Source organism: Lithobates pipiens, unplaced genomic scaffold, assembly GCF_037356315.1.
Source record: "Lithobates pipiens isolate NorthernLeopardFrog02 unplaced genomic scaffold, aLitPip1_a1.2 Scaffold_23, whole genome shotgun sequence".
NCBI lineage: Eukaryota > Metazoa > Chordata > Amphibia > Anura > Ranidae > Lithobates > Lithobates pipiens.
Window position 1 is genome coordinate 196,267,852 of NW_027507785.1, and position 144,179 is coordinate 196,412,030.

Here is a 144,179-nt window from a genome sequence, read left to right on the forward strand (position 1 = left end):
GGTTTAATTTTATACTCTAGCTTGGTGACTTGGGATTGAAACTGAGTAATCTTCCTTGATGAACCGGGTCCTCTAGTAGTCTTACAAGCTTTGCATCTCATGCAATAGTGGAAGCCGGATCCATCAAGGAAGGTTACAAGTTTTTTTGGGGGGTCGGGGACATTACGGGCTAGTTGGTTTCTCAAACTCGGTGCCCTTCTGTAAATAAATTTGGGATTCCGCGGGATGATGGAAGCCAAATCATTATCTTGTTGCAAAATGGGCCAATATTTTTTAAAGATGGTTTCTACTTGTTTATACTGCCTGTTGAACCCTGTCACAAAGGCTATAGCTCCTTGATGTTCTGGTTTAGCCTTTGATACCAATAAAGTTTGTCTGTCCATCTGTGACACCTGTGTTACGACTTTCTCTAAAGTTTTTTATGAGTAGCCCTTTTCCAAGAACCTACTAGTTAAAACCTTAGCTTGTGACTGGAATTCAGACTCTTCCTCGCAGTTATGTTTTAATCGCATATATTGTCCTTTTGGAACAGCTCCTATCCACTGTGGATGATGGCAACTATGTGTGGGCACATACCCATTTCTGTCTGTGACCTTAAAGTAGGTTTTAGTAACAAACTTGTTATGCTTTTTCATAATAGTGAGGTCCAGGAAATTCACTTCCACCTTACTGTATTCAGCTGCAAATTTCAAGCAATATTGGTTGGCATTCATATTGCTCAAAAAATCTTTGAAGCTCTCTAGCGTACCTTTCCAAAAAAGAACTACATCATCTATATATCTTTTATAGAAAGTAAGAGACTTATGCATGTTTTTATAGATGGTTTCTGATTCCCATTTATTAAGAACAATATTGGCTACACTGGGAGCATAACGTGCTCCCATGGCCACTCCTGATAATTGGTTGTAATACTCATTATTGGCCCAAAAGAAGTTATTGCTCATAGCGAGATCCAGGCCTCTAATCAAATAGTTTATCTGAACCTTTTTTAATTTTGATTCTTTTGTTAGTGCCCACTTTATTGCCGTGAGTGCATCTTTATGTTGGATATTGGTGTAAAGTGATTCAATATCTACCGTGATCATGATGGTATCTTCTGATGCAATTAAATCTTGTAAAAGTATTAACAGATCTCTACTGTCTTTCAAGTATGAAGGACTTTTTGTCACTAGTGGCTTGAAAAAACCATCCAGATATTCTCCCAACCTCGCAAGCAAAGATTCCATCCCGCTTATTATAGGTCCAGTTTCAAGCACTCCGAAAAAAACTACTACCAAACAAGGGGGTAATTCCAAAACTCACCACTATCCACCCTCTAAGTCTTACCCCTATTCCTCTCCCCGCCCGATACATACCTACAATAGGTATAGTCCTTTGGACAATAGATATCCGGATTATCATTATTATGAACCACCAAGAAATCATTTTCCACCAAGGCCCCCTAGAGGTGCCTTTAGAGGTAACTTTAGAGGAAGACCAGGGCCTCACCAAAATCAGCACCAGGGGGGGGAAGGGAGGGGATGGAAGGGGCCCTATCGTATCCCTCCTACCCCTTACCCCCCACAAGAACCTATAGAAAACGAGGAAAGAGAGGAGGCAGGAGAAAGAAAAAGAAAGAGAGACAAGTAAATGAGGGTATTTTTAATTTAGCAGGCGTCAATCTTTCCGAAAAAGAATTAGAAATATTAAATCAGGGTTTAAAATTTGCACCTAATAAAGATGTGAATAAGTTTGAATTATTTGTTGACATCGAGAAATATGTGAGAAAACTTAATATTAAAAAACATTTCATTAACCTTAATTTAAAAAACAGTATCCCCACCACTGAGTCATCATATGTACGTAGTGGGTTGAAAAATAATTCCGTGTTTAATCCCAAGAAAGGGACGCATCACCACATAGAAGTGTTTAAAAATATGGTCCAACATGATGTGAGGAATTTAGAAATTAAAAGACAAGCTAAAAATAAAACTATATGGGAAGGCATAAAAATGATAGAAGAAAACAAACAGATAGTGATACGTGCAGCAGATAAGGGGGGGGGGGTCTCGTGATACTATCCCGAGACTATTATTATCAGGAAATGGGACGATTATTAAACGACACCTACACTTATAAAAAATTAAACAGTGATCCGACGTTAAAAATAAAAACACTACTTACAGAGTGGGTAACAGATGGCCTACATAAAGATATTTTAAATCAAAAGGAAGCTGATTACCTTGTACCACATGCTCCTAAAATTCCAGTTATGTATATTTTGCCATAAATACACAAAAATAGTGAAAGACCACCCGGCCGACCTATAATAAGCGGGATGGAATCTTTGCTTGCGAGGTTGGGAGAATATCTGGATGGTTTTTTCAAGCCACTAGTGACAAAAAGTCCTTCATACTTGAAAGACAGTAGAGATCTGTTAATACTTTTACAAGATTTAATTGCATCAGAAGATACCATCATGATCACGGTAGATATTGAATCACTTTACACCAATATCCAACATAAAGATGCACTCACGGCAATAAAGTGGGCACTAACAAAAGAATCAAAATTAAAAAAGGTTCAGATAAACTATTTGATTAGAGGCCTGGATCTCGCTATGAGCAATAACTTCTTTTGGGCCAATAATGAGTATTACAACCAATTATCAGGAGTGGCCATGGGAGCACGTTATGCTCCCAGTGTAGCCAATATTGTTCTTAATAAATGGGAATCAGAAACCATCTATAAAAACATGCATAAGTCTCTTACTTTCTATAAAAGATATATAGATGATGTAGTTCTTTTTTGGAAAGGTACGCTAGAGAGCTTCAAAGATTTTTTGAGCAATATGAATGCCAACCAATATTGCTTGAAATTTGCAGCTGAATACAGTAAGGTGGAAGTGAATTTCCTGGACCTCACTATTATGAAAAAGCATAACAAGTTTGTTACTAAAACCTACTTTAAGGTCACAGACAGAAATGGGTATGTGCCCACACATAGTTGCCATCATCCACAGTGGATAGGAGCTGTTCCAAAAGGACAATATATGCGATTAAAACATAACTGCGAGGAAGAGTCTGAATTCCAGTCACAAGCTAAGGTTTTAACTAGTAGGTTCTTGGAAAAGGGCTACTCACAAAAAACTTTAGAGAAAGTCGTGACACAGGTGTCACAGATGGACAGACAAACTTTATTGGTATCAAAGGCTAAACCAGAACATCAAGGAGCTATAGCCTTTGTGACAGGGTTCAACAGGCAGTATAAACAAGTAGAAACCATCTTTAAAAAATATTGGCCCATTTTGCAACAAGATAATGATTTGGCTTCCATCATCCCGCGGAATCCCAAATTTATTTACAGAAGGGCACCGAGTTTGAGAAACCAACTAGCCCGTAATGTCCCCGACCCCCCAAAAAAACTTGTAACCTTCCTTGATGGATCCGGCTTCCACTATTGCATGAGATGCAAAGCTTGTAAGACTACTAGAGGACCCGGTTCATCAAGGAAGATTACTCAGTTTCAATCCCAAGTCACCAAGCTAGAGTATAAAATTAAACCATTAATCACATGTAATTCAGACCATGTCACCTATGTGCTGGAATGCCCCTGTTCCATGCAGTATGTAGGTCGAACTACCAGACAGCTAAGAATTCGGATTAATGAACATCTTACAAATATTAAGAAAGGATTTCCCAACCATAGCGTGTCAAGACATTTCAAAACACATCACGATAGTGACCCTGCACTCTGTAAATTTTATGGGATCGATAAGATCTCTAAACATTGGAGAGGAACCCATATGAAAAGGGAGATATCAAAGAACGAAACGAAGTGGATATACAATTTAAATACTATGCAACCTCTAGGAATGAACATAGAACTTGATCTGAATTGTTTTTTGTCTAATGATTAAAAAGTTTCCCGTATTTCATGATTCAGCTATTTTTCTGCCTTTTTTCCATTTTGGAATTTATTTGGCGTTTTCTCTGGCCTGTGATGGGGGTTTTGGTTGGGTTTTTTTTTTCCCCACATCTGTTAACCAGAGAGATTGCCAGTTTTCCTTTTTGGATAATGGCAGTGATATATTTAATAATTTCACATATGGTTTTTTGAAGAAACCTTTTATCAGTAATCAGATAAAAACTATCCCTCTTTTTATTTTTATTTTTATTTTTATTGATGAAGGGGTATTTATCTCTATATTACAGACTGACATCTAGTGGTTGGTTTGTAAATCACAAGCAATTTATCCCCTCTGCTTTTTCAATGATGAAACCGATTGGATTAGTAGTAGTGCCCCCTTTTTTTTAAATTTCACCTTTTCTGATTTTCTTTTATTCTAATTCATCCCTTCGTTTGTTCGGGATGATATGTTACAAATGTTTATTTGTGATTTTCGCTTTTATTTGAATTATTATTGCTGTTAGCCTTAAGTGGGACTGAGGCTGCGCATTAAATTAAGTGTTTCTCGATTGGTCTGTTGGATCGATCGAGACACTATAAAGAACGTTCATTTTTGTGACTGGGTACGCTTCCTGATGACGTGTCAAACGAAACGTACGTCGAGGCGGTATCCAGTCACGTTCGTTTACGTTTAGTTCCGGTCGTCCTTGGTCATCGGCTGCCCTTCGGTGGAACGCACGCCTTATACCACGAGGAACTACGTATCCATTACGAAAACTTTTTGTTTTAAGCAAGCAGCCCCAGTGCCAGGTTGGGCACCAACTTATGTAAGCAGCCATTTGGCCTTATGTTTTATAATTTATGTTTTATTAAACGGTATTACGCTATGGATTTCTGTTTGGCTTTTTTTATGACCCATTTGAGTCTATGAGGAGAAGCTTCTGTCCATAGGAGGTCCACCTGATTCCATGTGAGCAGGGATTTTACCCTGCATAAGCCTATTTGACTATCTTTTTAATTAAAGTAGTCAACAGCATCTGGTAAGAAGACATCTATTTTCTTCACAAGTGGGGTGTCCTTTTTATGTCCATAAATTCTTGGTGAAGGGACATTGTTTTATCACGTTATAGAAGATCCCAGCAGTTGTTCTGTTTATGGATTCAGAAGAAAGTTTTTCACTAAAAAACCACTGCTTTGGACTTTTGGATTTATACTTATTTATTTATCTGTATTTTCTTTGTTTTGGTGTTAGCACCTAATTGGGACTTCACCTACTATTGTTGTTCACTTTATTTTGTTTGTAACCTTTTTTTGGTATATTGCAGTTTTTTGTGATATGTTATGTACCATTTTAGATATTATATGATTACTAGTCTCACATTTTTTATTGTTTGATATTTGGTCTAGCGCCCCTTTTATGAGTATATTTATAGCACTACAGGTTTTTTCTTGTTTTTCTAGGGAGCAGCTATTAGTGTTTCATTTAGCACATATTTTGATTCATTGATTATTTGATTGTTCAATTTTTCATACATTTTTTATTACTAATTTTAGTGGCGCGGCGTTTAATAGTTGCTGTGTTGTCAGCCACTCTTTTTCACAATCCATATATCTTGGTTATACCTCGCAGGTGCTTTGGGGGGGCAAGCCAGGACGGCCAGCTTCAAGGGCTGTCAGATTGGCATTTTCAGGTAAGTCTGCGTCAGGCCCAACTGAGGCCCCATAGTTTGGTGAGTGTTTCTTCAGAAAATTGTGCAGAATGCAGCACGAAAGCACAATATGATTGAGTTCATATTCCACCATGTGGATTGGAGTCAAGAATAGGTGGAACCGGCTGGCCATTATCCCTAAAGTGTTCTCCACAATTCTCCTTACTTACACTATTGGAAGCCAAACGGACAGGTAAGAAGTGTCATAATACAAAAAAAATAAAAATGAACAAATGAAAGCAAGCGTATTTTTACATTCTGCTATTACCTAGCAAGATAATAAGAAAACAGGAAAAAAAAACTTAAAACAGTAGCGTTTTAAAGTATTGAGGCAGGCCCTTGCACTACATGCTTTGGTGAATTCATCCATAAATCTGACCACAAAAGTAGTAGGTATAGTGTGTATTGGGTTTGGCAAAGTCAGCAGATAGAGGATTGGTATCAGTTGACCTAGCAGTTGGCGGAGGGGGGTTCCTAATGAGTTTGGCCCACCCAAAAAAATACCCTCTGGCACATCAATTTAAGCACACACATAACATTTGTACACATTTTTGTGTTTAGGGGAAAGCAATACCATAGAGCTGACAAAATACATTGCTAAGTGACTAGGCTAGAGGTGTATGGGCCCAGAAGAGCATGCTAACAAACTTTAAAAGCTTCCAGCATGCATGAGGAAAAGGGGCACAGCATATCAATTACAACATATTGCAATCATGGTAATTAGGGAATGATGAAAGAAATACAATACATTAGCAAACATTAAATACATACAATGTGATGTTAAAGGAGAAATCTCACCTTAACCTCCCTGGCGGTATCCCCGAGCTTGACTCGGGTTTGGATTTTCTGTCACGCTGGCGGTAACATTGCAGAGCGGCCAGCGGAGATCTTACCTTCTCCTGGCGCTCCAGCGATGTTCTACGCTGTCCTCCGCTGTCCTCCCCTGTGATCGCCGACGCGATCGCCGGTGAGATCACGGCATCCTGACTTCCTGGTTCCGTTCCCTGCGAGCAGCAGCGGCGCACGGGAGCGGAACTGGGCGGGAATTTCAAAAAGTGAAACACAAACACATAAATAGAGGTGATACACTGTAATCTGAGAGGATTACACTGTATCATCTCTATCTGACTGATAACTGTACAGTGCCCCTTGCCTCCAATAAAATAAAATCTAACATGGCATCAAAAAAGCGCCACTTCGCTACAAAATCGCCTTTGGACCAGCTGAGTGACAGCGGTAGCGACACGGAGTTGCTCGCAGAACTGAGCGATAGTGAGTCGTGGGGAGATTTGTCGTCTGACACTGACACGGATCTGACAAATGACAGCGGTGATGATCCTGCACCTGACCTCAGAGATGTGCGCAATCGACTGCGATACAGACCAGGTAGCACCGCCAAGATTCCCCTTCACTGGATCACCTGGGATGAAGGTAGATGTCGAACGTGACAACCCTCTGGCATACCTGCAATTATTCCTCACTGAGGATGTAATTGAAAAAATTGTCACAGAGACAAACCGCTACCAAGTACAGCAATCCGCTACGCTGCATGCCAGGTTTTCCCAAAACAGAAAGTGGGAACCAGTGACCAAAGAGGACATCTGGCAGTTCCTGGGACTCATCATTCTTCAGGGGGTGGTGGGGAAACTGCTCCAGAAATGGTACTGGACCACCAATAAATTACTGGACACTCCGTTTTTTGGCACCGTGATGTCTGAATACCGTTTTTCCCTCATCATGAAATATTTCCACTTCACAAACAATGAAGAGTTTGATGAGGCCACACATCCTGCACCCAAACTAAAAAAAATCGGGGAGGTATGGCAAATTATCGTGACCAATTTCTAGTGGACCTACGTGCCAGAAAGGGACGTCTGCATGGATGAAAGCTTGATGGCCTACAAGGGACGCCTGAGCTGGATACAATTTATTGCATCCAAAAGAGCGAGGTTTGGCATAAAATCCTACATGCTCTGCGAGTCATCTACCGGGTACATATGGAATTCGGTCATTTACACCGGTAAAGGCACGAAGTTCAACTCCAGGTACAGCGGCTATGGGATGGCCACATCGTCAGTCCTCACACTGCTGGAGACATTGCTGAACCAGGGATATTGTGTGACTATGGACAACTTCTATACGTCTCCGGAACTTTTTGAGGTTTTGCTACAAAACAAGACCGATGCGTATGGTACTGTTAGGCCTAATCGACGTGGCATGCCATCTCTGTTCTCCAGGAAAAAGCTAAAAATCTGAGAAATGGTTGCCTGGCAGAAGGGTAAGATGATGGCAATGCGATGGCGAGACAATAAGGACGTTTGTCTCATGAGCACAGTGCACAATACCTCCACTGCCATGGTCCACACCAAACGTGGGAAAGATGTGCTGAAGCCGCAAGTCGTGATAGACTATAATTGCACTGGGAGGTGTCGACAGAGCTGATCAGGCAATGACATTTTATCCGGCTATGCGCAAACAGCAAAAAAAATGTTATAAAAAGATTTTCCAGCATCGTCTGGAACAATGCCTTTGGAATGCATATGTTCTATACAGAGCACAGAGTCGCAAGCCTCTTATTCATGCCGATTTTACCTGGAAGGTGGCTGAGCAGATTTTCATCAAACACCAGACACCATCAGGATCTGCGATCAGACCTGGACAACATGCTGTTGACGTTGTCAACCCAGAACAGGTCGTCACTTTGTGGACTATATACCACCAACCGCAAAAAAGGCAGCACCTACCAGAATGTGTGTGGTTTGCTACTCAAAGAGAGATAGCAGTGGAAAAACAGTCAGAAAAGAAAGCCGGTTCTATCGTCCGGATTGTGATGTTGGACTGTGTGCTGTACCTTGCTTCAAAATTTATCACACAGGATGTTTATTGAATTTTCTTTGTTTGACAAATTTCATTATTTCGCATTACATTATTGAATAAAATTATATTATTTATCAGATTATAATTCATGATTTTGTGTTTCAAACTTTATCACATCTGGAATGTCTACTAGAGTCTTGTTTGGTCAGGTTTTAGTAAGTAATTACTAAGAATTGCAGGCCTATAATACATAACACCAAATTTCCATGCAAAAGAATTGTACCGATTTTGGTATAAAATTCCTGACAGAATCATACCGCCAGGGAGGTTAATATAGTCCTTCTGCAGGACCTGCAGAACAGCTCTCTGGAATAATGATCCCCAGAGCCTGGGGGGAGATACCTGTGGAGAACTGGAGGTCCTGAAGGCTTCTACCTGGTCACCAAGTACGGCAAAGTGGCAACTAGCCTCTGCTCCGGAGTGATGGCTTGCCGAATGCAGGTATCCTGCCTGCTGATATAAGGGGACAGCAAGGCCAACAGACGGTGAAAAGCGGGGTCCGTCATCCGGAGATAATTCCTGAAATCATCAGGATTATTCTCCCAGATCTCACAAAGTTAAGGCATGTGCGAGAATTGGTCACGCAGGAGCAACCAATTCTTGCTCCATTAACTCCTCCTCGCCTTGTTCATGGACTGGGCTTGTGTCAAAACTAAAAGCCCAACAACCAAGTCCCTGCACAGCACGAACTCTACGACGAGTACGTACATGAAACATGGCTTCAAATTGGTTGGCTGGTCAGAACGGACTAAAAGAAAGCACCGATAAACAGCAAGGCCTGAAAGAACGAACTGAAAACCAGAAACGAAAGGACAATAAGCACTGAAAATCAAAGCGTACTATATCAAGATATAGGCCGCAATGACAAACAAATGTGAACTGACTACATGCACTGATAAGCATATACGCACCCACAAGCATAAACTGTAGAGCAGTAACACTCTGAAGCACAAATCTGAAAAGCACAAATCACCTCTAACCAAACTTCTACTAACACGCGATAAACACAGGATCAGCAGAAGGAGCCCAAAGGGTGCCGCAGATGTTGCTGAACTTTCCTTTTCTAGTTGTGTCGTAAGCGGCTTATGTCACCGCGTTCTTGACGAACGGAAATTCCGACAACTTTGTCCAACCGTGTATAGGCAACATCAGTTCCAGACTAAATTATCAGACGGATTTGGTGATTGGAATATCCGACCGTGAGTATGGGGGCTTAGTGTGGGTTCACACTGAGGCAGCGCGACTTGCAGCGCGACTGCCTCAGGCGACCTGGAAACGAGCTCTGCGGCAACTTGCAAAATGACTTCTCTATGGAAGTCAATGCAAGTCGCCTCCAGTCGCCCCCAAAGTCGTACAGGAACCTTTTTCTAAGTCGGAGCGACTTGTGTTGCTCCGATTAGAAGGCTTCCTTTGTACAGAACAGGACTCGACTTGTCAGGCAGCTAAGTCACCTGACAAGTCATCCCAGTGTGAACCGACCTTGACTGCTGACAAAGGTATGAGGTTGTAGTTAGATTTTGGCTGTGGAAATTCAGGGGCAGTTCACTGTTGAATTGTCATTGTGTAAGATTTCATTTTAAATGTATCAAAAATGAGCATTAAAATCAAACATAACATAGATGCTTACCATTGATAATGCCTGAACAAAGATCGTGTTGGCATTCTGTGAAGAAAGGATGATGAAAGCATTTCCAAAAGAAGTATTGTGGTACATCGTTACATGACACAGTAAGGAGGTAATGGTTGGAAGGAAGAACCACAGCAAATAGTGGGGGACAAAGCAGACACACCTGAAAATGTGTTGAGTGTGAAAATCCTACGTGAAGGTCTTACTTCTTAAAAAAAAGAAAACTGAGGGCTCTCTACCCCTGTAAAAGTAAGTACTTAGAGTCTTTTTTTGTTTTTCGTTTCAAGCCACAGTCAGTTTAATCTGAAAAATATCTTCTAAGTTAGGTCCTCTATAATCTTTGCTACATTAAGCACGTGCTACTAAAAGAAAAAGCAAATGTGTATTAAAAAAAAAAACTGAAATTTGGATGTATTTTCTTATGTAACCAGACAGCTATATAGACAATTAAAATATATAAATAAATGAAAAAATAAGTGAGCGCTAATAAAAAAAGACGCTAGCGCAAAAAGGTGAATATACAATCCTCAAACTATATAAAATCAAATAAGTGCAGTGCTGTAAATGAATACAGTGAATGATTGACCAAAATGAAAAACAGTGTGTCAAAAATAAAAAACTTCAATTCATGATTAGACACGTGTAAAACGTGTAAAAGTGCATGGTGATGATAACAAGTTGTTAAGGCTATAAAAACGTCTCTATTCAAAGGAACTGCGGGGTGTCAAAATGTATGTCAGACATCTGCTGGAGACCAGCATCTCATACAGAGGAAATTCCACCAAAAATATAGTCTGTAGATCCTCCTTGGTGATACTCCTCCACCAGTATACAATGCACTCACCAGAAGATGAGTCTTGTGTTAAAGAACACATAGACAGAGGTTGATCTAAGCCAAGTCTTGCATTAATGAATAGCATTCAGGTGGGAGTGGAGTGAACAACAAAGAATGAGGTGTGACACTTCTGTGGATGAAATATAAAAGCAAGTTTATTGGTACATATAGGGTCAACAGTGGCCAAAGAAAATACCATATTGTTAAACAGATCTGTAATGTTGTACATGGTATATTACAGTCGAATATACTTTTCCATAAAGTGATACATTGTAGGTATAAGTATGCAACATAGTAGGCTGACACGTTTCGTGAACATTGTTTACTTATTCAGGGGTTGATGCAAATTTTATATCTATAAAATAAAACAGTGTAAAAATATGTAGTAAAGAAGGTAAATACAATGTATTAGCATGAAGCGTTAAAAGGCAGCCATACTGTGCCCATACTCACAAAAACTGTTAAAAGAGAAATCGCATGTTCATACTGACTAGTAAGAATGTTCATCCTGGGACCTGTGGGCAGGGGGTCCAATGAAGGCCCAGCAACACAAAACAAGACACAAGCCTAAACCAACCTAGATGTGTCATTCATGGTAATAACTGTAAAAAGAATATCCCTGAGTATAAGGCTCACTGCTATAATGTGTATGAGTATAAGGTCAAGTTATGTAGGTCTAATGCTATACAAAAAAATCAAAAACAGTTTTTGGTATATTGGTGTCACTAAGAGTGAGCCTAGGAATATGGAGTATGTCCAGTGCTCAAAGCACTGGCTGGAGGATAAACACAATGTGAAAAAAAATATATATATATATATATATATATATATATATATATATATATATATATATATATATATATATATATATATATATATATATATATATATATATAACCAGCTGGTATGTTTTAATTGTAATGTGTAATATTAAGTCCTCAAGCTATAAAAAGAAAATAAAAAAACAAAAAATAGTGCCTACACAATACAAAACAAAAAAAAGTTTTGGGTTAGATATTCTATACAACAAAATTGCAGACATAATAAAAGTTAAAATGTATAACAGACACACTTTATTTTTATTACATACCTTAGCTTGACCTATTGCAAAGAACATTTCTATCGAATACTTACTGAAATAAATGAAAGGATACTAAAATAAACTTTCCGTTTAAAGGAGAAGTCCAGCCGGAGCTCATTTGGCTGGGCTTCTCCTATATCTCCTGTGTAGGGATGAGCCGAACACCCCCCCAGTTTGGTTTGCATCCAGAACATACGAACAGACCGAAAGTTTGCGCAAATTCTCAAACACCGTTAAAGTCTATGGGACTCGAAGATGAGAAATCAAAAATGCACATTTTAAAGGCTAATATGCAAGTTATTGTCCTATAAAGGGTTTGGGGACCCAGGTCCTGCCCCAGGGGACATGTATCAATGCAAAAAAAAAGTTTTAAAATCTAATGTTTTTTTGGGAGCCGTGATTTTAATGATGCTTAAAGTGAAAAAATAAAAGTGAAATATTCCTTTAAATATCGTACCTGGGGGGTGTCTATAGTATGCCCGTGTTTAGAACAGTCCCTGCACAAAATTACATTTCTATAGGAATAAAAGTAATTTAAAACTGCTTTCGGCTGTAATGTAATGTCGGGTTCTGGCAATATGGATGAAAATTATTGAGAAGAATGGCATGGGTAACTCCCAGCCCATTACCAGGCCCTTTGGGTCTTGTATGCATATTAAGGGGAACCCCGCACCCAAATTAAAAAAGAAAGGCCCCCCAGGCCCTATATACTCTGAACAGCAGTATACAAGTGGCCCCAAGAAAGACGGGGACTTTAGGTTTGTTCTTAAGTTGAATCTGTTTGTAATTTAGAATATGTACATTTTGTAAGTGTAGCTCCTGCCAAAAAATCAATTTTTAAGCTTTTTGGAAAACATAGGGAAGGGTTATCATCACCCCTGTAACATTTGTTTTGCTGTCTGTGCCCCTGTTCAGAAGATTTCACCTCACTTTCTGTCCTAATGACAATTGGATTTTGAAAATTTGTTTTTTTTAGGGAAACAAGGATTGGTAATAAAGCACCAGTGGAGGAGACACCCTTTTCCCATATTAACTCTTACATTAAAGAATTTCCCTTCCTAGGGGTAAATTTCCTTTCACTTCCTGTTGTCTCCCTCCATTTGTAAGTAGGAGTCATTTGTAAGTCAGATGTTTGAAAGTAGGGGCCTCCCCTATATACTCTGCAGAAATTTAGGCCTTGGGTGTTGGTGGTACCAGAACACTGTAAGCCCTCACAGTTACTCTTGGTGGGTGCTGGAACGGGCCTTGCTGTGAAATATTATATCAAGAATTGTAATTACATGTTGAACAGGGGCAGATAAATTGGGCTTTAGGCACTGGTGCTGGTGCCACAACACTGCAACCCCTAACAGATACTCTAGTTGAGTGCAGGAACAAGCTCTGCTGCAAAATATTACAGCAAAAATTGTAATTACACGCCCCTGTTAAACAAGGTCAGAAAAATTGTGCCTTAGCCACTGGTGGTAGTGCCCAGAACCAAAAATGTTCTTAGAAGATATCAACATGAACATTGAGTAAAAATAGGATAGCCACTCAGCATAACAGGATACTCACTCAGCATTAGCATAGGCAGTCTTGAAGGGATCTCTATTCACTCTAATATTCGGTTACATCAGCATCAGGTGCCTGGTAGCTGGTGATCTAAGACTGATTCATTTTTATGAAGATGAGCCAATCAACCAAGTCAGTGGACAGGTGCACTCTGTGATTGGTTACAAAGCCTCCAGCAGCACTGAATGTGCGTTCCAAAAGAACGCTGGATGCAGGACAGGCCAGTAGCTCAATTGTATACTGTGCAAGCTGTGGCCAGTGATTCTTCCTCAAGACCCAGTAACCCAGAGGATTTTCGGTTGTAAAGGTCTCCAAGTCTGATCTTGCCTCTTGGTATTCCTGCACCATGTAAATCAGATGCTGGCGATGGTTGCTGGAACCGATCAGACCTTGGGGCTGTGGACTAAAAAATTGTCTCAACACATCTGTCAGATGGCCACCTTCTCCACCACTCCTTCTGTGACTGACGAAGCCTCAGCAACACTTTGTCCAGGACCAGGAATTTGTAGCCTCCCAGGCTCTGGAAACGCATTGCACAAACCTTTCTGTAAGGCCTCCCGAAGATGTTTCAATCTCTGCTCCCTCTGCGAAGGCTGGATAAGTTCCACAACCTTACCCTTGTAACGTGGATCAAGGAGGGTTGCCAGCAGTACTGATCCCTCTCCTTGATACCACAAATCAGAGGGTCCTTTTGCAGGCTTTACAGGATCAGGGAGGCCATACAGAGTAATATGCTGAAGAATTCGGTCCATAGTCCTCTGGGTCACTAAGGATGAACTGATCCGCAGCCACATCCTCCAAGCCATGTACAAGTCCATGGGTTTCTGGGGACTGTAAACAATCCCTTGAAGACTGATGCTGATGCTGAGTGTTAGGCTCCACCTCCATGCTGACACAATCCTCCTCCTCTTCCTGTGTGATCGACGGGCCCGCATTAATACTGTCTGGATAAAGGAGGCCTTGAGAGGTAAGGAAGTCCTCCTCTTCCTCCCTCTGTTCTGCCACAAGTGTCTTGTCCATTATTCCATGCAGCATGTGCTCCAACAGGTAGACAAGAGGGACAGTATCACTGAAGCCTGCACTGTCACTGCTCACCATCCTCATGGCCTCTTCAAATGGTGACAGGACAGTGCATGCATAGGTGGAAAAAAGCCAAGCTCCCCTGACACTGTCCCGATGCCATAGTTGCACAGGTACTCATTGATGGCCTTCTGCTGCATGTGCATCCACTGCAGCATGGTCAACGTTGAGTTCCATCTGGTGGGCATGTCACAGATCATGCAGTTCTTGGGCAGGTTGTATTCCTTTTGGAGGTCAGTCAGCCGAGCACTGACATTATATGACTGGTGGAAATGCACACAGACTTTCCTGGCCTGCCTCAGGAGATCTTGTAAGCCTGGGTACCTGTACTACCAAATTAAGGATGTAACCCAAACAGGAAACATGGGTGAAGTGTCCCTGTCGGAGGGGGGAGAGGAGATTGGCGCAATTGGCGCAAACCACCATTCCTGCCTGAAGCTGTCATGGTGTCAACCACCTCTGAGTCTGCCCCTTCAGAGCTGACAGAATCTCTGACCCAGTGTAGCTCCTGTCCCCTAAGCATGCCAGTTCAAGCACTGCATGGCATCTCTTTGTCTGAGTGCTTGAGTAGCCCCTTCAAAGCCAACGGAGCACCGCTGGTTCAGAGGACAAATCTATAGAGGAAGAGGCCATGGAGGTAGAAGAAGAGGAGGGGTGAAGGAGAAAGAAGTGTCAGAATCACCACTAGTAGCATTTTGAAGGCATGGTGGCGGAACAAGCTCCAACAATACTGCACCCTGTACTGCATCCTTCCCAGCTGCCAGTAGGGTCACCAAGTGAACCGTGAAAGATAGGTAATGTCCCTGTCTATGCCTACTGGACCAGCGGTAATATGCACCTTACCACTGACCGCCCTGTCCAGCGAGGCCAAGACGTTGCCTTCCACATGCCGGTAGAGAGCCGGAATCACCTTCCAAAAAAAAAGTGGCATTTGGGAACCTGCCACTGAGGTACTGCACATTCCACAATTTCACAAAAGGGCGCACAGTCTACCAGCTGAAAAGGCAGCAGTTGGAGTGCTAGCAATTTAGCCAAGCTAGCATTTAGCTGCTGGGCGTGTGGATGGCTGAGAGTGAATTTCTTTTGCCAGTTTAGCAACTGGGGTAGGGAAATTTGCCTGCTATAATCGGACGTAGGTGTAGCGATAGCAGATTGCCCGCAAGTACTTGGCACACCTAATTCTACACCTTCATTCCTCTCAGTGCAGGTTTCTGAGAGAACTGAAGGCATAGTGGGGTTGGGGATCCCAGCTGATGAGGAGCAAGGAGAGGTCCGCCTGTTCTTTGGTGTGGTCTTTTAGGTACGCAACAAACTGCATGGGAGTTTGACATATGTCTGGTCAAGCATTGCTTCAGACATATGTTGCAAACAGTACTGGTGCAATCTGCTGCACACATATCAAGAAAGGCCCACACCAAAGAACTTTTGGAAAAACGCAAGGAGTCAGCAGCGCCCTGCACATGAGGAGCTCTGCGGTGTGATTCGGTCAGTTGGCTGGTGTTAAGCTGGCTCCTGGAGGGCATCCTGCCTTGTTGGAGATGTGCCTCCTCCTCACTCTCCTCCTCCTCTCTCCTATCAGGCACCTACGTAGAATCAGTGACCTCATCATCCCCTACCTCCTCGTCACTGGAGCAAAGCAGGCAGTATGCTGCTGCTGAGGGAACATGACTGCCAGTTTGTTGTCCTTCTTGGGAACCCCCTTTCTCTTGGCTCACGTTACTGCCTTCCTCAATCTGAGTACCATCATCAGAGCCTTCAAAGTGCTGCGCATCCTCCTGCAGCATGTACCCAACACTGTGGTCAAACAGTTAAGGGGACTCATCAGGGCATTATGGTGGGGCTAGGGAAGGAGTGACTGATGACATTGAGCCGATGGAAGAGGCCGCTTTGGCAGCTGCATTGGCAGCCAAAGTACTCTGAGCCTGGGTGACAGAGGATGAGGAAGATGAGAACGGCTTGGTTATCCACTCTACCAACTCTTCTGCATGTTTTGGCTCAACACGGCCAGCTGCCAAAAAAAGGACAAGTGTGCCTCACGGCCACACGCTGAGGATGCACCGTGTTCATGACCAGCAATGTTGGCTGTAGACACATAGCCTGTTTTCCCTCTTTTAGTGGCCTGTGAGCATCTGTCTCTCCTTGTTGGCTTTCCAGACACACTGTATTTGATTTATTTGTAATGTATTTGAATAGGTACACCGGGAATGGCCTGCAGTGAGATGTAGCTGCACAAAGCTGGGATGTATATATTTATATATACATATATATATATATATATATATATATATATATATATATATATACTGATTCTGAATATACTGCAGCTAACTGAATCAACTACCTGCCTGTAGTATATTAGGAAGAGAACAACAGGAACGGTCTGCAGCAAGATGTAGCTGCACAGGATACAGTACTGAATATACTGCAGCTAACTGAATCAACTACCTGCCTGTAGTATATTAGGAACAGAACAATAGGAACGGTCTGCAGTGAGATCTAGCTGCACAGGATACAGTACTTAATATACTGCAGCTAACTGAATGAACTGCCTGCCTGTAGTATATTAGTAACAGAACTACAGGAACGGTCTGCAGTGAGATCTAGCTGCACAGGATACAGTACTGAATATACTGCAGCTAACTGAACGAACTGCCTGCCTGTAGTATATTAGGAACAGAACAACAGGAACGGTCTGCAGTGATATCTAGCTAAACAGGATCAATGGAATCAACTGCCTGCATGAAGTAGATTACAAATAGTACAGCAGGAATGGTCTGCAGTGAGATCTAGCTAAACTGGATCAACTTCCTGCCTAAAGTAGATTAGAAACAGTACAGCAGGAACGGTCTGCAGTGAGATCTAGCTAAACTGGGTCAACTGCCTGCCTGAAGTAGATTAAAATTGTACAGCAGGAACGGTCTGCAGTGAGATATAGCTAAACTGGATCAACTACCTGCCTGAATTAGATTAGAAACAGTACAGCATGAACGGGCTTCAGTGAGATCTAGCTAAACTGGATCAAATGCCTGCCTGAAGTAGATTAGAAATAGTACAGCAGGAACGGTCTGCAGTGAGATCTACCTAACTGAATAAACTGCCTGCTCAAAGTAAATTAAATGACACACTCTCTATCTATCTCTCTATAACACCAGCAACACACTACACATGGCAGATGTGCAGGCAACTTATATAATGTGGGGCGTGTACTTAATCCCTGAGCCATAATTGGCCAAAGGCACCCTGTTTTCTTACGGCGCTGTGATTGGCCAAAGCATGCAGGTCATAGTGCATGCTTGGCCAATCATCAGCCAGCAAACCACTGCGATGATGGAGTGCATTATGGGCCATGACGTGCCGCTCAAATTTGGCGTGAACGGCCCATAATGTTCGATCTTTGAAGAACGATCGAATAGCGTCGATCTCGAAGCTCATCCCTACTCCTGTGACCCATTTTCAGCAGAGAGCAGTCTGATGTTCACATTCTGCTGACATCACAAAAATCTGTCCAGGCACGGCGCCATCCCGACAATGGAAGTCTGGATCTGCCAAGTGCCCACGAGCCGCTGAGAGCCTGAGATTGCCTCCCCGCCCCTCCCCAGCCCAGTGCTCCAGTGAGAGAGGAGGGAGAAGAGCAGAGAGCTGTGACTGACAATCTACAGCTCTCTGCTCACGGAGCTGTGAAGACTGAGCAGTATTCGATTACTCGGTTTTCTGGGCAGAGGCGCCAGGGGACAGATGCAGCATCAGACTGATGCTGCATCCACCTAGGGGTGACGTTGCCAAACTCAACACCTGGCCATCACACTGTATGGAAACATTGATTATTTTTATTGGATTAAAATACACTCTTTACTGCGTTGTTTGTGAGTATTCTGGCCTTTGATGTAGTCTTAATAAATGTAAATGTCAGTAATACTGCGCAATTACGTTTTTTATACCTATTTACATGATGTCCTGATGTGATGAGAGTCTGTCTAAGGATGATCCTATTGTTGTTCATGCAATCTACAGTATCTCCCCATGTGCATGGTGAAATCTCAGTGGAGGATTTTCAAGCATGTTTGACTCCTTTTGATAAAGTAGTCCACTCACTGGGGTAAGAGCTAAGGGTGGGCCCTTGTTCGGTTTGCCCCAGAACTTCCGAGCACCGCAAAAGTTCGGACCCGAATAACAAAGTCAATGGGTTCCGAATGTCAGAAATCAAAAGTGCCCATTTTGAAGGCTTATATGCAAGTAATTGGGCATATAATGGTTATAGGGGTCCTGGTCCTGCCCAGGGGGACTTCTATCAATAAAACAAAGTTTGTAAAAACATCATTGTTAAATGAGCAGTGATTTTTAGATTTTTAAGGTGAAAGCCTAAAAATGAAAAAATCCTTTCAATATAATGCCTGGGGGGTCACCTTAGTCCACCTTTAAAGTGGCAGATCTATACCATGTCTAGAATCTGCTGCAGCAATAATTTACATTTGCATTTACAAAGCCAAAAAAAAGACATTTTCCCTGCAAGCTGCCGTAGCAACAGCCAGTGTGTATGATGAGGCAACAATGTAGTGAACTGGGAACAAGATTAGAGATTTTTTTGATACATTCTGTTGTCACTTTGACTTTATATAGAAGTAAAAATGTTAATTTTAACTTTAATTTGAGTACTCTCACTACACAGACACACTCCAAGGATACATTATAATATACTGCAATACAATGTGCCAAACGTACAGTGATGCACAGAACTATATGGCATTAAACTGGCAGCAATGTACACAACTATATGATGTTAAACTGGCAGTAACGCACACAGAACTATATGGCATTAAACTGGCAATAATGCACATAGAAGTAAATAGCATTAAACTGGCAGTAATGCACAAAACTATATGGTGTTAAACTGGCAGTAATGCACACAGAACTATATGGTGTTAAACTGACAGTAACGCACACAAAACGATATGGTTTTAAATTGGCAACAACGCACACAGAAGTAAATGGTGTTAAACTGGCAGTAACGCACATAGAACTATATGGCGTTAAACTGGCAGTAACGCACACACAACTATATACCGTTAAACTGGCAGTAATGCACTCAGAACTATATGTGTCACGGTCGATCTGTTGTCCCGGTCGTACATAGGAAACCTGCCCGTTTCCTTTACGGAGAGCTCGTTGGCATCCTCGGACGCGCGTTAGCGCGAACGAACGCACGCGAGTGCATGTAGATTCTAACAGGCGCACGCGGGTGCGCGTCGGCACGAACGAGCGCACGCGGGTGCGCGACGATGCAAACGGGCGTACGCGGGTGCGCGTGGTCACGAACGGGAACACGGTTACCCGCGGGGGAAAGCAGACTCGCCGTGCGACCGTTCTTGGCGCCCAGAGGGCTACTTAAGGAATCAGCTTCTGTTCCTTCTTGCTGTCCTGTCTACAGCGTTTCCTGTGACTCCTGCTATCTGTTTCTGCTTGTTCCTGATTACCGTACCCGACCTGTTCCTGACTTTGTTTCATTGCTGCCTGCCACCGACCTCCTGCCTGCCTGACTACGTCTCTGCCTTCTCCTGTGTACTTCTGCTGCCCGCCTGATACCGACCCGGCTTGTTCCCGACCTCGTCTGCTGCCACCCGCTGTTCCTGCCTGATTGTCCGTGCCTGCTGTACCCGCTGACTGCTACCCGCTGTTCCAGCCTGACCATCTGTGCCTGCTGTTCTCACGGACCTCTGCCAGCTGTTCCAGTCATCCACCTGTGCCTACGTTGTGATCGCATCCCCACCTGCCATCGGGTATCTACCCTCTTGGGCCTTCGTGGATCTCTGCTGCTGCATACCCCGGCTTGGCACTTGTGCCCTCCGAACTCTTGAATCCCTGTCTCCACTTCCAGGGGCTCTCGAGCCGGAGGCTTACGAGGAGCCGCTCCCTGCATTCTGGGCTCTCCTACTAGGTACGTGACAATATGGCATTAAACTGGCAGTAACACACACAGAACTATATGGCCTTAAACTGGCAGTAACGCACAGAAAACTATATGGCATTAAATATGGTAAAGTATGTGGACAGAAACCAGTATCAACATTTACATAAGTTATGGAAGCAACATCCCATATAGATAAAAGGAAATGTTTGTGAGATGTGGAACTTTAAAGGTGCATGACAACAAAATGTTGAAACAATATGTAAAAAAAATATATACAAATTTTATTAAATGAACAATTTCATTACAATACATACAATAGAATCATAGCCATAGGTGTGTGAAAAGCATCCTATTAATGACAATGATTTACTGTAGTCACGTTCGTGCTTTCTACATGTTTCGCCATATGGCTTCTTCAGGAAAGAATGTGGTGGTTCGTTTGTTTAGATATAAGAACCTATAATCCAACAACTTTAGTTGTGCAATAAAGACAGAGAAAATGCAAATTAAAACAGCAAATATAAACATGTTATATCTTATTATATACTTATGGCTGCACTTGAACGAAAAGCAAGGAACACCCAATGAAAAAAAAACAAAGCCCCTACTTCATGATTTGAGTGTGGGAGCCTGGACAGACTTAAAAATAAATGAAGAATGGGATCCGACAATAAACAGCATCCACATAACCATAAATCACCAAATGTTGCCAGGTCACCCGTGGGGAAGGGTGAGAGAATTAAATAATATCAGATGTTTTAGTAGGCAACCTGCCAATAAAAATAAATGCATACTAAATTCAATAGATTTAAGTCTAATATAAATAAAATATGAAAATTCATGGCAGGAATACATGCCTATGCTCAACTCACTTGAAATCAAGTATATCTTGAAAAGATGAATTATAAACTGGGAGCCTCAAACACCAACAAGCAACTGGAGTCGTATCACAAAAGAGAAGATCATTTTGTAGTTCTCGAGTCACAGAAAGGGAGAAAATTCAAAAAGGGAAAAAAGAGCGAGAATACATACAATGTTAATAGCCTGATAAATTTTCCTGAAGGGATAAATTAAGATCTAATGATACTTGCCTCAACTTGTGGGTTAAAATAAACCCTTCCATAAAATAGGACGTATGTTCAAATCAATGAGACAAAGAGAGACAGGAGGAACTCCCAGTCGCCAAACGATGTCTAATTACAAAATTCCAAATTAGAATTTTCTATTGCTGATATTTATCAATTCAAAAGGGGAAAAAATACACTATCAATGTTCCAAAGTGTGCAAATACCTGTTATCCTGTGCAGTTAGATATGAGGCTCCTAGGGATCCCAACAAAATGGCAACTGCCACGTAAGACCTTATATACCCCTCCCCGTTGCATCAGAGCATGGTGCAGTATGCTGCGACGCGATGACGCACCGCAGGCGCAAAAGGGGAAGTGGCCACATGATGTGGGAACTCCCAAACACCCAGTGCCATCTTGCGTGCCTGGGCACACACCCCCTCACAGAGGGCGTCATGCAGTAAGGCACACAAAACTATATGTTATTAACCTGGTAGTAATGCACACAAAACTATATGGTGTTAAATTGGGAGTAACGCACATGAAATTATATGACGTTAAACTGGCAGTAACACACACAAAACTATATGGCGTTAAACTGGCAGTAACGCACACAGAATTAAATGACGTTAAACTGGCAGTAACGCACAAAACTATATGGCATTACACTGACAGTAACACACACAGAACTATATGGCATTAAACTGGCATTAATGCACACACATAACTATATGGCATTCAACTGGCAGTAACGCACACAGAACTATATGACATTAAACTGGCGGTAACGCACACAGAAGAAAGTGGCATTAAACTGTCAGTAAAGCACAAAACTATATGGCGTTAAACTAGCAATAACGCACACAGAAATATATGGCGTTAAACTGTCAGTAATGCACACAAAACTATATGGCGTTAAACTGGCAGTAATGCAATCAAATAGATTGTGTTCAACCGTCACAACACTGGCACTATCTGAACTTTTCCGTACCCTAGCTATACACTAATGTAAAGATTACTGACCGCGGTCTCACTACACTACACTGAAACTATCTGAGCTGTCCCTACAATGCACACTATGCAAAGCTGAATGAAGATCCTACTCACTACTCACACTATCCCTTGACTGACACTAAACTAATATTCTACACTGACAATTGAAGCAAAATGGCACAGTATAGAACATTAACTAACTAATAGAACTGAAAAGAGCCCTGTTCTATCTCTTTCCACACCAAAATCACACTGAAAATGGCTGCCATTGAAAGAATAATTTTATACTGTGGGGCGGGAATGAGCCATGGTTGGATAAAGTCATGATGACAGTGTCCAGTCATGACTCTGACAGTGTTTTGTGCCCTGTTTGGCTGGAGCTTTCATTGCTTCAGCCAATCAGGGCTTGCAATGCACTGTTCAGTGCTGCAATGCATTGTGGTCAGCTTGGGGGGAGGCGAACAAATGGTCCAGCGGCCCGTTTGTTGGACTGTTCGCCGAACGTGCGAACATCGAAAGTTGGGCCCAAACTTATGCTCGGGACGAACTGTTTGCCCATCTCTAGTAAGAGTCATTGTGAACCTTTCCTTCTTGGTGACGGATTCTTCCCAGCACTTTCCTTTGTGTGGACCTACACCTACTGAAATGTTTTTATTGAGATGCCATTTTTTCCTCAAACATTGGGACTTTTTTTACATTTTTAGCGCTGCACTTTGTGATTGATATTATTTTGTCTTTTTGCCAGGAGATTTGTGTCAACAGCTGTGTTGCTATTATTAATGTTATTATTTATTAGCGAAAGATATTTTTGTTTTTTATTAGATACTGTAAGTATGATTCTAAAATAAAAAATAAAACCATACTTCTCTTTTAATTTCCCCATGGTACTAAAATAATTTTAAATGTGTTTTGTTCTGTAGCACGTACCCCCAGATGAGCCACTGTATCTCAAATACCTGGGCAGCACTACATTCTCTGACACACAAAGGCTTAAGTGCGAATATTGTACAATGTACAGTAAATTAATAACCAAAAGATCAGAAAAAGCAACAGCAAACTCTATAACGGGTATACAAGGACAGATGCAAAGGAATATACAAGCAAGCCAATATATTTGCCCCTAAGCCCTATACTAAGGGGGTATCAGAGGTCCATAGCCTCTGTCTGACCCCTTCCTACTGACCAGCGCGTTGGTATAAGTTGGAGTCCAAATCCAGCATTGGAGTATTTAAATGTGGGTCCCAAAACTCCAGGTGTAGTTGACCTTATGTCCTCTCACCACCACATAAGTTTATGACTCCTCCCACTCTCCGGTCAGGCAACACCAGACTAAGCAATGACATTCCTACAGACCTGATGATGTCACTAGATGGACCTCTCAGCATCTCTGACACTGCAGTGAGTCATCCAGTAGCCAACTTTCACTGACAGAGCAACTCTCTTGGTGTGTACTGCACACCGTCCTCCAAATGACTGCCCCAAGCCCGGGAACGTTCTGCTTTTTCCTTTCCTGCAGATCTGTGGTCTTGTTGAGACTTGTAGTTATAAAAAAGCTCTGCAGCACCAGGTAAAGTCTTTTTGGGGACTACATCTCTTGCATGTTTTTGCTGATCCTAGCAGGCTCTGTCATTGCCCTGGCTGCACAGGAACAGCATTACTTCCTTTGTCTTCCCAGATGGTGGGTGAGGTGTTCCTCAGGTGGTACACAGCCCTGCAACATTCAGTGTTCTTTGTCTCTCTCCTTTCAACCCACACAGCCAATCCAGCTCTTTGGCGGCTTTAGGGGGGATTGCTCCCCCAATCCTCAACTAGTTTCATCATTTGTGATGTCGTCATGGGCATATGGGGGGTGCTTCTCCGACTGCATGGAGGTGATTACACAGAGTGTCTCTGTGAGCGGTAAGATTTTGTACTGCCCAGCCCTTGAGAGATGTTTTCTGGCAGTCAATAGATGAGCCTAATTACTTTTAAACTTGGTGTTGTAACTTTTATATTTATAATACAGATTTTGGATGTTATAGTGAGCACTATGGTTTCATTTTGTCTTTTTTGAGTTCATTATCATTCTGGGAGATCTGTGTATCGAGTGAGCAGAATCCATCTATGATGTTGGCCCTGTCTTGGCTTTACAGGGAACATGGTCTGAATTTCCTTTTGATTCAAAGGTCTAAGAAGGTAAGAGTTTGCATACTAGGGAAGATGGAGGTCACAATCATTTTGGCAGTCTATGTTTATGACTTTGGCAGTGTATATTGCACAAATATATTAGAACATGTATTTTATGAACACACACAGCACATGATGCTGGATTTTTACAGGTGGATATCCCGGGGGTCCCTTGATGGCTGCATTCTGCAAGAGGTAACAGAGAGCTGTAGGGGGAAGGTCAATCTGCAAAAAGATAAGAGAGCTTTATGTGTGGGGAGTGGGAGGATTTGGGAGAGAGCTGGGGGGAGGGGGGATCTGTGAAAAGGTGAGAGAGCTGGAGGGAGGGGGATCTGTGAAAAGGTGAAAGAGCTGGGGGAGGGAGGATCTGTGAAAAGGTGAAATAGCTGGGGGGAGGGGGGATCTGTGAAAAGGTGAAAGAGCTGGGGGGAGTGGGGGGGGGGGGGGTCTGTGAAAAGGTGAAAGAGCTAGGGGGAGAAGGGGATCTGTGAAAAGGGGAAAGAGCAGGGGGGAAGGGGATATGTGAAAATGTGAAAGAGCTTGGGGAGGGGGGATCTGTGAAAAGGTGAAATAGCTGGGGGGAGGGGGGATCTGTGAAAAGGTGAAAGAGCTGGGGGGAAGGGGGGTCTGTGAAAAGGTGAAAGAGCTAGGGGGAGAAGGGGATCTGTGAAAAGGGGAAAGAGCAGGGGGGAAGGGGATATGTGAAAGCGTGAAAGAGCTTGGGGGAGGGGATATGTGAAAAGGTGAAAGAGCTTGGGGGAGGGGGATCTGTGAAGAGGTGAAAGAGCTGGGGGGAGGGGGGATCTGTGAAAAGGTGAAATAGCTGGGGGGAGGGGGATCTGTGAAAAAGTAAAAGAGCTGGGGGGGGGGGGGGGATCTGTGAAGAGGTGAAAGAGCTGGGGGAGGGGGGATCTGTGAAAAATGAAAGAGCTGGAAGGAGGGGGGATATGTGAAAAGAGCTTGGGGGGGGGGCAGGATTTGTGCAATTGGGAGAGCTGGGAAAGAGGGGGGATTTGTGCAGGAGTGATAACAGGAAAGGGGGTGTGCGGATTGCACAGAGGTGAAAGCTGGGAGGATAAGCTGTAGATGGGGTGCGGAGGTAAATTGTGTACTGGGGGTGCATCTGTGTATGGAGAGGTGCACAGGTGAGATGTTAATTGGAGACAAAGGTGAGTTATGGACGGGGGTGCTAAGGTGAAAAAAGTGCAAAGTTATACTGTGAATGAGGGCAGAAGAGGTGAGTTGTGGATGGGGAGGTGTGTAGTTGAACTGTGAATGTTGAGCGCAAAGTTGAGCTGGGGATGGGGCGCAGAGGAAAGCAAAGAGGTGTGCAGAGGCGAGTAATTGATGGTTACTTTGAAGGGTGGGGGATTTATGCTTGGAGAGGACAAGGGAACTTTTCTGCACCCTATATGATATGCACTCCTCAGCACTGCACAATACATACTCATGAGTCCTGTACTCTGTGTGTTTCACTTTTCTGAACCTGAAGCCTTCTGCGATACCCAGTTCTGACCCTCGATCACACCAACTAGTTGGCAACCGTGTAAGTTTCACCTCTGATGGAAGGCATGGTTGCGGGTGGGGTTGTGGGCATGGTTGGGGCTGGACAATGGCCATGAGGGCTGAGTTCCACCACCTATTTTCTGAGAAAAAAAGCCGTGGATTTGATGCACCAGTTAGTATTGATTTATCCTCATTTATTGTGGCACATTTTAAATACACATTTCTGGGTAATTTTTTTCAAGTCAAATTCTAGTTGCTTAGAGCTAGGCAAAGGTTTGGTGTGAGATATTTTATAAGAAACTTAGAAAAAATATATATTTTCAGTTATCAGGAGTGGCCAGACCTATGTCTTATAGCTGGGAGTAATAAAATAAAATTGTGCATTTAGTCGTGGTGGTGTTTATGTATGAAGACAGCAATATATGGTAATATTAAAAGCTCGTTGCTACAATTAAACCCTATCTGTTGCACCATCTTGTGCTATAGGGGGTTATTTACGAAAGGCAAATCCACTTTGCACTGCAAGTGCACTTGAAACTGCACTGAAAGTGCACTTGGAAGTGCAGTCACCCTAAATGTAAGGGGTAGATCTGAAATGAGTGGAAGCTCTGCTGATTTTATCATATCATGTAAGCTAAAATGCTGTTTTTTATTTTCCTTGCATGTCCCCCTCGGATCTACAGCGACTTTACTTCCAAGTGTGCTTTCAGTGCACTTTCAAGTGCACTTGCAGTGCAAAGTGGATTTTCCTTTAGTAATAACCCACTTAGTATCCCTGGCTTTATTCTGAAAAATATGGTAAATAACCAAACAATAAAAACAAAATAGATACACCATACCTAATTCCTATCAAAACGTGTATCACCACTGCGCTAGAAGCACTTTCAACCTATAAACTCAGCTGCTACTTATACAAAAATTATGTTAAAATGGTGCGATAATCTTTCCCTTAAACAGAGAAAAATGTGACACGTAGCGCTAAATGTGTAAATAACTTAACTTACACCATATACCTAATTACATCAAGCACAAAAACATATGACAATAAACGTCAATATATACACTCGCATGTACATGTGAATCTGAATATAAAGTGCTAAATGTGCAATCAATATGCTGTGAAATTAAACTTTCCAGTCCAATTTACATCAAATAAGAGAAAAAATATATTTTAGTGATAAAAAATTATTATCCAGTGAAATATGGTGTAAAAACAGGTCCAACACAGGTAATCCATGTGAAAGTAATGATAAGTGTCCAAATAAATTAATTGCTCCCTCACCACACCTTCTGTGACCGTGAATCCCCCGTTGTGAGTACACTCACCAGCTAATAAGCCTCACACTCACGTGCTTGGCTATTATAGCTTTAAATCTTCTAGATAAGGCGATAATTGTGGAATCATCAAAATTGCGAAGCCTATACACATTGGTCCCTCCTTGGTGATATACGTGTGTATATACCTTGCAAAAAAATAAAGGAAGCCTCCAATAGCGTAATACAGTTTCAACACTCTCTTTAATAAAATGAAACCAATTTCAGTGCACTCACATGAACAATATAAAAGAAAAGCCAAATCATAAATCAGTGTTAAAGGGAAAGATTATCGCACCATGTTAAAATAACCAAACAACACTCGTAGATTTTCCTACAAAAACTTTCTGAAAAAGTACTAAATATTAGATAACTTACCACAAGGTGGCAGTATCCACAAGAGCACATGAAAACAAAATGTTACACAGTGGCAATTTCTATTTTTGAAGTAAAATTATGTCTCAACCTATACTGATTTTACTAAAGGAATAGTTTGTGTACAGATTGATAAAAATACATTTCACTAAAATTCTAGTATGCAAATAACAACATCAAAAAAGATAGAAAAGCATGTTAGGAATCTTGAATGCACTTTTATTGGTAACATTTTCTCTGAACTAAAAGAAAGAATGAAAGAAGGACTATATTAAAAATGGAATGCATAGAACTACCTATAGACTTGGGTATACCAAGCATCACAGCAACACACAGCAACAAATAAAATGTTTTTGGAAATAGTTTTCAATGTGAGAAGTGGGATTTAACAGTTCTTTAAACATCTCAAGAAATGAGACAAAAATGTTAAAAATACATGCGATGTCATTGAATACAAATATGTTAAAACCAGTTCCTCTTTTGGAACATATAAAGATTTTAAATATATACCACACTCCCAGCTTTTTAGTCCACTGTACCCACTGATACAACATAACCCAAAATTGTGCAGTACAGATCAGTAAATAACAATTATATGAAAGAAGAATTTGAAAGAGTTGCAAAATCAACATTTTAAGTTCTTCTATCATAGAGTTGTTGATCTGTACTTCACAATTTTTGGGTTATGTTGTATCAGAGGATATGGTGGGCAACAAATCTGGAAGTGTCTGTTATATATTTTAAATCTTTATATGTTCACAAATAGGAATTGTTTTTTAACTTTTTTTTTATTTTAATAAAATCACATGCGTTTTAAAAAAATGTTGTCTGTCTTTTCCTAAGATGTTTAACCACTTGCTTACTGGGCACTTAAACCCCCCTCAGTCCCAGACCAATTTTCAGCTTTCAGCGCTGATGCACTTTGAATGACAATTGCGCGGGCATACAACACTGTACCCAAATGAAATTTTTATCATTTTTTTCCCACAAATAGAGCTTTCTTTTGGTGGTATTTAGTTACAGCTCGGAGTTTTATTTTTTGCTAAACAAACAAAAAAAGATGCAAAAAAAAAAAAATCATGTTTTAATAGTTTGTTATAAAATTTTGCAAACGGGTCATTTTTCTCCTTCATTGAAGTGCGCTGATAAGGCGGCACTGATAGGCTGCATTGGTGGGCACTGATGGGCTGCATTGGTGGGCACTTATAGGCTGCATTGGTGGGCACTGATAGGCTGCACTGGTGGGCACTGATAGGCATAGTTAAGGCGGCACTAATAGGCACAGATAAGGCGGCACCGATGGGCACAGATAAGGCGGCACTGATGGGCAAAGATGGGCACAGATAAGATGGCACGGATGGGTGGCACGGATAAGTGGCACGGATGGGTGGCACGGATGGGCACTGATAGGTACCACAGATAGATGGGACTGATGGGCACTGATGGGTGGCACTGATAGGTGGCTCTGATAGGTGGCACTGCTGGGCACTGATGGGCGGCACTGCTGGGCACTGATGGGCGGCACTGCTGGGCACTGATGGGCGGCACTGGGGTGCAGCACCTTTGAGGCAGATTGGGTGGCACTGTGGGTGGCACTGTGGGTGGCACTGTGGGGTGGCACTGTGGGTGGCACTGTGGGTGGCACTGTGGGCACTATGGGCACAGACGGGGGGCACTTACTTTTAGTTATACTTCAGGATGGCACTGCGGGAGGCAGGTGGGCACTGGCAGGTGGCATGTGGTGCCTTGCATTGCTGGCCGTGATCGAGACTGATGTCCCGATCACGGCCGCCGGTGATCGGCTTTTTTTTTTTCTCCTCGCGCTGTCAGCGCGAGGAGGAATAATAGCCGATTACCGGCTCCGTTCTATCACATGATCAGCTGTCATTGGCTGACAGCTGATCACGTGATAAGGGGTCGGGATCGACCCCTTGCACGGATCGGTGATCAGGCGAGTCTCATAGACTCGCCGATCACAGAGCGCGCCGCGCGCGCCCCTCAGGGGGCGCGCAGGCCGCTCGTAACCGGGACGACGTCAATAGACGTAGTCCCGGAAATCTAGGTCCGCGCTAATGCCGTCATTCGGCAATAGCGCGGTACCCAAGTGGTTAAAGTGGTTGTAAACCCTTACAAACCACTTTGACCTACAGGTAAGCCTAGATTAAGGCTTACCTGTAGGTCCAAGAAATATCTCCCAAACCTATACGGTTTAGGAGATTTTTGCCCGAAGACAGGCATCGCTGTCTACGGCGCATGCAGGCGCACTGAGCGTGGCTTCCTCGATAACTAAGATGCCGTGCAATGCCACGCGTCTCGGCTCCCGTGCACGTGCGCGGGAGTGACGTCATCGTGGCTTCGCCAAATGACAGCGGCGGAGCTGTGAGACCCACCGAGAAGATGGATGCGGCGGACTACAGGGGACAGCGGTGACTTCGCTGGTTCCTGTGTCAGGTAACATAGTAGTCCATTATGCTTTGCCTTTGCAGAGAATGAAAGAGGAAGTAAACTCATCAGGGTTTACTTCCTCTTTAAGCACCATTAAAGTCCCACTTCTATCATTGAAAACTATTTCCTATACAACTGAATGAATTGAATTAAAGTGACTAGGCAGACTTTCATTGAACCTTAGTGGAGAAACGCAGTCCAGATGTGTTCCAAATGCTTTTCTGTATGTGCATTTTTGATGTGATTTTGATGTGTTCCCCTGCGTTTTTTTCCCCCTGATTTTTTTTTCAATTCAACTATTGGTTTTTCAAGTGTACCTGTAGTGTAGTATGAGCAATTATGACTTTTCTGTTATACCATACAGCTTTGCTACAGCCTCTCTGTAGCATGTAGGGATGAGCCGAACACCACCCGGTTTTCACCAGAACATACCAAACATTTGGAAGAACACACAAACACCGTTAAAGTCTATGGGACACGAACATGAAAAATCAAAAGTGCTAATTTTAAAGGCTTATGTGCAAGTTATTGTCATAAAAAGTGTTTGGAGACCCGGGTCCTGCCCCAGGGGACATGTGTCAATGCAAGATTTTTTTTTTTTTTTCGGGAGCAGTGATTTTTTTAATGCTTAACCACTTGACGACTGGGCACTTAAACACCCTTAATAACCAGACCAATTTTCAGCTTTCGGTGCTCTCACATTTTGAATGACAATTACTCAGTCATGCAACACTGGACCTATATGAAATTTTTGTCCTTTTTTTCACCCAAATGGAGCTTTCTTTTGGTGGTATTTAATCACCGCTGGGTTTTTTATTTTTTGTGCTATAAAAGAAAAAATACAGAAAATTCTGTAAAAAAATGAATTTTTCTTTGTTTCTGTTATAAAATTTAGCAGCTTAGTCATTTTTTTCTTCATAAATTTTGGCCAAAATTTATACCACTACATATCTTTGGTAAAAATAAGTACAAATTGGTGGATATTATTTGGTCTTTGTGAAAGTTATAGAGTCCACAAGCTATGGTGCCAATATCTGAAAATTGATCACACCTGAAGTACTGATGGCCTATTTCAATTCTTGAGACCCTAACATGCCAGAAAAGTACAAATACCCCCAAAATGACCCCTTTTTGGAAATAAGACATTCCAAGGTATTTAGTAAGAGGCATGATGAGTTTTTTGAAGTTGTCATTTTTTCCCACAATTCTTTGCAAAATCAAGATTTTTTTTACTTTTTTTTTTTTTTTTCCACAAAATTGGCATATTATCAGTTTATTTCTCACACAGCATATGCATACCACAAATTACACCCCAAAACACATTCTGCTATTACTCCCGAGTACGGTGATACCACATGTGTGAGACTTTTACACAGTGTGGCCACATACAGAGGCCCAACATGCATGGAGCGCCATCAGGCATTCTGGAGCACCCAGGACAATTCTGACATTTCTCTCCTACATGTAAAAATCATCATTTATTTGCTAGAAAATTACATAGAACCCCAAAACATTATATATATATGTTTTTTTAGCCAACACCCTGGAGAATACAATGGTGGTCGTTGCAACTTTTCATCTCGCACGGTATTTGCGCAGCAATTTTTCGAATGCTTTCTTTTGGAAAAAAAATAGTTTTGTGCTTAAAAAAAAAAAACACACAGTAAAGTTAGCCCAATTTTTGCATAATGTGAAAGATGAAGTTACACTGAGTAAATCAATACCTAACATGTCACTCTTCAAAATTGCACAGGCTCGTGGAATGGCGCCAAACGTCGCTACTTAAAAATCCCCATAGGCGACGATTTTTTTTTTTTTTTTACTGGTTATATGTTTTGAGTTACAGAGGAGGTCTAGGGCTAGAATTATTGCTCTTGCTCTAACGTTCGCAGCGATACCTCACATGTGTGGTTTGAACACCGTTTTCATATGTGGGCGGGACTTACGTATGCGTTCGCTTCTGCATGCGAGCACATGGGGACAGGGGCGCTTTAAAAAAAATAAAAAACATTTATTGTTCATTTTACTTTATTTATTTTAGTTTGAAAATTTTTTTCCCCAAAAATAATTTTTTTGATCACTTTTATTCCTATTACAAGGAATGTAAACATCCCTTGTAATAGGAATATGGCATGACAGGTCCTCTTTACAGTGAGATATGGGGTCAATAAGACCCCGCATCTCACCTCTAAGCTGGGAAGCCTGAAAAAAAAAAAGATTCTGGATTTGATCTTATTGGCGAGTCGATAGAAGCACCGGAGGGCGGTGGGAGGGGGGGTTGTCTATGGCTGGGTATTGCAGGGTATCACCGACTATGGCTGAGTATGGCTGAGCATGGCTGGGTATCTCAGAGTATGGCGTTGCAGAGTATTGCGTTGCAGAGCATTGCAGGATATTGGAGGGTGTTGCAGAGCATTGCACGGTATTGGCGGGTGTTGCAGAGCATTGCAGAGTGTTGCAGGGTATTGGTGGGTGTTGCAGAGCATTGCAGAGTGTTGCAGAGCATTGCAGAGTGTTGCAGGGTATTGGCGGGTGTTGCAGAGCGTTGCAGGGTACTGCAGAGTGTTGCAGGGTATTGCAGAGTATTGCAGGGTTTTGCAGAGTAATGCAGAGTAATGCAGAGTATTGCAGGGTATTGCAGAGTATTGCAGAGTAATGCAGAGTATTGCAGAGTAATGCAGAGTAATGCAGAGTATTGCAGAGTAATGCAGAGTATTGCAGAGTATTGCAGAGTATTGCAGAGTAATGCAGGGTATTGCAGAGTAATGCAGAGTAATGCAGAGTATTGCAGAGTAATGCAGAGTAATGCAGAGTATTGCAGGGTATTGCAGAGTAATGCAGGGTATTGCAGAGTAATGCAGGGTATTGCAGAGTAATGCAGAGTAATGCAGAGTAATGCAGAGTATTGCAGAGTATTGCAGGGTATTGCAGTGTAATGCAGAGTATTGCAGAGTATTTCAGAGTATTGCAGGGTATTGCAGAGTAAGAGATGGGTCTGGACATCCCTGGGTTTATTCACTTAGGGGGAGTAGTGGTTAAACATATAAATACTATTCCTCCCTCTAGGATGGGGTTAAGTAATACCAACATCCGTATGGATGTAATAATATACTTTGTTTATATGAAGTAAAGAAAAGCCCTATATTTTTTTGATAATTGTGATAGTGGCAATTGGGGGGGGGGGGGGTGTTCTGACTCCTTTTATTTATTATATATATGGTTATAACTATATCCATTGAATATACAGTTTAAGACAAGAATTCATCTTTATTTTTGTTCATTCATTTTTTAATAAGTTCCCGATAGTGGTATGTTTTTGATTATACCCCTAGATGAGGAACGTTTTTTAATATAGGTTGTGGATTTTTATCCATTTTATTGGTTGTATGGACTGGTGTAACAATTTAATTACTGGTCTTAATACATACCCCTTATTTAGTTAGGAAGTATGTGATTGTTAAATAACTTGCGCATGGGGAATTTGCGCGTTCGGATACAGACACCTCTGTTGATGAATTAAACAAACAAATTGGTTCCTTAGGTATATTGTTCCTATGTAGGTGTAAACTTGCTATTTTTGTTTGGGAAACAAAGGGTTCCTTTTCCCTTTGGAACAGGTGATGATCTAGTATGGGCAGATTGCCCTATTCTAAGATGGCGAATTGGGAACTGTGACCAGGAGCTCGGAAATGGGCGGTTACAATCACCAGTGAGTACTTATGGCGGTGGGTCAGCATGCCGCTCGTACCCCAGGAAGAAGTCACTTTTGACGAAACGACGTAGGGTTAGCGGCGTGCTGACGTCACCGCATTTCCACGTTAATCCTGGAGGGCGGGCAGTGCAAACAAGAGAGAGCCGGCCGGCTCGTTTTTTATACGCTATACGCTTATACTCTGCTGGGAATTCGTGAGTTGTTACTTTACTTTTTATATTTTAATAAATCTTTACGGAATTATGCTATGGGAGCTTTTTTTCTTCTCTCTTTGCCGTACTAAATGATTGTGGTGGAACGAGATATACCATAAAGAGGGAGCAGATAGATTGGTGTTACCAACAGAGCCCAGTGTGGGGACCAGGAACGTAACATTTTACAAGCCCGTATGATCTCCTTAAAAAGAGATCTTGACAGCTGGTAAGCCTCCTCTAATTTGGTGGTGGATAATCTCTTTCTACTCTGGGTGCACCTGCTACGTGTGTAAAGGGTGGTTTTTGAGAGTCACCGAAAATGGACTAAGATTCAGCATTCTATCTATCTTTCCTTTTCTTTGGACTGCTTATATGCCTGGAAATCATTACTTTGGCACTATTTTTGCATGTTTTTGGGATTTTTTGTAAATTAGAAAAATTATGTCACTTTATAATTTTGTTTTATAAGTTTTAGCGCAGCTATATTTTTTGATTGTTGTATATTGTGTGTGTCTCGCATTGGGTTGCAGCAAGAACTTACTACTGTCAGTATTAACACTAATATCAAGTTTTTGTTTTATTCACACTTGATTTTTTCATATATATTTGTCTAGCACTTTGTTTAGACCAGCGCTGTTTTTCGAAGGTTTTATATATTGCAGAGTAATGCAGAGTATTGCAGAGTAATGCAGAGTAATGGCAGGGTATTGCAGAGTATTGGCAGGGAATTGAGGGGTTAATTTTCGGTTAGCAGCGATGTTGGCACTGCAGATGCAGCCCACATCGCTGCTGACACCGAACTCTTCCCCCTCCGCTGTTTCGATCGGTACAGAGAGGGGGAGGGAGGAACCGGCGTCATAACATGACGCCGGTTTGTTTACAAGTGATCACTCCGTCATTTGACGGAGCGATCATGTGGTAAATGGCCGCTATGAGCGGCCGTTTACCGTGATCCGTGATGCGCCGGGTCCAGTGGACCCGGCGGTCACGGATGCTCTCGAGTGTGCGCCCCAGGGGGCGCGCGAGAGCGGAATTCTGGGAGGACGTCATATGACGGCCTCCCAGAGTTAAAAAACCGCCCTGTAGCCGTCATTCGGCTATAGGGCGGTTATTAAGTGGTTAAAGTAAAACTGAAATTTTCCTTTAAATATTGTGCCTGGGGGTGTCTGTAGTATGCCTATAAAGTGGCACATTTTTCCCATGTTTAGAACAGTACCACAGCAAAATTAATTTAAAACTAATCGCATCTGTAATGAATTGTCGGGTCTCTGCAATATGGATAAAACGCATTGAAAAAGAGAGCATCCTCCCCCAGTCCATTACCAAGCCCTTTGGGTCTGGTATGAATATTAAGGGCAACTCCAAACCGAAAATTTAAAAAAAAATTGCGTGGAGGTCTCCCTAAAATCCATACCAGGCCCTTCAGGTCTGATATGGAAATTAAGGGGAACCCTGCTCCAAAATTAAAAAAAATGACATAGGGTCCCCCAATATCCACACCAGACCCTTATCCTGGCAACCTGGCAGGCCACAAGAAATGAAGGGGGGACAAGAGAGCACCCCTCCTCCTGAATGGTACTAGGCCACATGCCCTCAACATGGGGAGGGTGCTTTTGGATGTGACCCCCAAAGCACCTTTTCCCCCATGTTGATGGGAACAAGGGTCTCATCCCCATAACCCTTGCCCAGTGGTTGTAGGGGTATCAGGCGGGGGGTTTAGCAACAAGGGGACCCCCAGATTCTGGCCTCCCCCTATGTGAATTTGGTAATGGGGTACATTGCACCCCTGCCATTTCACAAAAACTTGTCAAAAATGGTAAAAAAAGACAAGCGACAGCTTGGGACAAGTCCTTTATTAAGAAAAATGTCCAGCGATGTCCATTCATCTTCTAGCATGCCGCCCGACGGACCAAAAAAAAAGCCGCAACCATTCCGCCTCCATTGAGGGCTCCCGCTGACTGACACTTCTTCTCTGTGACAGGTCTTATATAGCTGCAGGCGGGGCCACCTGGTGATGTAAACAGATGACCTTGCCCCCCTCTGACGCCACGGGACTTCCTATTGGCTTCCCTGTGGCATCAGAGGGGATCGGGGGTCACCCGTTTAAATCACCAGGTGGCCCCACCCTCAGCTATATAAGAACTGTCACAGAGAAGAAACATCAGTCAGCGGGAGCCTCACATGGAGGCGGAACGGTTGCACCTTTTTTTTCTCCCTTTTTTGGTCAGGCGGAGCGAACTTACATCACGGGACATTTTTATTTTTTTATTTTTTAATATAGGACTTGTCCCAAGCTGTCTCTTGTCTTTTTTTTTACCATTTTTGACACTTTTTTGTGAAATGGTAGGGATACAATGTACCCCATTACCAATTCACATGGGGGGAGGCGGGATCTGGGGATCGCCTTGTTAAAGAGGACTTTCAGATTCCGATAAGCCCCCCCACCCGCATACCACTACAACCACTGGGCAAGGGTTGTGAGGATAAGGCCCTTGGAGTCAGACCCCAAAGCACCCTCCCCATGTTGAGGGCATATGGCCTGGTACAGTTCAGGAGGAGGGCCTTGCCAGGTCGCATGCTCAGATAAGGGTCTGGTATGGATTTTGGGGGGATCCCATGCCATTTTTTTTATTTGTCGCAGCGTTCCCCTTAATTTCCATATCAGACGTGAAGGGCCTGGTATGAATTTTAGGGGGAACTCCCCGCAATTTTTTTTTAAATTTTGGTTTGAGGTTCCCCTTAATATTCATACCACACCGAAAGGGCCTGGTAATGGACTGGGGGGAACCCATGCTCTTTTTTTCAATGAATTGTATCTATATTGCCGAGGTCCAACAATTTATTACAAATGACAATTGTTCCTTTAGAAATGTCATTTTGCTGTGGTATTGGTGGTCCTCTATTTTCAAATATCCAACTTATAAACGACCCCTAGGAAGGGAAATTCTCTCCTGTAAGCATTCATATGGGAAAAAGGTGTCTCCACTGATGCTTTATCATCAATCCTTGTTTTTACAGCAACCCAAAATTTCCAAAATCCAATTCTCATTGGGAGAGAAAGTGAGGTGAAATCATCAGATTTTTTTGGCTGGAGCTACACTTACAAAATGTACCTGTTCCAAATTACAAACAGATTCAACTTAAGAACAAACCTACAGTCCATATCTTGTTTGTTCAGAGTATATAGGGCTCCATGCCTTTTTTTCTTGATTAGGGTGCAGGATTCACCACCTAGTAATGGGCTCGGAGGGGGGGGGGGGGGCAACATTACATTACAGCTGCAAACAGTTTTAAATGACTTTTATTCCTTTAGAAATGTCACTTTGTGCAGGGACTGTTCTAAACTTGGGAAAAATGTGCCACTTTACAGGCATACTATAGACACCCCCAGGCACAATATTTAAAGGAATATTTCATTTTTATTGTTTCATTTTAAACATTTAAAAAATTCAATTTCATTTTTCCAAAGATGTGATTTTCATATCACTTTGCTTACGCCCTTTGCTTACGAGTCTCAGTGATGTAAAAGATATATATGCCAAATTTCAAGAAGATTGGATAATATTCAGGGATTGCACACATTGATCACTTTTATCAAAGCAAAATCTGTGGGCTTCACTTGATAAGAAGTCATATACAACAATGCTGGATGAAAAAAGTCCAGTTCAAGGCTTTCTAGAAGAACAAGAAGTGGAAATGGTTAACTACATCCAAAATGTCCTAAAAGATGGAAGTCATCCAAGAGAAGACTACAAAGAGTTATTACAACTCTCACTCCTGTACCTAGGAGGTTGGTCTAAAAACGACTTCAGTTTCAGGATCCCAGGGGCACTGCATCAAGCAAGGTGGATGGCAAAGGCAATATATGCACTTAAAATTGTCCTCTTCACTAAACAGTTGAATATTCCTCAACGACAATTGGAAGGAATGAAACGGGTTGCACATTTTGTCAGCCTCATATATGTTCGCTTTTGGCATGAGGCAATTGTAAGTCGATGGGCTCCAAAGAATGATTTGGATATGCTATAGCTTTTGAGCACTTACCCAGATGCAGACATCAAAAAATGTGCTCTTACAGTTACTAAGTTACTAAGAGACACCTTTGGTATCTGTCAGAAACAAATGTAGGGTTGGCTTTTTTGAGCAAAAGTATTACTCAGGCTGTTAACGAAAATATGACAAAAAATTAGTAAAAAAGTAAAATGATTAGAGGGTAAAAACATGTTTTTTGAAAGAAAAGATTTGAGCCATTTCGTTACTAATAAAACAAATGACGTTATTTGAATTGTTTGGGATCCACGACGTGACAGAATACAAGGGATTTCATCGTTCAAAGTTGATTAATATAACACATGTTTTGCCTATCATATTACCTATTAATCTTAGTATATAGTTTTAATAGTATTTTAAGTTTGTGATTTCTAGTTTTCCTAATAAAAGTAATTAACATTGAAAAATATTATTTTTTGCCTACGTTTACAAAACAGATCAAAGTGTGCAACCTCTAAATATTATCCAATCTTCTTGAAATTTAGCATATATATCTTTTACATCACTCAGACTCGGGGTGTAAGCAAAGTCTGAAAAAAATGTACAGTTTATTTTTTCCATTAGAAAATGAAACACCCTACTGCTCCTGAAAAAACTTCTGTTTTTTTTGCATTGATGCATGTCTCCTTGTGCAGGACCCAGGTCCCCAAACACTTTTTATGAAAATAACTTACATATAAGCCTTTAAAATGAGCACTTTTGATTTTTCATGTTAGAGTCCCATAGACTTTAACGGTGTTCCAGTGGCTTTCGAATTTGCCACGAACACCGCATATTACTCGCTGTTCGGCGAACACCCGATGTTCAATTCAAAATTACATTCAAATTGAACATAAAGCTCATCCCTAGTAGCATGGTGTGATGACCTGGCTGCTTGAGAACTGGGTCAAAAGAGAAAAAATTATGATAGAGCAGTGTACATGCAATCAACAAATTAAAGAAGTATGACCAAAGCGCTTTTGACCATACTTCTGTGGGTCACAGGAGTTCACTTAGCCCTGTACTCCTGGACCCAGATTCAGCGTATAGTGGGCTAAAGCCCGCTGATGGCTGACATCACAGAACAATAATGTTGGGATCTGCCCAGATTTCTGATTGGCAGCTGGTTTAGCTTATCAGCACACTGCTGAGAGCCTGAGCCAGCAGCTCCCCCCCCCCCCCAAAGTCCAGCACCCCGGTGGCTGCGGACCTGGGACCAATGGTCTTTGATAGCTCAGTTCTCGGTGAAGAGCAAGTAGGGAACAGCTGCAGAAGCGTATCGATGCTGCAGCCATCCAGGTGAGTATATATGTTTTTTTCTAATAAAGAAATATTAGAATATCCCCACGCTACCATAAACAAAGCTACTATGTAAACTAAAAAATGGTTGCAGCAAACCACCGACAGAGGTGCAAACCCCACCAAAGAAAATACATTTAAAAAAATCAATAAATGGTGTTGCGCTACCAAATATAAATATTTAAACTAAAGTGCCTAGGTGGAGGACAAGGGAAATACTTGACTAGGTGAGGTGGTGCCCAGAGGTCCCGGATTAGAAGAGGGGGTGTCCGGACTAGGACAGCAAGTACCTGGAGGCCCTGGTTCATGAGAAGGGGGTTGTGGAGGCCCTCTGGACTAGGAAAGAGGGTGCCTGAAGGACCTTCCAGCTTCAGGGAGAGAGAGCCTGGATTTAAAGCCTGGGCCCTGGAGGGTGAGGAAGAGCCTGCCTAGGTCTTGGAGGGTGAGTTCACAACATAAATGGGGACATTTATCAATTTTCGCATGTAATGCTAAACATAAGTAAAGAGACAGGTTGTGTGATAGACTTATTAAAGAATAAGTACAGTCAAAGCCTGTTTGGTTGTACTTCTCCTGTTGATCACATCAATGCAGATTGTTTTGCACTCCTGTGACCCATTTTCAGCTGACAGCGGGCTTAAGCCTGCTCTCGGCTGATTTCATAGAATTGGTCCAGATTGGGGAAAGATCGTAACCATATGGTTGAGATCTGCTCACATGCCTGGTGTGGCACCCAGCTCAGCCTCTTAGCCAGCCGCTGAGAGCCTGAGCCAAACACTCCCACCCCCTCCGCAGCCCAGTGTTTCAGTGACCACTGGGGGGGGGGGGGGGCAGAGCAGAGCCAGAAACTGACAGCCATCAGCTCTCTGCTTAGGGAGCACTGAGAACGATCGGCTGTTTGATTACTCATTTCTCAGCCTTGGAACCAGTGGGGAACAGATGCAGCATCTACCTAGGTAAGTATGATTCATAAATACAATTCCCATACTTCTCTTTTAATTACCCGACATCTTCTCTTTTGTGCTATCTGGCCCAATTGACAATAAGGCCTCATTTACATGGAGCATATGTGTCCATGCCCAGTGTGATGGTCGTGTACCGCATAGGCATACATAGTGTTCTGTGTATCCCTGTGCAGGCAGTCCAGTCAAAGTCAATTGGGATGCAGCAGGTGCATGGACAGTTTAATATCAAAATTAGACATGCAGAGCAGGAAGGGAAGAGAGGCCATAAACGGAGGGCCATCATGGCAGGGGTTAATGGGAACTTATGCCGCGTACACACGATCAGACTATCCGGCGGACTTAGTCTGGCAGACAAACCGCCGAAAAGTCTGCCGGACTGTCCGAACGAGCGGACCTGCCCACACATGGGACTTTTCCGGCACACTAGGTCCTTTTGAAATTAACAGACTTGCAGACACACACGGAGTAAAGTCCGTTCATTTTGAGTACGGCTCCAGGTAGCTGCGACTAGTGAAGGAAGTAAATGTTGCCGCCTTCGGCGGCGAGATTGACACGTCGCTGGCCCCGTCACCTGGTATGGAGTTAAAGGGGAAGCCCTACGCTGAAAAAATGTCATGGGGCCCCCCCCCCAGGTCCATATCAGACCCTTATCTGAGCACGCAACCCGATGCAAAACTACTTTCTAAGTCCGCCGGACTTTTGGGTATAAAAAGTCCGCCAGAGCCCACACACGGGGGGATTGTCCGGTGGACTCGAGTCTGCCGGACTTTTCCACCGGATTTTTTGATCGTGTGTATGCGGCATTAGGGTACCAAGAGGTAAGGGGAAGAAGGGTCGTGTCAGGGAATTGGTTAGGGCTGTGCTGAATGGGTTATTGAGATGGTGGTGGAGCTTTGGGGGGAAGTGAGGACAGGAAAGGGGGATGGCTTCAGTTGTAGGGGAAAAGCAAGGAAACAGCTTCCCACCCTCCTGCCCTATATTTTGGGGTAATTTTTCCTGTTTTGTTTTGGGGACTGGAATGTCCTGGAGAACAGTACCTTGCACTTGGTGGGGTGCAAGGTCCTTTTAGGTCATATGGGCACTTAAAAGTTATGGTGTTGAAACCTGTCTGAGGTACGGCTCCCAGATGATGAATGGGTACATGATAGGCCTTAAAAGGCCTTAAAAGTGACTAACAGGTACGGTTCTGGTTTTATGCCTACTGGGACCTTGGGCTCCATAATTATTAGTAAACTGTATGGGGGTTATTTAGGAAAGGCAAATCCACTATGCACTGCAAGTGCACTTGAAAGTGCAGTGGCGAGAGGCGCATGCGCGGAGACTCCTAAGATGGACGTGTAGTCTGAGAGCTCCGTCCCGCCGCAGCAGCTCCGGCCTCTTCTCCGGCACCCTCCGCAGCGATAATCGCCTGGAAAGCATCCACAAGGCAAGCGGAAGCCTCGGGGACACCCCCGATGTACGCGGGAGCGGTAAGGAGGAATCTGAAGCCCGCATTTGAAGCCGCTGTGTCCCTGTCAGAAACGGCCAAGATGGCGGCGGATCCGCGCTGCCCAGGCCCCGCGCGCTCGCCTAGCCTACATTCAGCGGCTTCCCCGTCCTTACTGGCACCGGACCCCTTAGCTGACTTCCCTCCCCTGGGAGCTACCTCTCCTGCTTCTACAGCATCCCTCCTGGAGCATACCCTGGCAGACATGGGTCTCTCACCTATGGAGGCTGGCCCACCTCAGTCTCATCCCTCACTACAGTCTGAGGCCTATCTCACAACATGAATGTGTCTGAACTCTTTGCTAAGTTTGCTGATCTCCTGAACATAACGGCACACAAGATTACCAGCGATATCAAGGCTGACCTTCAACATATAGGCTCCCGCATTGAAATAGTCGAGTCTAACTTGGAAACCACTATTACCAGGACCAATCAGAATACGGCATGCATACAGACTCTACAAGAGCAATTGGAGACTGCACAAGCTAAAATAGACGATCTCGAAAATAGAAATCGAAGGTACAATTTTCGGGTCAGGGGACTCCCTGAAACCTTCAAAGATGTTCCTGAAGCGGTTTCTTCCCTCATCAAAACCCTAATTCCGGATATCCCGAACCACCGACTGGAATTGGACAGGGCTCACAGAGCCCTTAGACCTCCCAGAGCAGATGGGCTCCCCCGAGACATCGTGGTCAAACCCCACTTCTATTCGGTCAAAGAGGAAATAATGCGCAAATCGAGATCCTTACCGAAGATCATTTTTCAAGGACATCATCTGCAGATCTTCGCTGACTTATCCCCGTCTACTATCCAAAAAAGGAGAACCTTGAAACCTCTGCTTCAAGTCCTGATGGAAAAAGAAATCAAGTATTGGTGGCTCTTTCCATTCCAGCTCAAATTTGTTTGGAGAGGCAAAGCTTACACCTTTGGTTCCCTGCATGAAGGGAAAAAACTCCTGCTGCAGCTAGGCCTCATCAGCCAGACTCCAAATCCCACTCCTCAAGGAAACACACTACAGTCTGCCAAGAGACAACTACCCACCAGCCCCCTGCCCCCAGTGTGGGAGACTGTACGATCCAAGAAATCCAAGGAAACTGGTCCCCCCTGAGAGCTCCATCCACAAGATACTTATGTACTTTGTAACCTCTCAGATGCTCCCTGGGAGCGACTGCCACCCCACTTGTGCCTTGGGTCCTGACCCTTTCCTCTGTCCACTAATGCTACTCTCATCCACAGTGGTTAGGTGGCGAACATTGGAGAGTAACCGGGCTGTGTGACCCCCCCTTGGGACTTCCCATTGTTACTCCCCACGTCTCATTTCCTTCTCATGTTTATTTTTTGGGGGGGGGGTGAGGGATTGAGTTTGGTCCTTGTATTTCTCTCCCTTGCTGTCACCTGGGGTCTCATTAGTTGACCCTCTCCTTGCCCCCCCTTGCGGCCGGTGATTTTTATTTTTGTTTATTTTTACCCTTCCACCTGCCACGTGTCCGGGACTTTCAACTCCTCTTAGTTTCAGGTGTTATATGTAATTCTGTTCATGCATATTACTTACGTTTTTCATCTGTTGGTTTTTACACATTTCTTGCTACATGACGGGCTCTCGGTCCTCCCCCCTCCATTTTAGCTCATCCCATCTTATTGACAATAGTGGAGGCACGGGAGCCTTGGTTATGTGGGTGCCATTTATAAGCTTATTTTTGTATGTTTTATGGTTTTCCATAATTGTCGGGGCCTGCCTGCTGCGGCGGTGCTCATGTACCCCCCATTTGTCTGGCTTACTGGGGCGTATTGGTCCTAGTAACTGGACAAACCATGTCCCTATTTTTTGACGGGACAGTTTGTGTGTATGTTTTGTTGTCGCATGTGGAGGGCTCTGTCCCCTCCACTCTACGGTTGGCTCTCTTGTCACCCGCCTTTCTATTTTTCCTTCTCTCTTTTCTTCTTTCCTTCTGTATTTATTCTTCCATTATCGTTTCAGGAGTCGCTGGAGGGTCATTTCGTCTGAACACTTACCCCCCTCAGGGGCTACTTCCATGGTATGTAAAGTGGATTGGGTTCAGTGGACTCTTTGGGGTAAGTGCTTTTGATTTCTCTGGCGGTCCTCCCTCTCTGCTCAATGGCTGATACGCCCTTGCCTCCACTACCTCCACTCAAAATAATTTCCCACAATTCCCAGGGACTGAACACTCCCCTTAAACGTCGCAAAGTATTTCAGTATCTATCCAAACATGGGGTAGATGTAGCTCTGCTTCAGGAAACACACTTCCCTAAAAGATTTAACCCCTCCTTTATACATTCTAAATTTCCCCTATTTTACCTGGCCAATGCAGAGGATAAAACTAGGGGAGTGGGCATCTTTATTTCTAAACGCTGCAAATTTACACTGAAATCTGAATTCAAGGATGCGGAGGGTAGGTTCTTTGACCAGGGTTTAGGCAAATCGCGCCCTCCTGGCAAACGCCTGACCAGACCCACTAATCAGAGCCTACGTATAGCCAAGCTGCTTTTTCAGCGAGGTTTGGTTGACATCTGGAGAGAAGTGAATCCGACTCTAAGAGACTTCACACACTATTCTAACCCTCACGGCTCCTTCTCCCGGATAGACCACATTCTTGTTGAATCCGCATCTATTCCTCTGGCTACAAGGGCTAGTATTAAAGAGGTGGTCTGGTGGGATCACTCAATGGTAGTTTTGTCCCTCTCTCGTCCTGCTAGCCACAGGCCGTGTAGACGCTGGAGACTTAATGAGTCTATTTTGAGTGATCCCGCTAGAGCTCAGGAAATTGAACGAAATATCCTTCAATACTTTGCCACGAATGATACACCTGACATAGATGCTACTTGCCTGTGGGCTGCCCATAAGGCGGTAATTAGGGGTCAACTTATACAACTCTCTTCTCAAATCAACAAAACCAACAAAGCTAATATTGAAAATCTGGACAAGGAGTACACCAAATTAGCCAAACAACATAAAAAGAACCCAAGTTCTGTCCCTATTCCCAAACTAGATGCTGCTAGAGTGGCTTTGAACTTGGCCCTAACCACCAAAGCCGAAAAATGGCTGTGCTGGAATAGTGCCAGATTCTACTATCAGGGTGATAATATTGGTTCTATGTTGGCCAAGAGATTGACACCTAAATTCCAATCCCCGGCACTCCCCAAAATCAGAGTCCACGGCGGCTCCATGTCCCAGAACCCCCAGCGCATTATGCACAAATTCCACGACTTTTACACATCATTGTACAGTAGTACTCATAGCCCATCCCCTGCAGAGATTAACAAATTTCTTGATACCCTCCCGATCCCCTCATTAGAAGACAGACACAAATCTAGGATGGAATCGCCCATATCGGCAGATGAGGTGTGCGCGGTGATTAAAATATACTATAAAGCGTTTGCCACTACGCTTGCCCCGTACATGGCCCGTTTTTTCAACACTCTCCGAAGGGGGGGGAGTTTAGATCCCTCTCTCAATGAGGCTTACATCACGGTTCTTCCTAAGCCCAACAAAGACGCTAGTTCGGTCGGAAATTATAGACCAATCTCTCTTATCAACAATGACTTGAAGATTCTGACCAAGATCCTTGCGGACCGTCTGGCTTCCTTCATCAGCTTATACATACACAAGGACCAAGTGGGATTCATTCCGGGAAGACAAGGCCCGGATCAAACTCGCAGGGCCATAGACATCATATCGCTTCTTAATTCCAATTGGGATGGGAAATCTACCAGACAGGGATGCCTCTTGTCTTTAGATCTCCAAAAAGCGTTTGAGCACTGGTCATATATTTTCACCACCTTACAACGTTGGGGATTTGGAGATTCTTTTCTCAATGTCTTGCGCGCCCTGTACTCATCCCCAACGGCCCAGGTACGTCTGCAGGGATTTTATTCGGAATCTTTCCCCATATCCAGAGGTACCAGACAGGGATGTCCGCTATCCCCTTTAATTTTTGCAATAGCAATAGAATCTTTGGCCATAGCCATTAGGCATAACCCAAATATTCAGGGTATTCATTGCGGTCCTAGTCAGCACAAATGTGCTTTATTTGCGGACGACATCCTAATGTTCGTCTCTTCCCCCCTGACCTCGTTACCCAATATTTGTAAACTCCTTGATGATTTTGGATCAATTTCAGGCCTCAGGGTTAATTATCATAAATCTCAAGCTCTCAATGTTAATATCTCTGACTCACTCATAGAAAGGCTCAGGGACAGCTTCAAGTTCACCTGGAGTGACTCTTCGATATCGTACCTGTGGATTAAATTAACCCCCAGGATCGATCTCCTCTATCAAGCCAATTACCCTCCATTATTCCACAAGTTGGAGGAAGACCTACACAGGTGGACTGGGCTGTCCCTATCCTGGCTAGGTAGAATCAATGCCATAAAGATGACGCTGCTCCCTCGCATCCTGTACTATTTCAGGGCTCTTCCCATCCCGGTGGATAGGGTGTGCTTGCAACGCTTTCAAGCCAAAGTTATCAAATTTGTCTGGGGTAAGGGAGGACATAGGTTCTCTAAATCCATATTGTTCAGATCCAAATCGGAAGGCGGTATGGGCCTCCCAAACTTACGCCTATACTATCAAGCAGCCCAGTTGGCACAGGTGTCAGCTATCTATTCTAGATGGGAACAGCCGGATTGGATACAGATAGAGAGACAGGCGGTACCTAGGCACACGCTGGACTTCCTTATGTGGAGCCCTAAAAAAATGAGACCTCCGATCCTCTCCCCAACTCTCTCACACTCCTTTGCAGTATGGGATGGACTTAAACATAATTGCTCCCTAATTTCCCAATTAAAACCTTTATCTCACATTTTCCATAACCCAGACTTCCCTCCGGGCCTGGACATTAAAGCCTTTCAATGGTGGCTAGACAAGGGGCTATATAGAATAGGACATTTCCTCAGACCAGTGGGCCCTATCTCTAAAGCCTATTGCATCAGCAAACTTGATATGCCCCCCACTGAAATATTCCGATTCACTCAGATTTCAAATTTCTTACATAAAAAATGCAAGTCCCTTCCCAGTGGTCCCCAGGTGACGTCTTATGAAACGTGGTGCGGTCAGTCAAGTGAGCAGAGGGGGGGGATTTCAGTCATCTATAAAGCACTATCTTCCACACGATCCAAGACGTCTTACATGTTGGCTTGGGAAGAGGACCTCAACCAATCCTGGAACCTCGATCTATGGCATGGGCTGTTTCTTAAATCCTTCAGAGGTATCCTTAACCCAAGTCTGATAGAAGCTGGTGTCAAGGTGCTAATGAGATGGTACCTAGTCCCTTCTAAATTGGCAAAAATGTTCCCTTCCTCTTCCCCACTGTGCTTCCGGGGATGCGGCCTACGAGGTGACATGATCCACACTTGGTGGACATGCCCTAAAATACGGCAGTTCTGGTATAGGATCTTTACCTGGATCTCCAAATTCTCCGCCACACCGGTTCAGATGTCTCCTCTGGTGGCACTCCTTAATTTCCCTACAGAGGGAGCCTCCAGGAATACGCAACGCTTCATCACTTTTATTTTATTAGGAGCCAAGCTTACTCTTGCCAAAGCCTGGAAGCAACCATCTGTTTCCACTGTACTGGCCAAAAGAAAAATTTCCTGGATCATGTTACAGGAAAAGACGGCAAGCGTACTCCTGGACCGCTCGGACAAATTCAGGGCCACTTGGGACCCATGGGCACGCTTCGTGGGAGTTTCTCTGTCCACATAAATGCTCCCGGATTTAGACCCTGATTTCAGTTTTGTTACCCCCCAAGCGACTCCTGCTAGAAGATGCCACTTTCTTTTGCCTTCCTTTTCTCTTCCTTCCTCTCTCTTCTTCTTCTCTCTTTTTATTTTCATTATTCGCCTTCTTCAATGTAGCCTAGTGAGAGACGGTCTGTAGTGGATGCTTCAGTGCAGAGCAGGGCCAAGCATGCTGGTCTCAGGACCTGTCCCTGCATTGCAATGTAGGTCCCAGTATATTATTCTCGGTTCACGGGAACCTGGGTTACATGTTTTCAACTAGATGCACTGGGCTTCTGAGCCCGTTCGGGATGTTGTTCCATTCATCCCTGGTTAATTTTTGCGTTTTAGTTATGCAACATATTTTGGTTACATATTTTGGTTCATTTACATAGTTCAACACCTCTGGTGAGCATGCTCCTGGTCCTCTCTGTCTTTATTCTTGGCAGGGGGATAGGGGTCCTCGGCCACAGTAAAGAGCCCTTATGGGGTGGCGGAGATCCCTCCCTCCTTCCTTGGCCATTTTTTCCCCTTTTTTTTCGGACTGGGATTTTGCTCAAATAATTAAGTTAGCTCCGGTCTATTAGGGGCAAATGACCTCCACAGGCGCATAAATGTGTAATCTCTATCATCTGTATTTTGTATTGGCTCCTGGATCATTTTATATTGCTCTGTTTGATTGTAAACTGGCTTGGCATTTTCAAGTTTCAGACTGTCTGCACTTCTATATCACCTTTAACTGTGTTTTAGTCATATTCACATTGACTTTGTTTCTTGTTCTTGATGCAAAATAAAAATATATTGAAACGAAAAAAAAAAAAAAAAAAAAAAAGAAAGTGCAGTGGCTCTAAATCTAAGGGGTAGACCTGAAATGAGTGGAAGCTCTGCTGATTTTATCATCCAATCATGTGCAAGCTAAAATGCTGTTTTTTATTTTCCTTGCATATCCCCCTCGGAACTAGAGTGACTTTACTTCCAAGTGCACTTTTAGTGCACTTGGAAGGATATGTATTATACCACTTTTAGTGCACTTTCAATTGCACTTGCACTTGCAGTGCAAAGTGGATTTTCCTTTAGTAAATAACTCCCTATGTTTTGTTTTGAAAGGTTATTGACATGTTAATTATTGGATATTTATATCTGTTAATAAAACAGCTGCTACGGCAAATTTACTCCAGTTATGTGTGGTGGGGTCATTAGATGAAAAGGGTATAGCAGGTAACAAGCCATGGCTAATACCACAGTCATGCATGTATCCAAATGCACAATGTCTGCACCCACCATTACACAGAGCAGGTAAGTATAACATGTTTATTATTTAGAAAACAAAAACAAAAAGCAAGACTTTAATTTCACTTTAGGGTTAGCTATGTGTAGTAAAGTATATGCAATAGAACCGTTTTGGCATCCCTAGACAATCGTTGGCCTTTTTATACTGAGCCTTTTATATGGTCCAACGTCCATCAGACCAGGTTGGTGAATCTGGCTACACTGACCCATTATTGTAGGGTGTACCATCTCCTCTCTCTCTTGGTGCTGCTATCGCTGAAGTACCAATACCACAAGTTTGGTGAGCACTCATACTCATTATATAATTTTTTATTAATATGAATAAAATAAATAGTTATTGGTAGTAACGGTGTCTCTTATAATCTACACAATGTTATAGATGCATGCCGAGCTGCCTTGAAGAAGCAGATAAGAAGCCTGTGAAACGCGTTGCCTATATGCATATGCAAGCATCTGCTTTATCCTGTGTAATGTGTATTGAGTATCAATCATGATCAAATAGTTGTGATGAAATGTTACTGTTGTATTGATTATTGGTCTACTCCTTGTGACCGAATGTCATTATTGTAACTTAAAGTTGTTAATCTTTGTAATAAATTCAGTAATTTTATGAATACCATTTTGTTGTGCTTACCTCAGTGACAGTTTTTAACACATCCTTAAAAATCTTACGACCTTATGAGGCACTCTTCAATTTTTTCTTTTTTTTTAGTTATCTTTGTCATGTCTCTGGCATCCCCCCCCCCCCCTACAGTTAGAACACACTGAGGGAACACATTTAACCCCTTCCCTGTCAATGTAATTTATACATTGACCAGTGCATTTTTATAGCACTGATCAATGTAATAATGTCACTGGTCCCCAAAAAGTGTAATTTGGGGTCAGATTTGTCCACCCCAATCTCACAGCCCTGCTAAAAATCGCAGATCGCTACCCTTACCAGTGAAAACAATAAAAATAAATACAAGTCCCTAAATCTATCCCATAATTTGTAGATGTGAAAACTTTTGCGCAAACCAATTGATATGCGCCTATTGTGACTTTTTTTACCAAAAATATGTAGAAGAATACATATTGGCCTAAACTGATGAATACATTTGTTTTTGTGTATATATTTTTTAGATATGTATTATAGCAGAAAGTTAAATTTCTTTTTTTTTAATTGTCACTCATTTTTTGTTTATAGCACAAAAAATAAAAACAGCAGAGGTGAACAAATACCACCAAAAGAAAGCTACATTTGTCTGAAAAAAATGACATCAATTTTGTTTGGGTACAACATCGCACGGCCACGCAATTGTCAGTTAAAGTGACGCAGTGTTGTATCACAAAAAAATTGCCTGGTAATTTAGGGATCAAATACTTGTTTAACCACTTAAGTCCAGGACCAATTTGCAGCCAAAGGACCAGGCCCCTTTTTGCGATTCGGCACTGCGTCGCTTTAACTGACAATTGCATGGCCGTGCGCCGTGGCTTCCAAACAAAATTGGTGTCCTTTTTTTTCCCATAAATAGAGATTTCTTTTGGTGGTATTTGATCACCTCTGTGGTTTTTATTTTTTGCGCTATAAACAAAAATAGAGCGACAATTTTGAAAAAAATGCAATATTTTTTACTTTTTGCTATGATAAATATCCCCAAAAAAACATATAAAAAAATATTTTTTTCCTCAGTTTAGGCCAATACATATTCTACATGTTTTTGGTATAAAAAATTGCAATTAGAAATTATTGATTGCTTTGTGCAAAAGTTATAGCGTTTACAAAATAGGGGATAGTTTTTATTATATTTTTTTTTTTTTACTAGTAATGGCGGCGATCAGCGATTTTTATTGTGACTGCGACATTATGGCGGACACATTGGACATTTTTGACATTTATTTATTTGTTTATTTCCTGTGTTATTGACACTGGCAGTGAAGGAGTTAACCACTAGTGGGCAGTGTAGGTGGTATGTATGACGTTATGTGTTTTTTTATTGTAGGGGGGCGTGGTCTGGCATGGGACGTCACTGATCGTCCTTCCCTATAAAAAGGAACAGACGATCGGTGACAGCCACAGTAGGAAGCACGGGGAGAGGTTTGTTTACACAGACCTCTCCTCGTTCTTCAGCTCTGTGGCCCGATCGCATGGAGCTCAGGACCGGGACGGGAGTTTGCCGCCGGGGACGAGCTCCCGACACACAGCTGGGCACTTAAAGAACAGGTACGTGATTGTGCCCAGCCGTGCCATTCTGCCGACGTATATCGGCGTGAGGAGGTCCTTACGCAGTTAAGTACATTTTCGTTTTACACACATGCTCTGGTCCCATTATGTACCTAAAAGTGAGGTATGCCAGTAATTAAAAAAACAAAAACATTTTTTTAACTGAGGGTTGGAGAGTAGCATTGATGGGAATATGGGGACCCTAGGCCTTCATCTGAGCACCACTGGCGTGGATTACATAGTTACATAGTTTGTCAGGTTTGAAAAAGACACAAGTCCATTGAGTTCAAAAACATGTATATACCAAACCCTATACCGATAGAAAAGTTAAGTAAAGTATTGACCCAGTTCAAGCCAACAAAATCAGCTGTTATCATTGCTTTGAGGGAAATAAGAGAAACAGCTCAGTGGTGTAATGTGCTATGATGTGGAAGGCAGATATGCACAGTTTGAGGTCAAGGATTAGCATGAAATCTCTCAATTAAAGATTTGGATGGCCTTATTGGCCTGAGTAGCGTAAAGTATTACTCTCTCTTCCCAGAGGGGGGAGCCGGATGGCCTCTCCTGACATGGAGTATATAACCCGTAGAATGTAGTACAGCAGTTGTGGTTTGTTATGTGTGCTCTAGTTAATGTTTTATGCCCCTGCATTTCAAATAAAATGTATTAAATTTAAAATGCTATTGCATCCACTTGAAGTTATATTTTAAAGGCAAACCTGTCATAAAGGATTTGCTTACTGTGAATGTATTTTGAAACGTACATTCATTTTGGTTTCAAAATGTTTTTCTGCTTTGCTATACTTCTAAAGGGAATATTTCTTGCAACACATGAGGAGGCTCATATGAAAAGCTGGCTTTCTCTGTCTTTTTGCTTTCAGTCAAATTTCTTGTGCCCTAATGTGATATGTGATTAATGTACAGTCCTAAATTTAAAATAGAAGTATGGCCAAAGCTTTTTTGGCCATATTTCTCTTGTGGGTCACAGGAGTGCACTTACTTGCGCTCTCCCATGACCCAGAATCAGCCAACAGTGGACTCCAGGCTCTTGGAAAAAATCCCGACCATATTGTCAGGATCCACCCAGCTGTCTGATTGCCAGCTAGCTCCGGCTTTTTCATCGCATGACTCAGAGCCAAAGCCAGCTGCATCCACCTCATCTCCATGCCACCGTTCCAGTGAGGCCTTGTTTATACCATATGTTCATAAAAAACTGATGGAGAAGGTGTGCAGATTTGATTTGCATAGAATATTTTAGGCTTGTTCACACCATTGGCAGACACATGTGTTTTTCTAATGTAGGTCTCTACATGAACACAAAGAAAAACATTGTTTTCCATGTGCTCTGTTTATACCCTAACACTGCTTGCACTACTTTATAAAACATACAGCTAACGGATCAAATGGTACTACTGTACCATGCGATCTGATGCAGGCAAACACACTGCATTTGTGACCTGCCTTTGGGGTGTTGTTTAGCCTTACACCCTCTGCAGATCACTAGTGCAGTGTGTTTTGAACGCGGTGCAGGAAACGTACACAGAACATGGGTTTCCTGCACTCCGTTTTCATGTGAACTAGCCCTAAGACCAAGAACTGAGCCGACGGGGGAAACAGCGGCAGCATCACACTGATGCTGCAGCATGAAAGTGAGTATGTATATTTATTTTGTGAATCGTAAACTTCCTCTTTAACCCCTTCCCGAACATAAAATTTGGCACAGTGGCACAGGTGGGCAAAAGGGCATAACCGTACGTCCCTCCATGTAGGCCGGCTAGCGGGTGCATGCGCATGCCTGCTGCGCACCGTGGGAGCTTGCCCGTGGGTCATGCGGACTCGATGTCCACTTGTGGCTCGCGATTGTGGTGAGGAGAGGCAGAACAGGGAAATGCCATGTAAACAAGGCATTTCCCACCTAGTGATATGACAAGGATTCACTGCTCCCCGTTATTGGAAGCAGTGATCTCTGTTATGTTCTAGGTAGCCCATCCCCCTTACAATTAGAACACACTAAGGGAACACAGTTAACCCCTGTCAATGGTCCCAAAACAGTGTCAAAAGTGTTCAATCTGTCCCAATAAAAATCACAGATCACCGCCATTAGTAGTAAAAAAATGTCATAAATCTATCCCTTATTTTGTAGATGCTATAACTTTTGCGCAAACCAATCAATATATGCTTATTGTGATTTTTTTTTTACCAAAAATATGTAGTAAAATTAGTTTTTTTGAAAAAAAGTGGGATATTTATTATAGCAAAAAGTAAAAGATATTGGGAGTCATTTACTATAGCACTGCAACGCTATTTAGTGCTAATTGCAGTGCTGGTGAGCAAATACTCCCAAAATCGAATTTACTATAGTTCTCTGAAACCAAATAGCTCCCCAAACCCTTACGCTGCTAAAACCTGGATAATTGCACATGGAAATATTGTTTAGAGCATGATACAATTGCCTAAATGGTACAGAAATATGCGGTATATTATTTAAAGATAATCTGCTTTTAAACTGTGTGAAAAAGTGATTTCTATACTGAAATATCTTTAAGAGTCTGAGAAGAGATAAATTCTGCGTTTTTGTACAACTAGGTGCCAACACAGCTGAGCATGCTCAGACCTGCAAATGGCTCTCATTTTAGCTCCAGTGTCTTTTTTACAAGGCGCTATAGTAAATGCCAAAATGAGCACTGAGTAAAAGAGCATTTCATGTCAGACTCCATGGCAGCAACGTGTGGTTTAGACCTGCCTCCATAACTACCCTATAGGACACCTCTCCCATAAATCTTTGCTCTAGGCTGCTATCCATGTTTCTTTTTATCCTACTTCATGGTAAAAACAAAGGGATGTGGGCTTTGGATAGAACCATCTCTGCTTGGATTGTACAAACCATTAAAAGGGCTTAAAGAGCAAAGGGCTTGGCTCCTCCCGAGGCAGTGACAGCTCATTCGACTCGGTGTATCTCGATCTCTTGGGCAGCTTCTCGGCATGTCGCTCCAGATATCATCTGTAGAGCAGCCTCCTGGTCTTCTATTAACACATTTGTTTCTCACTACTGTGTTGAACCAGCTGCCTTTTCATCTATTAGTTTTGGGTGTAGTCGGTTGACAATGTTAAATACATTTTTGTTTTTTTTTTGCTCAACATTTTGCCCACCCGGGTGTGTATGGCAAGTTATTTCCCACATGTTGCTGCCATGGAGTCTGTCAGGAAAACAGAACATTTCCTATCAAATATTTACCGTAATTTTCCTTGGCAGCAGGAGTTCCCTCCCAAATGTCTGGAGTAGGCTAGTTACGGAACATGGATAGCAGCCTAGAGACAAGATTTATGGGAGAGGTGTCCTATAGGGTAGTTATGGAGGTGGGACTAACCCACACATTCCTGCCATGGAGTCTATCAGGAAAGGAAAATTATGGTAAATATTTGATAGGAAATCTTCAGTTTTTTGGTGAAAATCTGTGCTATTATAGTCCAATGCAAGTTTTAAACGTTCTAATGGAACAATTGTAACTTTTACAAATAAATCCTTTTAATGTAGAGATGAAATGTATCTTTCTCTGAAATACATTTTCCTTTGCAACATTGTTGCTTCTACTTCAAATATTTTATTTTAAGAATGCTAGAATGTGAAATGCTTTGATGTTTTGGTAAAATATATATTTCTCTGTCACTTTCACTTGTTATTCTCCATCTCACAACATACTCCATACCAAAACTCACACAGGTGTCTTTACAAATCACAAATAATACCATTGCTGATACAAATTTACCACTTGAGACCCGCGCTATAGCCGAATGACGGCTACAGCGCGGATCTCCTTTTCCGGGACTACGTCTATTGACGTAGTCCCGTGCACGAGCGGCCTGCACACCCCCTGAGGGGCGCGCGGCGCGCTCTGTGATCGGCGAGTCTACGAGTCTCGCCTGATCACTGATCCGTGCAAGGGGTCGATCCCGACCCCTTATCACGTGATCAGCTGTCAGCCAATGACAGCTGATCATGTGATATAACGGAGCCGGTAATCGGCTATTATTCCTCCTCGCGCTGACAGCGCAAGGAGAAAAAAAAAGCCGATCACCGGCGGCCGTGATCGGGACATCAGTCCCGATCATGGCCAGCCCTGCCAGTGCCCACCTGCCCCCTGCCAGTGCCCACCTGCCCCCTGCTTTGCCTGCCTGAATAAAAAATGTGTCCCCCCTGTCAGTGCCACCCAGCAGTGCCCATAGTGCCACCCAGCAGTGCCCACAGTGCCACCCAGCAGTGCCCACAGTGCCACCCAGCAGTGCCACCTAGAAGTGCCCACAGTGCCACCCAGCAGTGCCCACAGTCTGCCTCAACAAAGGTGCTGCACCCCAGTGCCACATATCCATGCCCAGCAGTTCTGCCCATCAGTGCCCATCAGTGCCCAGCAGTGCCGCCCATCAGTGCCCAGCAGTGCCACCTATCAGAGTCACCTATCAGTGCACAGGTGCCCATCAGTCCCATCTATCAGTGGTACCTATCAGTGCCCCTTAGTGCCACCCATCCGTGCCACCCATCTGCGCCACCCATCCGTGCCATCTTATCTGTGCCCGTCTTTGCCCATCAGTGCCGCCTTATCTGTGCCCATCGGTGCCGCCTTAACTATGCCTATCAGTGCCCACCAGTGCAGCCTATCAGTGTCCACCAGTGCAGCCTACCAGTGCCAACCAGTGCAGCCTATCAGTGCCGCCTCATCAGCGCACTTCAATGAAGGAGAAAAATTACCTGTTTGCAAAATTTTATAACAAACTATTAAACATGATTTTTTTTGCATCTTTTTTTGTTTGTTTAGCAAAAAATAAAACTCCCAGCTGTGATTAAATACCACCAAAAGAAAGCTCTATTTGTGGGGAAAAAATGATAAAAATTTCATTTGGGTACAGTGTTGAATGCCCGCGCAATTGTCATTCAAAGTGCATAAGCGCTGAAAGCTGAAAATTGGTCTGGGACTGAGGGGGGTTTAACTGCCCAGTAAGCAAGTGGTTAAAAGGAGTCACAATTTTTTGTGCTTATTATTTCCAAATAATCATAATTTGAGCCCAACAAATGTGATATGTGTACCAATATCAGAAATCAAAATGTAATTCTCCAAAAATTTAGGGTAATATCACTATTCTACACTGACCCACTAAAAAACACCAAATATCACAAAATAAATCAAGAAGAATAACTCTAATATAATGTAATTCCATCACCTGTATGTCCAAAGAAATGCAGTGTTTATGTGTAGGAGGTTCTCACATATGTCAGCTCTGTGGCTTAGAGGTTAGAACTTCTGCTTAGCATCCTTGGGTATCTGGGTTTCATTCCCAAACATGCTGCTCCATGTAGAGAAGTTGTCTCATCTCTCAGGTCCTAAAACTAAATGTAGTATTTATGTGTAGGAGGGTTCCACCACCATTGTAATTCTTGTCAGATACACTATTCAATCAAAAGTATTGGGATGCCAGTCTTTACACACACATGAACTTTAATGGCCATCCCAGTCTTAGTCCGTAGAGTTGAAAATTGATTTGGCCCACCCTATGTAGCTAGAACAGATTCTGGGAAGGCTAGGAAAGCTGTCCATGAGGTTTAGTGTGTCTATGAAAATGTTTGACCATTCTTCCAGAAGGTGTTCTATCAGGTTGAGGTCAAGACTTTGTGCAGCCAGTCAAGTTCCTCCACCCCAAGCTCGCTAATCCATGTTTTTATGGACCTTGCTTTGTGCACTGGTGCAAAGTCATGTTGGAACAGGAAGGGGTTATCCCCAAACTGTTCCCACAAGTTGGGAGCATGAAATTGTCCAAAAAGTCTTGGTATGCTTATACCTTAAGAGTTCCCTTCACTGGAACTAAGAAGTCAAGCCCAACCCCTGAAAAACAACCCCACATCATAACCCCCCCTCCACCAAATGATTTGGACCAGTGCACAAAGCAAGGTACACAAAGACATGGATGAGTGAGTTTGGGGTGGAGGACCTTGACTGGCCTGGACAGAGTCCTGACCTCAACACAACAGAACACCTTGGGGATGAATTATAGCAGAGACTGTAAGCCAGGCCTTCTCATCCAACATCAGTGCCTGACCTCACAAATGCATTTGAAAGAATGATCAAACATTCCCATAGACACACTCCTAAACCTTGTGGACATCCTTCCCAGAATAGTTGAAGCTGTTATAGCTGCAAAGGGTGGGCCAAATGAATTTTGAACTCTACGGACTAAAGTGGAAGTAAACTCCCCTATCGTTTTCAAGGAAGCTGCCATCTTTGCCTCTGTTTAATCTTCAACTGCTATGGTGCTGCACATGTGATTCGTTATGACACCAGCCATTGGATGGTTGATAGTTTTGGGCTTTATATTGGAAGCTCATTGCAGCCAGGGACCGATGTTAATGTTTGTCAGCACTAATCATGTCCAGGGACTTGGACATTTAAAATTGTAGAGTTTACACTTCACAAGTACATATGTTTAGAAAACTGTTGCTTTGTTTATGTGCATGCAAATGGATTTAGATCTTTGTACTGTAGTTGGAAATTTCATGCACAGTTGCAAATCGTATTATGTGTTCCTTCCCATCAGATGCAATGACTTTAGACATACATGAAGAGACAGATGGGCGTGTACTTCTACTGGGTGTGTTTCAGTGTGCAAACAATACAACCTATCATATATAAAGGGCTGCAGTAGGGGGGGTTTGTTTGGCTTGAGAAGGCCAGGTTTTTTGCTGTGATTTGTGGGGGAGAAGGAATGAAATTGTGCCTATTGACAAACCCCCAACTAGGGGCTGTTTGTTTGCTGAAATTCTTGTGCATTTGTTCTGGTTGCCAAGAACGCGGTGACGTAAGCCGCATACAACGGGACTAGAAAAAGGAAGTTCAGCAGCACGTCCGGCACCCTTTGGGCTCCTTCTGCTGATCTCGTGTTTATCGCGTGCTAGTAGAAGTTTGGTGAGAGACGATTCGCGCTTTTCAGATTTGTGCTTCAGTTCGGTACTGCTCTTCAGTTTGTGCTTGTCTGTGCGTATCTGATTATCAGTACGTGTAGTCAGTAAGCATTTGTTTCTCATTGTGGACTATATCTTGGTATAGTACGTTTTGATTTGCATTGCTTATTGTCTGCTTGCTTCTGCTTTTCAGGTCGTTCTTTCAGGCATTGCTATTTATCGGTGCTTTCTGTTGTCTGTTCTGACCAGCCGACCGTTTTAAACCATGTTTCATGTACGTTCTTGTCGTAGAGTTTGTGCTGTGCAGGGGCTTGGTGTTGGGCTTTTAGCTTTCACACAAGCCCGGTCCATGAACAGGGCGAGGAGGCGTTTGTGGACCAAGAATTGGTTGCGCCAGTGTGACCAGTTCTCGCACATGCCTTTGCTCTGTGAGACCCTGGAGAATAATCCTGATGATTTCAGGAATTATCTCTGGATGACGGACCCCGTTTTTCACCGTCTGCTGGCTTTGCTGTCCCCTTATATCACCAGGCAGGATACCTGCATGCGGCAAGCCATCACTCCGAAGTAGAGGAGGCTCATCACCACGTTGCGCTACTTGGCGACAGGGAGAAGCCTTCAGGACCTAAATTTCTCCACAGGCATCTCCCCCCAGGCTCTGGGGATCATTATTCCAGAGACCTGTTCTGCCATCATTCAGGTCCTGCAGAAGGACTATATGAAGGTAAGTTTTATCCTTTAACATCACATTCTATGTATTTAATGATTGCTAATGTCTCTGATTTCTTTCCTCATTCCCTAATTACCATGATTGCAATATGATAATTGATATGCTCTGCCCCTTTGTCCTCATGCATGCTGGAAGCTTTTCAAGTTCCTTTTTTGTACTTCATGCATATTTGCCTTCACTAACTTCCCCATCATGCTCTTCTGGGCCCATAAACCTATAGTCTAGTCACTTACCAATGTCTTTTGTCAGCTCCATAGTATTGCTTTCCCCTAAGCACCCCCTAAAATGTCTACAGATGTTATGTGTGTGCTTAAATTCATGCAGAGTGCCCTGTTTTATTTTTTTTTGGTTGGCCCAAACTCATTAGGAACCTCCCTCCCCCCAACTGTTGGTCAGCTGATAGCAATCCTCTATCTGCTGACTTTGCCAAACACAATACACACTCTACCTACCTTTTTGTCTGGTCACATTTATGGACGAATTCACCAAAGCATGTAGTGCAAGGGCCTGCCTCAATACTTTCAAATGCTACAGTCTCTAGTTTTTTTTCTCCTATAATTATCTTGATAGCTAATAGCAGAATGTCAAAATGTGCTTCCATTTTGTTTGGTTTTGGTATTATGACACTTCTTACCCGTCCGGTGGGCTGCCAATAGTATAAGTAAGGAAGGGCTGCCCAAAGTATCACACATTATTTATGCATTCAGCTCTCAATCAAGTGGAGAGGGTTACCTGTCCAAAACATCCCCCCCTCATTTTTTGCAAGGGCCCATCAGATGGGGGGGATGGGGGGGGGTGATGACTCTGATAAGGGGACCTTATACTTTAGGCTTTAAATACTCATTTCCCAAAATGTTATACTAATCTTGGCTCAAAATGTTGGTGTCTAATCTGCTTGCAATGTTGATGTGCCAAATTACAAATTTTTTTTCTTGTTTCACTCCACAGTTTCCTTCAACGCCACAGGAATGGCAGACTGTGGCCTCCCACTTTGCCAGCCGTTGGGACTTTCCCAATTGTGGAAGTGCAAATAATGGGAAACACGTCCGCATCGTCCCATCCCCCAACTCGGGGGGTCCTACTATTATAATTACAAGGGGTTTAATAGTATCGTGATGTTTGTGGTGGTGTCAGCGACCTATGACTTCCTGTATGTGGACGTGGGGCAAAATGGCCAGATGTCGGATGGTGGAGTGTTCTCACGGATGAAATTCTACTGGCGTCTCCAGAGTGGCAGTCTGGGCTTGCCACCCCCAGAGGAGAATGTAGAAGGACTCCCGTTTGTATTCGTCGTGAATGAGGCGTTTGCCCTGGCAAACAATCTGATGCGGCCTTTCCCGATGAGGACCCTCACCCCAGATCAGAGGATGTTTAATTTCCGGCTGGCCAGAGCCAGAGGAGTCGTGGAGAACACTTTTGGAATACTGGCCAGCCGATTCCGTCTATTTTTGATGCCAATCCACATGGCAGAATATAAACTCAATCACATTGTGCTTGCCTACTGTGTTCTGCACAATTTCTTGAAAAGACATTCAGCAAACTATGTGGTCTCAGATGCAGACTTGCCTGAAAATGACAACCTCACGGCCCTTGAAGCTGCTTGTCCTGGCTTGCCCCCCCAAAGCGCCCGCGAGGTCAGAACCCAATACATGGAGTACTTTGTGGGTAGGGGTAGGGGGGCCATTGATATTCCAGACAATGTCTAAGAAGCATTTTTGTAATACATTTTTCTTTGAAACTACAATAATCTTTGTTTTCATTTACTGCTTGGCTTGGTTTTAGCTGTCTCCTAGGTATTTTTGCTTTTTTTTGTTGGGCCTTTTTCTACAGCAGTGCAAACCCAAGTTCTGAGCGAGATGAGGTGACAGTCTCTTCTTCAGATAATCTTATTATGTTGTGGGTCTGCTACACACACACCTTGTTTTTGTTGCTAATGTATGTAGTGCATTACTGACAAAAATATTGCTCATTTTCAGCACTATGGCAGAAATATGTGGTGTCAGGAAAATGGCGTGATTGGGGAAATTTACACATCACTGTGGGTGTTATTTACTAAAGGCACATCCACTATGCACTGCAAGTGCACTGCAAAAGTACACCTGAAACTGCACTTGGAGCGCAGGGTGGATTTGCCTTTAGTAAATAACACCCCTTGTCACAGAAACAAACAATTTTACTCCAAATACTGCTTTGAAAAAGGAAGCCACACATTGTTGATAATTTAACTTTTTAATCAAAGCACATTCACATGTGCGTTTAGAAAAGGGTTTTTCAACAAACCAACATATTGGGTGTATCAAAAACATTATTTTCTGTAACTTTTTTATAACTTGGGCGTTTTTGTGTAAACAGGCATGTATCAAAGCATAACATACAGAACACAGGAACTTACAAAGTTCAACTTTGAAAAGTGAAGACAATATCAGACATGAGTATGTACAAACTGGGCTGATATTGTCTTCATCACATGGGGTGTTACCCCTGGAAAAGCCAAATTTGGAAGATGCACACAGTGTGTCAACATGTGCTATCTCCCATCATCTCAGCCACTTTCCACAAAACACGTACATTGATCCCCCATAATGGGAGATAGCACATGTTGACACACTGTGTGCATCTTCCAAATTTGTCTTTTAGTAAAGTACAAAAGTTGTTTGTTTTTTAAAAAAAAACAGCTAGTTTGGGGTGTTTCAAACTCTCCCCAAAACATCAATGATGTTCTTCAATTTATGTTGAACATCATTGATGTTTTTCTGGATAATTTCTAAATTGCGATTGCACCCCATTATCTCTCCAATCAGGATCTGGGCACTTTCACTGGTAAAATGTGATTCTTCTTCCACATCACTTAAAAAAATAAAAATAAACACACCATGTATTATAAATATGCCGACATACATTGATTAGCTTACCGTAAGCTGTGGTCTCCGACACTCACCTGTTGTGGTGACAATTTGTCCAACTTCAACAATCTCTCCTTCCTCCTCCTGCTCCTCCGCTTCTGGTGTTGGAATTTCGCCTTCTTTGGGAGGTGTGGGGTCCCTGGTGTCCTCAGACTTCCCGAGTCTTCTCGCCCCTATCAGAATGTAAAAAAGGAATACTTAGCACACAGAGGGCAGAAATAGGAATATGAAACAATGCTTGGAAGCGTCGTACAATTGTGTTATTTGGCCGAGTTCAAAGGTGAGAACATTATTTTGGACACTTTCTAAAGCTGGAATACTTACCTGCAGTGTGAAGAAATGTAGTGAAGTGTAATTTGGGAAAACATCGTTTTGGGAGTGGGCTAACGAACAATGTTTATTACGAACGATTGAACCCATGAACATGAAAGTGACCATTTTAAACTGTACAACATTAAATCAAAGCACATGGAGCAGTATGCAAGCAATAATAATAATATGAACACACCACAACTACTTACTTTTTTGAAGAACATGCTTGATCCTTCTGTACTGATCGTACTCCCTCAGTTTCAGGTCTGACCAGCATTTTCTGAGTTGATCCTTGGATCGTCATACCCCAAAATTCTTCTGAAGACTCTTCACAACTTTAGTCATGATCTTGGCCTTTCTGTTATTTGGGTTTGGGTAAGGTCCATACTTCCCATCATAGTTGGTCCTCTTCAATATGTCCACCATCTCTACAAAAGACAGATTTGAGGCCTTTAAAACTTCTCCTCCAGGATCGGACGTTTCAGGCTCCGGGCTTTCCTCGCCCTCCTCGTTAGTGGAACTCTGATTGCGCACCTGCGTTATCTCCGCCATGTGCTCTCCCCACTGCGCCGAAAGGGAAGGGGCGGGGAATAGTCTAGAAAGAACTTCAGGGGCGGGCGAAGTTTCATGCATGCGCACTGTATATAAAACGCAACACGCGTGTGTCATACTAACGATCTGTGAACAGAGGGAGAAGCTGACGCGCGGATCGTGCTAACGAAGGTACAATTTTTAACTTGGTACATCACTAGCCTATACTGCTTCTAGATTGAGGCCTGCATTAGTGGAGTTTAGCCTGACATTAGGGTTTGTCTTGTGTTGTGTCTTGCAGAGATTATGGACGGTTTCAATGACCACAGTTTCCTCCCTCTGTTCATCGATAAATACAGGGAGCTGCCCTGCCTGTGGCAAGCTACGCACCCACATTACAGTAACAGACTAAAGAGGCAGGCAGCGATGGAGAAACTGGTTGAGTTTGTGAAGCCGGTGGTCCCCAGGGCAGACATCCACTATTTAAAAGTGAAAAATGGTGGCCTCAGGAGTACATATCTGAGGGAGAGGAAGAAGGTGCTGGAGTTCATGCAATCTGGAGCTGCAGCAGATGAAGTTTATGTCCCCAGGCTGTGGTATTATGACAGGATGCAGTTTCTATCAGACCAGGCTGATGTCAGGGAATCACTCTCTACCCTTCCTTCCACACGTCCTTCTATGCTACATTCCACACCTGCTGAGTCTTCTGATGCCGAACCTGGGCCTTCCACTCAGGAAGAACTGGAGGAGCCCAGCTTGAGCCAGGTATAGTATTGTGCTACATATTTTGGGAGTAAAAATGAATGATGTTAACTTGATTTTTGCTCTGTAATTGCTGATTTTAGAAAGTGTTTCACATATCAATAGACAGTAGTGGCCAAAACCTTTGGGACAAGAAAGAAAAATGCTGGGCTCAGAATGATAGTCTTTTCTATTAGTTAACAATTTGCAACAGTCTTGAGCTGAAAACACAGGAAGACATCAGCCAGGAGGAAGGTGTGGAATGCAGCAGCCAGGAGGTGGCTGTGGAAAGTGGCAGCCAGGAGGAGGCAGGGGTAAGCGGCAGCCAAGCGGTGGGCAGGCGGAGGAGCCTGACAGAATCCCAGGTCCCTCCCCTCCGCCTTCCATGCAAAAGGGCCAGAAAGGGGGGGAATGTGGAGGAGTCGGCTCTGAAGCTGATCGGGGAGGCTTCAGCGGCCCTCAAGCTACCTTGGCTGCCTGCAAACTCCAGCAAATAGAGGAGGGGCAACAGATCTTGTGTGAGGAGCTAATTATCCACACCCTCAACAAGGGTCTGTTGGGCCAAATCACACAAGCAACACACTTGTGTGATTTGGCCCATGCCCCTCCTCCTCCTCCTCCTTCTGCCACACCTCCAGCACCACAGCCACAGCCTGGAAGGAAGCGTGGAAGGAAGACCAGAGTGTGATAACCTGGGCTCAGTCTGGTCTGACAGAAGATGCAGCCTCTTGTAGTACCACAGCCTGGGAACATAGATGTCATCTGCTGCTGTTCCGGGTTTCTTGGACTTCAGGACCAGACTTCTCTCCCTCAGACATGTACTCCTCAGTAGTGATGGCCGAACGGTTCGCCCGGCGGTCGTTTCGCGGCGAATTTCCGACTTTCGCCGTCCGCGGGTTCGAACGCCTTTTTCCGTCGTTCGCCCCGGCGGACTTACGTGTTTAATGTATACAAGAACTTTAACCTTTCGTGACACGTTTATCATGTGTTACAGGACAACCAATTGAGACATGACAGCTCATGGACACTTGGACATTCCCCCTAACCTATAAATACACCCGATCCGGTGGCCATTTTACATTCTTTCTTCTGTCACTGTAGGGAAAGGATCCTGTGTGGAGTAGGGACAGAGAAAACGCTAGCTATTTGGTACACAAAAGTTCTTTTCAGGACTGGTATAGGTGTTAGGTCAGCAGCCTGAGTTTCTTTTGTCAGTTTAGATAAAGGGACAGAGCGCTGTATGCTGCTATTTTAGGGACAGCTCAGCCAGATTAGTCTTTCTTCATCATCATCATCATCATCATCATTAGCTGTTACTATCAGGTCCACAAAAGAGCTGTTCCAGCTAATCGTTCCAGCCTACTCTTTTTTGCCAATTTGTATAGGGACAGGCAGGAAGCAGTGTGTCAGGCAGTGAGGATAATTTTAAAGACTTGCTGTTACTATTAGTTCCACAAAGGTTCTTTTCAGGACTGGTATCAGTGGTACGGTAATAGGCTTGTACACGTATAATATTCTTTCTTCCAAATATAGAAAGAATATTATACTTGACTGCTGCCCTTCTGCTGCAGTCTGCTAATCATTCACAACTCACTTGTTCCACAAAGCTCTTTATCAGGACTGGTAACTTGGTCTGTCTAGGGTGCTACGGTACATAGGCTTGGGTGCGGTACAGTCTGCTGTTCTGTAAGGACCGCTATCGGTCCACAATACATAGGGTTGCCGTGCACTACTGCTGACCGCTGCCCTATACTGCAGCAGTCCTTCATTGGTATAGGGACTGACGTACAGTCTGCTAATCACTAACACACAACCTGCTTGGTCCACAAAAGTTCTTATAAGGACTGGTAACTTGGTATAGGGTGCTACGGTACATAGGCCTGAGTGCGTTACAGTCTGCTGTTCTGTAAGGACCGCTATCGGTCCACAATACATAGGGTTGCCGTGCACTACTGCTGACCGCTGCCCTATACTGCAGCAGTCCTTCAGCGGTATAGGGACTGACGCACAGTCTGCTAAACACTAACACACAACCTGCTTGGTCCACAAAAGTTTTTATAAGGACTGGTAACTTGGTATAGGGTGCTACGGTACATAGGCCTGAGTGCAGTACAGTCTGCTGTTCTGTAAGGACCGCTATCGGTCCACAATACATAGGGTTGCCGTGCACTACTGCTGACCGCTGCCCTATACTGCAGCAGTCCTTCATTGGTATAGGGACTGACGTACAGTCTGCTAATCACTAACACACAACCTGCTTGGTCCACAAAAGTTCTTATAAGGACTGGTAACTTGGTATAGGGTGCTACGGTACATAGGCCTGAGTGCGTTACAGTCTGCTGTTCTGTAAGGACCGCTATCGGTCCACAATACATAGGGTTGACGTGCACCACTGCTGACCGCTGCCCTATACTGCAGCAGTCCTTCAGCGGTATAGGGACTGACGTACAGTCTGCTAAACACTAATACACAACCTGCTTGGTCCACAAAAGTTCTTATAAGGACTGGTAACTTGGTATAGGGTGCTACGGTACATAGGCTTGAGTGCGGTACAGTCTGCTGTTCTGTAAGGACCGCTATCGGTCCACAATAGATAGGGTTGACGTGCACCACTGCTGACCGCTGCCCTATACTGCAGCAGTCCTTCAGCGGTATAGGGACTGACGCACAGTCTGCTAAACACTAACACACAACCTGCTTGGTCCACAAAAGTTTTTATAAGGACTGGTAACTTGGTATAGGGTGCTACGGTACATAGGCCTGAGTGCGTTACAGTCTGCTGTTCTGTAAGGACCGCTATCGGTCCACAATACATAGGGTTGCCGTGCACTACTGCTGACCGCTGCCCTATACTGCAGCAGTCCTTCATTGGTATAGGGACTGACGTACAGTCTGCTAATCACTAACACACAACCTGCTTGGTCCACAAAAGTTCTTATAAGGACTGGTAACTTGGTATAGGGTGCTACGGTACATAGGCCTGAGTGCGTTACAGTCTGCTGTTCTGTAAGGACCGCTATCGGTCCACAATACATAGGGTTGCCGTGCACTACTGCTGACCGCTGCCCTATACTGCAGCAGTCCTTCAGCGGTATAGGGACTGACGCACAGTCTGCTAAACACTAACACACAACCTGCTTGGTCCACAAAAGTTCTTATAAGGACTGGTAACTTGGTATAGGGTGCTACGGTACATAGGCCTGAGTGCAGTACAGTCTGCTGTTCTGTAAGGACCGCTATCGGTCCACAATACATAGGGTTGCCGTGCACTACTGCTGACCGCTGCCCTATACTGCAGCAGTCCTTCATTGGTATAGGGACTGACGTACAGTCTGCTAATCACTAACACACAACCTGCTTGTTCCACAAAAGTTCTTATAAGGACTGGTAACTTGGTATAGGGTGCTACGGTACATAGGCTTGAGTGCGGTACAGTCTGCTGTTCTGTAAGGACCGCTATCGGTCCACAATAGATAGGGTTGACGTGCACCACTGCTGACCGCTGCCCTATACTGCAGCAGTCCTTCAGCGGTATAGGGACTGACGTACAGTCTGCTAAACACTAATACACAACCTGCTTGGTCCACAAAAGTTCTTATAAGGACTGGTAACTTGGTATAGGGTGCTACGGTACATAGGCTTGAGTGCGGTACAGTCTGCTGTTCTGTAAGGACCGCTATCGGTCCACAATAGATAGGGTTGACGTGCACCACTGCTGACCGCTGCCCTATACTGCAGCAGTCCTTCAGCGGTATAGGGACTGACGTACAGTCTGCTAAACACTAATACACAACCTGCTTGGTCCACAAAAGTTCTTATAAGGACTGGTAACTTGGTATAGGGTGCTACGGTACATAGGCTTGAGTGCGGTACAGTCTGCTGTTCTGTAAGGACCGCTATAGGTCCACAATAGATAGGGTTGACGTGCACCACTGCTGACCGCTCACCTATACTGCAGCAGTCCTTCAGCGGTATAGGGACTAAGAGTTTTGTCACAGGGTCATTTAAAAAATGACATGCAGAGGAAGAGGCAGGCCCTTCCGCAGGGGTGGTAGGGGTAGGGCAGGAGCAACAGGCTTGAGCCAAAGTGGGAAGTTGCAGAAGGTGCGTTCAATTACTTTAAAGGATGCACCAGACTTGGTTGAGTGGCTCGCTCAGCCTTACTCTTCTGCACCCTCCTCATCCTCTCGATCTGCACCCTCTTCTTCACTCTCTGCTATGTGCACCCCCAAAGACACTACCACCAACAACACGACCACCACCACCACCACCACATACCTTCCGCTTGAGTCACTGGAATTATTTTCCGATCCATATCAAGAGGACATTTCTGATGCGCAGCCACTCTTGGTATTGGATCAGGAAGAGGAGGTAGCAACAAGCGCTACTCAGCAGTCTGACGCCAGTACCCAGATCAGCCCAAGGAGGAGGTTGGTCCCCGGTGTTGCTGCCTACTCTACTTATAGCGGTGGGGAAGGTGACGTTGATGATGACGTGTCTAGTGATGTCACGTGGGTGCCCACAAGAGAGGAAGAGGAGGGGAGTTCAGAGGGAGATATGGACCAGCAGATAGGGAGGAGAAGCAGCAATGACTTACATTGCACAGCAGGGACAAAGCAGACTGCAAATGTATCAGGAGCGAGTCATCGACCATGTACGGTCACATCTGGCGCTCCCAGGACACCGGCACATGGCTCCGCAGTGTGGGCTTTTTTTAACGTGTCCGCTGCTGACAATAGCGTTGCCATCTGCAATCTTTGCAGTCAACGCGTTAGTCGCGGTAAGCCCAATACTCACCTAGGGACGACCGCCTTAAGAAGGCACATGAGCAGCCATCACCGAGCCCAGTGGGAGCAACGGAACACACAAAGCCACACTGCAGGCTCTCACCGTCCAGCCTCGTCTTCTACTTCTCCTTCTCCTCTCTCCTCACAATTGTCCTCCACTCCACCTTCCATCACGCCAAGCTCACATTTTTCTGCAAAAAGGCAGGCTTCCGTGGGCCTAATGTTTGAGCGTAAAAAAATGATGACGCCGGATAACCCTCTTGCCCAACGGTTGGCGGCTGGCTTGTCAGAACTCATAGCCCGCCAACTACTGCCATATAAACTGGTGGACTCGGAGGCCTTTCGCAAATTTGTGGCCATTGGAACACCACAATGGAAGGTCCCAGGAAGGAAGTATTTCTCAGAGAAGGGCATCCCAGAGCTATATGGCCATGTTCAGCGGCAAGTGAATGTATCTCTGGCACACAGTGTCGGTGCCAAGATACATCTGACCACAGACACGTGGTCTAGCAAACACGGGCAGGGAAGGTATATCAGTTTTACTGCCCACTGGGTGAACCTTCTGACGGCCGTCAAGCATGTAACCCGTGGCACCCGTGTAGATTTGGTTTTACCGCCACGGATTGCATGCAGGCCTGACTCTTCTTCTCCTCCTCCTACTCCATCCTCCTCCCTCTCCTCCTCAGCTGCCTCCTCCTTTTCCGCTGCTAGCGTCTCTTCCACTGCACCGCCCAAGCTCCCCAGAACCTATTCCACATGCCAGGTGAGACGTTGCCATGCCGTGCTGCGTCTGTTGTGCCTGGAAGCAAAGAGCCACACTGGCCCGGCACTCCTTTCAGCTTTGCGTTCACAGGCAGATGAGTGGCTAACACCGCTCAATTTGACAGTTGGTAAAGTGGTGTGTGACAACGGTGCCAATCTGCTTAGCGCATTGAAACAGGGCAAAATCACGCACGTGCCGTGCATGGCACACGTCTTAAACTTGGTCGTGCAGCGATTCCTTGTCAAATACCCTGGGGTCCAGGACATCTTGCGGCAGGCAAGGAAAATCTCGGCCCATTTCAGAAGATCTTACACGGCCATGGCTCGCCTTGCTGACATTCAGCGGCGACACCATCTGCCGGTCAGACGTCTTATTTGCGATTGCCCGACGCGATGGAACTCAACCTTCTATATGCTTGATAGGCTGCTCCAGCAGAAACGTGCAGTTAACGTCTACCTGTATGAACTCTGCGAAAGAAACGGTTCTGGGGAGCTGGGTTTTTTTTCACCGCGCCAGTGGCTGCTCATGCGCGACACATGCAGACTTCTGCGGCCATTTGAGGAGATCACCAAACTGGTCAGTCGCAGCCATGGCGCCATCAGTGACATGGTACCTTATGCCTTCTTTCTGGAGCGTGCATTGCGTCGTGTCATTGATCAGGCTGTGGAGGAGCAGGAGCGGGAAGATGAGGAAGTCGCAATGCTGGATGAATTCCCAGGGGGGGCTACTCTATCTGAGACAAGTCAACAACAGGAGTCTGATGAGGAGTCAGAGGAGGATGGTGCCGGGGCGGATGAGCAGGAGCAAGAAGAGCATGCTTTAAACCTTTCTGGGATCCCTGTTGTGCGAGGATGGGGAGAGGAGAATGAAGAGGACGACATTATCCTGGATGATGAGCAGGAGCCAGGCCACCACACCGCTTCCACTTTAGTGCAAATGGGGGCCTTCATGCTCCAGTGTTTTAATAGGGACCCCCGTATAAAAAGCATGAGGGTCAAGGACCAGTACTGGGTGGCAACGTACTTAGACCCCCGGTACAAACACAAAATGGCGGAAATGTTACCGCCGTCGCAGAGGGCTGTCAGAATGCAGCACTTCCAGGCCTTGCTTCGAGAAATGCTGCATTCTGCTTTTGCGTGCGCTGGCAGAGGAGCAATTCCCACTCCCAGAGAAGGATTTGCGGGTACCAATCCAACAGCGCCTGCAAGAAGAGGCCGGTTTGAAGATGTGTTGGTGACTTCGGATATGAGGTCATTCTTTCAGCCGACCCATCGACAGGTGTCATCCGGATCCAGCATCAGGGAACGCCTAGACCGTCAGGTGTCCGACTACATTGGGTTAACGGCCGATGTGGACGCTCTGAGGAGTGATGAACCCCTAGACTACTGGGTGGGCAGGCTTGACCTCTGGCCAGAGCTTGCCCAATTTGCAATCGAACTGTTGGCTTGCCCCTCATCCAGTGTCCTGTCCGAAAGGACGTTCAGCGCAGCAGGGGGGATTGTGACCGATAAGCGTACTCGCCTAGCTCACCACAGTGTTAACTACCTCACATTTCTAAAAATGAATGAGGCATGGATCTCGGAGGAATTCAACACATGTGATCAGTAGACCATGTATATGTCTATAAACAATTTTTGGAATCAAGCACACAGACCTTCTTAATTCATTTGGCTCACTTCCCTGACCCAAAAAAGCACACCGTACTATATGCCCCTACCCTCCTCTTTGAAGAGGTTGAGCGGTGTCATATTTCTACTGGGGCTGCTTATTATGAGGGGTTCCCACCATCCCTGTGCTGTGCTGACTTCCTCCTGGGTGTTCTTATTATGAGGGGCTCCCACCATCCCTGTGCTGTGCTGACTTCCTCCTGGGGGTTCTTATTATGAGGGGATCACACCATCCCTGTGCTGTGCTGACTTCCTCCTGGGGCTGCTTACGGTGCTGCTGTCAGCGCTGTATGTCACGGAGCTGCTGTCAGCGCTGTATGTCACGGAGCTGCTGTCAGCGCTGTATGTCACGGAGCTGCTGTCAGCGCTGTATGTCACGGAGCTGCTGTCAGCGCTGTATGTCACGGAGCTGCTGTCAGCGCTGTATGTCACGGAGCTGCTGTCAGCGCTGTATGTCACGGAGCTGCTGTCAGCGCTGTATGTCACGGAGCTGCTGTCAGCGCTGTATGTCACGGAGCTGCTGTCAGCGCTGTATGTCACGGAGCTGCTGTCAGCGCTGTATGTCACGGTGCTGCTGTCAGCGCTGTATGTCACGGAGCTGCTGTCAGCGCTGTATGTCACGGAGCTGCTGTCAGTGCTGTATGTCACGGAGCTGCTGTCAGCGCTGTATGTCACGGAGCTGCTGTCAGCGCTGTATGTCACGGAGCTGCTGTCAGCGCTGTATGTCACGGTGCTGCTGTCAGCGCTGTATGTCACGGAGCTGCTGTCAGCGCTGTATGTCACGGAGCTGCTGTCAGCGCTGTATGTCACGGAGCTGCTGTCAGCGCTGTATGTCACGGAGCTGCTGTCAGCGCTGTATGTCACGGAGCTGCTGTCAGCGCTGTATGTCACGGAGCTGCTGTCAGCGCTGTATGTCACGGAGCTGCTGTCAGCGCTGTATGTCACGGAGCTGCTGTCAGCGCTGTATGTCACGGAGCTGCTGTCAGCGCTGTATGTCACGGAGCTGCTGTCAGCGCTGTATGTCACGGAGCTGCTGTCAGCGCTGTATGTCACGGAGCTGCTGTCAGCGCTGTATGTCACGGTGCTGCTGTCAGCGCTGTATGTCACGGAGCTGCTGTCAGCGCTGTATGTCACGGAGCTGCTGTCAGTGCTGTATGTCACGGAGCTGCTGTCAGCGCTGTATGTCACGGAGCTGCTGTCAGCGCTGTATGTCACGGAGCTGCTGTCAGCGCTGTATGTCACGGTGCTGCTGTCAGCGCTGTATGTCACGGAGCTGCTGTCAGCGCTGTATGTCACGGAGCTGCTGTCAGCGCTGTATGTCACGGAGCTGCTGTCAGCGCTGTATGTCACGGAGCTGCTGTCAGCGCTGTATGTCACGGAGCTGCTGTCAGCGCTGTATGTCACGGTGCTGATGTCAGTGCTCTGTATTACGGTGCTGCTGTCAGTGCTCTGTATCTCCTGCACCCTCTTGTTTGCCTACCCTGGTCCCTGACCTTCCCTCTCCTCCATTGCCTTCATTAGCTCCATAGTCCTGAATTGTCAGAACAATTTCCCAAATAAAAAAAAAATGCTTGTAGTTATCGATCCCAAATTCACCTCATACATGTATTATGCTATTGTCCAGGTGGTGGGACTACGTGCTACCCCCTAATAATTACCCCGTGGCCGCAAATTCGACCTAAAGGTTTGCGAAATTCGCCTCCCATTGAAGTCAATGGAGCCCGCGGCGAACGGTCGTTTTCGCGAACGTTTGTGTCCGTTCGCGTTTCGCGTTCGCGAAACGTCCCGTCGGAAGTTCGTCCATCACTACTCCTCAGGTCACCAATTTTTGCATTTAAATAGTTGATGTGTGCCCTGGGGGCCAAAGGCTTTGCTAATCTCCCCAGTTTCTCCAGCGCTGCCTCCCTCTTTATCTGTTACTGACACCTAAATAAAGTTTTTTTTTGTTTGAAGAAATACTTGCGTATGTGTTTTACTTCAATAAGGACAGTTTATTTGTGAGCAGGCAGGTACATTTCAAAAATACAAAGTGAAATGAATAACAAGGGGCACCAACACCAAACAACCTCCTGTAGCTTAAAAAAGAAAAACAAAATAAAAAAAAAGATAATAATGGTGTTGTGGTAAGTTGACACACAAAACACACCCAAAAAAATGCAAATATGAGCAAACTGTCAAAAAAGGAAATGTTGATAAAAAAAAAAACAACCACAAAATTAAAAAAGTGTGTGTGAATATGAGCATCAAAACAAGTTCATTCTTGCAGCATTGTAAAGAACAAGAGAATGCGCTGCATGAAAGAATTTTTAACATTGCAGCGTGACGAATGTGCTATATCGATTACGACGGTAGTTTTACCTGAGCGAACGCGCCCGTGTTCGAATTTGATTGAGGGTATGCGTGGCATCTTGTCCGTCGGAGTAGGCTACACATGATCGGACTATGTCCGATCGGAGCATGTTGTCGGAAAATGTTATCGCCAAATTGGAAAACTTGGTCCGTCGGAGTATCCGATGGAGACCAGTCCGTCCGATGGAGACCACATACGGTCGGATTATCCGACAACATGGTCCTATAGGGCATTGTCCATCGGAATCTTCGACCGGGTGTACAAGGGCTAAGAGTGCTATTGTAGGATCAGGAAAGATAGGGGCTTCAAATAGTGTGGAAATCATAAGAAATATATATTTCTCAGAAATTTTTAGCAACCGGAGAGTCCCACCAAGTATGAACGTGTGATCCTAGAGCACTACAACATTGAAAGCAAGAATAATTGGGTGCATATTTTGCAATTCTGACAAGGACCAAGTACCGCACTGGAACGTACCGCACTAGATATGAACTAAGGCCATTGAAAAACATGGAAAACACCGTGCATGCTTTTTGATGTAGCTTTAAAATGCACTGGACTTCATGCAGCCTGATTTCCTAACTTAAAACTAAGACCTCATGCAGACTGTAGCGACAGAAATCGCTAACGAATAGAGGTCCACAAAAGTCCTTTTAAGGACTGGTATAGGTGTACTATTTGGTGTGCAGTATATAGGGGTGTAATACACATATAAAATACTTTCAAATATAGAAAGCATAGTATAGTGCATTTCTACTGTGCAGCATTATGACTGCTGAGCGGTTCTGCATTTCTTTTGTCAGTGTAGAGAGAGGTTGCTGTGTGTCGCAATGACAGACTGTACACACGTTACACACGTGCCATGCATTTCACACACGTCTTAAACTTGGTCATGCAGCGATTCGTTGTCAAATACCCTGGGGTCCAGGACGTCTTGCGTCAGGCAAGGAAAATCTCTGCCCATTTCAGAAGATCTTACATGGCCATGGCTCGCCTTGCTGACATTCAGCGGTGACACAATCTGCCGGTCAGATGTCTTATTTGTGACTGCCCGACGCGATGGAACTCAACCTTGTATATGCTTGATAGGCTGCTCCAGCAGAAACATGCAGTTAACGACTACCTGTATGAACTCTGGGAGCTTGTTTTTTTTTCACCACGCCAGTGGCTGCTCATGCGCGACGCATGCAGAATTCTGTGGCCATTTGATGAGATCACCAAACTGGTCAGTCGCAGCCATGGCGACATCAGTGACATCATACCTTACGCCTTCTTTGCATGCATTGCGTTATGTCATTGCTTAGAGAAATGCTGCATTCTGCTTTTGCGTGCGCTGGCAGAGGAATTTCCACTCTCAGAGAAACAGTTGCGGGTACCAACCAATCCAACAGCGCCTGCAAGAAGAGGGCGGTTTGAAGTTTTGTTGGTCACTTCTCATATCATTCTTTCAGCCGACCCATTGACAGGTGTAATCTGGATTCAGCATCAGGGAATGCCTAGACCAACAGGTGTCCGACTACATCAGGTTAACGGCCCATGTGGACGCTCTGAGAAGTGCTGAACCCCTGGACTACTGAGTGGGCAGGCTTGACCTCTGGCCAGAGCAATTTGCAGTGGAACTGTTGGCTTGCCCCCCATCCAGTGTCCTGTCCGAAAGGACGTTCAGTGCAGAAGGGGGGATCGTGACCAATAAGCTCACTTGCCTAGCTCTCGACAGTGTTGACTACATCACATTTATAAAAATGAATGAGGCATGGATCTCGGAGGAATTCAACACATGTGACCAGTAGACCATGTATATGCCTAAATGTATAAACGATTTATATAATCTAGTACATGGACCTTTTTTTCTACCTTTGGCTCACTTGTAGAAAAAAATCACACCGTACTATATGCCCGTACCTTCCTGTTTGAAGAGGTTGAGCGGTGTCATATTTTTGGCTCCCGCAGCGAGTTGCTTCCTTCCACTGGTTCTCCCCTCTAGAGTTTAGAGGAAAGTCTTTACCTTTCCCAAAGAAGGCCAATGTCCACACCATGCTTCAACTCCAACACAAGTTTATTTTCCTTTTATGCTTCAGTAACTGGAGAGTTGAAAAGAGAAAGGGGTTAGCAGATAGAACTGATTCAGGCACACTCTTGGCTTCATCGCTACTTGGTCCTGAGTGGGTACAGCTCACCCGGATAGTCACCCAATGGCACTAGCAGCCGGCATGTAGCTCGAACAGTGACTCAGTCCCCACCAAGGACAAAGTCAAGGAGATCCCTTATTAGGTAGCAGGCTAGCAGCACTCCACAAAGGCAGTCTGCGGAGCAAGGAATCCTTCCCTCTGACAGGTCACCAGGCCTCTCCCGAGACAGCAATCTTTATCACTCACCTCCTGTTATGGAACCAATCCTCCCGTGGCTTCCTCTTAGTCAGAGCGGTCTCCCTCACCTGAGCTCCCTGGGTTTCCTTTCTGGCTTTGTAGACCCAGTTAAAGGTACTGGGCCTACCTGGAACTCCGTAGCCTCGGGCTGAAGGTGCCCGAGACCCCACAGTCAATGCTCGTATCCCCCCTCGAGGGATACACTCCTCTGGGTACAGGTCCCCAGGTATTCACGTCCAGAACAATGGCGTCTGCTCATTTTGTACCCTCTTCTGGCATGCACAGTGGGTAGATCACTCCACTGCATGGCTGCTGAGAGAGGACACCCAATAGCCACTCCATCACCTGTGGTTCAACCCCGGATACAAGTGTCAGCACCACCTATACACCTAAGGAGAACTGCACACCAGGTGAAACAGCAGCAAGGCAGAGTCCAAACAATTAGAAGACCTGAGCCAACTATTTCTCAGGTCACCCCTAAATTTGGGATACCCGCTACAATAACATGTCTACAATAACTTGTCTCTCCTCCATGGCCTTCATGCGCTCCTGAATTGATGACATTTCACAGATAAAAAAAGAATGCTTGTCGTTGTCGATCGCAGATTCGCTTAATACTTCTGGTATGTCAGTGTCCATCTTGTGGGACTATGTGTGCACTGCTAGTAAGTATTTTGTGGCTGCAAATATGACCTGGAGGTTTTTAATGTTCGGCTGCCATTAAAATGAATGGGACCTGCCGCGAACCTGCGGTTCGCGAACATTTGTGCGCGAACGCATTCGCGAACTGTCCCGTTAGATGTTCGTCCATCACTACTCCTCTCTCCGCTGTCTTCTCCTGCTGTGGGTTTTCCTCTATCCGCTGTCTTCTCCCTCTGCCAGGTCTCCTCTCTCCGCTGTGTTCTCCCTCTGTTCTTCCTCCGATGTTATCCTGATGCTCTCTCCCGCAGTAATTCTGGGTTGGTCATGTGCCATTACTTATATAGCCATGGGGCGGGGGCCACCCGGGGATGTCATTCGGAGGCCCTCCTCTTGTGACATCACCACCGCTGTCTTCTCCCTCTGTTCCTCATCCGATGTTCTGCCGGCGCTCTCTCCCGCTGTAATTCTGTACCCGCCATGTGCCATTACTTAATTAGCCATCAAGAGACCCTGCCCCCTTGTGACATCACTGCCCCATCATGCCTTGGTCAGTGATGTCACAAGGAAGTGGGGCCTCTGGATGGCTACATAAGTAATGGCACATGGCAGACCCAGCATTACATCGGGAGGTAGCATTGGGGGAACATTGGAGGAAGAACAGAGAGAGAAGACAGCAGAGAGATGAGAACCGGCTGAGGGTATCAAGATTTTACCAGTGTCAGATGTGTTTACAGCTCTAACGCAGCTCCTCAGAACGCACTGGCCCTGGGGTTTTTTTTTACAACTTTAAAACGTCTATGCCACGTACAGCTCCCAAAAGCCTGTGTGTGCATGGTCATATACAATAACATGGAGGGTCGTTTTTAAGCTGCAAAAAAAAAAAACGCATACCACTGCTAAAAAGCAGCTGTAAAAATGCCCTGTGTACATGAGGCTTTAACCACTTCAATACCGTTTGTCAAATGATGTCCACAGATGGGATTTCCCATCCTGCGTGGACGTCATATGACGTCCTCGGTATTTCGCCGTTCCTGCGGGCCCCTGGGGGTCCGCAGCGTGGTGATCGTGGATGAGGTGTGTCCCTCGGACACAGCCCAACCCTGATCTGTGTGATTGGCATCCCCAATCCACTCCGATACACGTGACCGGCCGTGTCCAATCTCAGTCGGTCACATGTACTGTGTAAATTCACGGCACTCATGCACGCCCCTAGGGTGTGTGCAGAGCGGCGATCAGGGATTGTCACCCTGACACAGCCAAACCCCGATCGCAGTAAAGAGCCAATAAAATGGGCTCTTTGCCACGTGACCGGCTGTGTTCAATCACAGCCAGTCACAGAATGTAAACAAACCGCGGTAACGAGATGTTACCGTGTTCTCCTCCTCACACACCGATCGTGTGTGAGAAGGAGATTGCGGTAACATCTCGTTACCGCTTAGGGTACACACCAAACACACTGATTACCCACCCCCCTGATAAAGAGGACCTGTCACCAGCCATCAAAGAACCTGTCACCAGCCATCATAGTACCTGCCATCACCCATCAAAGTACCTGTCATCACCCGTCCCAGCCCATCTGAGTACCCGAGTATCTGTCCGAGCCCATCTGAATACCTGAGTACCTGTCCCAGCCCATCTGAGTACCCGAGTACCTGTCCCAGCCCATCTGAGTACCCAAGTACCTGTCACCAGCCCATCTGATAACCCGAGTACCTGTCTCAGCCCATCTGAGTATCCGAGTACCTGAGTACCTGTCACAGTCCATCTGAGTATCCGAGTACCTGAGTACCTGTCAGCCCATCTGAGTACCCGAGTATCTGAGTACCTGTCAAAGCCCATCTGAGTACCCGAGTACCTGTCACAGTCCATCTGAGTACCCGAGTACCTGTCACAGCCCATCTGAGCACCCGAGTACCACAGTACCTGTCACAGCCCATCTGAGTACCCGAGTACCTGTCACAGTCCATCTGAGTACCTGTACCAACCCATCTAAGTATCCGAGTACCTGTCCCAGCCCATCTGAGTACCTGTGTACCTGTCCCAGCCCATCTGAGCCCCCGAGTACCTGCCACAGCCCATCTGAGTACCCGAATACCTGAGTACCTGTCACAGTCCATCTGAGTACCTGAGTACCTGTCACAGTCCATCTGAGTACTCGAGTACCTGAGTACCTGTCACAGCCCATCTGAGTACCTGAGTACCTGTCACAGTTCATCTGAGTACCTTTCACAGTCCATCTGAGTACCTGAGTACCTGTCACAGTTCATCTGAGTACCCGAGTACCTGTCACCAGCCCATCGGAGTACCCGAGTACCTGTCACCAGCCCATCAGAGTAACCGAGTACCTGTCACAGCCCATCTTAGTACCCGAGTACCTCAGTACCTGTCACAGCCCATCTGAGTACCCGAGTACCTGTCACAGTCCATTGGAGTACCTGTACCAGCCCATCTAAGTATCCGATTACCTGTCCCAGCCCATCTAAGTACCCATGTACCTGTCCCAGCCCATCTGAGCCCCCAAGTACCTGCCACAGCCCATCTGAGTACCCGAATACCTGACTACCTGTCACAGTCCATCTGAGTACCTGAGTACCTGTCACAGTCCATCTGAGTACTCGAGTACCCGAGTACCTGTCACCAGCCCATCTGATAACCCGAGTATCTGTCTCAGCCCATCTGAGTATCCGAGTACCTGAGTACCTGCCAGCCCATCTGAGTACCAGAGTACCTGAGTACCTGTCACAGTCCATCTGAGTATCCGAGTACCTGAGTACCTGTCAGCCCATCTGAGTACCCGACTATCTGAGTACCTGTCACAGCCCATCTGAGTACCCGAGTACCTGTCGCAGCTGATCTGAGTACCCGAGTACCTGTCACAGCCCATCTGAGCACCCGAGTACCTCAGTACCTGTCACAGCCCATCTGAGTACCTGAGTACCTGTCACAGTCCATCTGAGTACCCGTGTACCTGTCCCAGCCCATCTGAGCCCCCGAGTACCTGCCACAGCCCATCTGAGTACCCGAATACCTGAGTACCAGTCACAGTCCATCTGAGTAACTGAGTACCTGTCACAGTCCATCTGAGTACTTGAGTACCTGAGTACCTGTCACAGCCCATCTGAGTACCTGAGTACCTTTCACAGTTCATCTGAGTACCTTTCACTGTCCATCTGAGTACCTGAGTACCTGTCACAGTTCATCTGAGTACCCGAGTACCTGTCACCAGCCCATCGGAGTACCCGAGTACCTGTCACAGCCCATCTGAGTACCCGAGTACCTCAGTACCTGTCACAGCCCATCTGAGTACCTGAGTACCTGTCACAGTCCATCTGAGTACCCGTGTACCTGTCCCAGCCCATCTGAGCCCCCGAGTACCTGCCACAGCCCATCTGAGTACCCAAATACCTGAGTACCAGTCACAGTCCATCTGAGTAACTGAGTACCTGTCACAGTCCATCTGAGTACTTGAGTACCTGAGTACCTGTCACAGCCCATCTGAGTACCTGAGTACCTTTCACAGTTCATCTGAGTACCTTTCACTGTCCATCTGAGTACCTGAGTACCTGTCACAGTTCATCTGAGTACCCGAGTACCTGTCACCAGCCCATCGGAGTACCCGAGTACCTGTCACAGCCCATCTGAGTACCCGAGTACCTCAGTACCTGTCACAGCCCATCTGAGTACCCGAGTACCTGTCATAGCCCATCTGAGTACCCGAGTACCTGTCACAGTCCATCTGAGTACCTGTACCAGCCCATCTAAGTATCCGAGTACCTGCCCCAGCCCATCTGAGTACCCGTGTACCTGTCCCAGCCCATCTGAGCCCCCGAGTACCTGCCACAGCCCATCTGAGTACCCGAATACCTGAGTACCTGTCACAGTCCATCTGAGTACCTGTCGCAGTGCCTAGAGGCGATTCAGTTCGCATTGTGCGCTATACAAGTATTTCATTCATTCATTCATTCATTCACAGTCCATCTGAGTACTCGTGTACCCGAGTACCTGTCACCAGCCCATCTGATAACCCGAGTACCTGTCTCAGCCCATCTGAGTATCTGAGTACCTGAGTACCTGCCAGCCCATCTGAGTACCCGAGTACCTGAGTACCTGTCACAGTCCATCTGAGTATCCGAGTACCTGAGTACCTGTCAGCCCATCTGAGTACCCGAGTATCTGAGTACTTGTCACAGCCCATCTGAGTACCCGAGTACCTGTTACAGTCCATCTGAGTACCCTAGTACCTGTCGCAGCCGATCTGAGTACCCGAGTACCTGTCACAGCCCATCTGAGCACCCGAGTACCTCAGTACCTGTCACAGCCCATCTGAGTACCCGAGTACTTGTCACAGTCCATCTGACTACCTGTACCAACCCATCTAAGTATCCGAGTACCTGTCACCAGCCCATCGGAGTACCCGAGTACCTGTCACCAGCCCATCAGAGTACCCGAGTATCTGTCACAGCCCATCTGAGTACCCGAGTACCTCAGTACCTGTCACAGCCCATCTGAGTACCCGAGTACCTGTCATAGCCCATCTGAGTACCCGAGTACCTGTCACAGTCCATCTGAGTACCTGTACCAGCCCATCTAAGTATCCGAGTACCTGTCGCAGCCGATCTGAGTACCCGTGTACCTGTCCCAGCCCATCTGAGCCCCCGAGTACCTGCCACAGCCCATCTGAGTACCCGAATACCTGAGTACCTGTCACAGTCCATCTGAGTACCTGAGTATAGGGATGAGCTTCGTGTTCGAGACAAACGTACGTTCGACTCGAACATTGGCTGTTCGGGCGTTCGGCGAAATCCGAACTCTTGGTTCGTTCGCGTCAAAATTCGTATGGCGCGCGCGGACCACAATGCACTGCGATGGCGCAGTGCATTGCTGGCTCATGATTGGCCAAGCATGCACTGTGACCCCGCATGCTTGGCCAATCGCAGCACCAGCAGCGAGGAGAGCCATGATTGGCCACAGGCATCCTGCCTGTGGCCAATCATAGCTCAGGCTGTGTAGTGCACGCCCCACACTATATAAGGCCGCCTTTGAGGCGGCCTCGTGTAGTGTGTTGGCATCTGAAGCAGTGGGTGTTCTGTGTACCTTCAACACAGTTACACACCAATCGTTTTTGGCTGATTTCCTATCTTGCTCTTGTGTAGTGGTTATTGTCTGTGCCCTGACTGCAGTATACACCACTACACTATATTCACCTCACCTATATAGCTAGCTAGTGATCTATCTTTAACCACTTAACAACCGCCCATTGCCGATTAACGGCTTCAGGGCGGTTGTTTAACTCTGAGAGGCCGTTAATTAACGGCCTCCCAGAATTCTGCTCTCGCGCGCCCCCTGGGGCGCGCACTCGAGAGCATCCGTGACCGCCGGGTCCACAGGACCCGGCGCATCACGGATCACGGTAAACGGGCGCTCGACGCGGCCGTTTACCACGTGATCGCTCCGTCAAATGACGGAGTGATCACTTGTAAACAAAACGGCGTCATGTTATGACGCCGATTCCTCCCTCCCCTCTCTGTACCGATCGGTACAGCGGAGGGGAAAGAGATCGGTGTCAGCAGCGATGTGGGCTGCATCTGCAGTGCCCACATCGCTGCTCACCGAATTTAACCCCTCAATTCCCTGCCAATACTCTGCAATACCAGTGCATACTCTGCAGTACCCTGCCATTACTCTGCAGTACCCCCCATTACTCTGCAGTACCCTGCCTTTACTCTGCAGTACCCCCCATTACTCTGCAGTAACCCCCATTACTCTGCAGTACCCTGCCATTACTCTGCAGTACCCCCCAATACTCTGCAGTACCCGCCATTACTCTGCAGTACCCCGCCATTACTCTGCAGTGCAGTACCCTGCCATTACTCTGCAGTACCCTGCCATTACTCTGCAGTACCCTGCCTTTACTCTGCAGTACCCTGCCATTGCTCTGTAGTACTCCCCAATACTCTGCAGTACCCTGCTATTACTCTGTAGTACCCCGCCAATACCCCGCCAATACTCTGCAATACCAGTGCATACTCTGCAGTACCCTGCCATTACTCTGCAGTACCCCCCATTACTCTGCAATACCCTTCCTTTACTCTGCAGTACCCTGCCATTACTCTGTAGTACTCCCCAATACTCTGCAGTACCCTGCTATTACTCTGTAGTACCCCGCCAATACTCTGCAATACCCTGCCATAAATTGCCATACCCAGCCATACTCGGAGATACCCAGCCATACTCGGTGATACCCTGAAATACCCAGCCATAGACGCCCCCCACCCCTCACCGCCCTCCGATGCTTCTACCAACTCGCCAGTACGATCAAAGCCAGAATCTTTTTTTTATTTTTTATTTCAGGCTTCCCAGCCTAGAGGTGAGATGTGGGGTCATATTGACCCCCAGATTTCACTGTAAAGAGGACCTGTCACCCCATATTCCTATTACAAGGGATGTTTACATTCCTTGTAATAGGAATAAAAGTGATCAAAAATATATTTTTGGGGAAAAAAATGTCAAACTAAAATAAATAAAGTAAAATGAACAATAAAAAAATAAAATAAAAATAAAAATTAAAGCGCCCATGTCCCCATGTGCTCGCATGCAGAAGCGAACGCATGCGTAAGCCCCGCCCACATATGAAAACGGTGTTCAAACCACACATGTGAGGTATCGCCGAGAACGTTAGAGCGAGAGCAATAATTCTAGTCCTAGACCTCCTCTGCAACTCAAAACATGTAACCAGTAAAAAAAAATTTATGAAGAAAAAATTACTAATCTGCTAAATTTTATAACAGAAACAAAGAAAAATTCATTTTTTCGCAGAATTTCCGGTCTTTTTTCTTTTATAGCTCAAAAAATAAAAAAAACCATGAGAGGTGATTAAATACCACCAAAAGAAAGCTCTATTTGTGTGAAAAAAAGGACAAACATTTCATATAGGTCCAGTGTTGCATGACTGAGTAATTGTCATTCAAAATGTGAGAGCACCAAAAGCTGAAAATTGGTCTGGTTATTAAGGGTGTTTAAGTGCCCAGTGGTCAAGTGGTTAATAATAGAGCTTGCAGTCAGTAGTGTTAGGAGATAGTGCGTGCTGTCTGTGTGCTCTGTACCCAGGACATACCGCTATAATATAGGGCAGGCCCCTACTTTCAAACATCCAACTTACAAACATCTCCTACTTGCAAACGCAAGGAGACAGCAGCAAGTGAGATGAAAAAAGACGGATGGCAAAACAAATTATACAGGGGTGATAACCCTTCCCTATGTTTTCCAAAAAGCTTAAAAATAGTTTTTTTGACTGGAGCTACACTTTAAAAATGTACCAGTTGAAAATGACAAACAGATTCAACTTAACACAACAAACCTACACAGTCCCTGTCTTGTTTGCACCGCCTGTATACTGCTGTTCTGAGTATATAGGGCCTGGGGGCCACACGCATTTCCTTTTTTTAATATGGGTACAGGGTTCCCCTTAATATGCGTACAAGACCCAAATAGGCTGGTAATGGGCAGGGAGGGCTACCCATGCCATTTTTCTGAATGATTTTCAACCATATTGCAGGAACCAGATATAACATTAAAACCGCAAGCAGTTTTAAATAGTGTTATTTCCGTTAAAAATGTGATTTTGTGCAGGGACTGTTCTAAACACGGGAAACACGTGGCACTTCACAGGCATACTACAGACACCCCCCAGGCACCATATTTAAAGTAATATTTCACTTTTTTTTTCACTTTAATCGTCATTAAAATCAGTGCTCCCGCCAAAACGGCCGTTTTTAAAACTTTTTTTTGCATTGACCCATGTCCCCTGAGGCAGGAGTCAGGTCCCCAAACCCTTTTTAGGACAGTATCTTGCATATTAGCCATTAAAATTAGCACTTTCCATTTCGAACGTTCGAGTCCCATAGACTTCAATGGGGTTCTAACGTTCGTAACAAACGTGGGGGCCGTTCGCAAGTTCTGGTGCGAACCGAACCGGGGGGTGTTCGGCTCATCCCTACCTGAGTACCTGTCACAGCCCATCTGAGTACTTGAGTACCTGTCACAGTTCATCTGAGTACCTTTCACAGTCCATCTGAGTACCCAAGTACCTGTCACCAGCCCATCGGAGTACCCAAGTAACTGTCACCAGCCCATCAGAGTACCCGAGTATCTGTCACAGCCCATCTGAGTACCCAAGTACCTCAGTACCTGTCACAGCCCATCTGAGTACCCAAGTACCTGTCACAGTCCATCTGAGTACCTGTACCAGCCCATCTGAGTATCCGAGTACCTGTCCCAGCCCATCTGAATACCTGAGTACCTGTCACAGTCCATCTGAGTACCTGAGTACCTGTCACAGTCCATCTGAGTACTCGAATACCTGAGTACCTGTCACAGCCCATCTGAGTACCTGAGTACCTGTCACAGTTCATCTGAGTACCTGTCACAGTCCATCTGAGTACCTGAGTACCTGTCACAGCCCATCTGAGTACCTGAGTACCTGTCACAGTTCATCTGAGTACCTGTCACAGCCCATCAGAGTACCCGAGTACCTATTTGCAGCCCATGCCCCATAGAATACACTTTGGGGTGTTTGCTTTCCAAAATGGGGTCATTTTGGGGGTAATTCCATTGTCCTGGTACTCCAAGACCTTCAAAACTGTGATAGGTAGGAATGAAATGAGATGTTATTTATGCTCCTAGAACGCCTGAAGGTACTACTTCAATGTTGGGCCTCTGTATATGGCCAGGCTGTGTAAAAGTCTCACACATGTGGTATCACCATACTCAGGAGGAGTAGCAGAATGTGTTTTGGGGTGTAATTTTTGCTATATACATGCCATTTGTTAGAAATATTGTATAAATGGACAACTTTGTGTATAAAAAAAAAAGATTTTAATTTTCTTTCCACGTTTTCTGAAGACTTGTGTAAAAAAATGAACCGTTCAAAAGACTCATAATGTGTCATAGAATATACTATGGGGTGTTTGTTTTCCAAAATGGTGCAATTTTGTGGGTAATTCCATTGTCCTGGTGCTCCAGGGCATTCACAAATGTAATAGGTCATTAAGAAATTAGAGGTGTCATTTATGCTTCTAGAACGCCTAGCCAGGCTGTGTAAAAGTCCCACACGTGTGGTATCGCCGTACTTGGGAAAAGTTGCAGAATGTATTTTGGGGGTGTAATTGGAAGTATGCATATGCTGTGTGTGAGAAATAACCTGTTATTATGACAATTGTGTAAAAAACAAAACAAAACAAAAAAAAAACATTCTTCTTTTTCCCAAGAATTGTGGGAAAAAAATTACAACTTCAAAAAACACACCATGCCTCTTAATAAATACCTTGGACTGTCTACTTTTCAAAAAGGTGCAAAATGAATTTAAAAAACAAACAAAAAATATATCAAGCATGTAGCAAGTGAAAGCTTAAAAAACATTTGCACAAGAGTGCATGCGCGAGAGCCCCAAGATGGTCGCTTAAGCTGGGAGCTCTGCCCCATGCTGTCCCTATAGCGCCCACAGCTCGCCACCCAGCCCTACTCCAGCACCACCGGACTGCTGACCGGGACCTCCGCCACCCAGTGACCGTTCCAGGCCAGTTCGGTTGCATTCACACAGGGTGTACCAATATGGCCGTCTGACTTTTCTAGGACACGAAGCTGTGCCCCACTCCCTCAGCCTGCAACAGAAGGGCATAATATGAGACATCCAATACCCCCTCTCCTGAAAGAGCCACCCTGTATGTCTAAACTTTGTGCCAGAAGGAGCCTACAGCAGGAATTCTCTGCCACCTCACAACCCGGGAGTACCAAGATGGCCGCCATGGCTGCTGCAGCACCTCAGCTCTCTCATTCTCACCTGGAAACTACCCCAGAGCACAGGACTGTCATAGCCCCTGCTCTCCCTCAGTTTACCCCAGGGACCTATGGCTCTGGAGCTCAAGCCCAGACTCCCTCCCCAGCCTCCACGGAATCCCTGCTCAGCCACTCTTTTGGGAATCAGGCCTTATACCCGGCAGTTCCACTTAACATAGTCGCCTCTGGCCCTCATGGCCCTTCCACCCATACCCCCCAGTTCTCAGTGGAAGAATGGCTGCTACTGCTGCTACCATTACAGGAGAAATCAAAGTGGATCTACAGAACATCGGTTCCAGGATGGATGCCATAGAAGACAAATTGGATCAGACAACAGCAGTCTCATCGGCTCAACTTTAGTTAAACAGAGTACACAGAGCCCCCAGGAAGGATGGCTCTCCCAGGGACATCATTGCCAATCTGCATTATTGTGCGGTCAAAGAATCCATAATGAAACAAGCCCGGGCTTCCCCCCAGGTCACCTGCCAAGGGCACCCCATTCAAATATTTGCTGACCTCTCCCCATCCACCATCCAACGGAGAAGAGCCCTATAACCGCTTTTGACGGTCATGGCCCAGAGGGGCATTAGGTGCAAGTGGGCCTTTTCATTTGCGTTTCGCCCCAAAAAGGCCAGCAACATTCCTTTTCCACCTTCGTTCCAGGTGAGAAGCTGCTCCTTAATCTGAAAATAATCTCACAGGAAATGGACACGGAGGCCCCTTCCTCCCTCTCGGGTTCCAACAAGTGCCCTCACCCGACGAGCTCTCCGAACCCTCTATGGAGCAAGACCAAGTCCAGAAGATCATCTCACAACGGTCCTACTTGAACAGGGGTCTCATCTGATACCTAAAACTGGTTATCGTCTAAGTCTCTGCTCTTGGACCTTTGGTCACTTTTTGGCCTAAGAGCCAGGATGTTTCCCTACATATGGGAATGGTTGCACCTACACCTCCCTTCAATTGAGGGAGAAGCCGGACTTTGATGTGGTTCAATTTGCCCCCCCTGAGGACGGTGGTCCTGTCCCCCCCCCTCCCTACCCTTGGGGGTTCTTATTTTTATTTATTTTTTCCCCGGGGGAGGGTCTCAGGTATTAATGTTTTTGGGGCTTGATGAGCCCAATGGGTGATACCTATAGTTACAGTTATCACAACCTGCTTTTTCACAGCTGTTGTGGTATAGCATAGCAGGTTTTAAGGCACTTGGGTGCAGTGTGGTTCACATGCGCCTCCTCCTATCCCTTTGACCTCTTCGGTCATCAGGGGAATAGGATGTCCAACCATTGTGGTTGGTATTTGGTTCTTTCTTTCACAACTCACGATACACAGTGAGATGACCACTGAGGACTTTGCTCTCCCCTGGGCCTTTGATACCCTTGATGGGGGTAAACTCCTCTATCTTTTAAAAAAAGAAAATGGGAGAATCCCCCAGGGTTTTTTTTAGCGGCATAATAATATATTGGTCAGAAAGAGTAAAAATGTAATAAAATCACTTATTCATACAAACAACAAAATTACAGATCATTGATTTTTTTTTTAAATATACAAACTCTGGTTACAGTTGTATCTCGAAAAATATTTCATTAAATTGGCTATACAATGCATTTCAAGTAAAGATTTAATTAATTAACATCCACATGAATACTTCAATGCGTTTCGACCAATGCTGTTGCGGTCTTCTTCAGGGAATTTGTATTCTAGTGAAATATAGCAAAACAAGTTTCCATTGTTCCGACACTTTAAAGCGTACTGACAACTATATGTATTTAATATTATTTATATATTTACCACTCGAAAGATGAATTCCGAACAAAATGTCACATATCCAGAGATTTCTAAAAGGAGGCACTAATCCAGGGATCCTCATAAGTCAATCTCCGCTCCCTCCAAGCGGGCGCCAACACAAAGGGGCTTACAAGGAGTCACACGTGGTTAGGACGACAGAGGGGGAGGAAATGGATGACACCTGGGATATATTTCAGTAAATAATTCAGTAAAAATATTATATGATAAAAATAACCTAGCACCCTAACACCCTATGAGCTCATGCCCACCTGAATGTACAAATCTTTGGTTCGTAAATATATATATCAGAATATAGTATATTGAAATATTTATTTTTATTAGTCTTAGTGATCATATTTTAATGTCATGTCATGGGTGTTTTTATGTATCATCCCGGGGAAAGTAAAATAATGAATGAAATTAATGGTATAGTATGATATGATGAATAAAAAAATAAGTATGACTGAATAGGGTGAGTGCCTGTGTCAAGGAGGTCGAGTGAGAGTATTACATATGTGAATACTGAAAACCTGTGTGTTGGAGGATGGTGTGTGAGTTAGTGAGGGTGCATATGTGAACTAAAAATCAAAACTGAAAACAAACAAGCAAAAACAACTAGGAGGTGATCGGACTACGAGGAAATGGTATGAAAATCAATGCAGTGGGTTAATAATGATAAGTGATGTTATATCGGTGCCATGATACCTATAGTGCATGGCCAGGTCATATAGTCTCTGATTGTAATTGTATAAAGTAATGGGGAGTGAATGAGGGAAGCAATAAAGTGCTCAATGTAACGAATGGTAACCCATATGATATAATTTCTGATTAAATATATAAAATAATAAAGAATAATAAAGGGAGCATTCAAATGCTCAATGTATCAATATTGTATGATATACACTGATATAGTGTTCACTAATCGAAAGTTAGTCTATTATATTGAAAAATATACTTACATTTAACCTTAATCCTTCCTATGTGTGTGGGGAGCTCTCCTGGGATCACATCAAGATCCCCGGGAGAGTGGGTGCTTAAATAGTATCTGGATTAATTGATAACAGGTGTCCTTCCAATCGTTCCGCCCCATCCTTGTCCTTACCACCCAAGGCGGTCATTGTGTGGCTCCCTTGGCGTTCCTGTGAGCATATCTCCGGTCACCACCGTCTCCTCTGTCGCAATCGCGTGAAGTCATGACGCCGCGCGCACACGGGGCAGCCGCCATAGACGTCCAGTGGAGAACTCAAACAGAAGAAAAACAGCGCCAACCTAAGTGCAGTATTTTAGATCACAGGTATTTATTTGTAAAGTAGTACACTCACTCTCTGTCGGAATGGTTCAGGCACATCACGTTTTACGTGTAAGAAAAGTTTGTGGGGGACATTACAGGGCTCCCGGGGAGAAGCGGTCCTCTTTCTGCTGTTGGTTCCTGTCCGGTGGCACCGGTGGTTCCCAGCGTCTCATGGCCCGGCGTCGCAGCGTCACGGAGGTCAGCTCGTTGGTCGTACGGGGTCGCGCTGTGATGACGTTGTTGCACGCGTTCGGAGCATGCGTGCTCCTTCCTCAGGCATATCGACCACCATCTTGGAAGTGGTCAAATAGGGAAAGGGCGGTGCTGATTGGTCAGTATAGTTAGGGTACCACCCTCTGTGGGGCGGGGTTATTGCGGCCAGAGCCTGGTGTTGATAGGCTATGTGTTGCAGGCTGGCTGCGTGACATAATGTGTGTGCCTATTTATAAGACTTTGTTTGGAAACAGTTCATTGTATGAAAGCCTTTTGGAGAATGGTATTTTGTGAAGAATAAAAAAGTTTTATTTATGAATATATATGAAAGAATATATAATAGAAAAAATATATAATAAAAAATGGATTTGGATTTTTGTGTCACGAGAAAAATGGGAAAACAATGTGGATAAAAAAAATTAATGTGGATAAAAAAATTATGATAAAAAAAATGAAATTTTATTATTTAAAGCAAGAGGATTTTGGCAAAGGAAAATAAAAATATAAATATAAAAATAAATATACATATATTATAAAAATGTGAAAAGAGTCACCAAGAATGTATTTCTTTATGGGATATACAAAAATTGATAATCTAAAAAAATCGATAATCTAAAAAAAAATTTTATATATGAAATATGAAATAAGAGAAAATATATGGAGGAATATATGTATGCAAAATAATGTTAATAATTGATTTAATTAGTGATGGTAAAAAATTGTAAAAAATTGATGATGGTAGAGAATTAATAAACACATATATGTATATATATGGGAGAAAGGGAGCACTTTGGATGATAACCAAATAATGGAGAATAGGTAGGACCAGGTGATATATATATATATATATATATATATATATATATATATATATATATATATATATATATATATATATATATATATATATATATATATATATATATATAAAGTAAATAGGACCAGATGATATATATATATATATATATATATATATAGAAAACTTTTTTAAAAATGAAAATATATGAGAACGAGGTTAATGAAAATGAAAATAAGAATAAAAATAATAATAATAATAATAATAAAAGATAAAAATAAAAATGAAAAGAAATAAAAGTGAAATGAGAATAAAGGTAGAGGTAAAGATAAATAGAAATAGAAATGAATACAAAAATAGAGAGATGAAAATAAAAAGATGAAAATAAAAACAAAAATAAGAATGAAAATAATAATAAAGATAAAGATAGGAATAAAATTAAGATGAAAAAAAGGGGGGGGGAAGGGGGGAAATATACACTCATGTGCTTGAGCAAGGAAAAAGAAAAAGAAAAAGAGAAAAAAAGGGAAGAATGTACGGAACACATGCCCAGGATATATACTGTGTGCTTCAGTGCGCTCCTACATACACGTGTGCACACCTGTATAGAATCAGATATGCAATATGGACAGGAGGTTCTAAAAAGGCGCGTCAATCTTAATTGTGTTAGGGGGGGGGAAAGGAGGGGGGGGAAGAGGGGACTATAAGGGGACAAGGAGAGGGACGGGAGATGTGATAGGAAGGTATGGTGAACGAAGATTATGCATCTCTCGTCGTGCCATCCCTGGTTACACAACTGAGTTTATTTCTATTTCTTCGTTGAGGCCTCCAGGCATAAGGGTGTCTAACGTGTATATCCAGAAGGTTTCTCTCTCACAGAGATGTTTAAAACGCTCTGCGAGGGAGAAAGATCCAGGTACCTGTTCAATGGCCCATACTTGCATACCCTCAGTGGAACCTTGGTGATGTTCTTTAAAATGTCGTGGGATGGTAAGATTGGAGTCTCCTTCCACCGATCTGCGATGCTCACCGAACCTCTTTCTCAGGGTTCGAGTGGTACGCCCAATGTAGAGTAGGTTGCAGGGGCAACAGATCGCATATACTATGAATTCAGAAGAGCAGTTGTAAAATTCTTTAAGTTGACATGTATTGCCCTTAGTGGTGAAAGATTTTTGACGATGGTGAATGAATTTACAGGTCAAACACTTCAGTTTTTTACATTGATACATGCCCTTCAGGGTAAGAAACGTCCTGGGTGGTCTAGATTTGTTGTTAGTTGTTTTCAGTTTACTCGGGGCGATGAAACTTTTTACATTACGGGCTCTGCGGTATGTGATCCTGGGGGTATTTGTAATGGAGGTTTTTAGTAAGGGGTCTTCCAGAAGGATACCCGAATGGTTTTGGAAAATCCTTTCCATTTTTTTGTGTTGAGAGTGATATTGGGTGATAAATCTGGTGATATGAGTTTGGGAATGGGCAGTCTATTTGTTCGATATGGTTTCGTGTTGCTGGGGTAAGTCATGGGGTGTTTCTAACTTGGTGTCCAGGAATTTGGCAAGTGGAGAACTCCTCTATCTTTGGATTTTCATTTTCTCTCTTTCTTTCCCTTCTCCTTGTCTGGAGCACCACTCACTCGTTATCTTTTTTGCAGACCCATTACATGGCAGACTGAGGCGGATGGGCGCTGCCAGCAGGAACGGCTTACCATGATCCCGATTGGCATTTCCACATAAGTCCAAAATTAGGGTAAGTGACGTTGGATCTGGCAGCTCGCCCTCCTCCCGGGTCCATGGCTGATTGCACACACAATGTTTGGAGGGTATCTACCCATAATGTTCAAGGCTTAAATTCACTCCTCAAACACAAGAAGGTTTTCAATACATATAAATCGTCTAAATTGGACATTGTCCTTCTGCAAGAAACCCATTTCCCCACTAGATATAGACCCAAATTTCTTCACTCCCATTTTCCCAAGTTTTATATCGTGAATGCAGAAAATAAAAACAAAGGAGTGGCAGTGGCAATAGCTAAGACGTGTAATTTCAGTTGGATCTCTGATACTAAAGACCCGGGGGTAGATATATTTTGGTCAAGGACACAATAGATGGCCATCTATACTCCCTGATCTCCTACTACTTCCCTAATAAGGGGCAAGCAGCCTTCTTCAGATGCCTCCTTCAAACCCTAACCCCACTACTTGAGGGTACGGTCATCTTTGGGGGTGACTCCAACGTGGCCTTCGATCAAGGGCTAGACAAATCGAGACCTCTGAAAGCACAACTTACCCGTCCTACCAACAAAAGCCTCAAAATAGCTTAACTGATACATGCCCAGGGGTTGGCAGACCTCTGGAGGGAGCTGAACCCCAATAAAAGGGACTATACCCACTTTTTTCATCCACACAACACTTATGCGAGGATTGATCATCTTCTAGTTCGTACCCAATCAATCTCACTCATTTTGAAATCCTACATTGCTGATTCTACCTTGTCTGATCATTCCATGATAGTTATGACACTCCACTCCCACTACAACAGACCGGACCAGAGACAATGGAGACACAACGAGTCCATTCTCTCTGACCCTGTCCAAGTATCAATGTTGGAAAAACCCCTTAAAGAATATTTCCAATTCAATGATCAAGAGGATATCTCAGCTGAAATGCTGTGGGCAGTTCATAAGGCCTTCATTAGAGGGGAAGTCATCAGACTGGCTTCCACCATCAAGAGGGAAAGGGAAGCAGACATCAAGAGGTTAGAAACTGAGTACATTAAACTTAGGGCACTTCACAAACAAAATCCCTCTCCTTCCATGATTCCACAACTCGACAAAGCCAGGTTGGAACTCAATCTACCGCTGACAGTTAAGGAGGAGAAACAAATCTGCTGGTCTCAAAACTAGTTTTGCACGCAAGGGGACAAGATGGGCTCCATGTTGGCAACCAAATTAACACCCCGACTCAAGACGCATACAATGCCAAAAATAAAAATCCCAGGACAAGGCACCACGGCCAATTCCTGCAAGATCTTGGACTCATTCTATGAGTTCTACAACAAACTTTACTCGCCGAGTCTACCTCTGACTGACTCCACCATAAGCGCATTTCTAGACAATCTTCCCATCCCAAAACTCTCCACAGAACACAAAGACAGCCTAGAAGCCCCTTTCACGGACGGGGAAGTCTTAGGAGCATTGAAAACCCTGAAGACCGGCTCTACCCCTGGGCCGGATGGCTTATCGAATCCTTATTTCAAAACATATGCCAACATCTTGGCCCCATATTTGTCCAAATTCTTTAACTTTACACCGAAAGGTAACCCACGTGATCCTCAGCTTAACGCCATGTTTATCGCAGTCATTCCAAAACCAGACAAAAACCCAGAAGAAGTTGGGTATTACTGCCCCATCTCATTAATTAACTGTGATGTCAAGATTCTGACCAAAATTCTTGCTAACCGCATTGCCCTTTTCATTAATACATACAGCCACAAGGATCAAGTGGGTTTCATCCCAGGCAGGCAAGGCCCAGACCAGATACGGAGGACAATTGATGTAATGTCTATTCTCCAAACTAACTGGGATGGTGGCCCCAAATAATCGGGAATGCTCCTATCACTAGACCTACAAAAGGCCTTCGATTATGTTTCCTGGCCCTACATCTTCGCCATATTAAAACAATGGGGCTTTGGCCAACGTTTTATGGGCTTAATACAGGCACTCCAATCCCTCTGCACGGGTTCGGATCCAAGGCTTTTACTCTAAGCCCATACCGATAAGACAGGGGACCAGACAGGGATGCCCACAGGGATGCCCGCTAATCTTTGCAATGGCAATAGAGATGCTCGCCATAGCGATACGTCAAAACCAAGATATTAAATGTGTCTCCTGCGGTTCCCCAAACTCACAAGTGCGGCCTATTTGTGGATGACGTCATGCTCTTTCTCACCTCTCCCATAACCACTCTACCCAATATATGCTCTATACCAGATACCTTCACTAAGATGTCAGGGCTTCAGGTAAATTATTCCAAATCACAAGTCCTCAATGTCTCCCTTGACACCCCTACAGTTGATCTTCTGAAACAGTCCTTTCAGTTTAAATGGAGTGAATCCTCCATCAGATACTTGGGAATTAACCTCACAGCTAAGACACCTTTCACACTGGGGCATTTTTCAGGCACATTAGCATTAAAAAAAGCGCCTGTAAAGCGCTTGAAAGAAGCCGCAACTGCAATCCCAATGTAAAAGCAGGAGTGCTTTCACACTGAGATCCCTTTCACACTGGGGCATTTTTCAGGCCCTTTAGCTTAAAAAAAAAGTGCATGTAAAGTGCCTGAAAGAAGCCACAACTGCAATCCCAATGTAAAAGCCCAAGTGCTTTCACACTGGCAGGGCGTCAAATAAAGTCATGCAAGCAGCTTCTTTGCAGCGCTTTTGGAGTGGTGAATACACCGCGCCTAAAGTGCCCCTTCCCATTGAAATCAATGGGAAGCGCCTGCAAAACGCCCGAAAAGCGCTTTTGGCAGCAGCGTTTTGTGGGTACTTTTAACCCTTTATTTGGCCACTAGCAGGGGTTAAAAGGGCCACAATCGTGCTCTAAAAACACTGGTAAAGCGCTGCTAGATTAAGCGGCGCTTTACGAGCCTTTTTCGGGCACTGACATTGTGAAAGGGCTCTTAAAGCACCTGAGCTTTCACATTGGGATTGCAGATGAGGCTTCTTTCAAGCGCTTCACAGGCGCTTTTTTTAACGCTAAAGAGCCTGAGAAAATGCCCGAAAAACGCCCCAGTGTGAAAGGGGTCTAAAGCTGAAAACCTGTACAGTCATAATTATTCTCCCATGTACCGTAAACTAGAAACAGACTTACACAACTGGGCACAGCATAATATTTCCTGGCTAGGAAGGATAAACGCCATTACAATTACACTACTCCCCAGACTATTGTATCTCTTTCGCTTTCCTCCCATTCCCATTCAGAAAGACCATATCAAAACCTTCCAAAGTAAGATCTTGAAGTTAACATGGGGTAAGGCAGGGTACAGATAATCCCAAGGAATCCTATACGCGCACAGGAAAAAAGGGGGTTCGGGACTCCCCCATCTCTATAAATATTATCAAGTGGCCAGGCTAGCCCAACTGTCAATAGTCTATTCCAGATTTGAGAAGCCCGACTGGGTCCAAATAGAAAAACATGCAGTCCCCAACTTTACTCTGGATTTCTTATTGTGGACCCCTCATAGAAATAGACCTCCGATTCTTGCCCCAACCCTATGCCACTCCTTCGCCCTATGGGACTCCTTACGCTCTTCAGCCTCACTAGTCTCAGCATACAAACCTTTGACCCACATATTAAATAACCCAAACTTCCCCCCGGGCAGAAATGTCCTAGCCTTTAAATGAGGGTTGATAAAGGCTTCTATAGGATAGGGCATTTCTTCACAGCTGCAGGACTGTTCACCCTTAAACATTGCACAAAAAAGCTAGACCTCCCCAACTCTGAACTATTTTGGTTTAATCAAATTCACCATTTTCTGCAATCCTTATGTAAAGACAATCCTCACCCACCAACATTCACGGATTACGAAATGTGGTGCGGTCAGGCCATGGACCAGAGGAGGGGGGATCTTGACAATATACTCGTCACTGATTGCTCCTGTCTCTAAAACGTCCTTCATGGATGCCTGGGAAACGGACGTTAATTTTCTCTGGACCAAGAAGAAATGGTATTCTGTATGCTCTAAATCTTTCAGGGGAATTTTTAATACCACACTGATGGAAGCTAGCCTAAAAGTAATGACCAGATGGTACTGCACGCCTTCCAGAATAGCTTCAATATTTCCTGCTACCAGTCCTCTATGCTTCAGAGGCTGCCAACTCACAGGCACAATGTCACATATATGGTGGGAATGTCCGAAGATTCGCTCTTTCTGGAAACAAAATTTCAACATAATTGATAAATTGGTAGGCTCTTGTATTCCCAGGTCTCCCATGGTGGCCCTCCTAAATTAACCAATTCCACACATATCTAAGCTCTCTAGTAGATTGGTACAGTTTGTTCTCTTGGAAGCTAGGGCCTGGAAAAAATCGGGTGATTCCCTCCCAATGGCTAAAAGGAAAATATTGTGGGTAATGTCTCAGGAAAAGCTCACCAGTTACAGGACTCATCTAACAAATCTGAAGCCACCTGGGAACCGTGGGCTTGACTAATGGGAATTTCTAACTTTCCCTTTGTCTCATATACATAAACTCAAATTTGATCGGTAAGTGGTGCTCCTTCCCCTCTCCTCCTCCACCCCTCTTCTCTATGCCTTTCTATATCTCTGACTGCTTTTCTTTTTTCTCTTCTTACTTATGTTAGTCCTTTAAGGATTTAGTTCAGGTTCTTGTATCTCTCCAGGGGTCGATGATGAACAGTTCAATCTCCTCTTCAAGCTTCCTGCCAATCAGCCGAAAACTGAGTCTGAGCTAGGATTAATAATCCAGGAATAGGGCATATCCGCTTTTACCGTGTCCTAGTAAATGTGTCACCTTTATTATTACCTTACAATTGTTTTTGTTTGGGATACTGTATCTCTGTATACGAATGTATTGCTGTAGATTCTAAATATTTTTTTTTTTTGAAATAAAGAAAAACAAAAAAAAAACATTTGCACATATTCCTTTCACAGGTGCCTTCCACAGGTGCTGCTATGCTAGAAATAGTGCAAATCAATAGTAAGCATGTGACCAGTGAAAGTCCAAAAAAGACGTGCACATAAACATATAGCAGTTTTCAGTTATTAAGTACCTTACAGCATATGATGCTGTAAGCAGGTGCATACGGGATCCACCCCCCCTCCTTTCTGGTTGAACTCACCAGATCCAATGGAGCCCTAAGCAGTACCGAATTGCAGGTCAGGTAGGCTTACTATGGTAAGCGGGGTGATGAAAATGCCAACACCTGGGTGCGATCCTTCTGGGGTGTTTTCAGGCACAAACATATGGAGAAAGAGCCTGCATAGTAAAGTACATCTTGTTTAGTTAATTAAAATCATTTGTAAGAAAGTTCCAATCATAAAATCAATCTTTACAAGGTTCCAATGTGGAGGGCAAATGGATGAACATCAATTACCAGTTCATTAATCAATCGGTTCTCTCACAACCTAATTGCAATTGAATGACAAAGACACTGTTATGATATGATAACTCCCTGTGGGAAGGAAGAAACGCAGCGTCAGCCGCAGCTTGTGGCACCGCGGTGACATTACGTCTGATGCTCCTTCAATTGCAGTTAGGTTGTGAGAGAACCTATTGATTAATGGACTGGTAATTTATTTTCATCCATTTGCCCTCCATCTTTGAACCTTGTAAAGCAGGGGTCTCAAACTGGTGGCCCTCCAGCTGTTGCAAAACTACAAGTCCCATCATGCCTCTGCCTGTTGGAGTCATGCTTGTAACTGTCAGCCTTGCAATGCCTCATGGGACTTGTAGTTTTGCAACAGCTGGAGGGCCGCCTGTTTGAGACCCCTGTTATAAAGACTGATTTTATGATTGGAACTTTGTAACGATTGATTTACAGTTGCAATAAAAAGTATGCAAACCCTTTTGGAATGATATGGTTTTCTGAACAAATTGGTCATAAAATGTGATCTGATCTTCATCTAAGACACAACAATAGACAATTACAGTCTGCTTAAACTAATAACACACAAAGAATTTAATGTTACCATGTTTTTATTAAACATTCACAGTGCAGGTGGAGAAAGTATGTGAACCCTTGGATTTAATAACTGGTTGAACCTCCTTTGGCAGCAATAACTTCAACCAAATGCTTCCTATAGTTGCAGATCAGACGTGCACAATGGTCAGGAGTAATTCTTGGCCATTCCTCTTTACAAAACTGTTTCAGTTCAGCAATATTCTTGGGATGTCTGGTGTGAATCGCTTTCTTGAGGTCATGCCACAGCATCTCAATCGGGTAGAGGTCAGAACTCTGGGCCACTCCAGAAGACATATTTTCTTCTGTTTAAGCCATTCTGTTGTTGATTTATTTCTATGTTTTGGGCCATTGTCCTGTTGCAATACCCATCTTCTGTTGAGCTTCAGCTGATGGACAGATGGCCTTAAGTTCTCCTGCAAAATGTCTTGATAAACTTGGGAATTAATTTTTCCTTCGATGATAGCAATCCGTCCAGTCCCTGACGCAGCAAAGCAGCCCCAAACCATGATGCTCCCACAACCATATTTCACAGTCAGGATGAGGTTTTGATGTTGGTGTGCTGTGCCTCTTTTTCTCAACACATAGTGTTGTGTGTTCCAAACAACTCAATTTTGGTTTCGTCTGTCCACAGAATATTTTGCCAGTACTGCTGTGGAACATCCAGGTGCTCTTCTGCAAACTGTAAACATGCAGCAATGTTATTTTTGGACGGCAGTGGCTTCCTCTGTGGTATCCTTCCATGAAATCCATTCTTGTTTAGTGTTTTACGTATCGTAGATTCGCTAACAGGGATGTTATTATATGCCAGAGACTTTTGTAAGTCTTTAGCTGACACTCTAGGATTCTTCTTCACCTCATTGAGCAGTCTGTGCTGTGCTCTTGCAGTCATCTTTACAGGACACCCAAGGACACTCCTAGGGAGAGTAGCAGCAGTACTGAACATTCTCCATTTATAGACAATTTGTCTTACCGTGGACTGATGAACAGCAAGGCTTTTGGAGATACTTTTATAACCCTTTCCAGCTTCATGCAAGTCAACAATTCTTAATTGTAGGTCTTCTGAGAGCTCTTTTGTGCGAGGCATCATTCACATCAGGCAATGCTTCTTGTGAAAAGCAAACCTAGAACTGGTGTGTGTTTTTTTATAGGGCAGGTCAGCTGTAACCAACACTTCCAATCTCATCTCATTGATTGGACTCCAGTTGGCTGACACCTTACACCAATTAGCTCTTGGAGATCTTGGAGATCTCATTAGTCTAGGGTTTCACATACTTTTTCCACCTGCACTGTGAATGTTTACATGGTGTGTTCAATAAAAACATGGTCATATTTAATTCTTTGTGTGTTATTAGTTTAAGCAGACTGTGATTGTCTATTGTTGTGACTTAGATGAAGATCAGATCACATTTTATGACCAATTTGTGCAGAAATCTATTTCATTCCAAAAGGGTTCACATACTTTTTATTGCAACTGTATTTGAATTAAACAAGACATACTTTACTATGCAGACTTTTTCCCCATATGTTTGCGCCTGAAAACACCCCAGGAAGGATGGCACCCAGGAGTTGGCGTTTTCACCATATTAAGCCTACCTGACCCGCAAGGCAGTACTGCTTAGGGGTCCATTGGATCTGGTGAGTTCAACCATAAGCGAGTATGCACCTGATTACAGCATCATATTTTTTTTAGCACAAAAAGGAAAGGAACTTATTAACTGAGAACTCTTATATGCTTTAATATTGATTTGCACTATTTCTAGCACAGCAGAACCTGTGTAAGGCACCTGTGAAAGGAACCTTCCAACTAGAAGTTTGTACATATTTACATATTTGCCCGTGTTTTTTTAAGCTTTCACTGGCTACATGCTTGATATATTTTTGGATTCATTTTGCTCTTAATTTTGTATGAACTACAGTTGCACTTTATTTTATTTATTCAGGCTGTCAGTGCTGTGGTATTTATACCCTTTATTCCACAGAATTAAAAAAACTTAATGAATCCAAATGTTTTCTGTTTAATATTTTCTCTCCCCTGTGCGTGCTACAGTGTAAACATCTCTCTTTCTAGTCAATTATTTAAAACCAATAAAAAAAACATGGATTGAAAATCTAACAACATGAATTTTATCTTAATTAGAACATAAATGAAATATTTAAAGTAAGGCTATACATGCCAGTGACAGACATTGTATTATAAAATTCCATGATAAAACAAATGCCGCATGAAAATAAAAAATCTCTTCAATAATGTAAGCGGGAGAGTGTGTGCTACAAAACCAAATATATAATTAATATATGCCATTCTTGCTTCAACACATTATATTACATTCACAATACACCACTTGATATGCGTAAGTGCGTTTTAGGTACTCATTAAGTACATACATTATATACAGTATATATACTGTATATTCCTAATACAATCACCACCCAGAAGGCCCTGTGTTGATGGGCTTTGTTCGGGCTTGTGTGAATAGAGTCAGTTTGACATCAGTTTGAGCTGCTTTTAAGATTGACAGGTGCATTTGGCCATCCTCTTACTTTCATTTGACCTGTTTCAGGCACGTTTTTCATTTCTATAGACTTGTATAGGAATTCAAATCCCATCTAATATGAACAAGTCTGTCAACACAGACTATTAAAATGTATGTTTTCCACTATGCACCTAATCTTTCAATCTATTTATGACTGACCATACTAATCAATATTAAGGTTACCAACTCATTCCTTTAACCTCCCTGGCGGTATCCCCGAGCATGACTCGGGGTTGATTTTCTCTGCCAGGAGCAGTAAACCTGAGTCACGCTCTGGGTAACATTGCAGAGCTACCAGCGGAGACCTTACCTTCTCCTGGTGATCCAGCGATGTCCTCCCCTGTCCTCCGCTATGATCGCTGGCTCAGTCGCCGGCATCTGGCTTCCTGGTTCCATTTCCTGCGAGCAGCAGCGGTGCATGGCAGTGGAACTGGGCGGGAATTTCTAAAGTGAAACACAAACACACACACATAAAAAAAGTTGATATATTGTAATCTGAGAGGATTACACTGTATCATCTCAGATCTGACTGATAAATGTACAGTGCTCCTTGCCTCCAATTTTTGCCAATAAAATATTGATAACATGGCATCAAAAAAGCACCACTTCAGTACAAAATCGCTTTTGGACCAGTTGAGTGACAGCGACAGCAACACGGAGTTGCTCGCAGAACTGAGCGATAGTGAGTCATGGGGAGATCTGTCATCTGACACTGACACTGATCTGGCAAGTGACAGTGGGGATGATCCTGCACCTGACCTCAGCGATGTACGCACTTGCCCTATTGACTGCGATACGGACCAGGTAGCGCCCTCAAGATTCCCCTTCACTGGATCACCTGGGATGAAGGTAGATGTTGAGTGTGACAACCCTCTGGCATACCTGCAATTATTCCTCACTGAGGAGGTAAATGAAAAAATTGTCACAGAGACAAATTGCAACCAAGAGCAGCAATCCGTTACGCTGCATGCCAGGTTTTCCCGAAGCAGAATGTGGGAATCGGTGACCAAAGAGGACATCTGGCAGTTTCTGGGACTCATCATTCTTCAGGGGGTGGTGGGGAAACTGCTCCAGAAATGGTACTGGACTACCAATAAATTACTGGCCGCTCAGTTTATTGCATCCAAAAGAGCACAGTTTGGCATCAAATCCTACATGCTCTGCGAGTCATGCACTGGGTACATCTGGAATTCAGTCATTTACATCGGTAAGGGCATGAAGTTCAACCCCAGGTACAGCGGCTGTAGGATGACCACATCATCTGTCTTTACACTGCTGGAGCCATTGCTGAACCAGGGATATTGTGTGGCCATGGACAATTTCTACACTTCTCCGGAACTGTTTGAGGTTTTGCTACAAAACAAGACCGATTCCTATGGTACCGTTAGGCCTAACCGACGTGACATGCCATCTATGTTTTCCAGAAATGGTTGCCTGGCAGAAGGGCAAGATGATGGCAATGCGATGGCGAGACAGGAAGGACGTGTATCTCATGAGTACTGTGCACAATACCTCTACTGCCATGGTCCAAACAAAAGGTGGGAAAGATGTGCTGAAGCCACAAGTCGTGATAGACTATAATTGCACTATGGGAGGTGTCGACAGAGCCAATCAGGCGATTACATTTTATCTGGCTATGCGCAAACAGCAAAAAAAAAATTATAAATCTTCTGGAACAATGCCTTTGGAATTCATATATTCTGTACAGAGCAAAGAGTGACAAGCCTCTTGTTCATTCTGACTTTATCTGGAAGGTGGCTGAGCAGATTTTTGTCAAACACCAAACGCCATCAGTAGTTGTGAACAGACATGAATGACTTGCTGTTGACGTTGCCAACCCAGAACACCTAACAGGTCGTCCCTTTATGGACTACATACTACCAACCGCAAAAAAGGCAGCACCTACCAGGATGTGCATGGTTTGCTGTTCAAAGAGAGATAGCAATGGAAAGAAAGTCCAAAAAGAAAGCAGGTTCCATTGTCTGGATTGTGACGTCGGACTGTGTGCTGTACCTTCTTTCAAAATTTATCCCAATCAGGATGTTTATTGAATTTTCTTTGTTTGACAAATTGCTTTGTTTTGCATTACATTATTGAATAAAATTATATTATTTATTAGATTATAATTCATGATTTTGAGTTTCAAACTTTATCACATCTGGGATGTCTACTAGAGTATTGTTTGGTCAGGTTTAATTAATTACTAAGAATTGCAGGCCTATAATGCATAACACCAAATTTCCATGCAAAAAATTGTACCGCTTTTGGTAGAAAATTCCTGACATAATCATACCACCAGGGAGGTTAATGAATGTGAATTCAGGTGGGTATATCTGTACATCCTCTCGCACTAGCTGCTGGTGTGCCGCTCCTAGCCAGTTGCCAACTGCTGCACTCCAATATACGTCGGCACAATGGCAGCAGTGGGCAAATGGGTGTACCTGTATGTCCCCTTTAAGAGCTGGGGCTAGCAGGATGTCCCTGCCTGCAGGTCCGCCAGTTTCCCAGTGCTCATGTCACAGAGCATCAGAATGGGGAAGTGCCTATGTAAACAAGGCACTTCCCCGTTCTGGGGATCTGTCATCGAGAGCAGATCGCTGCCATTACTAATAAAAAAAAATAATAAAAATGCCATAAAACTATCCCCTATTTTGTAGGTGCTATCATTTTTGCGAAAACCAATCAATGTATGCTTATTGTGATTTTTTTTTACCAAAAATATGTAGAAAAATACATATCGGCCTAAACTGTTTATTTATATTTTTGGGGGGGATATTTATTATAGCAAAAAGTAAAAAATAATGCGTTTTTTCAAAATTGTTGCTCTTTTTTCGTTCATAGCGCAAAAAATAAAAGCCACAGAGGCGATAAAATACCACCAAAAGAAAGCTCTATTTGTGGGAAAAAAAGAAGTCAATTTTGTTTGAGTGCAACGTCGCACGACCATGCAATTGTCAGTTAAAGCGACTCAGTGCCGAATCACAAAAATGCTCTGGTCAGGAAGGGGATAAAATCTTCTGGGTCTGAAGTGGCTAGAGTTCCCCTATCCTGCACCAACCTAGCCACTTCTGTCTTCAACGCTTCACTTCTAGCCTCACTGGACTCACTGGCCCCCTTCACTACACACAGAATCAAGCCCTGACCCCTTCAACCTTGGCAAACAGATGTAACTAGAAGTCTGAAAAAAACATAGTCGTGCTCATGAGCGCCTGTGGTGTAAGACCAAGTCTCAGACAGATTTCAACCAATATAAATCTGCCCTCCAAAAATACAATTCCAGCCTCCTCTCTGCCAAGCAGACCTATTTTATCACTCTCATTAGCAACTTATCATCCCGTCCCCGTGAACTCTTCTCTACTTTCAACTCTCTACTTCGTCCTCCACCACCTCCACCCGCCAACTCACTTACTGCCCAGGAGATTGCCAATCACTTCAAACAAAAGATTGATACAATTCGCGCAGAGATCTCTACTGTTCTGATACCCTCCATGCTTCACACTTTACACACCCACCACTATAGACGAAGTTGCTAAACTACTTGGTAATGTCCACCTTACCACTTGCCCTCTGGATACTGTTCCCTCACAAATGCTATGTTCACCCTCTGGCTCTATGCTACACTCTCTAACCCACATCTTCAATCTCTCCCTCTCTTCTGGCATCTACCCCAACTCTCTGAAACATGCACTTGTCAGACCCATACTTAAAAAGCCCTCACTGGACCCATCCAATCCTAACAACCTAAGCCCCATCTCCTTGCTTCCCTTCTTATCCAAACTTCTACAACCAACTGAGTGTCCACCTCACTGATAATAGCCTTCTTGATCCCCTTCAGTCTGGATTTCGTTCTCAACACTCCACAGAATCTGCTCTCCTAAAACAAACAAATGATCTACTAATGGCCAAAACCAATCGACTTTATTCTGTACTCCTACTCCTGGATCTCTCTGCTGCCTTTGATACGGTTGACCACCCCCTCCTCCACACGTTTGGTCTCCGTGACTGTACTTTTCGCTGGTTCTCTTCCTACTTATCCAAACGCACCTTTAGCGTTTCTTACAACTCTACTTCCTCCTCTCCTCGTCCTTTCTCTGTTGGGGTTCCCCAAGGTTCTGTTCTTGGACCACTCCTATTTTCAATCTACACCTCTTCCCTGGGTCAACTGATAGCCTTCCATGGCTTCCAATACCACCTCTACGCTGACGACACCCAAATCTATTTCTCTACCCCTCAGCTCACTCCCTCTCACTCTCCTCACGTATCACTAATTTACTATCAGATATATCAGTCTAGATGTCGCACCACTTCCTCAAACTCAATCTATCCAAAACCAAACTTATAATGTTTCCTCCCCCATATGCCCCTTCCCCTGATCTCACTGTCAAAATCGATGGCACAACCATAAGCCCATCCCCACATGCCAAGGTTCTAGCTGTAGTCCTGGATAGTGATGGACGAGACGTTTCGTGAGCGCGGCCAAAAGTTTGCGAACCGCAAAGATTGCGGTGGACCCCACTGACTTTAAATACTTACTAGCTGTGCACACATAGTCCCACAACATGGACACTGACATAACAAAAGTATTAAGTGAATCTGGGATCGACAACGACAAGCATTCTTTTTTTATCTGTGAAATTTTGACAATTCAGGAGCGCATGAAGACCATGGAGGAGAGGCAAGGTCAGGGCAGGCTATTAAGGGGTGCAGGAGATGATCAGTGCCACAGTCAAGGCAGCACAGTCCTGTGCCAGTGTCCCAGTGTGCCTACCTGTGCTTGAGCCCCTCCCTCTGCCCGGCCCTTACCCCCACCTATGCAGGGCTCCACTGCGGTGGTCCGGAGGTGCCAGTCCAGTGCTGATCCTCAGCCATGGTGCTGGCACTGCCTGCTGATTGGCTTCTCCGCTGCTATCTCCCTCACTGTCTGAAACCAGCACCGCGATAGAAACTGAGCACTGACACCAGCACCGTGATAGAGAGCACTGACATCAGCACCGAGATAGAGAGCACTGACACCAGCACCATGATAGAGAGCACTGACACCAGCACCGTGATAGAGAGCACTGATACCAGCACCGTGATAGAGAGCACTGACACCAGCACCATGATAGAGAGCACTGACACCAGCACCATGATAGAGAGCACTTACACCAGCACCGAGATAGAGAGCACTGACACCACACCAGCACTGTGATAGAGAGCACTGACACCAGCACCGTGATAGAGAGTACTGACACCAGCACTGTGATACAGAGCACTGAGACCACACCAGCACCATGATAGAGAGCACTGAGACCACACCAGCACTGAGATAAAGAGCACTGACACCACACCAGCACCATGATAGAGAGCACTGACACCAGCACCTTGATAGAGAACACTGATCCCAGCACTGTGATAGAGAGCACTGAGACCACACCAGCACCGAGATAGAGAGCACTGACACCACACCAGCACCGCGATATAGAGGTAGCACTGACACCAGCACCGAGATAGAGAGCACTGACACCAGCACTGAGATAGAGAGAGAGAGCACTGACACCAGCAGCGTGATAGAGAGCACTGACACCACACCAGCACTGAGATAGAGAGCACTGACACCACACCAGCACCGAGATAGAGAGAGAGCACTGACACCAGCACCGAGATTGAGAGCACTGACAGCAGCACTGATACCAGCAACTCGCTGCGGGACCCAAAAATATGACACCGCTCAACCTCTTCAAACAGGAGGGTATGGGCATATAGTACGGTGTGCTTTTTTTGTACAAGGAAGTGAGCCAAAGGTAAAAAAGGTCCATGTCTTTGATTAAATAAATCATTTATAGAGTTATACATATACATGGTCTACTGTTCACATGTGTTGAATTCCTCCAAGATCCATGCCTCATTTATTTTTATAAATGTCAGGTAGTCAACACTGTCGTGAGCTGGGTGAGTGCGCTTATCGGTCACGATCCCTCCTGCTGCGCTGAACGTCCTTTCGGACAGGACACTGGACGAGGGGCAAGCCAACAGTTCCATTGCAAATTGGGCAAGCTCTGGCCAGAGGTCAAGCCTGCCCACCCAGTAGTCCAGGGGTTCATTACTCCTCAGAGTGTGCACATCGGCCGTTAACCCGATGTAGTCGGACACCTGTCTGTCTAGGCGTTCCCTGATGCTGGATCCGGATGAGACCTGTCGATGGGTCGGCTGAAAGAATTACCTCATATCAGAAGTCACCAACACATCTTCAAACCGCTCTCTTCTTGCAGGCGCTGTTGGATTGGTACCCGCAACTCTTTCTCTGGGAGTGGGAATTCCTCTGCCAGTGCATGCAAAAGCAGAATGCAGCATTTCTCGAAGCAAGGCCTGGAAGTGCTCCATTCTGACAGCATTCTGTGACGGTGGTAACATTTCTGCCATTTTGTGTTTGTAGCGGGGGGCTAAGTACGTTGCCACCCAGTACTGGTAATTGACCTTTATGCTTTTTATACAGGGGTCCCTGTTAAAACACTGGAGCATGAAGGCCCCCATTTACACTAAACTGGAAGCGGTGTGGTGGGCTAGCTCCTGCTCATCATCCAGGATAATGTCGTCCTCCTTGTTCACCTCTCCCCATCCCCGCACAACAACCGGGATCCCAGAAAGGTTTAAAACATGCTCTTCTTGCTCCTCCTCATCCGCCCCGGCACCATCCTCCCCTGACTCCTCTTCAGACTCCTGTTGTTGACTTGTCTCAGATAGAGTAGCCCCCCTGAGAATTCATCCAGCATTGCAACTTCCTCATCTGCTCCTGCTCCTCCATGGCTTGATCAATGACACAACGCAATGCACGCTCCATAAAGAAGGCATAAGGTACGATGTCACTGATGGCGCCATGGCTGTGACTGACCAGTTTGGTGATCTCATCAAATTGCCGCAGAAGTCTGCATGCGTCGCGCATGAGCAGCCACTGGCGCAGTGAAAAACAACCAAGCTCCCCAGAACCTGTTCTGCCACAGAGTTCATACAGGTAGTCGTTAACTGCACGTTTCTGCTGGAGCAGCCTATCAAGCATATAGAAGGTTGAGTTCCATAACGTCGGGCAATCGCAAATAAGATGTCTGACTGGCAGATTGTGTCGCCGCCGAATGTCAGCAAGGCGAGCCATGGCTGTGTAAGATCGTCTGAAATTGGCCAAGATTTTCCTTGCCTGCTGCAAGATGTCCTTCACCCCAGGGTATTTGACAACGAATCGCTGCACGACCAAGTTTAAGACGTGTGCCATGCATGGCACGTGTGTAATTTTGCCCTGTTTCAATGCGCTAAACAGATTGGCACCGTTGTCACACACCACTTTACCAACTGTCAAATTGAGCGGTGTTAGCCACTGATCTGCCTTTGAACGCAAAGCTGAAAGGAGTGCCGGGCCAGTGTGGCTCTTGGCTTCCAGGCACAACAGACGCAGCACAGCATGGCAATGTCTCACCTGGCATGTCGAATAGGTTCTGGGGGGCTTGGGCGGTGCAGCGGAAGAGATGCTAGCAGCGGAAAAGGAGGAGTCAGCCGAGGAGGAGAAGGAGGAGGATGGAGTAGGAGGAGGAGAAGAAGAGGCAGGCCTGCATGCAATCCGAGGCGGTAAAACTAAATCTACACGGGTGCCACGGGTTACATGCTTGACGGGCGTCAGAAGGTTCACCCAGTGGGCAGTAAAAGTTATATACCTTCCCTGCCCGTGTTTGCTAGACCACGTGTCTGTGGTCAGATGTATCTTGGCACCGACACTGTGTGCCAGAGATACATTCCCTTTCCACTGAACATGGCCATATAGCTCTGGGATGCCCTTCTGTGAGAAATACTTCCTTCCTGGGACCTTCCATTGTGGTGTTCCAATGGCCACAAATTTTCGAAAGGCCTCCAAGTACACCAGTTTATATGGCAGTAGTTGGCGGGCTATCAGTTCTGACAAGCCAGCCGTCAACCGTTGGGCAAGAGGGTTATCCGGCGTAATCATTTTTTTACGCTCGAACATTTGGCCCACGGAAGCCTGCCTTTTTCCAGAAAAACATGAGGATGGCATGATGGAAGGTGGAGTGGAGGATAATTATGAGGAGAGAGGAGAAGGAGAAGTAGAAGACGAGGCTGAATGGTGAGAGCCTGGAGTGTGGCTTTGTGGGTTCCGTTGCTCCCACTGGGCTCAGTGATGGCAGCTCATGTGCCTTCTTAAGGCAGGCATCCCTAGGTGAGTGTTGGGCTTACCGCGACTTATGCGTTGACTGCAAAGGAACACTATTGTCAGCAGCGGATACGTTAAAAAAAGCCCACACTGCGGAGCCATGTGCCGGCGTCCTGGGAGCACCAGATGTGACCGTACATGGTTGATACATTAGCAGTCTGCTTTGTCCCTCCTGTGCAATCTAAGTTCCCCCTGCTTTTCCTCCCTATCTGCTGTTCCATAAATCCCTCTGAACTTCCTTCCTCTTCCTCTTTTGTGGGCACCCATGTGACATCACTAGACACGTCATCATCGACATCACCTTCCCCACCACTATAATTAGAGATCTCGGAGTAGGCAGCAACACCGGGGACCAACCTTCTCCTTGGGCTGATCTGGGTACTGTCGTCAGACTGCTAAGTGGCGGTTGTTGCTACCTCCTCTTCCTGATCCAATGCTAAGAGTGGCTGCGCATCGGCAATGTCTTGTGATGGATCGGAAAATAATTCCTGTGACTCAAGCGGAGGGTATATGGCGGTGGTGTTGGTGATAGTGTCTTTGGGGGTGCACACAGCAGAGAGTGAAGAAGAGGGTGCAGATCGAGAGGATGAGGAGGGTGCCGAAGAGTAAGGCTGAGTGAGCCACTCAAACAAGTCTGGTGCATCCTTTGACTTAATCGCACGCACCTTCTGCAATTTGCCACTTTGGCTCAAGTCTGTTGCTCCTGCCCTACCCCTACCACTCCTGCGGAAGGGCCAGCCTCTTCCTCTGCCTGTCATTTTTTAAATGACCCTGTGACAAAAGTCTCTAGAGAAGTGCAGTATGTATGTGGAAGAAGGTATATAATACCCCACTTCAATCTGTCATTTTTGGGGGCCACTGGTCTATCACACCAGTTGTAATAGTTATTTTTTATTGCATTTGTCACTCTTTGTAGTATCACTGCAGAACCGCTCAGCAGTCACAATGCTGCACAGTGGAAATGCACTATACTATGCTTTCTATATGTGCAAGTGTTTTCTAAGTGTATTACACCCCTATATACTGCACACCAAATAGTACACCTATACCAGTCCTTAAAAGGACCTTTGTGGACCTAATAGTAGCTAGATAGTAGATAGTGATTTGCAGACTGTCCCTGCTCCAAAAACCAAACTGTCCCTCCCTACACTGAGAAACGACAGCTGCAGAATCGTTCAGCAGCACAGCTGTGCAGAGCACTATAATATGCTTTCTATTTTTGAAAGAAAGTATATTATACGTTTACAACCCTATATACTGTACACCTATACCAGTCCTTAAAAGGACCTTTGTGGACCTAGTAGCTAGTGATTTGCAGACTGTCCCTGCTCCAAACACCAAACTGTCCCTCAGTCCTACACTGATAAAAGACAGCTGCAGAATCGGGCAGCAATGAGCTCAGCAGCACAGCAGTCAAGTATAATATGCTTTCTATATTTGAAAGAAAGTATATTATACGTGTACAACCCTATATACTGTACACCTATACCAGTCCTTAAAAGGACCTTTTTGGACCTAGTAGCTAGTGATTTGCAGACTGTCCCTGCTCCAAACACCAAACTGTCCCTTCCTACACTGATAAAAGACAGCTGCAGAATCGGTCAGCAAGCACTCATCAGCACAGCAGTCAGCAGTGCACCATAATATACTTTAAAGAAAGTATATTCTAAGTGTATTACAACCTGTCAGACTACGTACCTGACAGATGAGCCCGAGATAGCAGGGGAGGTCTCCCTCACGGGTCTGGTTCGCGGCCCCTGGTAGAGTGGACAGGAGGCACAGGAGCACAGACGGGTATGAGAGCCTGGCTGGTTGGATGCTGGAGAGGAGGTCCGACGGCTGGGTGCAGATGGGTAGACAGTCTCCAACAGCTGGATGCTGGTAGCAGATGCAAGCAGAAGATGGTAAGGCAGAACCAATCACAGGCACGGATAACAGCAGGCAGACGGTGCAGTACTGCGGGGAGCAAGCTCAAGTCCGAGTCACTAGCTGGGTAGGCAACAGGCGGGCAGCACGGTACAAAGGAGCAGGCAGATACGAGGTCAGAGACACGCCAAGGTCAAAGGCAGGAAGAAGACAGGATAATCCAAGGGACGAGCCGGGTAAACAGGTGGTCAGGAACACAAGCAGAGTCACAGGTACTAAGGCACAAGAAGCTGCAGATCAGACAGCACCGAGCACACCGCAGGGGACACCTAAGTGGGCCGCTTAGCGCCAACGCGCACCGGCGCGCGCAAGCGCGCACGCACCCGCACGCTCCTGCACAGGCGCGCACCCACGAGCGCCAGAGCGCATCAGCGCACCCCGGCACCCCGCAGAGCGCTCAGCAAAACGTCCGTTACGGGCAACTCTCTGACATGCCCCCTCCTCAAGGGCAGCCTCCGGATCCCCATCCGAGCCAATCTACCCATGGGGGTACTCTTAAAAGCAATGAGCAGTTCTTCTGCGTGTAGATTGCTTTCTGGTTCCCAGGAGTTATCTTCTGGACCGTATACCCTCCACTTGATTAAGTACTGGATTTGGTTACCCCTCTTTCTACAGTCCAGTATCGCTTCCACTTCAAATTCCTCTTCATTGTTGATGATTACAGGTTTAGGTGGGCCCGAGTTCTGGCCAGTGAAAGGATTAGGGGTAACGGGTTTCAACAAGGAAACATGAAAGACTGGATGAATCTTCAGGGAACCGGGTAAGTCCAACTCATAAGTAACGTCATTAATTTTCCTCCTGACTGCAAAGGGGCCCAAAAACTTAGGACCCAGCTTCCTTGAGGGGCAAGCCATCTTCAGATTAGCCGTGGAGAGCCACACCTGATTGCCCGGTACAAGGACGAGTTCTCCACGTTTCCTCCTATCAAACATCCTCTTGTTATATTCCTGGGTTTTGACCATAGTCTCCTGTAGAAATTTATTGTTGGTCAGAAAAAAGTCCATTGTTTCGGAAACTGCAGGAATGGCACACTCAGGAACCGAACCAGGCAGGAAGGATGGATGGTAACCATAATTTGCGAAGAAAGGCGACTGTTTGATAGCAGAATGCAGAGAGTTGTTGTAGGCAAATTCAGCAAGAGGCAGAAGAGAGACCCAGTCATTTTGTGAAAAGGTAGAGAAACAGTGGAGGTATTGTTCCAAGGTCTGATTAGTTCTCTCCATCTGTCCATTCATCTGGGGATGATAGGCAGACGAAAACGCCAACTCAATTTCAAGGGAACTGCAAAGAGCCTTCCAAAATTTGGAGGTAAATTGGACACCCCAGTCGGATACAATGCTTGAAGGAACTCCATGCAACCTCACTATTTCTTTGATAAACACCTTTGCAGTTTCCAAGGCCAAAGGTGTGCCCTTCATAGGCAGAAAATGGGCCATCTTAGACAGCCTGTCGACCACCACAAAGATGGTAGAGAAGCCTTCCGCCAGGGGCAACTCCATCATCTTCCAAGGTCTTTCTGGAACTGGCAAGGGTCTTAGTAAACCCCAGGATCTTGCCCGGCTAGTCTTTCTCCGGGCACAGGTAGTGCAAGACTCCACGTACTTCTTGCAGTCATTAGTTAGCTGCGGTCACCAGAATGCACGCTGCACCAGGTCCGCCGTTTTCAGAGTGCCAAAGTGACTGGCAATCTTGTAGTTGTGGCAGAGCTCCAAAACAGCCACCTCACATCCTCTGGAACCAGAATTTTGTCCAAATCATGCCATCTTGCGACCTTACATCATTTTCAAATGATAGGGACCAACCCACAGAGGCTGGTTCGATCCGGGACAGGAGGTCCCCCTGGAGTAGCAAGAAATTTCCAGCAGGGAGGATGGTATCCGGAAGCAAGGTATCCTGGGATTTATGGAACATATGGGAAAGGTCTGCACGTGATGTGGAAGTGGAATCTGGAGAAGAACAGTGCCCACCTTGCCTGCCGTGGTTTCAATCTCTTTGCCATTCTCAGATACTCCAAATTTTTGTGGTTGGTATAAACCAGGATTGGATGTGCAGCACCCTCTAGTAGGTAACACCACTCCTCCAAAGTCGCCTTTATAGCCAGTAGCTCCTGGTCCCCCACATCGTAATTCCTCTCCGCCGCGGAGAGCTTGCAAGAGTAAAAGGCCACTGAGTAGAGGATGGCCTTGGCACCTTGTCGCTGGGAAAGCACTGCCCCCACCGCAATTTCCGAAGTGTCTACCTCAAGGACAAAGAGCAAAGCAGGATCCGGGTGCTTCAGAATGTTAGCAGAAGTAAAAAGCTCCTTCAGTTTCTCGAAAGCAACTTGGGCCTTAGGGGACCAACAGAAACGGCTCCCCTGCTTGGTGAGTTCAGTGATGGGGGCGATTATTGCAGAGAAGCCCCTAATGAATTTCTGGTAAAAATTGGCGAAGCCAATAAAACGCTGGACACCTTTTTTATCGGTAGGAGCGGGCCAATCCAGAATGGCGGACACCTTACGGGGATCCATCTTGATACCGTCAACAGAAATAACCAGGCCAAGGAATTGTATGCACTGGAGCTCAAATTCACACTACTCCAACTTAGCGTAGAGGCTATGCTGCCTAAGGCGAGTCAGCACATTTCGGACCTGCCTGCGATGGTCAGAGACTGAAGAAGAAAAGATTAGGATGTCATCCAAGTAAACTATAACGTATAAGTCCAGAAGATCATGGAAGACGTCATTTATAAAATGTTGGAAGGTGGCGGGTGCATTGCACAGACCAAAGGGCATAACAAGGTACTCAAAGTGCCCGAAACGCGTGCGGAAGGCAGTCTTCCATTCGTCCCCCTCACGAATGCGGATCAAGTTGTAGGCACCACGAAGATCTAACTTGGTGAACACAACAGCGGACCCCAGTCTTTGGAAAAGTTCGGGCACTAAAGGCTACGGGTAGCGATTCTTTATGGTAATTTTATTTAGCTCCCGATAGTCGATACAGGGCCGAAGAGAGTGGTCTTTTTTTTTGACAAAAAAGATGCCAGCACCCGCCGGAGAAGTAGACGGGTGAATAACACCTTTCTTGAGATTTTCGTCTATATAGCCCTTTAGGGTTTCCAGCTCTTGCTCAGTTGACGGGAAAATTCTTCCAAAGGGGACCTCAGTTCCAGGTAGAAGCTCTATCGGGCAGTCATAGGATCTATGCGGGGGTAAGGTTTTTGCTCCTTTCTTGCTAAACACATCCACAAAATCCCCGATAAGGTGCAGGAATAGCTTGTAGTAACTCAGGGTCAGTGTCCAGGCTAAGGAGCTGAGTGGACGTGAAAGGAACTTCATGCAAACAGTGCTGCTGACAATAGCTGGAAAGGAACTCGATTCTCCCTGTGGTCCAGACGATGTTAGGGTTATGGGCTTGTAGCCAAGGCATTCCCAGGATAATGGGAAAAAGAGGGGAACAGATAGCGTCCAAGCATAAGAGTTCACAGTGGTTAGGACCCATGGTGGTCAGCAAGGGGATGGTTTCCTGGGTGACAGGACCAGAACTGAGGATGGAGCCATCAGCAAGGGTCTTCGGTCAGAGAGGAATGCGGTGGTTGGCAGCGAATGTCAGATCAATAAAGCAACTACAGGCACCGGAATCAATTATGACTGGAGCTGGGATATCCTTGTCCGGAAGCTGTAGGATGACAGAGAGGGCAAGGTGAGAAGTAGACTTAGGCAGAGTAGTTGCATGCTTGAAAGGAATCGGAAAGGACTTACGTATCTTGTTAGGACAAGATCTCACGTAGTGACCAGGTTCACCAAAGTACATACTATACACAGGTTACAGGCTCTTCGGCGTTGCCATTCTTCCAGAGTGAGAGATGGATGGATGAGACCCAGCTGCATGGGTTTGGGGGGATCAGATCCCGGAGCCGGAGGAGCAAGGATGGTTGGCCGAAAAAGAACTGGAAGCACTAGGGACCTTGGGGAGGACCCAAGTGGGCCGGAACTGGCTGGAGGACTTCTCAGAACGACGTTCCCTGAGGCGACGATCAATTTTGATGGAGAGGTTGATGAGCTCCTCCAGAGACTGAGGAACACCAACTCGTGCCAGCTCGTCCTTGAGCAAATCAGATAAACCCATGGGGAACTGGTAGCGCAGGGCAGCGTCATTCCATTCTGTGTCAGTACTCCAACGTCTGAAGTCCACCACATAGTCTTCTACCACCCTGCGTCCCTGCTGCAAAGCATGCAAGGCAGCCCCTGCAGTTGCTCTTAACTGGGGATCCTCATAAAGCTGGGACATAGCAGTGAAAAAGGTATCCAGGCTGTCAAGGGAGGATGACTTCTGCTCTAGGAGACGGTGGGCCCAGGTCTGAGGTTCTCTGGACAAAAGTGAAATTACAAAGCCCTCTTAGTAGCTTCCATGGAGAAGGTGCGGGGTTGTAAAGCGAAGTAAAGCTCGCAAGCGTTGCGGAAGGACCGGAAGCCACTGTGGTCACCAGAGAATCTCTCGGGGGTAGGTACCATGGGCTCGGGAGGTAGCATTACCACAGAGAGTGCTGATGCAGGTCCGGCAGCGGAAATACCTGGTTGGAGTGTGGGAGACGACAGCACCTGGATTTGGCCTTCCAGTCTGGTGTAGCCTTCTTGCAGATTCTTCATGGCTTGTGTGAGACCCGCCAGATGTCTGCACAATTCCTCCATGGGGAAGGCTCCCTGCTCGGGCTCCGACATGGCTGTCCGATACTGTCAGACTATGTACCTGACAGATGAGCCCAAGATAGCAGGGGAGGTCTCCCTTATGGGTCTGGTTCGCGGCCCCTGGTAGGGTGGACAGGAGGCACGGGAGCGCAGACTGGTATGAGAGCCTGGCGTGTTGGATGCTGGAGAGGAGGTCCGACTTCTGGGTACAGACTGGTATACAGTCTCCAACAGCTGGATGCTGGTAGCAGATGCAAGTAGAAGATGGTAAGGCAGAACCAATCACAGGCACGGATAACAGCAGGCAGACGGTGCAGTACTGGGGCGAGCAAGTTCAAGTCTGAGTCACTAGCTGGGTAGGCAACAGGCGGGCAGCGCGGTACAAAGGAGCAGGCAGATACGAGGTCAGAGACAGGCTGAGGTCAAAGGCAAGCAGCAGACAGGATAATCCAAGGGACGAGCTGGGTAAACAGGTGGTCAGGAACACAAGCAGAGTCACAGGTACTAAGGCACAAGAAGCTGCAGATCGGACAGCACCGAGCACACCGCGGGGACACCTAGTAGGCTGCTTGGCACCAATGTGCACCGGCGAGTGCACCAACACGTGTCCGCACAGGCGTGCCCACAAGCGCCAGAGCACACCAGCGCACCACGGTGCCCTGCAGAGTGCTCAGCAACACGTCCGTTATGGGCAACTCTCTGACACAACCCTATATACTGTACACCTATACCAGTCCTTAAAAGGACGTTTGTGGACCTAATAGTAATAGCTAGTGATTAAACTGACTGTCCCTGCTCCACACAGCGTCCTGTCCCTACACTGACAAAACACAGCTGCAGAATCGGTCAGCAGTGCACTCAGCAATCAGCAGCACAGCAGTCATCAGCAGTGCACCAGAATATACTTTGTATCTTTGAAAGAAAGTATATTCTAAGTGTATTACAACCCTATATACTGTACACCTATACCAGTCCTTAAAAGGATTTTTGTGGACCTAATAGTAAAAGCTAGTGATTAAACTAACTGTCCCTGCTCCACACAGCATCCTGTCCCTACACTGACAAAAGACAGAATGTAAAATGGCCACCAGATCAGGTCTATTTATAAGGTAGGGGGTATGTCCAATTGTCCATGTGCTGAAATGTCTCAAATGGCTGTCTTGTACCCCATGATGGATGTGTCATGGGTCAAAGTTCTTCACAATGTAAACAAATATGGCTGCCGCGAACAGCGCAAGAAGTCTGCCGTTTGGTGAATCGCGAACGAGCAAAAATTGCAGCAAACTGACCGCCGGGTGAACCGCAAGGCCATCTCTAGTCCTGGACTCTAAACTCTCCTTCAAGCAACACATCCAATCACTGTCCAAATCCTGCCACCTCAACCTCCGCAACATCTCCAAAATACGCCCCTTTCTATCCAATGGCACAACAAAGTTCTTAATTCACTCGCTGGTCATCTCTCGCCTCGACTACTGCAACTCCCTTCTCATTGGTTTACCTCTACATAGTCTATCACCTCTTCAAGCCATCATAAATGCTGATGCCAGACTCATCCACCTTACCAATCGCTTGGTGTCTGCTACTCCTCTCTGTCAATCCCTCCACTGGCTTCCGCTCGGCCAAAGAATTAAATTCAAAATACTAACAACTACGTACAAAGCCATTCACAATTTCGCCCCAGCTACATCATTAGCTTAGTCTCTAAATACCAACCTACTTGTTCTCTTGGTTCCTCTCAAGACCTCCTGCTCTCTAGCTCCCTCATCACCTCCTCTCATGCTCGCCTCCAGGGACTTTTCCAAAGCCTCTCCAATCCTATGGAGTGCCCTACCCCAATCTGTTCACCTATCTCCTACTTTATTAGCATTTAGACGATCCCTGAAAACCCTTCTCTTCAGAGAAGCCTATCCTACCCACACCTAACAACTGTATTTTCATTTTCTCCATCAGCTCATCCCCCACAGTTATTACCTTTTGTTTCAACTTGACCCTTCCTTCTAGATTGTAAGCTCTAACGAGCAGGGCTCTCTAGTCCCTCCTGTATTGATTTGTATTGTAAGTGTACTGTCTGCCCTCATGTTGTAAAGCGCTGCACAAACTGTTGGCGCTATATAAATCCTGTATAATAATAATAATAGAGTGTCCAGTCTACGGTTGTCATGGCTGTAATAAGCAGTTAACGTATAAAAAAATTAAAAGCACCTTACCAAAGCAGTTTAGTGTCACTACTTTTCTCTGTGTTGATCAGAAATATCGACTGCTACACTGGTGACACTGTATGCCAGGGTAGCACTGGGGATTGCTTAGAATTGCATGTTCATCTGTGCCACCTTGACCCTGTGAACGTTCCAGCCCTCCTGACACTCTAGGTTCAGACATGTGTATACCTTTAAATAACACACTGACACAAGGTATATTGATTAGCTCTCTCTGGTTTTACTTAATCAAGAGGAGAGTCTTCTAACAGCATATTAGTCAGCCAAATCCTCGATAAACAGGCAAGATTCAATTGAACAATTCCCCCAAAGCAATTAAATGACAATTGGCAATGACAGAACTATAAAATCAAGGCATACAGAAAGCAGACAATAAATGAATGGATTTCAAATGGGCTACTAGTTGCTGAATATAATACCCTGCTAAAGAGGAACCACAGGCCTGCCTATTATACCTTTAATCCTAATGAAAGATGAAGAATTATAGGGGCTAGTGGTGTGAGATGGAATTAGCAGAGTTTAAAGATGCAATGCCTTGCAGTTACCTTCACTGGCATGACAGAGTTCAAAGAAACAACACTTGTTGTGGCACAGTGATATGCAGTCAAGGCAAAGTACCTGAGACTGACCAGTGGCAATCCTTAATGTAATTCAGGGATACATTGTCTGTATACAGTGTCCTGTGGAGTATTATTGTGACTTGTATTGGATTTGTGGGCAGGTGCATACTCACCAATCTGGAAACAGTGTAGGAATTTCCTCAAGTGTGATCTAAGTCGATTCCTACTTCTGGCATTGGATCCACCTGGTTTGGAGCTGGGAGTGTCTTGTCGTATGGTAGGCCGCAGTCCTCTCACAGAGCAGTGAAGTTTACCTGATAAGATTTGGGAAGCAAGAGAGCTTGGGCCTGGTCTGCTGACCCCTTTATAGCCTCTCCCAGAGTTCTTTCCCTAGAGCAGATGACCTACTGGGAGGTGTAGTTCTTGGATAAATCTGCAGGTCAGGGATGTCTGTTCAGGAGACTACAGTTCCCACAATGCTCCTTGCTTGGCTTTGGAATGTGATACATATAATCTGAGCCAGCAGTAAGGGGAACACAGAGGCAGTCTAAGAAGGGAGAGGGTAAGTTTGCAGTGCTATATAACTGTAGTCCTCTGTCGGCTACATGCTCCCCCCACTTGAAAGTCTTTGGTCCCCGAAGACAGGATACAATCTTGTTAAATGATCTATTGATAATTACATTTAAAGATCTGCAACTAATTATTCTACTAACCACAAGCTACAGCAGCAAACAACTGACTAATAGAGGGATTTTCCAACAATAAAATATATACACCATCAAACGGGTTTATATCATTTTTTGTGGACTCGGCCAGTAATAAATTAGTGACCCGCAGGGTCATCGTCTACCAAAGGTTCAGTAGGGGAAGCTGGCACTTGGCTAGACTGCTGAGCTGTAAAAATGAGTTTTGTTTTCGATTTTGTTCAGGTCACCAATGTAAAAGGGAGAAAAACACCTGCAATCTGCCCCAAAAAAGCTCATGGGCATTTTTCAGGTCTTTTGCTTCAGATGACAAAACACTCAGTTGTGAAGAGGTGCTATTGAAATGAATGGGATTTTGCTTGTTGGGTGATTTTCCTTGGATTTCTCATAGGCAGTATTCAAACTTATCTGAAGTCTATCAACACATGCTCAAAAAGAGGCCTGAGAAGTGTGATCCAAGGATTTTCCAAAAGCTAAATCCACAGGCAAATGAGCCTCTCTCCCGGACATCAACCAGTAAGGAGGGTACCCAGTCGAGTCATTCACCGTCTTATTGTAAGCGTGGACTACTACGGCAATGTAATGTTGCTTCTTTTCCAGGGGAAAGGTTCCCAACATGTTTAATAGTGTACGATTGAAACATTCTGGTTGTGGACCTCCTTGGGGATAATAAGGTGTGGTTCTAGATTTTTGGATGCTCAATAGTTCACACACGATAGTTCCCACAATTTTTATTAGTTTGCTCTCAAAATCCCAGCTTTGGTTTGAATGTAATCGCTGAGGTAAACCAAAACTTAATGAACAAAAAACTTCTCCACCAGTGTTTTAGCAACAGTACTAGCTTGTTGGTCTTTGGTTGGGAAGGCCTGAGCATAATGGGTAAAATGATTTATCACAACCAGGACATTGCTTTGCCCACTCAGGTTAGGTTCTAGACAGAAGAAATCAATGCACAGCAGTTCCATCGGCCCTTGACTCTGTAGGCGGCCTATTGGAGCAGCACTAACAGGCAAAGTTTTTCCTTGGATGCACCAAATACAGGAACGGTAGTAACGTTTGACTTCGGCCCTCATGGATTGCCAAAAAAGGCGGTCCCTAACTAGTTTAAGGGTTCTACCTGGCCCCAAATGCCCATGGTCATCATGAAGAGCTGTCAGTACTACCAGCCTGTGCTTTTTAGGAAGAAACAATTGACGAACACCTTCTGGTTCCTCAGATGGGCCTTTCCTGTATTTGACACCATCTTCTGCATTCGTTCCCATTCCTTATGAACTACTTTTGAGCCGTCAATAGAACTATTTAGCAGCATCTGAGGGTGCCGAACTGACAAGGCTTTCTTAACAAGGGTACAGAGAGGATCTTCACACTGATCCCTTCTCTCACATTTAGGTCAAAGTTTTGCTTGTTTCACTGGCCCTGGGTGTCTGAGCCAGCCAGGGCTTTCTCATATGCTGTCTTCAGACTCTTCCTCAAGCGGTCCACATATCCTCTGTGTGATACCATCGAGGTATGATCTAAAGAGGTGCCAAATGCCAAGTCCACCGGCATCGGCCTTCCCTACTGAACATCAGCCTATATGGTGAATAGCCCGTGGCATTGTTTTCAGTGCTATTATAGGCGTGTACAATAGCTGCAATGTGCCTGATCCAATGCTGTTTCTTTTCAGCCATAAGAGTCCCAAGCATATCCAGGAAGGTGCGATTAAAGCATTCTGGCTGGGGATCTCCTTGAGCGTGGTATGGGGTGGTTCTTGACTTCCGAATACCTAACAGGTCTAACAGACTTTTAATAAGCCTACTCTCCCCTGGTCAGAATACGCGCCAGAGTAGCCATAGTGGACAAAGAACTTCTCTACCAGAATTTTGGCCACTGTAGATGCTTGCTGGTCCTTAGTTTGGCATGCCTGGGCATACCGGGTGAAGTAGTCGGTCACCACCAGAACATTTCCCTGTCCACTCGTGTTAGGCTCCAAACACAGAAAACCAATACACCAATTCCAGTGGTCCTTGACTTTGAAGATGGCCCATTGGGGCAGCTCTGTGGGGTAATGTCTTCCTCTGTATACACCGTATGCAGGAGTGAAAATATCCCTCAACTTCAGCCCACATACAGGGCCAATAGAACTGGTCTCGCACCAGTTTGAATGTCCTTTCAGGCCCTAAGTGGCCGTGATTGTCATGCAAGGCAGTCAGCACGGTCTCTCTATGCATTCTTGGCAAGAATAGCTGCCACTTATCTTGAGGATCATCAGAGGGGGCCCTTTGGTAGACCACCCCATTGCATAACTGCAGTCAATACCATACCTTGTGTACTAGTCGTGCTCCTATTGAAGAGTCTGTTAGCAGTCGATTTGGGCATTGGCCCTCCAGGGCCTTCGGTATTAAACTACAGAGAGGATCTAATATCTGGTCCTTTCTTAAGTCCCTAGCTTAGGTAGGCCATTATCTCTGACCTGGGACAAATCACAGTAGTATTTGAGGAGACCTGCCACTGATACTCCGATGGCTTCTGCCCCAGTTGTTCTTCTGGCCTGATGTTCCGCTCCCTGACGCAAGGCTTGTATCCCTTCTGGAGTTAGTTGAGTCCACTCTTCAGAGGAAATCCATAAGTCCTAGGGTCTCCTTGACAGGGCATCAGTATCTCTGCTCCCAATTCAAGGGCGGTATTTTAGGCTGAAGCGGAACCCCGATAGGGCGGCCAACCACCTGTGCCTGCTGGCATCCAGTTTTGCTGTGGTGAGTATGTTCTTGAGTGGGTTGTTGTCAGTTTTGACCATGAAATCTGCACCATATAAGTAGTCCATCATCAATTTGTCCACCACTGCCCACTTCAGAGCCAAGAATTCCAACTTGTGAGTAGGGCAGTTTTTCTCAGCAGATGCAAGACTTCAGTTCACATAAGCAACAGTTCACAGGTGTCCATCATGCTCCTGATACAGTACCCCTCCCAGCCCATCTCTACTGGCATCAACATGCAGCTCATATGGCTTGGCTGGATTGGCATAGGCCAGAACAGGAGCAGTTGTTAGACTCCACTTAAGCTGCCAAAAGGCATGCTCACATGGGTCAGTCCACTGTTCTTGGATTGACTCCTGAGGCTTCCTGGGCCCTCCGTGTTGTTTGACCAGCTTCATTAGGTCTGGGCCATCATTCTCATCCACGTTGTTCAGTAACTCATTAAGGGGGTGGGCTATTCTGGCAAATCCTTCAACAAATCTCCTGTAGTATGAGCAAAATCCCAGGAATGAATCAAGCTCAGTTACATTGGTAGGTGTTGGAAGCTAAGAGGTGACAGCTTCCTACTTTTGGGGGTTAGTAGCTATTCCTTCAGTGGAGACAACATGGCCGAGGTAATTAGCTCACTTCTGGTAAAACTGAAATTTTTCCAGGGACAGCTTCAATCCCTAGTCATGGAGTCTCCTCAGAACCTTCTCCAGGTGCTCTTCATGTCCTTCAAGAGTTTTTCTGAAGAGGATGATATCGTCCAGATACACCAACACTTCAATTAGGTTCATGTCCCCTACTGTCTTCTCCATCAGTCTCTAGAACATTGCTGGGGCACCGGACTTACCTTGAGGCATCCTATCAAACTCAAAGAACCCTACTGGGTGATAAAAGCATTTTTTTCCATGTCCTCAGGGTGCATGTGGATTTGATAGTACCCACTCTTCATGTCCAGCACGCTGAACCACTTTGCCCCCAATAGGCTCTGTAGGGCATCTTCTATACTTGGAGTGGTGTACTTATCAGGGATGGTCCTCCTGTTGAGCATCTGATAATTGATGCACAGCCTCAGGGACCCATTTTTCTTCTGCATCACCACTATGGGGGAGGCATAAGGGCTCCTAGACTCCCTGATGATGCCTGATCTCTTCAATTCTGCCAGCTGCTCACGTAAATCTTCTAGGCCCCCCAAAGGGATCTGTCTGACTCCCTGCCTGTCTTCCTGAAGGCGAATTCTGTGCTGGCCACTTTTCCCACACCCCTCAAGAACCTATTCTGCCATCTCAGGAGCTGGGCTTTGAGCTTTTCTTTCCACTCAGGTCATAGTGTGGTGTTTTGTGGGTAAAACTGTTCTATGGAGATTTCTTCCTTCTATCCCTTCTCCAAATTAGATGGTGAGACTGGGATGGCTGGATTTACTTGTCCTAACAGCATTCGGGCTTGCAGTTTCAATGGCGAGGGCATAATATGCTGACAGGGATCTAATTGATATGAGATCTGGGATTACCTCCACGCCCGTGTCCCCTCCCTGGTGGTCAGCTTCAAGTACAACAAAGGGGCCCAGTTGTTCCCAATTGAGCTTGACTGAAGCTTGTAGATGCATCACCTCTCCAGATTGCAGTATCTTCTCACTTCTGTCCAATAACCAAATCTTCCCCACTCCTTCAGCTGGGGCTCTCTGTTCTTCGACTAGCTGCTGATACACTTGTCTCAGCATAGGATGTATGCCTTTGGTTGGGTTGTCAGACTTCAATACAAGAGGAGTGAGCAGCCACCTGACAAGGTCAGTGATCGTTCCTATTATCAGAGAACTCTTGTTGGCTCCTGATGGGCGAGGGCATACAATGGCTAAGGCATCAAACAATTCTGTTTGTTTGGTCATAGAGGGGTCAAAAATCCTGTCGCTCGATCGCTGCATCACTTGCCCGTTGCCCGCCAGCCCCGCACTTACCCCATCCAGGCCACGGCTTTGGAGGCTTCCCTCCTTGCGTCTGCTCCCGAGTCCCAGTGGTCACATCTCCTCCTGGCCAATCAGGTCTCAAGACTGCTTCCTGATTGGCCAGAAGGAGAAACAGGAAGACATTAGCGAATATTAATTCCCTAATGTCACACAACTGGGCGGGCTCAGGGCGCAGTGCTCTGCACCCCGAACCCACCCTTTTTGAAGCCAATTAGAGCCTTAGGCTCTAATCATGTGTTCTGCATGTAGATTAGGATTGGGCACATAGATTAGGGGGGTGGCGCCCCTGCTCTCTGCATGAGCGGCCACCACTGGCCCTCAAGTATACTGAGACTGGCATGTTTTCTTTGCTCTTAAAATATGAAAATGTTTATAAACCTGCCTTGTGCTTACACAATTTAGCCAATTCAAGCAGCTTATGTACTTTTTTGCCTTTACTTTTTTTTCTTAAGTGTATTTGATACTACTTATTGTGAAAAACAAAACAAAAACACACTTGCCTTGTTTTTGTCTGGACAAGTTTTGAACACATAATGTCGCGTACACACGACTGGACTGTCCGGCATAAAAGGTCTGATGGAATCATTCTGTCGGATATTAAGATCCTGTGTGGGCTTCATCAGACTTTTTTCTTCAAAAATTATGATGGACCTAGAAATAGAACGTTCGTCCGACGGAATCAATTTCTATCGGGAAAACCGTTCGTCTGTATGCTGGTCCGACGGCTATTAGCTACTGGCTATTGAACTTCCCTTTCTAGTCCCATCGTACGTCATCACATTCAAAACAAACGGACTTTGATCCATTTATGTGTGGGCAAGTCCGTTTGGTCGGAAGTCCATCGTAACTCTGTCGGAAGACCGTCAGGAAGACCATCGTATCTTTTCTGCCGGAAAGTCCGGTCGTGTGTACGCGGCATTAAACCACCACCTTACTGCTGTAGAATCTTTTCTAAAGTGTCACTGACAATACATTTTATTTTGTTAGTTTAACAACACTTGTCTTGTGTCTACATCTTTTTCACTCTTTAGTCTTCTCACACCTATCTTGATTGTGTTTCCATATTTTAGCCTATTCTACCTGGTAACATTTATGTGCTGAGCTTGTGATTTTTTTTTTTTACCAAACCATGCCTTAAAGCAGAGTTCCACCCAAAAAATTGAATTTCCGCTTTAAGCACTCGTGACTCCCTGACATGCCACATTTGGCATGTAATTTCCCACTTCCTCTCCTGGCACCTCTCCCCCTCCCTCCCTGCAATCTTCTGGGACTTATCACAGGTCCCAGAAGATTGACGGCTATTCAAGACAGTGCAGCACGACTCGTGCATGCGCAGTGCATGCCCGGCTGTGAAGCTGCAAGCTGTCACAGGCGGGCACCCACACTTACAATGCCAACACCATGGAGAGGAGGAGGAGAGAAGCGAGGCTTCGGGCGGCCGCATCACTGGACCATGAGACAGGTGAGTGTCTGTTTATTAAAAGTCAGCAGCTACACTTTTTGTAGCTACTGAATTTTAAATGGGTGGAACTCCGCTTTAAGCTCCGCTTTAAGCATAAGGCAATTTTTCTGGTCAGCCAGAGGGTTGACACTGATCAGTGCTGTAGCCTATTGGCTGAATGTGCTGACTGGGCAAGAGTTCATCAACAAGCCGGCTAATGAGAAGTCAATTGATAGATCAACTTCTCATAAAAGGGAACAGTCATACATGGTTCGAAATTTAGCCTGTTCTTGCAGTATTCATGGCACCTAAATCATTGGGCCTAATTTACTATGGAATTTAGGCATTTACAGTCACATGAATGCATCAAAAATCCAACCAGGAAACCAAATCTTTTGCGTACAGTATTTGCTCTGCACATATTATATTCAAGTTGATGAGCACAACCATGATGGTGTACATACAGCTAATTCATTAACAAAAATGGTTTGCCAATCAGTACACACTTCGGAGTTTGAATGTATGCCAGATAAGTGCTGGCATCCTTACAGTAAAATAGGATGGAAAGGTCTCTTATTTGGTCTGTTTAATATACCATTGGAAGCATTTTGTTATACATGTTTGATATGTGATCTGTAAAACCTGATCTTACCAGTGTAGCGAATGACATTTTGGACAAAGTGTCATTCATGTGTAAATTTATTTTTTGCCTCAGAACAGTAGTGGGGTTCTGTGGGTTAATTATGTAGGTTAACTTTGACATCCGTTTGGCTGGGCTGTGTTGAGTTCTGCTTGGTCATGTGTACAGTGAGGTGCACATGACAAGCCAGAACCAGGCCTGGTTGGACGTTTTGGGTATCAGCCTTCTCGGAACCAATCAGTGGGTGTGCCGGGCCCCGCTGAGGAGTCTGGGAAGGGGTACTTAAGATGTTGAAGTCACGTGTTCAGTAGGAGTTTGTGGGGCCCGAGCGGGCTGTTCTTGTTTCCTGGACCAGGGTAGCCCCGCGAGGGGTCCCGGTCACGGGGTGTTCGACATCCCACAACATGTTTCTGTTGGTTACCCCCAATAGACCCGCCTGGTCCTGGGTAGGGATCCGTCTGTTCCCGAGTTTCGGAAACCGGCTGGTCCGAGGAGCAGTAACTGAGGGAGGATTCAAGGTGTCCGAGTGTGCTCTTGGCTTAGAGGGGCACCAAAGCTCATGAAAGTGACTGGGGGAGGATTTTTCAGAGGTGGGCCAACAAGCTGGCATCCTGAGAAGTGCCTGGTTACTGAGTTGGGAAGGACATTGACGAATCCACTCTTTTTCCAGTACTATCAAGGAGACAGAGAACGTTCCAGATACTGAGGAAAAAGGTTCCTGTTCACTTTCAGTTACAATTTGTTCAAGGTCAGACATTTCACAAGTTCCGAATCAAAGTGCTGACTGCCATAATCTCTGGCTAGGGATTTGTTCAGCCTTGAAGCGCCCAGCTGCGAGTGGCTACTCTCGGGTGGTATTAGAGACTTTGCTATGTCTGCAGTTCAAGGTGTCTGAGTTCTTCACCCTTGCCTTCTATTCCTATATGAGACTGTGTTGTTGGATGTTACCCCTGCATAATAAAACCTTTCAAAAGGACTTTATTGGTGTCAGCGTCCAAGTTGTTGGGTATCAACCCTGGGAACCCCTAGACACGGAAGAACAAGCCAAGCAAATCACATCTGTCATGTGTCCTCTCCACACTTCCTTTGTTATCTTGGATTACAGAATTAGAGTTCATATTGTGCAGATCTAAGAAGTGGGGTGGTTGAGTAATTTTGCAAAAGACAGTGGGCAGGGATCACACCGTTTAATCAACAAAAAAGCTATGAGTTTTCAGCCTACAACAGGACATAGGTGCTGAGTGCATCTATGGAAGATAAAAAGGTATCGTTCTACACTTTCAGGGTGCATTTCACTGCAATTCACATGCAGGTTATAGTGTGAACCAGAGCTAAAGGCATAGAACATAGGAAAATGTACACATACCTCCCAACAGTCCCAGAATGGGTGGGGCATTCACACCTTTGTCCAGCTATCCCGCTGTACAGGGTTGTTGTCCCGCATAATTCTGTTGCTGATATGTCACTTTCCGGCTGAATATGACCTGTAGCAGTGTGAACTTCCGGCACAGCCAGGGATGGGAGAGCAAGCCAGCTGGATGTCCACTGTGCAGCCAGGAAGAGAGACTGCACTTGTCAGATTGGAGCTGTGATGTCGGGGATGGGTGGGACTGCTATTCATACCTGCCCCTTTGTCAAGCAACCAGTGTATAGGAGAAGAGACATTCGTACATTACTGGCTGGTAAAATGGTATCAAGGCGGGTTTTTCAGCTTTCTGCAGTAGTTGAAAGTGAATATAGAGCAGCTCTCCTATGGCCCCTTCAACAGCCTCCCTGCTCTGCACCACAATCCTTATCTCCTATCTGGTAAGGGAGTTAAAAAGGAGTGTGCACTTACACTGAAAAGGAAGCTGACAGAGCCAGTTACAGAAAAGTTATTTTACAAAGGTAATCATGTGGAGTATGGTGGAGCTTTGGGGGATGGGAAGATGAGGGAAGATGAGAGGTGTGTATTGCAGAGGTTGTAGCAGCCGATGAGAGGTGCAGTATTGGGATGTACATGGATGAATGGACTCTTGAAACCTGTACATAACATACACCAGAACCCACCTTTCTGTACATAACACACGCCAGAACCCACCTTCCTGTACATAACGCATGCCCGAACCCACCTTCTTGTACATAACATACATCGGAACCCACCTTCCTGTACATAACGCATGCCTGAATCCCCCTTCTTGTACATAACGCACGCCAGAACCCATCTTCCTGTACATATTGCATGCCAGAACCCACCTTCCTGTACATAACGCATGCCAGAACCCACCTTTTTGTACATAACATGCACCATGACCCACTTTCCTGTACACAACGCACGCCGGAACCCAACTTCCTGTACATAACACTCACAAGAGCCCACCCTCCTTTATATAACCCATGCAAGGATCCTGCACTCTCTATATAGCACTCTCCTGAACCCTGCACCCTGTGCATAATGCACTCCAGAACCCTGCGTTCTGTACCTCGCACTCTCCTGAACCCTGCATCCTGTGCATAATGCAATCCAGAACCCTTTGCTCTGTACCCAGAGCTCTCCTGAGTCCTGCACTGTATATGTGAACACTCCAAAAGCCCGCTCCCTGTGCATATCAGACTCCAGAACTCTGCACTCTGTACATACCACACTCCTGTACCCTGCACTCTGTACTTAGCGCATTCCTGAACCCTGTACTCTGTACATAATGCATTCCCAAACCCTGCACTCTGTACATAACGCAATCCGGAATCCTACACTCTGTACATGACGCATTCCTGAATCCTACACTCTGTACATGACGCATTCCTGAACCCTACACACTGTACGCAACGCATTTCTGAACCCTGTACTCTGTACGTAACGCGTTCCTGTACCCTGCACTCAGTACATAATGCATTCCTGAACCCTGCACTCCGAACGTAGTGCATTCCTAAACCCTGTACTCTGTTCGTAACACATTCCTGAACCCTGTAATCAGTACATAACACATTCCTGTACCCTGCACTCTGTACGTAATGCATTCTTGAAATCTGTTCTCTTTGCGTAATTGTATTCTGGAACTCTGTACGCAATGCATTTCTAAACCCTGTACTCTGGAATCCTGAATCCTTCTACACTTTGTGTAATGCACACTTCAATAGTTTATGCAAAACCATTTGTAATGGAAACTCTTTATTTTTTTTTATTTTTTATTTTATGATTGTGTTGGGGTTTGTATGTATCCCTGTGACTCTTGTTTGTGGCACAGCAATCAAAACATATATTTTATAGGTACAAGGAAACCTGGGTTTTGTTTAACCATGCCCATTAAACCCCACTCCACTATTAATTTTATTTACACCCACTTTTGCTGCAGTGCGTGTAGCGCCGCACGCCACTTCTTCCCTTAAGCTCAAGTGTCCCTCATTCTGAAGATCAAAAGTTGGGAGGTATGTGTACATGTACTGACAAATATACTAAATATTTTCTTTGTAATTTTGACTTGGCCCCTTGGAAAGAAGTCGTTACTTCCAGGTATTGCTTCAAGGAGACACCAACATCCAGAGGGTGAATATCTAGATTTCCAGCAGATCTGAAGGTGGGGAGTGAAATTTCTTGGTTTTCATGAAAGATTGAGGTAACTTTAGGGTTTGACCCTAGCATCGGAACCAGGGCCACCTTATCCGGGAAAAAAGTTAAGAAAGGTTCTTTGGATTGATATGGACATTCACTGTACTGTTCAATTATGCACAAGAGACTCCATTTTGTTCTCACTGTTGAAATGTGTTCTTTAACCTTCACCTAACACACAGATACATCTCCTACTAAACGCTCTCTACTCCCCCCTCCCTTCTCAATGTTTTACTTTTGCAATTGTTTTATTCGCTAGCTTTTAATAATATACAGTATTTATATTTGTTAGCTTTTAATAACATATTTATATTTGTTAGATTTTAAAAACATCTCACACCACCCTTTCTTATCTATGTATAAAATAACATGTAATAATACATTTTGACACTGAATGGACATTTTAAACACAGCGATTGAGTCTTGTGAATCTGTTCCTGCAGCTGTAGTATTAACTTTATTTTAGAGTCCCAATCAGAAGTTAGTCATAACAATTTTAAAGAGTCAGATATCAGGAGGTTGGCAGAGTTTCCAGAAGGAACCGCGCTTTGAGTGAGATCATCTGGAATGCAGACATCTAAATGCCAGCTAGGTATCCTTAAGCTTGCTATTTTTCTGCCTTTCCTATGTATCCTATCTGTCAGTTCTCAAGGAAACCAGACCGCTCTCTGACCTTTCTGGTTGAGTAACGTGTGCGTGTGAATGTGTTTGTCTCCCCCTTCACGGGTTGGACTGTGTGTGGATAGGGAGAATCCTCTGCAGTTCCCTGCGTTGACTCCTTGTGGGCGACCTGGGTCAGAGGTACATGCTAGGGTCAGATAAAACTCACAGAGAAGAGATGAGGAGGGTCTCTTAATGAGTGTTTTCTCTATTGTCATCAACCCCTTCTATCCATGTACATAAGTGGAAACTATTCTTGTAAATCTGCAGATTTGCTGTACTATTTGCTTGGGTAGAATGGACAAAGGGAACAGCTAAACCTTTAAAATCTGAAGGGATTTTTGATTTACAAGTATGGAAAACTTTTCTGCACGATTATGGCCCACTACTGTGCAGTGAAGGAACGTGGAGAATAGCTTGCACATGGGAGACAGAAGCTAAAGTAGCAAAACAAACTGGCTTGATGGAGATGTTTAATAAAAGTACTGCCCAAATTTACTACGTTTGGCCAGAAGACTCTGTAGAGGAGGACCCCCCACCTTATGTGGCTGCCAGTTTGGCTTCAAGGGGTCCATGCACAAAAGCAAAAGAATTAGATTACATGGAACACACAAAAGATGAGCTATGTAATATAGTAGAGAGCAGAGGTTTAACAGCCCCATATCAACCTACAAAGAGGGATTTGGCTGATATCCTAGAAACAGATGACTGGCATAAATCAAAAAGGCACATATGCAAAACTAGATCTCTCTGAACTTAAGGCTTTGGCCAGAGAAAGAGAGATAGAGTTCTAACTTCCGGAGCAAACCATAATCTCCAAATTGTGGCAGCAAGATGAAGAGAGAAAGAAGGGCGATGCCGTCCCTTCTGCCTCGGTCACAGAGCAACCTGTTGCAGTTTATCCTGTCAGAACCCAATTCGTTTTTGAAGGTAATGCTGTTGACAGTAAGTCTCAAATTAAATGGCATGTAATTTTTAGTCCCCAAGATATGCGAGCCATATTAGAGGGATTGGGAGATCCTAGAAAGAATCCAATTGGGTTTGCAAACAAACTTAGTGCTGCACAGGAAGCATATGAGGCTTCTGCTACTGACATTCATCAGCTTCTTATTAAAGCAGTGGGAAGCAACATGTCTGGCTATATACTTAAAGAATGTGGTGTAGACGTAAAAAATCTAGGTAAGATGGTTAGTGGATGGGAGGTTTGTGAGAAATTGAAGGAAAAATTGCCCCAAATATATGGACAAACCAGACATGCTGAATTTATGAATGCTAAGCAAGGCAAAGAGGAGGCATCAAGGGCTTATTGGAGGAGGTTACGTGATATGGCTGAGGAAGCAGGCATTAAAATAGAGGAAGAGAAGGTGGGAGAAACTGCTAGTCCATCTACACAACTGGTGAAACAAAGGTTTCTTGATGGTTTAATACCCCAGTTGAAAGAAAAGTTGTTCACAGCAAAGCCTGAGGCAGGCAATATGTCTATTCGAGACGTCCTGCCTATCCTGTTATCCATAGAAAACAGGATTAACCAAAAAGACAGCAAACCCAAGGTTATTTACATGGGGAAGCAGAGAGGAAGAAGAAGAGGCAAAGGCAATTTCAGAAATCATGGCAATCGGGGAACAATTATATGCTACAATTGTAATGGGGAAGGACACACAGCAAAAATTCTGCCATCCTCCTGACCGTAGACTGGAAAAGAGCTTAGAGGCACCTAATGCTAATCCCAGTTCTCTGCCAAAAGCAGTGGATCAGACATAGGAAAATGGCATGCCAGTATCAATCATGTTAAATAGGGGAAACAATGGTCCCGAAGGCCAGAGTAAAAGTATTTTTACAAGAACTCCCCTATCCTCTAGGAGAAGCAGAATTAACTTGTTTAATAGATACTGGTGTAAGCCGAAGTGTTTTTAATACAGAGGACTTACCTCCAGGATTATTATCTACAAATATTATCTCTGGTGTTGGCCTAACCGGGACTACACTCCTACAGAGTCCAAGTGGTCAGTAGTCTGTCAGGAGAAGTTTTAAATTCTACCTGTGGAGTATTTTTATTCCAAGACTCCACTCCGCCATTTCCACCTGAATTGAATGTGATTCCTGCTGAATTATGAGCCACCAGCAAATATGATGTATGATGTGAGGACTGCTGGATTGCACCCCAGTCATGATAAAAATTAAACCAGGAGCCCATCTCCCACAGATTAAACAGTACCCATTGTGTATTGCTCAGACTGAGGGGATAAAGGATCAAACCACTCAACTGAAAGCAGCAAGGTTTGTTGTACCAATTAAGTCCCAAGTCAATACACCCCTGTTCCCAATTGCAAAGAAGCCAGACAAGAAGGGTGGGCAGGTGACATACTGCATGGTGCACGATTTGAGAGCCATTAAAAATATAATTGAGGCAGATACCCCGATCGTGCCCAATCCCCACACTTTACTAAGTGAAAGACCTGCCTCCAGTACCTGCTTTACAGTGATTGATCTTGCAAATGCTTTCTTTTCGGTACCCCTGTGTCAGGGCTGGCTTAGCCCTTCCTTCTCTGAGTTGGCTGCTCAGCTGTCGGCTAATTGCCAGCTCTCTTCTCTCTCCACAGTTACCAGCTGTTCCTGATGATGCTCGTCTGACCTGCCTACTTAAAGCCATCCAGCTCACTTCACCTCTGCCTTCGCCTTGGTCACATCACAAGAAACCATCTCCTGCGGTTTGTTTAAAGACTGGCTTACTGACATCCCTTCTGGCTCCTTATCCTGCCTGCTGTTGCTCTACTTGGATCCCTGACTTCTGGCCTGGCTGACTACCCGATCTGGTTATTGAACTCTGGCCTGGTTTACTACTCTATCTGGTTCCTGGACTCTGGCTGTGCTTGACTACGCTTTTTTATTTTTATTAATAAACAAGTGTGATTTAATTGTACTTCTGTCTCAGTCTGATTCATGGTTTCTGACACCCTGCACCCAGATTGCTGGCACCTTTTTTGTCCAAAAAAAAGTCCAAAAGTTAGCATGGACAAGATTTCCCCAAGGCTGTGTGAGCCTCTGAATATAATACTGCGTTAAAACAAGTATTGACCTCACACCCAAACACAGTTTTGCTTCAGTACATAGATGATTTGCTTATTTGTTCTGATACAAAGGACATTTGTAGCAGAGAAACAGTAAGCCTTCTCATGTTTCTCTATAACAGAACAACAAAGTTAGCAAAGATAAGCTACAATACTGCCAAGAGAAAGTGATCTTCATGGGTCACTGCATTTCACATGAAATCCGTCACCTAACCACAGATCGAGTTAAAACTCTACAAAAATTTGAAAAGCCAAGAAATGTACGGCAACTACGTGCCTTCCTGAGGTTAGTTGGATATTTTAGGGACTGGATTCCAAATGCATCAGTGCTTATGGATCCTCTATATGAGGCTACCACTAGAAACCCTTTTAAACTCACATGGGACAATGAATTGCAGATGAAGGAGCTTATTAAAATTTTGTCTGAAGCTCCCGCCATTGGACTTCCTGACTATACTAAGACTTTCTCGTTGTTCTGTCATGAAGTCAATGGATTTGCTGAAGGTGTACTAACTCAGCTACATGGAGACAAACAGAGGCCTGTGATGTATGTATCAGCCTCATTAGACCCTGTAATCAAAGGCTCCCCCAGTTGTATGCAAGCCATAGCAGCCTGCATTTTGTTGCTAGACAAAGTAACTGAGCTTGTACTAGATTCTGCTCTGATCCTGTATGTGCCACATGAAGTACAGGAAATCATGAAGTACCGTATATACTCGAGTATAGGCCGACCCGAATATAAGCCGAGGCCCCCAATTTACCCCCAAAAAAACTGGCAAACTTATTGACTCGTGTATAAGCCGAGGGTGAGACATGCCTGTCCATCCCTGTGTGTGTGTCCGTCCATCCCTGTGTGTCCGTCCATCCCTGTGTGTCCGTCCATCCCTGTGTGTCCGTCCATCCATCCCTGTGTGTGTGTGTGTCCATCCATCCATCCATCCCTGTGTGTGTGTGTCTCCATCCATCCATCCATCCCTGTGTGTGTGTGTCTCCATCCATCCATCCGTGTGTGTCTCCATCCATCCATCCATCCCTGTGTGTGTGTGTGTCTCCATCCGTGTGTGTGTGTGTGTGTGTGTGTGTGTGTGTGTGTGTGTGTGTGTGTGTGTGTGTGTGTGTGTGTGTGTCCAGCCTACCTGTGTCCCGAGCCTTTGTCCCGAGCCTCCGTCCCGTGCCTTGCCTCCTTGCCTCCGTCCCGTGCCGTGCCTTGCCGCCGTGCCTTGCCTCCGTCCCGTCCCGTCCCGTCCCGTCCCGTGCCGTGCCGTGCCTTGCCTTGCCTCCGTCCCGTGCCCTCTTCGTCGGCGCCTCGGCGGCCATTGTAAAATTCAAAAGCTGCGCCGCCGCCTTCGCCTGTGATAGGCGGAACACTGAATTTCCCAGCAGCCTGTGTTCCGCCTATCACGGGCATCGTATCATCCTCGTCCGTAGTACGAGGATGATACGATGTCCGTGATAGGCGGAACACAGGCTGCTGGGAAATTCAGTGTTCCGCCTATCACAGGCGAAGGCGGAGCCGGAGGCGCGGCTTTTGAACTATAGAATGGCCGCTGTCTGTCTGCTCGACACGCTGATCGAGCGGGCAGACAGCGATGACTCGAGTATAAGCCGAGGGGGGCACTTTCAGCCTCAAAAAAGAGGCTGAAAATCTCGGCTTATACTCGAGTATATACGGTAAATACCAGACATGTGTCTGGCAGTAGATTTGACAAGTACCAGTCTGCTCTTTTTGCTCCATCGAATTTAACAATCAAACAATGTGTTACTTTAAATCCGGCTACACTTCTTCCTATAATTGATGAGGAAGATGCAACAAATGGTACTGATGTAGAACCTGAGAGTTTTTCTCATGATTGTATGGCTCTGTTGGAGGTAGAAAGGGCCCCTGTCACACCAGCAAAAGATAAGCCTTTATCAGATTGTGACATACACTTATTTGTAGATGGTTCCAGATTTTACTCTGATAATGGTCAGCCAGACACAGGGTTTGCTGTAACCACTACAGACACCATTTTACATCAGGAAGTATTGATACCCCAGATGTCAGCACAGGAAGCGGAGTTGTGTGCTGTAGTCAAAGCCTGTCATCTCCTAGAGAATCAAAGGGGAAACGTTTACACTTATAGCAGATATGCGGTTGGAATAGCTCACGATTTTGGACCTATTTGGAAAGCACGCAATTTCCTGACTAATGCAGGGAAGCCAGTGAGACATGAAAAACTCATAGAGTGGCTATTTGAGGCCTTTCAGAAACCATCAGAAGTTGCCATCTTGAAGGTAAAAGGACATGCAAGGGGAAATGACATGACGGCCAGAGGAAACGCTTTAGCGGACCAAGCAACAAAGGATGCTGCCCTTATTTGGAGTCACACCAACTTTAGGGGTCGCCCAGGTAGTGGGGACAGATTTCCCTCATCAAGAGCAGTGGGATGTAGAAACTCTAATTCAGTTGCAGAACCAGGCCCCTGATGAAGAGAAGGATAAGTGGATCAAATGTAATGCTACCCAAAATCAGCAGGACCTGTGGAGCGCTGACAACAGGTGTTGTCTACCCAGGAGTTTGTACCCAGTTTTAGCACAACTGGCACATGGCGTAAGTCATCTTGCTAAGGGCACGATGGTGGCACTTACTGACTGCTATTGGATAGCACCTGGATTTAGTGCATTTGCAGCCAGGTGTTGTACTTCATGTCTCACTTGTGCTCTGTACAATGCAGGGAGGCCTGTCCATGTTCCCCAAAAGCATTCTCTTAAGCCAGATTTCCCTTTCCCAAGAAATCAAATAGACTACATTCAGATGCCCAGAATAGGTACCTATGAGTACGCTTTAGTGTGTGTTGAAATGTTCTCAAGTTGGCCAGAGTGCTGACCGGTAGCTAAAGCAAATGCAAAAACAACAGCAAAGAAAATTTTGAATGAAATAGTTTGTAGATATGGAGATCATGAAACTATTCAGAGTGACAGAGGAACCCATTTTACTGGGGAAGTAATGAAAGAGGTAATGAAAGCCATTCACATACAGAAAGCTTTCCATACACCTTATCATTAACAAAATAGTGGTAAAGTTGACAGACTTAATGGAATTTTGAAAAACAGCAACAATTAAAGCAGATACAGGAAAAGGATGGGTGGAAGCTTTGCCATTAGCCCTATATTCTGTATGAACTACCTCTAAACAACCACATGGGCTGCCCCCCTATGAGATTTTATTTGGAGGGCCACCCAAAACAGGGCTATGTTTTCCCCAACAGTTGCAGGCTTCTCGCTCTAGTCTGTTAGAATATGTTCAGATTCTGCAAATAACATTGAATAATATACATGAAGGTGTTTATAAATCTATCCCCGACCCAGATTCTGTTTCAGGAATTCACAGAATCCAACCAGGAGACTGGGTGGTGGTCAAGCGACACGTCAGAAAGCCACTAGAACCAAAATTTGACGGACCACATTTGGTGCTTTTGACAACCGGTTCTGCTGTCAAGTTGGAAGGAAAGCCCATCTGGATTCATGCCAGTTACTGCAAGAAAATCCTAAAGTGATGATATCCTTTAAAAACGTATGATGTTGTTTCTTTTCTTTTTGTTGTTTGTGAGAACTGAGACATGGAAAAATAACCCTTTCATCCAAATGTTAAGATTGTATGCAACCCATAGCAACGCTAGTAACTGCTGGGTGTGTTCTCACTTACATCCCCAAACAGGAACAATACCCATGATAGCAATTCCTCTCAAATTCACTGATCTAAATAGGACCAGAATAAATGGCTCATACATAGTCTCCACAGCTAATGAGCACAGATCAGTAACTTTGATGGTTTCAAAACAGATAAACACTCCACAGATTTGTTTAAACATTACATGTCTGTTTAACACTAAATGTACACGGTTGGGCAATTCAGATTGCACTGGAGCAAAGATTACAGGAAACTATGGTCAATATTATTATATCCCAGATCCAGAACTAAATAGAACCCTTTATAGTACAAATTGCTCACAGTTCCCAATATGTGGAAAAATCAGTTACCTGAGATTCCATGTCATTGCTTCCAATCCATGGTTCCCTTCCTGGACAGGATGGGGAATTGAAGCAATGAAAAGAATAAATAATTACACTAGAATTGTAGATGAGATTATTAACCTTACTACCACTGATATAGGTTTATTAAGTGAAGAAATGGCTCCGATTAAAAAAGTAGTATTAGAGCACAGATTAATGCTAAATTATCTCACTGCAGCTCAAGGTGGGATGTGTAAAGTATTTCGCACTTACTATTGTATATACATTTCTGATAATGAGGACATTATTAACCACTTCAATACAGGGCACTTTCGCCCCCTTCCTTCCCAGCCCAATTTTCAGCTTTCATCGCTCTAGCGCTTTCAGTGACAATTGCGCAGTTATGCTACACTGTACCCAAATTACATTTTTATCATTTTGTTCGCACAAATAGAGCTTTATTTTGGTGGTATTTATTCAAGACTCCGTTTTTTATTTTTTGCGATATAAGCGCAAAAAAAGCGGAAATTTGGAAAAAAAAACAATATTTTATTTTTTCTATTTTAAAAGAAATCCAATAAAATCAAATGTTGTCATAAATTTAAGCCAAAATGTATTCTGCTACATGTTTTTGGTAAAAAAAAATTCAGTTAAGTGTATAATAATTGGTTTGTGTGATCACGGACATATGTACGCAAATGATCATGTACATATGTGTGCAGGTGATCACTTATATATGTGTGCAGATAATCATTGGAACATGTGATGTTAGTGGGACATATGTGGGGGACATGTTTTTATTATTAGGGACATGTGTTTTTATTATTTGGGGACATGTATGTTTTGGGGACATATGTGGGGACTGTGTTTATACTGTGTGGTGTGTTGTGTATTACACTAGACTGGTGATCAGTGAATAAAAAGCTGTAAAAAACAGCTCATACTCACTGATCATCAGCCGGCTGCAGCGATCTGCTCTCCTCTCCTCAGCGATGACTTCTGTGTGAGGAGAGGAGGAGCCGATTGCCTAGCAACCGGCTGTTTGTTTACATCACATGACGGCCGTGATTGGACACGGCCGTCATGTGATCAGGAGGGCCAATCAGAGAGCCCTCCTGCCGATCTGAGATGCGCCGTGTCCGGGTGACACGGGCGCATCGGGATCGCGCCGCTGCGCGGGCACGTGCGCGCGCGATCCCGCTCCTTCTGATGGACGTTCCTGAACGTCCTATCAGAAGTAGACGGCTCCCACCCGGTCGTATATGTGCATTGGCCGGGTGGGAAGTGATTAAAGGGCATCTTGCTAAGATAAGAGAACTACAGAATAAGGCCAGAGATATTGCTTAAGATGCATGGAACCCCTTTAAGGGTTTAGGAGGTTTTGGTGACTTTTTATATGGCATAGCAACATGGTTACAGAAACTAGGCGGTTACATTGTGATGTTCCTATTTCTCATATTTGTTATTTACTTCCTCATCAGGCTATTCCTCTGTGTGACTACCCGCTGTACCAACAAATGGTCCACCAGCCCTGATGAACCCATTATTGTGAGAAAGCTAGGAGAGAGCTGAACAGGACGCCCTCTCTCTGTGCACGGCTCCGAAACATCGCGTTGTGATCATGCAATTAATCACCCATTTGGATGCTACTTGTGTCGTTTCATGGTGTGCTGGCAAATATCTTCCCCAATCAGAAATTAGTCATAACGGGATCCTAAAACCTGTATTTCGGATACCCTCTTCGCTGAGGTGATGACCACCAAAAAAAGGCAGTTTTGATAGTAAGCTCTCTGATAGATAGTGGCTTATCGAGATGTGAGAAAAATTCCAAAACTAAAGGCAGATCCCATTTGGGGAACCTGGGTTTCCTCTGAGGCCTCATTCTAACCGCACCTTTGAAGAATTGTTGAATAAGGGCGTGTCTGGCAGACAACACCCCAGTAAAGATCACTGAAACCTGTACATGGAGAGAAATGACAGATAAGGATAAATCCAGGCCAGATTGCGGGAAACTCAGGATGTCTTGAATTGCAGGTGTGCCACATGAATTAGCTCTAGAAGACATATGGTTCGAGAATTTAGCCCAAATTTGTTAATATACTCTGTTAGTACTCCGTCTTCTCACATTCAAGAGAGTGGGAATAACTTCCTTGGGACATCCTAGTGCTTCTAACCTTCCCCTCTCAAAAACCAAGCCCTCAACTGTAGGTGAGCCGGGCACGCGTGGAGAATGGTGCCTTGGGAGAGAAGATCCCATCTGATCGGAAGAGGAACTAGATTTAGAGGAAACCAAGGCCTGTTGGGCCAATAAGGAATTACGGCTATTATCTCCACCTCCTCCCATCTGAGTCTCCACAGGAACTGGAAGACAATGAGTGTCGTAGGGAAGGCTTATGCTCTCTGAAACCACCAATGCTCTGACAGGGCATCTATCCCGTAGGCCTGAGGGTCCCGGAACCTCGAGTAGTGCCTCATTAGTTTCCTGTTGCACAGGGAGGTGAAGAGATCGACCTCTGGAGAGATCCACAAGGTTAAGATCCATTTGAACACATCCTCGCGGAGAGACCATGCGTTGTTGTCCAAGTGGACTCGCAAGAGAAAATCCGCTTGGACATTGAGAATCCCCGGAACATAAGTTGCCGTTAAGTTGACCAGATTCTTCTGTGCCCAGATCATTATTGGTTCCACCTCTTGTAGCAGAGATAGGCTTCTGGTACACCCTTGTTTCCTTACATAGGCTACCGCCATTGTGTTGTCCAGCCTGAGTAGTACAGATGCCCCTGCTAACAAATGACGAAATGCCAACAGTGCTTGGAATGCTGCCCATAACTCTAGGATGTTTGACACTATTCTCAGAGAGGGAAAATCCCAGGAGCCTTGAGCCACTTCCGTTAGGCAATGAGCACCCCAACCTCTGTTGCTGGCATCCGACGTCACTGTGATCCACCTGATGGGAAGGATGGAGGGACATTTGCATAGATTTTCTCTTTGAAGCCCTCATGGTTTGAGTGATGTAAATGGTATTGTGGACACCATGGTACCTATGATTCTCAGACACTGGAGGGCATGGAGATGAGAAGTGGAGAGAGCCAGACGAATCCTGTCTCAAACTATTGTAATCTTCTCTTCGGGTAGAGAGATGGTGCCTCTCACTGTATCGAAGAGAGCCCCAAGAAACACCAGAGACTGCAAAGACTCTAACTGGCTCTTCCTCAGGTTCAGGTTCAGGAGCCATCCGAATTCCCGGAGAGTTGAAATAACTTGATCTCTGTGTTCCAGGAGAAGATCTCTGTCTTATAATAGGAGGAGATCGTCTAGGTAATGATGGATACGGATCCCTCTGGTTCTTCAAAGAGCCACAACAGCCAACGGGACCTTTGAGAAGACACGTGGAGAGGTCGACAGACCCAAGGAAAGGCATTGGAATAGTAACTGTAGCTGGCCTATGGAAAACCGGAGAAAATGTTGAAAATCTGCTGCCACCGGAACGTGAAAGTAAGCGTCCTTGAGGTCTATAGAGACATGCCAGTCTCCTGGTTGAACTGTTGTATTGTGGACAGGGTTACCATTTTGAACCTTTCTTTTTTGATGAAGTGGTTCAGATGCATCAGATCTATGCTGGGTCTCCATATACCATTCTTCTTCTAGACCATGAAGAGAGGAGAATACATCCCCATGCCATGCTGGTCATCTGGGACAGGAATAGCAGCGTCTTGTTCTAATAAAGATCTTACGTAGGCTGATAGAATTTGCCTTTTCTCTTCAGGGCTGGAATAGATGTGGGAACACACCTGAGCCTGGGAGCACTGTTGAAAGTCCAGGTGTGACCTGAAGAGACCGTTTTGACGGTCCAAAAATCCTGGATCGAGGCCAGGATTGAAAGCAGAGAAGACGAGCCCCCACCCGGCCTGCTTGGGTGGGCCCAATCTCCAAAAGACTTGCTCGGTTCCTTGTCACCCGTCAAACCCGTCAAACCACTCTTAGCAGTTTTCTTGAAGGATGACTGTCTAGTTTTCCAAGATCTGGAGAATTCATGGCCTGGCCTGTAACTACGTGCTTCCTAGGTACGATCCTGGTTCTGTTTCCTTGGAAACGGTCTTCTCTGGCCTTGCAGCCTCCTGTCCTGAGGAAGGAACCCTGACTTCCCTCCGGTGGCACGGGTAATAGCGTGTCCAATTTGTTGCCAAAAAGAGAGGCACCATAAAAAGGCACCAAACTTGTTTTGATGCTGGGTCAGCCAGCCAAGGAGGAAGACAGATAGCACGCTTGGCGGTGACTGCAGACAACATAACCCGAGCCACCAGATGGATGATATAAATCTAGGCCTCCCCCAGGAAACCTGATGCCAACCTCAATTCCTGGAGGGGAGAACTCTTGGCCACTTCCTCTGAGACATTCCTGAGTGTCTCCTCCACATTGTCTGACCAGATCTCCATTGCTCTTGACATGGCGGCCAGAGCCAAGGCTAGTTTACATGCCCTGCCTGCCATGAGATAGACCCACTTCAAATCAGAGTCTATCCGTCTGTCTAAAGTGCCCCTGAAAAAGACTGTATCCTCCAGGGAAAGGGTCACGTGTCTGACCAGCCTCATCACGACCACATCCACTAGAGGGACTGATTCCAATTGCTTAACTTTCTCTTCTTTGAAGGGATAAAGCCTCTGTATTTTAGAGAGAAGGGAGTTCTTCTTCTCCAACTTTCCCCATTCGTCCATGATCACTTCACCTAGTTCAGAGAGAAAAGGGAAGTTGATCCATTCCTTCTTCAGATGTTTGAAGTATTTTCTCTGCTTTGCAGGGGCTGTTACAGGCTCTTCCCAATTTAAAGTCTCCTTTATGGCCTTAACCAAAGGGGGAAGTAGGGCAAAGTCAAATCCGGTGCAAGGATCTACTTCCTCAGAGTCACTATCTGAGGGGACAGTGGATGGATGGCTTGGCAAAGAGGACTCCCAAGTGTCCTGAGCCTGAATATCCCTCTCTGGTGAGCGTGGAGGCTCTGTAGGAGATACGTGGGACTGGCTGGCCTCTATCTCTCTCAAACTTTCTTTAATGATCCTTACGACCATAGACTTTAGATGTTGGTAGGTATCACCTCTTTTGCCTGTAGCTTTTATGTAGCAGGGATCACAGAGAGATTTGCCCACAGGAACATGTGCTCTACACCCCCAACAGACTCCTTCTGCTGTACGACTGGTGTGAGCTGTGGGGGGGGGGGGGGCGAGATGGTTCCCGGCTACCTTGTCTCGATCCTGAAGGAGAACCGTGATGTCTGGATCTGGAAAAGGAATGCCGGCGATGGGATTTTGAAGAATCACTTCCTTTGTGTGAACTGCGCGGCTAGTTAGACCTAGAAGGGCTGAAAGGAAAAAACAGGACACATCTGCGTTAAGGGAGACACCAGTCACCCACTCTCCCTCAGGCAACACCCAGGGAGAACCCCACCATGTACCTGCTATGAGAGGACTGCCCGCAGGCAGGCGGTGACACATCCATGTTCTGGATGAGTCCAAAGTCGTTCACTGGACTCACGAATGCGCAGAACGGCTGCAATACGAAACCAGGAAGCAAATGGCGGCTGGAAAGCATAGGAAACCAGCCGCCATGCTCATCGTGCTCATCAGTCACGCTTCAGCCGGTAAGCGTGAGAGGAACACAGATAACACAAGTAAACAAACAGGAGACAATAAAACACAAAAACTGCTTCCAAATAGAAGCTGGAAGGAACTCACCACTCCTGTCACGATCATCACCCGACCACGATAAGGTAAAAAGCCGGACTTATTAAGGCGATCGGGCCACTCGCTAGTAGCCAATGCGCTGCTTTCCTTGTCAGTGACTAGGACCATAGTATCTTCAGCGCCTCTTCCAGATGCCTTCTCCATACCCTGCTAGCAGCTAGGGCTTATTGGAAACACATGCGACTCCTCATCACCAGAGTCAATCGGTCGGTTCTGATCATAGGAGAGAGAAAGAAATCTTCGAGTAGGAAGACCAACAACTAGGTCCTTTCGGAGGAGGACAAAAAAAGAACACGGCCTCTGGCAGTGAGCAAAGATTTATGGGAGTGGTGTACTATAGGGTAGTAGAGGTGGGACTAAACCTACAAGTTGGCTGCCATGAAGTCTGTCAGGAAAGGTATTTTTTTTTTTTTTAATAACAAACATCTCTACACTTATCTAGTCTGTAGAATGGAATTGCTCAGAGCGTCCCCGAACCTTCTATTTTCAGGGTCCCTCACCAGCACTCCTGGCTCATCCTCTATGACCAGTGCCCCCACGAGAAACTTCTTTCCATGGGGCACTTGTGCATGCTCGCACCTGAGCCCCACTGCTGCGTAAAATTGACACAGACAGCAGGTCCCCCCCCCCCCCCCCCACATCGCTCACTCGTCACTGGCTTTGATTAACAACAGTGGAAGCAATCAGCAGTGCCCCAGTAAAGCTTGTGAGACCCGTAAGTGAGGAGAGAGAAGAGCTTCAGATGTGCACAGGACTGAATGAGGGCTTTAATAAAAGTGGGGGATACTGATATATAAATATTTTTTACCTTAATGCAAGGAATGCATTAAGGTAAAACATGTTTGGGCTTTAGAACCACTTTAAATTCACCATATAAAAAAGTAAAACAGCTCTAGTACATGTTTTGCTGTGGTTGTCAGATAATATTTTTTATGTTTCCTTTAAGCTATAATCTTAGTAGACACATCTTTTTACATACAGTATGCTTTACTAAATCAGTTGTGCCACTTATGCCAACCCTGCATGGTAGGCATACCAATTATGTTCATAGCGGTTTTACTCTTCCCATGTGCATTTCAAGCCTATTATGTTGTGCTTTTCACAAACAGCACAGTTACAAACTAAAATGAATGCAACATTTTTTTCTGCATTAAAACTAAAGGCTTTCTACATGTTCCTGAACTCTAGAAAACGTCTCTAGATAATTCCTATCTTTGTTCCTGCCTCGTTACATTAATAACATACCTTAATAAGAGATTTCCACCTTTCAACTCTCTTCAACGGGAACATCTCAAGGCTTCTCTGGGCTACAGAAACATTATTTCTTTGAAGACAAAAGAGGCTATTATACTTGAGAAGCTAATAATAAGGTATTTTGTCCAAATTCCTGACAGTATTTACATTAAAAAAGCCATTTTAGTATGTCAGGCTAATGAGGAATCATTAGAAATATTCACTTTTCAGTACAGTTGATTTAATAGCGGATGACACATTTGCAGAGATGAAATGATCAGGACACAATAGTCAGTTCTTTGGGTATACAAGGAATCTGTGTCTGTAAACTGCTCCACCAGTTTCATGCACAGCTGGGAGCAGTAGCACTGCATGTACTGATGCAATACAGAAATGAGTTACATTCTGGGATATTTCAATTTCTGTAAACAGCCGATGTAGTCTGAAGATCAGGGTTTACTTTGAGAACAGAAAAGTGTCTGTGTGTAGCAGCAATATGAAAGCAGATATCGCACGGACTATGCATTTGATTCATAAGGCACATCAAGCTCAGAAACCTCTCTCAATATTATACCTCTTAACTTCCAAAGACACATATAATATACATATATAATTTGTGTGTGTGTATATATATATATATATATATATATATATA